The 144,179-nt window shown below is 36.6% G+C and overlaps 3 protein-coding genes and 1 pseudogene across 3 annotated transcripts; 1 reads left to right on the top strand and 3 right to left on the bottom strand.

Annotated features, from left to right (window-relative positions):
* Positions 1-25,437: 25,437 nt before the first annotated feature.
* LOC149542951 (putative vacuolar membrane protein YML018C) lies at positions 25,438-125,687 on the bottom strand. The gene is made up of 4 exons (XM_089797886.1): positions 125,343-125,687; positions 111,678-112,393; positions 111,069-111,489; positions 25,438-25,999 (listed from the first exon to the last, which is right to left on the bottom strand). Exons 2-4 carry the CDS (start codon positions 112,278-112,280, stop codon positions 25,701-25,703), a joined length of 1,323 nt encoding a protein of 440 aa, XP_089654012.1. The 5' UTR covers positions 112,281-112,393; positions 125,343-125,687; the 3' UTR covers positions 25,438-25,700.
* On the top strand, positions 40,010-41,383 carry LOC149542954 (ATP-dependent Clp protease proteolytic subunit-related protein 2, chloroplastic-like; annotated as a pseudogene).
* Positions 51,587-53,128, bottom strand: LOC149542953 (uncharacterized). The gene is made up of 4 exons (XM_089796234.1): positions 52,992-53,128; positions 52,671-52,894; positions 52,373-52,560; positions 51,587-52,290 (listed from the first exon to the last, which is right to left on the bottom strand). The coding sequence occupies exons 2-4, from the start codon at positions 52,892-52,894 to the stop codon at positions 51,677-51,679; spliced, it is 1,026 nt and encodes a 341-aa protein (XP_089652360.1). The 5' UTR covers positions 52,992-53,128; the 3' UTR covers positions 51,587-51,676.
* Positions 54,092-55,145, bottom strand: LOC149542952 (uncharacterized). The gene is made up of 2 exons (XM_089796235.1): positions 54,984-55,145; positions 54,092-54,738 (listed from the first exon to the last, which is right to left on the bottom strand). Exon 2 carries the CDS (start codon positions 54,713-54,715, stop codon positions 54,095-54,097), a length of 621 nt encoding a protein of 206 aa, XP_089652361.1. The 5' UTR covers positions 54,716-54,738; positions 54,984-55,145; the 3' UTR covers positions 54,092-54,094.
* Positions 125,688-144,179: the final 18,492 nt, after the last annotated feature.

Genomic DNA, 144,179 nt, shown 5'->3' with positions numbered 1-144,179 from the left:
ACCTTTAGTTGTTTTAGGCATCAGAATATTATTGATGGCTGCTACCCTTTCAGGATCTATTCTTACCCTCTCCTTAGAGACGATATGACCTAATAGTTTCACTTCAATAATTCCAAATGACACTTTTTAGGGTTTAAGGAAACTTTGAATTCAAGGACTCTTATGAAAAATTTCTCTAAATGCTTACAGTGATCTTCTACTTTCTTAGAATAGGTGGTGAGGTCATCCTAATAAACTATCATAACAAAATCAATTAGTCCATCAAAAGTGACATCCATTGCCCTTTGAAAAGTAGCTCCCATATTTATTAATCTAAAAGGCATCCTAGCATATATGTAAGTACCCTAAGGAGTTGTGAAGGCAGTCTTATATTGTTTAGACTCCTTGACTTCCATCATGGATAATAGTTCATTACCAATTACCTTCTAAAGTAAGATCTCCATATTAGGTAAAGCATAATTATCCTTTAGGGAAGATATGTTCAAATTTCTGAAATCTATACATATTTCAATATCACCATTCATTTTTCTAACTGGCACTAAATTTGAAACCCATGTAGAGTGCCTAATAGGTTTTATAATTCTGTCATCTCTCAGTTTAATTAGTTCCTTTTTCATCTTTGGGGCTAGAGTGGGATTGATTGGGCGTTGTCTCTACCTAAAAGGTTTAGCATCTAGTTTTAATGGTATTCCATGTTGAAATAAGTCTTCCCTATAAGCTTTAAGTTCATCGTAACTCCTAATAAAAAAAGTCTATATTTCCTCAATAAAGAAATAAATTCATCCCTAATCTTGGATGATAACTTCTTCCCTATATAAACATTTTTGGGAGAATTTTCACTTCCTAAGTTTATTTCCTCAATATCCTTTTGGATTTTAGTGGATTTGCTAGGTTTTGCACTTTCTCTTTCAGCAAAGATTTTGTCTAAGGCTACTAGACACTTATGTATTTTGTTTGTTTGTAATTGAACTATTTCTTTTTCAAATAGCATTTCCTTGCCACCCTCTTCTTCCACACACCTGTTCCAATCAATGAACTAATTTTTGTAATCTTCCTGACAAGTTAAAAACCTAATGATATCTTTATCATCTTCAAAGATTTTCCAGTTTTGCACATTATCAGGTATTGAAGGTCTATTTTTCATGTCTACTTGAATAACCTCATCAAATAGAAAATCAATCTGTCTGATAGCAAGGTTGGCCATTATATCACCCAAGTAGTTAGTTGAGCTATCAATCCATTTTATAGAAAACCATCAAAAAATTCTAATAAATCCCATACATAATTATGATATTGTTTCAATCTTAGCTTCCTAGTTGAAAATTTATGCCTAACTTGGGACACAACCAAATTTGAGTCTCTGAAAATAGTGAGTAATTTAATCCCATAAATCCTAGCAATATCAAGACCAGTAATCAAAGCCTCATATTCAACAATATTGTTAGTACACTCAAAATTTAATAGGAAAGAAAATTTAAAAATTTTACCTGATGGTGAAATAAATATAATACTAGCCCCATTTCCTTCATTAATACAAGCGCCATCAAAGAACATTTTCAAATTTTCATTACAATCTTCTTTTGCATGTTTTGAAATTGAATTAATAACTTTAGAAGAAGGTTTAGTTATAGTTGAAAATTATCCATGTCAGAATGGAAAAAGTTGACCTTAGGATTCAGAATGTAATCCTCAACGAGGTAATATGATTGGGGTTTCTTCTCAATTCTGATTTCTTTTCTCCCTATTGGTATAGTAGCATAGGAAAAATCTGGTTGTACATGACCACCAACCAAATTCGACCATTGTCTAGATAACAACATACCATAACTCACTAAAATCTCAACTACAGTGGTGTCAGTCCTATATGATATATGTGAAAATGATGGAAAATGAAATTCAACATTTTTAATAATACCAATAACTGGCACAAATCTATTATCCATAGCATAGCATTTGCCAAAAGAAGTATCTACTTTGAGACCTATTTCCTTCATTACATCAACATACATGATATTAACTGTTGCGCCATAATTAATCATACAATTCTTTATCAATTTATTATTTATCAGCAATGTTAAATAAAATAGGTCTACTTGATTTGAATTTTTATTCAAAAGTCCCTAGATACACAATAGGCAGTTCTTCATTATTTCTTACATCATTTTTATTACTAATATCCTCTATGCTAGATAATATCTTCAAAGTTTTCTCCCTGTAATCAGGAAATTTCATCATTTCCATTAGAGGAATAGTAATTTTCAACTAAGACACTGCATGCTTCACAAGATTATGACAGTCAAATATTTGCTTACCATTATTGTGGATGACTAGCTATTTGGTTAGCTTAGAAGACTGATTACTTTCTTTTTTCTTAGCCTAAGCTTGATTAACAGATTTGTTAGATGTTTCTACATATTGCTAATTTTTTGCAAATATACTAGCAGGATTACCTTGATTAGTAGTGTTGTCTTTATTTCTTCTTTGATAGGTGTGTTTAGCATGTTCTACAACTTCAATAGTATAAGCCTTCCTTTCCTTTGTTGTCAATCTCTGTAAGATAGGTATATCTTCCTCATCTAAAAGCACCTATTGGATACAATGTTGCTGATTAAAGCCCCTGTAGTGATAATCAAAATTTTGGTCTTCATCTGTAGAATCATCTTCGTCTCTACCCCATAATGGTTCTGATGATATGGCATTAACCACAGGTTTTCTTTCACCTTCTTGGTCTTCCTCCTCAAAAATAGATTGTGCAATAAAGCAATATTTAGGATCATGGGAAAGCCTACATACATCACACCATGGCCCATCATTAACAATGTTGATTTTCTTTAAAGGATCAAGGGTGTCTTTGACATAATTTGGTTTTTCTAGTTTCCCATCCTTCCAATTTTTAGTGTAAGGCATGTCTTGAAGTCTCACTCTGTCATTTCTGTAGAATGATAGCCTTTCATTTCTATTTTGTTTAACATTCATATCTTTGAGCATGTCCATGATCTTTTTTAATTCATCCTTAGGGTTTTTAGGATTATATAAGTCATCCCTTTTGTTGATTTTGCCTACTGATTTCCTATCATTTTCAATCATCATAGCAACTTTGAAAGCTTATGGCAGTGAAGGTGGTCTTTGAGATCTTATCTCATAATGAGTTTTACTATCAAATGCACTTAAGTAGAAATCAATCAGGAATGAATCCACTGGTCTAGTCTCTCTAGGGATCCTGTTTAAAAATTTATTAAATCTTTTATTAAAGTATGATACTGATTCATTTGTATTCTTCTTAATACTTGTCAATTCATGTGATGCAAAAGATGTGTCATTTTGATCACCAAATTGCTCAATAAACTGATCAGGAAAATCGCACCATCTAGAAATGGATCCATCTAGCAAACTTCTTTACCACTCTGTAGCATCTTTAGTCAATAATTGTACAAAAAGTTTCATGAATACATCCTCATGATCCTCCTCAACATCTTCAATTACATTTTTCAAATTAATCACATGTCACTCAGTAGATTATGTCCTATTTCCTAGAAAATTTAGATTAGCATTCCCTAAATCATTAGATACTAGGTTTGGATATCCTCTAATCCCACTGAAATCAAGTTGTCTATATCTTTCAATTGTCATAGGCTACCTTATTTCTTGATTCCGAATCCCTTGAATTTGTACCATATGACCTTGAGTATTTTGATAATTAATATTTTGATTCATACCACAAGGTTGTCTAATGTTCCCACTATTTTGTTGAAATCCTCTCGTGTGTTGTCCAGCATTCCAACTCCATTGCTTATTGTTGAAATGCCTATTAAAATTGTTGTTTTGATTCTTATCCTTTTTGTTCTCATGTAGAGGATTAACATGGCTAGTGGAAAATTGCAATTCTAGATTCTTTCGATGAGGTGGATTATACTTTGATGATGTATTTACTTCATTTTGCATTTGATCAGTCCTTTCTTCTCTCCACCTATCTGATTTTTCTTCATTGCAAGTTTTTCTAAGTGGGAAAACAATAAGATCCTTTGATATCCCTATTTTTTCAAGGATATGATCTATCTGCATTTTTAATGTTTTCACTAATGTCGCACCTCTGCCATTTGTTGTTTCAGCCATTTTCTTTATAATTATATCCCATTGCATTATCTATTCATGCTCTTCATCATCCTCAATATAAGTTATCTTGTAATCCAGCTCTTCATCCACCCTAGGAATATGGAAAAATGGATTACAGTTTTCTTCCTCCTTTTCAAGACTATTTTGACATGAATTGTCTCTCTCATTTTGCTTGTTGGTCATCTCCTGAAAACTGTTGTGTCCTGTGTAAAGCATTTTTTATTTTTTATTTTTACCTTTCTTTTTTCTTGGTTTTTTCTCAAAAGTTAGTTGCTCAAGCCTTTTAGGTTTGGGATTCACTAACCTTCTTCCCCACATACACCTCAAAAGCAGATATAAACACTTCAATAAAATACATTTATGATACACAATAGAGTCGCCACTTTCCTTTTAAAAAAGAAAGAAAGAAATGTCTAGGTTCTTTCCAAGCAGAGTTAATGCCAAAAATAACTTGAAAGTGATTTTTTGAAAATAACAATAAGACTTAAGACTTAGTTTCTTTCAAAGTTTTATGTGAGATGGAGAAAACTTCAGATTAAGCGATAATTAGAGCTTTAAACACAATTAGAAATTTCAAACTTGGGAAGAACTTTACATATTTTATACTTAAATGCTGACAAGAAAATTGATCTACAAAGTCTAAAAATTATAAAATAGCAAATGGAAAATATTGAAATTAAACTTAATAATTTATTCACGATTTTGGCAAATGGTTAGAAAAAGACAAAATCTGAAAGTTACCACAAAATCATGTTTTAACGAGTCTCTACACTGATCTGATGGAGTAAGTATGCAAATCTTACTTGTAATTTCTCCAGCGGAGTCGCCAATCTATTGGTTATCAAAACTGTTGATTAGAATCCTACGAGCCTTGCCTGCTCGATGTTGGGATATCTAATTGATTATGGCCAACTTGATAGGATTGATCAACTAGATCTAGATCATCTCCACTTTTGGTTCTTCAAGACCAAGGCTTGTACACCTAATCTTGGAAAGTAAACTTGAATCCAAGATGTTTATAGCAGAGAAATTCAACGCAAAGATATCCTCCCTACATGACAAGATTTCAAGGGAATTTCTAGATTGCGAATGATGAGTATTGATCTTTGAATTATGATTACTTTAATAAGTTTGAGAATGCTGAAATAAGATTAAAAATGCATTACTAAAAAAAAAATATTAAACCCTTTACAGAAAAGGATTAGAATATTACCAACAAAAAGATTAAGAAATATGAGCGAGATAATGATCAATGTTGAAATTTAAAAGGGTGATAGTCAAGACTATATGTTTTCACATACAACTTTATGATATTAAAATATTAAATCTATAAATAAATCAATTATTAGGATGTGTCAAATTATTTCATTTTTGCACATTTAAATCAATCTATAATGTTTTCACCTTTAAAGGGACAAATAGATACAAATAAGGAAACAGTTACAATATTCCATAATATTTGTATCTACTAGGTTTAAATAGAAACGAATAATCTGATCCACTTATCCTAATAAAAGATTATTGATAGAAAATTTAAAATGATCACAAAGGAAGAACGATATAATAATTATACTCTAAAGCCAATAAAAATCTTACTAATTATATTGTGGAGAAGTTTATGTTGAGGACACACAAATGTAGATGCTCCACTCAACACAATTTCATATCACACAATATCGAAATATTTGTCCAGTAATTTCATTATCTAAGAGCTTAGATCAATTTCAACCTCTTCCAGAAAAGGGGTTTTGATAATATATATGCTTCAAGAATGCAAATAAATCTTAGAAAGAACGAATGGTAAGTTGCTTGATTTTTCATCACATATTTATAGAGATTGAAAAGGCATCGGTTATTCAACCAAACCTTGCACCTCTTTAGAATTAACTAATCAATATTTATGATTTGAATAATATAGAGCATTAAACGATGGTCAATCTATTCTATAGCTTATAAAGCCAAGACCATTTTCTTCAATCATGTGGATGCATTTATAAATTTTTGGCTTGCTAATCCTTCTACGTGAATCTTGATTCAATCTCTATTGTCTCTACAAACATCATACTTTGCATCCACGTGGGCACCTTCTTTGTGCAATTCCAACTCTTGAATATCAATCCACTAGCCATACTCTAAAATACTGACTCACAGCATCCACCTGGAACTCTCCTTCATCTCTCACCCATTAAAACTCCCAACGACGCCATCTGTTCTCCAAACTATGCTCAAAAATCTTCCGCCCATAATACTTTTCCAATTTTCTGCCAACTCTTCCTACCACAAAAACACAAAATTGACATAATTTATATATGAATATATTACTCGGAACGATTTTCGTGACTAGTAAAAAATATGTTTTCTCTTGTTATTTCCTCTTCTGTTTGAGAGTCATCCTCACCAAAAATAGACAATGTCTTCAAGATGAAAGTATTAGAATTGATTGACCAATCCCCCTAATGCATTTGGTGATTCTTTTATAAAACTTTCATCGTTTATGCTCATTCTAGCTTCAGGTGCATTCCTACAAGAAGTTTTTAAAAAGGCATTAAATAAGGAAAACTCCAAGATTAGACGGCTATGAAAGTCAAGGAATCTTTCATCAGTCACAATAATAAATTTCTCAAACCACTCAATAGGTTTCCGTATCATATATATTGCCTTCATACAAATTGATTCCATGGATGAATATACAATGGTCCTGATACATATATGCATATTTTAAAAGAGATTAAGATAATAGTTCTTTCTATATAATTCTATTGTAGCATTCATGTAGATTTTGAATCAGGAATGAATCTCATGGAATAATTTATGGAGTCTTATTGCCATGAAACCATTATTTAAGTCATCTTCAAAGTCTGATGTTCATCCACTTTATATGCAACAAAAGCTTGTTCTTATTCTATATGTTTAATCATTTTCTGAGTATATTATTCTAACATATAACTTGACTTCCAGAACACTAGTTCTAAACTAACTAGAAATCCATCCATAGTAACATATAAACAACCTGCATATTTCCTCACAAATATGTTTAAATTTTGCCTCATGACTACCCTATACCCAGCATAACCTCTGTAAATCATTTGTACATTTGGATGCTTTTATTATAGTATCCTTCATTCCATTATTGGATCTCATAATTTCATGATTATCATTTCCTTTCATCAACATAATTTACACATGGAGATATAAACTTGGGCTCCATTAGGGTCAAAAGGTAATTATTGGCACTCAACCATTTCTTCTAGATTTTGTGGTTATTACACTCAAGAAGAAAGGTTATGATGCCATATTAGGAAGGGAATAGTTGATTCTATACAAAGCCAACCATAATTGGAAGCAGAGCACACTATCCATCGGAAGTTGAGGAAGGAAATACACAATCAACTTGCAAAAATAGGCAATAAGTCGAGTTCACATCTAATTTAGAATTAGAAGTAAGGAAATGCGAGGGAAAGGGAGAAATAGAACTATACAAGGAAGGCATCTTGAGACTAGGAAACTATTTGGAAGATGAAACAAACTCATTTAGTGGATTATTTCATTGGAAAATGGAGGAGTATGAGGTGTTCTAGCCAACTTGTGATATGCTGGAAAATGTTGAAATAGAGGAGGAGGAGGACATGTACCTTGAGGAATACAAGGAGTGCAAGGAAGGAATGGTACTGATAGATGACACACCAACTCACCAGTTTAGAAAAGAAGAAAATTAGGTACAAAGAACCAAGGGTGGTAGAACTTAAGTTAGGAGACCAAAAGGAACCAAAAACCACAGTGTTAGGGATGACTGGGACCCAACTCTTAAAGAAGTGGCACTAGAAATATTCCTAGAATACAAAGATGTTTTTGCATGGACATACAAGGATCTTAAAGGAGTTCCACCAAAACTATGTGTACATAAGATACCACTAATGTGAGATGCCCAGCCAGTATGGAAGTGGTTGTACCATATAAAAAAGAACTACACTCCTAAAGTACAAGAGGAGATCAAAAAATGTTGGATGCAGGGATTATTTTCAAGTTACAAAGCAATGAGTGGGTATCTCCAATAGTCATGTCATTGGAAAAAGAAGAAAATCAAATCAAAATACGTGTGGATTTTTTATGCTCAATAAAAGACCCCTTCCCCATACCCTTCACAAACACCATAGTGAAGGAGATTGTCAAGCATGAGATGTACAAGTTCATGGACAAGTTCTCTAGGTATAATCAAATCAACATATAAGATGAGGATAAATTGAAGACTACCTTCATAGTAGAAGACGGGGTATATGCATATAATAGAATGTCGTTCAGATTATGTAATGCCCCTACAACATTCCAAAGAATTTTACTTCATATATTTGACATAATGGAAATGAGAAACTTCAAGGCATTTCTAGATGATTGGTCAATATTGAGTGGGGAGAAAATTGATCTATCAATACTACGGGAGTGTATGGAATAGTGCAGGAGGGCACAACTAGCTCTAAATCCCAAGAAATGGTATTCATGGGACCCCAAAGAAAATTGTTAGGACATATTGTATGTAAAGAGGGACTAAAGCCTAATCCTAAGAAAATCAAATTCATTATCTAGATGGAGAACCCCTAGGATGTGTTTGGCATAAAATCATTTCTAAGCCATGTAGGCTATTATAGAAGACTCATTAAGGGGTTCACAGAAATATCTCTACCATTAGAAAAGCCTATGTAGAAGAGAGAATCGTTCACATCCTTGATAGAGCATAACAAAGCATTGAAGGAACTCAAGACAAGGTTGGTGGGGGCGTCAATATTGTATACCTCGATTGGAGCAAAGCATTCCACATACATGTGGATGCCTCATATTTTTTCATCGGGGCAACATCAGGCAGGAGCGGAAGGACTGGATCACTAGGTCTAATTTTTTAGTAGATTACTCTCAAAAGAGGAAAGGAACTACAATTGGACAAAAAGAGAGGTGTTGAGCATGGTGTACTCAATACAAAATTTTTGCCACTAACTCCTTGCCACACTATTCACGTTCTTTGTAGATCACCTCTACCTAGTCAACAAACCGATAATCCAAGGAAGGGTAAGTAGATAGCTTCTCTTACTTTAGGAATTTACATTCAAAATTGTAGTACAACCTAGAAAAAGCCATGTCATGGAATACCATCTTTCCATAATAAGGTCAGGAAAGATGACAAGAAGAGTAGATGAGGATTTTCCAGACCCACATCTCTTCCAAAAAGCAGTACTTCCAAGCTAGTACAAACAAATAGGGAGGAAACTATCCATGACATCTTTTCCCCCAAACATGACAACCAGTGAAAGGTGGAAAATAACCATGAAAAGTAAAACATTCCACCTTATAGAGGGTCACTTTATCGGATGGGGCTTGCCCAAGCACTATGAAGATGTGTGATGGAAGAAGAGATACCAAAAATGTTGCAAGAATCCCATGATGGACTGGCACGTGGGCACATGAGGCCAAAAACTATAGCCAGGAAGGTATTTTTGGGCAGCCTATGGTGGTCAACATTGTACATAGATGCCAAGTAATGGATGGCTAGATGTGATACATGCCAATGAATGGTAAAACCAATGAAGGACTCCATGACATTGTTCCCCTCCCAACCCCAAGAATTGTTCGAGAGATGGGGACTCAGCTTTGCAAGACCATTAAAGACAAGTGCAGCCAAACACTTTTGGGACACTATAGTTGCCATAGAATACCTTACAAAATTGGTGGAGGTAAGGGCCCTTCTCAACAATATGGAAGTCAATACAACCAAATTCCTATAAGAGAAAATTGTTACAAGATTCAAGATATTGATCTCAGAAGTGATAGGTGTGTACATTTTGTGAACCAAGTGATACAGAATATGATTTAGGAATTTTACATCTTTCATAGCCTATCTAGTCTGTACTACCCACGTACGAATTGAAAGGAAGAGTCTACCAACAAAATTCTAGTGCCAATATAGTACAAGACTTGTAAGGTAGAGGATAATGATCAAGAAGAAAGGCTACCAGCAATCCTATGGGCTTATCAAACTTCATACAAGGTAATAATTGGAAGCATGCCCTTCCAAATCATGTACGAGTAGAAATTTGGATGATAATGCAATGGGCTATGGAGGTGGCACAACACTGGAGGAAATATTGGCATGATAAACATCTCTCAAAAATAAATTTTTGGGAGGACAGTTAGTTTTCAAATATAACGATCATAAAAAAATAAACCATGGAAGCTTAAGGTAAGGTGGTTAGGATCGTTCAAAATAAGGGAGACCAATAGTAATTAAACAATAAAAATACCTACCCTAGATGAAAAACCAATCAAGGAACTAGTAAATGGGTCTAGGTTAAAAGTATACCAGGAGTGACATACTAAAGGAATCAATATTTTGGGATACACCACCAAAGGGGGATGGATAGACAAAGTAAAGAGCTAGAGGATGACCCAATTATCACTAAATAACGTCCCTTCAAACTATATATTGACTAGAACAAACCTCTCATGGACCTAGAGTAAAAAATGGCCAAGAAGAAGGTAGAAGGGGTGGTAGTTTTAAGGATCCACAAACACCTCACAAATGCACTACTCAGACCTCCCAATTGTGGATAATAATTAATGACTATTTGAAAATCAGGTCACCTTATGAAGGTAGGAGGGGAGGCTTTGTAGCCTATGATATTGGTGAAAAGGCTAAGAAAGAACAAGATATAGCAAAGTATAGCAAGAGAAGACATAAACTTGGATGGAGATGGTGATACCATTAGGCCCCCTCTAGGGATGACAGTAAAGGTGGAGGGCCTATTCATCTGCTCAGGGGAGAGCTACATGAATGAGATAGTAGAAAAGTGTGAAAAATATGGAGAGCAAGCACCATACAAAAGGAACTCAAACAAACTATGGGGGTAATCCCTAACCTAGTGGAGGCACCAACAATGGAAGGGGAAAAAGCCACTTGGGATCACAAGTATGGAGGGTGATATGTAGATGGAAGCTATAAAGGCATGGACCCAACCCTCCTTGTAGATAAAATAATTGACCTTAAATATCTGGGAACCTACTGCGTAAACAAGTCCTACTAGATATTTCCAACCTCAAGTATATGACAACAAACTTCTGAAGTAAAAGTGTGAGACCAAGAGGGAAAGGGAATGAAAAGGAAGCTTGAACATGAGGAAGAAGATTCAAAGAAATTGCAAAAGAAAACACTAGTAGAGACAATAAGCCATAATAAGGTGTGTAGTTTGCATAAAGATAGGGAAATTTCAATCGAGGACATGATAAATGAAAAAAAACAAAAAACAAATAAGGACTGATCTAAATGAAGTCCAAGGCTTATAAAAGGAAACAAAGGCTCCAACACTTTGCATGAAGGAATACTAATCAACATCAGCCAAGAAAAAGGCATATCAGGCAACTAGTACCAGGGTCATATGAGTGTGTACAACTAGCAAGAGCATGTGATCATGTAAGGCTGAAAGGAGCATCTCAAGGGGTTGTACATGTGTACAATATTATGAAACATCTGTATGTGTAAGAAGGAAGAGTGAGAGACAAATGACCATACGTGTATGTGAGAAGCAAACAAGGGACCCCTCATACAAATCATATGAACTAGAGGCAAGGGGGACATGCATTCATTTGTACATGTATGATGGGGAGGGGGGGGGGGGGGGGGGGTGGGGGGTTCCATGTACGACAAAGGGATAGGTGTGCAAATATATGAGGTCATATTAGGGACAATCAACAAATAGATAAAAATGATTGTATTCCACATATATAACCCTAATAGAGACCTATTGGACAATAAGGATGAACAAACAAGTGGAAGAAAGAAAATTAAGAAATTTGATCTCATGGCTACAGATAGCATGAGTGACAAGAACAAAGGAAGAATAGAAGAAGTTTTGGCTGCAAATATCAATTTTGAAGGGGTTTCTCGAATAGAATGTAGGAATTGGTGGCAACGAACAAGTGACCAACATCCATTAAAGGCTATATTGAGGAAAGCAGAGGTAGACAAGATCATATTTATGCCTCTTTTTTTATCTTAAGGAGTTTGAGCCAAGCCTGTGAACACTAGTGCATGGCTATGACAAGAAAGGTCATAAGTCTAGCATTCAGTATCTACAACAAAATGTGATAATTTCATTTGCACCACAAAAATTTACGAAGGTACTTGGGGTTCCCACCAAAGGGCAACAAACAAGTAAGACTCCAAAAATGACCATAAAAGAGAGGGCACATCTAGTCAAATTAGTGTGCAAGGATAATTTGACATAAAAGCACTAGGATAGCATCTAGAATAGTAGTATGGGCATCAAGAAGAATTTTTTGAGAAATGTAGAATTGAGGTGTGTAGTAGACCTCGTAAAGAGTAAATGAATGGGAGAAATTAACATATCAAATATTTCCCTCTTCATGCTTCCATAGGTGAAGGGCCTCTATGAGGGTAAGGTCTATAACTAGGCTCAGTTACTTTCAAATAAACTAAAGGATTTTTTTCTATTGAAGCACAAGACCTTCTATATTCCCCATCATGCTATAGCGTTGTTCCTTGAGGCTTTATGCACACATGGTTCTCCTAAACATTGGGGAAGTTTTGTGCCAACAAACTGAGTTGAACCATACAAGCCTACAATGCTAGACTGGATACATATGAACACCATAGCAGGTTAAGGAAGTACCAAGACCATGGAACCACAAAGGAAGAAGGAGCGACAAGAGGAACCAACCACTCAAAACTCACACATGGAGAGCAATGAAGAGGAGGAAGAAACTACATCTGTGGAAGAGGAAGCCAGTGAAGTGGAAGAATACTAGACTTCACAAACAATAGTGGTAGACACATTCGAGGAAGTGGAGATGGTAGAGGTCATGGAGGGGCCAATTCAAAACATGATAGAAGGCACATAAAAGGAAAGCAACAATCGTATGACTTCCTATCGTATATGTTGTACTAACACAAGTCATATGAAGGCTAGTTGTATAGGATGTATGAACATTGGTCGTATGAATGTAGAGATAGAATGTGTAGACAACCGTATGGTCTACATTGACACTAGTAGTATGACCTTGAGAAGGAAGGCATAGGTAGCCATACAGGTATAGAAGGAGATGAAGGCACAACTAGTGGACCTGCCTTTGTCAATTGGGGTGCCAAGAAGATAAATTTTGCACCAGCTAAGCTATCTAAAATGACTCATCTTGTTCTGATAGATAGAATGTCAAGTGTTAAATTAGTAGTTTTGAGGTTCACTAAAGCAGGTAGTCACACTATAAGACTCACTATGCCCCAAGGGATTGAGATAGGATAGCTAATTGCATTATTGATGACACCTAAACTAGCATCAATGGAGGCATCACCAAAACCTCCTCCCACTTGTGTTACAATTTTGTGGTTAGTAGGGGAGCCACGACATCAAGAACCTGGACAACATGAGGACACTGGAGAACAAAAAAATACAGAGATTGATGCCCTACTGACACAATGAGTTAGGAGTAGCAAATATACCACCACCATCCCCACATTTTCTATGGGGAACCGTCCTCCCGCTACTAGAGGAACAACCACACAAGAAAACCATGGACATTCAGGAGGAATTGACAATAGAAGAAAGCCAATCGGATGAAAGAGAAACCATGTCCACACCATGTGATGAACACACCCAACAGATTTTGTCTAAGTTGGAAATCATCACCAAGGCTACACAAGAAATTAGGTAGAGGGCCATATAGGCTGATATTACTATTGTAGTTTCTTAAGTTGAGTCTCTCTTACATTTCATGAGGATGGGATGTCACAAAGATTTCAAGAGAACATTTGCCCACCAAGCTTGGCCTATTGATGAGATGGAGATCTAGTCCTAGCAGTGGCAGGGACCATAGGTGAATCAGACAGGTGGGCCTTTGACTCCATCTTTGTCTAAAATGGAGGAAACTTTTCGTGCTATATTCTTTGATTTGCAGAAGGCCATTTGGGAATTGGCCAAAACAGAGGGGGGCTGAGTAATTTTGACTGTGAAATTTGAGAAATTGGAAGCCAAACTTAAGGAGTGGACTACTCATGCAGAGTAACTGGTAGTAGCGGATAAGGACAAAATGAATGGACTTAGGCTTATATTCACATGAATGTTGATGATACTACATTGGGGGAGTATCCTAAGCATTGGAGAGTATTGATATGTTGCATTCATGACTGTGTTTTTCATTGATGTCAACATAGCAGTGTTTCTGTAGAGACTAGAAGAATAACAATCAAGGATCTTATGTTGCACAATAACTGAGTAAGGGTTAAGTGATGCGCAATTATGGACATGTTCCTAGATGTGTCCTGATGATGTGGTTAAGAGGATGAATTCTGAATTGAAGATGTATGACAGTTGTATATGATTTACTATGAGCGGCGCAAAAACATAGTATCTATTTGGCAGTTTCTGATGTTTGCATTATATCTTTTAGCCAAGATATAATGAGGTGATGCGCAGTAATCCAATGACAGAGGATAGTTAGATGATGATGTTAGCAAGTGCACAAGACCTAGAGTTGCACATGTAAATTTTTGTATAGATTGTGATATGATAGTGCTATTGTAATTGTAATTAATTATATATCTTATTTTAATTAATTGAGAAAGCCTTAAGGCTGACTCAAGGAATTATTATGAAGATATGATATAAAGGAAAGATGTTTTCCTTTATTGAAAAAGGTGTGTAAAGTATTGTAATCATTTTTGAAGTGTGAATTATGAAAAGGAGCAGAGTATTGATTGAATGCATGTAAGCAATCCAAGGGATTATTGGATGCATAGTTCATGATCTAGTTGCAAGATCAAAAGGAGCAGAAGTGTGGTTGACAGGACAGAGATAAAGGAAGGAAGTGCAATTCAATTCTATTATTCTGCAAGGAATAATACAAAGATCTTTTGGACAGTGAGTCCATTGGTCTTGCCCTCGAAGCTGTTTGGGTAGTGGATCTAGTTGTCTTCCACAACTCCTAACAGGGTTGGAATCTCCTAACAAGGATTCAAAGTCTCCTAATAGGGAATCATATGTACTAAATGTTGTAACAGACTCCTAACAAGGTCTATCTGCTAACAAGGAATATTTATATTAGTACATCATCTTGTGGATACCACCCTTACTGGGGTTTTCTCTCTAATCAAGGGTTTCCCTAGTTAACATATCTGGTGTTATTGTGTATGAGTATCTTGTTGTGGTTTCAGTTTACATTGCTCATATGGTTAAGATTGTTTAAAGTTTTTATTGGTGATATTACTAGTATAACTGATTCACACCCCCCCACCACACACCCCCCCCCCCCCCCCCCCCCTCTCAGTTATATTAGTGGACTATATATTCTAATAGCTTCTACATGGCACATGCATTAAATAGCTCGTTGGAGAAAAAGATGTGCAACTATTCAAGTAGCAACTCACCCGCCTAATGGCCTCAACATTCTAATGGCAACATTACTTTCAACTTCAGCTCCAAGGATGTTTTCTCACCCCTTTTCTTGAGCTTGTTAGTCAAATGGAAATGATTCTTCTTTTTTTGGGGGGTGCGGGGGATAATGTAGTGAGTAAATTCACATTTAAGTAATTAAGTTGTTACGAGTAGTTGTACCAAGAGTTATGTTGATTGGTCTTAGTAATTTTAGGCGATCATTAGTACAAGTATGTAACTTTGCTTGGTATAATCAATAAAGACATATTTTACCAGTTTGTGTATTGTTCAAATTACTTAGATGTGATAGTAATATTGAGAAATATATACATTACATATGTTGTTGGTAATACATCTACTATATTGGCATAAACAATATGGTGAATAGATTAAAACAACTAATAAGAGCATAAGTAAGCCAAGTATACCGTAGAGAAACACAGAAGTAGGTCAAAAATTGAACCTTAGGAAGAAAACACTCATCATTGTACCATGAAAAGGATGTTTTAAAATGTATATAATGCATAAATGACTTCAACGAAATTCAATCATAATCTAGAAGGTCTTATAATGTCATGTCCCCAAATTTTAATGTAATAATTTAATTTAATTAATTAATTTAATGGTCCAAAAATTTAAATAATATAACAAAAGGAACTTTAATTAGTTACTTTAATTAATTAATATGGGGTCTAAGTTAATAATATTTGTATTTGTGGTTTCGATTGATTTAGTATATCTTAGACCCTTTTTTAATTAATTGTTTCCATAGGTAGGTGTGACTGTTGGCTATCTTTGTAAACCCTCGAAAAGCTTCTCCAAAGGGTATTCAAGCACGAAACGTAGGTAGTAGTTGGTATCCGATTTGGTTTATTCTTCTTTATACTTCGAATTCTCATTGGGATTCTCTATTGTTCACCATTTCAGAAGTGAAAGATCTTCCCTACTTTGCTCTTCCAATTTCGGTGGGATTCAACCCTCATCCTATTTCGTTGTGTTCTACTTTGCTTCAAGTCTAGCACATCTGGAGCACTATCTTTGGCTGCAAATAATCTGTACTGGCATTTTATCCATCATCTATACTTGGCAAATTTGAAGTGTTATTGTTATTTATCTATATACTAGCACTTGGAATATAATTGTTATCTATAGAAATTTATCTTTCTTGCGTGGATGTCTACAATACATTACAAAGTTATTACATTTTGTTATCCTTCACTCATACACAGTAACCGTATGGCCTCCATCAAACATTATATTTGCACAGTATGAAAACATCTTCTCTATTGGAGTCCCTCCGTACTTGCACTGTATAGACTACTACAACATTGTATGGCTCCCACAAATAATCGTCTAGATTAGTGCACCCACCATATGGCTTAGACACATCATTGTATGACATACTGGTCGTATGACCTTCAGGCCACCATCACCGTACAACACCCAAGCAGTACAAACTATTTCTTCACACCCTGTGGCTGCCCTTTTGTTCACCATGCGAACTTCTAGATTCCACTACATAGGCTATACAAGCTGACGTTTGTTGAATCTAGAACCTTAACCTACAAATGAGAATGAAACATTATAATGGTATCAGAGAAATTGCATTCATGTCGAGATCCCCTTTGGATTGTTTTCCCCTTCGGATCATGTTCCCCTTCAGATCAAGTTCCCCTTTGTGTTGAGATTCCCTTCGAACCGAGTTTCCCTTTGGACCGAGTTCCCTTTCGGATCAAGTTCCCCTTCAGGTCAAGATCCCCTTCAAACCGAGTTCCTCTTTGGGTCGAGATTCCCTTCAGATCAAGTTTCCCTTTGGGTCAAGTTCCCCTTCAGATTGAGTTCCCCTTTGGGTCGAGACTCTCTTCGGACCAAGTTTCCCTTCGGATCAAGATTCTATTTCGACCGAGTTCCTCTTCGAATTGAGTTTCCCTTCGGATCAAGTTCCCCTTTGGGTTGAGATTCCCTTCAAATCGAGTTCCCCTTTGGGTCAAGATTCCCTCTGGACTAAGTTCCCCTTCGAATTGAGTTCCCCTTCAGGTCAAGATACCCTACGAATTGAGGTCCCCTTTGGATCAAGATTGCCTTTGAGCAGAGATCCCCTTCAGGACGATATTGTCTTCAAGTCGCAATCGCTTTCAAGCTAAGTTGGCCTTCATAACATTACAGTGGTATCATAGCTGATGATCTTGCTAGCCTGCTAGGATGATTGAGAGATTTTGGTATTTGGATCACACTATGGCATCAAACACCGATGGGGAGTGGTGGTTGAAGGCACTACAAAAGATTGGCAAAGAGCTCAGTGAGGGTGTTGATCTTCCATTAGATATATTAGAAGTATGTTTGTCTCAGGGGAATCAATTACCTTCAAGATTTATACAGAGAATCCTCTCGCTAATTAAGGATGCCTTATGTCAACTTAGGATTTTGAGACGCCATGACAAAGATAAAAGATTGGTAGTTGCAGCATGTCTTAGTGAGGTCTTGAGAATTTTGGCTCCTAAAGCACCGTATGGTGATACCATGATAGAGATATTGCATTTGATAGTTGACAGCTTTCAAACTCTTGATGACTTCAATAGTGACCCTTTTGGTAGGACATCTACAATATTGGAGAATTGTACAAATGTCAAAGTAAGTAACCTCCTCTTAGATCTCGAATTGCAAAATTTGGCCCACGATATGTTTCATCACTTCTTGGTCACCATCAAGGAAGATCATGATATAGAGATTTCAGTTGCTATGGAGAGTCTTATGATTTCATGCATTGAAGAGATGGATGAAATATCCCAACCCATCACATCTATGTTATGGGTTGTTCATAATCTAGAATGTATCCCCTCTATAGTAGCATATAGATTGGTTAGTAATGTTTTCAAGCATTGTGAAGAAAAACTAATATCTCATTTGCACAAGTGGGAGAAAATGGATGACAATGATAAGGGTGATGCTTTAAGGGTGATGCTTTACGTGAGGAGAATGAAGACATGATTACAGGGCTTCTCTAGGAAGATTTGCTAAATATTTCCACTACACCAACATGGGGAGAACACCAAGAAAGTGAAGATGTTGCTTGCATGGATCTTGTGAAGACATGGACGGATCAAGTTGTGCTCATCACCGAAGGTTGTGCCCATCACCAAGGCATTATTTGTCCAGGAAGTTCTATCAGTTGTCAAGGTTGTGTCCATCATAGAAGCTATGTTTGTTGCTGAGGCTCATTTTGTCATCGAGTTTGTGTTCGTTCCCAAGGTTGTGTCTGTCATTGAGGTTGTGTTTGTTGCCAAGGCTTTGCATATGTCACTAAAGCTATGTCCATCATCATGGTTATGTCTATCGTTGAAGTTGTATGTCTGTCATTGTGGTTGTATCTGTTGCCATAGTCATGTTTTTTGTCGTCACTGTCGTCATGTTTGTCACCATAGTTGTGTCTATTTTTGTCACCGAGTTTGTGTTCGTCGTCAAGTTTGTGTTCGTTATCGTCATTGTGTCTGTTCTTGTCACCCATATATATCATCATCATTTTATCTATTGTTGTCATCATTGCCTTGTTGCCGAGTCCATCATCATGTTTGTATATGTCGCCATAGTTGTGTCCATCGACGACATCATGGCTATTGTCGTTATCATTGTGTATCTATCATTGCGCTTGCGTCTGTCACAATAGCTATGTTTGTCGCCATAGAGACATTGCTCATTATCGAGGCCTTATCCATCATTGAGGCTTCAACAAGGGTTCTGTGTGCCATTGAGGTTTTATCTACAACTAAAATTTTGGTTGTTGTCGAGGTACTCTCCATTGAGGTTTTCTCTGCCAAGGTTGCCTTCATCGAGGTACTCATGGTTATGGTTCCCTTCGTTGAGTTACTCTCCATTGAGGATCCCTTCATTGATGTTCTCTTTGTTGAGGCTCCCATCATTGCAGCACCCTTCACTGAAGCTCCTATCGTCGAGGTGCTCACAATCGAGCCCCCCTTCATCAACATTCTCCCCATTGAAACTCTCTTCGTCAAGGTTTCATTCATCAAGAATATAATAGTGGTCGTTGTGATTGTGCCAATGGCTAAGTTTATGCCAGCTTCAATGTCTTTGTGCAAGACCATACCCAAAGAGATTTTTGAACATAATGATGTGAAAGATTTCATCAATTTGTGTCCTTGGGATCTTGTCGAGGGCTATGACAATATTTATATCAAAGTGGTGTAGCAAAAGTTTGATAGCAATGTGGTGCTGCGAAGGATTGATGTCATTTCACTTGTCTCGCCTATGCATTTGATTTGGAACCTTGGAGCTATTGGCATTTTGACTGATGATTGATTGCTTGAGGGAAAACAATCGTCGAGTGACATGGATTTGTTATGTCCCCAAATTTTAATGTAATGATTTAATTTAATTAATTAATTAAATGGTCCTAGAATTTAAATAATATAACAAAAGGACCTTTAATTAGTTATGTTAACTAATTAATATGGGGGCCAAGTTAATAATAGTTGTATTTGTGGTTATGATTGATTTAGTATATCTCGGACCATTTTTTATTTAATTGTTTCCATTGGTAGGTGTGACCGTCGGCTATCTTTATAAACCCTCAAAAAGCTTCTTCGAAGGGTATTTAAGCACAACATGTAGGTAGTAGTTGGTATGCGATTTGGTTTATTCTTCTTTGTACTGCAAATTCCAATTGGAATTCTCTATTGTTCACCATTTCAGAAGTGAAAGATCTTCCGTACTTGGCTCTTTCGATTTCGGTGTAATTCAACCCTCACCCTATTCCATTGTGTTCTACATTGGTTTAGGTTTGGCACATCTGGAGCGCCATCTTTGGCTCAAAATATACATTCCATGTGTAATTATCTATACTGGCATTGTATCCATCATCTGTACTTGGCAAATTTGAAGTGCTATTGTTGTCTATCTATGTATTATCATCTGCAATATAATTGTTATTTGTATTGATTTGTCTTTCTTGCATGGATGCCTATAATACATTGGAAAGTTATTACATTATGTTATCCTTCACTCATACATGCTAACCATACGACCTCCATTGAACATTGTATTTGCATCGTACGAAAACACCTTCTCTATTGGAGCCCCTTTGTACTTGCATTATATAGACTACTACAACAACACTGTACGACTCCAACAAACAATTGTGCGGAATAGTGCCCCAATCATATGGGTTAGACACATCACCAGTCGTATGGCCTCTAGGCCACCAACACCGTATGACACCCAAACAATACAGACTATTTCTTCACACCCTACGATTGCCCTTTTGTTCACTATGCAGACTTCTAGATTCCATTGTGCAAACTACACAATCTAACGTATTATAGTGGTATTAGAAAAATTGCATTCGGGTTGAGATCCCCTTCGAATTGTTTTCCCCTTCGGATCGAGTTCCCCTTCAATTCAAGATTCCCTTTGGACCAAGTTCCCCTTCAGATCAAGTTCCCCTTTGGGTTGAGATTCCCTTCAGATCAAGTTCCCCTTCAGATCGAGTTCCCCTTCAGACTGAGATTCCCTTTAGACCGAGTTCCCCTTTGGCCCAAGTTCCCCTTTGGATCGAATTCCCCTTCGAGTTGAGATTCACTTCAGACCGAGTTTCCCTTCGAATCATGTTCCCCTTCGGGTTGAGTTCTCCTTCGAGTCAAGATACCCTATGGATTGAGGTCCCCTTTGGATCAAGATTGCCTCTGAGCAAAGATCCCATTCCAGACAAAATTACCTTCGGGTCATGATCACTTTCAAGCTAAGTTTGCCTTCAGAACATTACATATAACACCTATAGTACCATTCACCACGTCATAATTTTGAAATGAAGCTTTTGCCTACTACTCTCATAGATCTTGTCGCGTATCATTCATGTGATAATCACAAATTCAATTAGTGTTCCTATGGTGGATATACCCTGTATTTGGAATTGTGCATCTAGTATGATTTTTCTAGTCTTGAGCACACCTTTTTATTAGTGTCACTATTATGGCATCAAATCTTAAAACATTGGAGACTTTGAGACTTGTGACAATATTAATGTCCACATCATAGGGCACTATCCAAGGGTTCAAATTAGGTGGTTGATAGGGGTCATGTGATATCTACACACCATTGTTGCGAAAGGAGTTACCTCTCCCTATCCTCCTTCCCTTGCCAAAGTTGGACTCATTTTCAATGCTCAAACCCCCTAGTGATGGCTTGCAAACAAAGTATTGACTATTGAAAAACACTGTGTACATGAAGTTGTGGCTTTCCCTTTGAGATCTACATCAATAGGTAATTATGTCATGAAAACCCCTTGTTGAGGGTTCTATCAAGCCATTCTTGTGCAAGGGGGGTCTTTTATTATGATCTATGAATCTTTGAAGACAAGGTGATAATGTTATAGGGTAGGCTTTAGAAATTGGATGAACATCTCAAATCATCCAAATTAATGAAAAGAAAAAATTGATTCTAAAGTACAAATAAATTTGGATGAGTAGAATTTAGGAGATTATCATGCAATGAGGTTGTGTACAAGGTGGGGAGATAGGCAAAAGAGCATTGAAAGAGAAATCTTCTAAATATAATTTTTTGATCAAATGGACATTTGCAAGTTGTGATTTGGATGTTAATGGGGATCATGTGATATCCCACACCACCATGGTTGGGATGGGAGCTACCTCTTCTCATCCTCCTTCACTTACCAAAGTGGAACCAATATCCTAAATCGTCAACAAACATACGTGTTAATTGAATTATGTGGCTTTGATCAAAGTTATATAATACAAGATTACATTATGCTATGAATGTATCTCATTATTCACATACACTGTCACAATTTTGTCAAGAGAAGACAACATTTTGCTCATGTAGATTTTTTGTAGTAAAAACACATCAATGTAACTCACAAAATAATTTAGGTAAAATTAAGTTTTGACATACAAAAGATAATCAACTTTTAACCAATTATACCGATCCATATTAATCAAGAGAAGCAAGGTTTCCACACACACATAAACAAACATACACACAATTGGAAGGTACACTAGGAATCACCTATTTGAGGTTGGAAAAAAAACTTCTTGGCTAATCCTCTCCCTCTTTCTCCCTCTTATAGTTGAAGAATATTAAAGGCTTAATCGTAAAAAGATGTTATATTTATCATGTTGTACTGGCAAATTCATAAAATGTGTTTCATATGACAATTTATTGGAGATACTTTTTGAAATAATCAAATTGATTAAATGATTTTGTAGTCATGTATAATTTATTTAAAATGAAAAAAATTATTTATGATATTTGGTTTTGTCCTTTATAATTGCCATCATCAATTCCTTTGGATAAGTATGTGAATATTTCTAGTAAAAAAATGAAAATGAAAATGAAAATATAGTAGAAAATTTAGATCATGTGCTTTAGTTCGAGAAATAATAATTTTCTTTTGTACAAGACTTCCTATCTCCCCCTCCCATTCTTTGAAGAATCATGCTTTGAGGGTGTTGGGATTACCATTGGCCAATTTCTAAAGGTGGATTCTATTAAAGCTACCAAGATTAGTCACTCTTTGTTTGTTGATCTTCTAGTGGACATTAACACTGCCAAAGTTCTTGTAGGATTATTGTCCTTGTGGTGGAGGACAATCATGGACCCATCCACTTGATCATTAGGGTATACCCCTTCATTGCAAATAATGCTTTGTTATCGGACATCTTGCCTCTTATTGTAGGAATGCAAGCTTGAGAATATGGTTGAAAAAAACCTCCTTGAGCTTTTGACTATTTTTTTTTTTAATACTGAACCATCTAGTCCCATGGTAGTGGATCTTGGTGTGGCAGGCTCCTAAGATGGTGGATTCTCTTGAGCAGACCATAGGGGAGGCCTTTATTGTGCTCCACCTGCAAACTCAATGCAGCTCCAAACATCTTTAGTCAAACTTTCTTCCTCATCAAGGGAGGTGACTTGAGTGGTGATGTCAACAGAGGTATCCCCTCTTCTTTTTCCCTTATCTGATGACTTTAATAACGTCGAGTCTTAAACAATCATCCAAAGAAGAGGGGTCTTCCTAAATTAGTCTTGAATTCCTGTAGAAAATTACCAAGACAAGACAAGTGCCCCTTAGAATGACCTCTACTTGCATTACTTACATAGTCTGCCTACAAATGTTTTTTGCATGTTTGTTGTCTCTATATTTCACAAAAATTGTTGTAACATTTTAATCTTTTTCCTGTGTTGTAACAGGCATGGGATCCTAGTTTCACTTTTCAATGTATCAAAAATATAGCTCACCACAATCAAACTCACAAACACCGTACAGCTTAAAAGATGGGCTAAAACCATTATACAGTGAGAGAAAACACCATGCAAGTCATGGGAAAATAGTTTTTGACCTCCCTTCGGCCTCCCAGCCTTTGAAAAAATGAGCAACCAATGCCCAATTGGAAGATGAAATAACAATAACTCTTTGTATTCCCTCTTCTACCTACATTTTGTGATAAATTTACTAATTGTAACAAACTACAACTTAAGCATTCATTGAGTGATCACAAATTCATCATATCTCTGACACATTCACCTACTACATGGTCCAATGAATTTGTCATTCAAGTTTTCCAAGTCATTATGAGATCTACTTTTCAAAGACTTCAAGATGTTCCACGCCACCTCAAACATTGTTTTGACATCATCATATTCCTCAATGTTCTATGACGATGAATTCCATCTCCTACATGTGATGACTTCACAAATCCAGGCATCCTAACTCCAATGGTATAGTTTGTTAGACCCAATTTTATTAAATTGTGTATCTTCACAAATCTAGACATTGGATTCCAACAGTGTTTGCTTTAAGAAGCATTTTCATGTTCTTGACATGTGGCAAGAATGAAGACACAGCAAGTCTTAAAGAGGCCCATGAGCCTTTTTGCTGCTAATTGTTAATCACTTCATATCTTTCACGTCTAAGAAGTTAGGTTAATATTTATGTTTAGAATGTCATGGCAGAGGTTTGAGCTGAAACTAATATTGACTAAGATGCACACTAGGACTTTGAGTAGCTATTATCTTATTTGCAGCAGTTAGATGCTTTGCAAAACAATGTTCCAGGTTCCAAATCCATGCATTTTGAAGATTGTTGACATGGTTGGAGTGGCTCCTCACTGCTGTGTATCAAACCAATTGAGGCATTATTTTAAATGGTTATCCTGCTCGGTTTTATTGTTTCAGAATTTAATAAAACCTGTTGCTTTCATGCTGGTGGTGATTTTATTGAAGCTTCTATCAAGACATTAGTGAATGAGATGAAATGACAGGGATATGGAAGTGCCATTGGGACATTAATTGAATCTATTGCTTGCACCAGCATGTGTAACCCTCATTAAGTGGAATGGGGAATATTAAAAATTACAAATTCTAAACTCTATAACCAGATTTGTAATTCGCAATTGTTTCTATTTCATCTCCAAATGTTTTTTTTTCTGGATAGCAAAAGGAAACGGGTTGTATTATCTAATATTATGGTAAATGCAGATTATTTTACTATAAGATTCAATAAGATCATAGTATCTTTGTTTAAAATTGTGAACTGTGACTTTCATGTTGCAGGCTTAAAAATCATGCTGCAACAAGAAATGACTCAATGAAGGGCCAACCTGGTTGTTATTTTCCCAATCTCAGTCCCATCCATTGTCTTGTCAAAAACATCCTCAGATAGTTTATATTATGCAAAGAAAGTTGGTTGAATGGATCATGTGACCAAATTATGTTAATGCAGCTTGAGCATACAAATTAAACTCCAAATCCTTGTATTACATGCCAACAAAATCCACTTAACTTTTCCTCTCCTATATAATTCATATGACAATAAATATGGAAACTCACACAGAACCGCCACCCCACATACATGAAACTTGCACACAAATTTCATACAAGTTCAATTACAGTTGACTATTTTGCACTAAACGTTTAAGTTCCCAAAGATACATGCTGTAGCCTTGAAACAACTAACTGTTAACATGATGGTTTCCGAACATGTATAAAATGAAGTGCTTATGAATTTTCAATTAGACTATTTTTTTTTCAATTGCTAGAAATTACTAAAAGAATGCTATTATAAATAAACAAATAGACTAATCATATGGAGCAACATTTGAATATATGCAGAGAATGAAAGAGATGAGAATGCTAGCAAACATCATTGCCAGTATCTTGCTTGATGCTATTTTGAGAATGACAACGTATGTGTGTTTCTTCTTTGTCTTCAGCTGAAGCACAGCAAGTAATAGGCTCAATTATGCCAAAAAATCCTAAAAGCACTGCTGCACCACCAACATAATCCAGCAAGTGAGGCAGGTTTCCTCTCAATGAATCTATTATTGCTGCCAGTGGAACCTGAATTGAGAGTCCAGCTGTAGCTACTGTAGGTGTGGTGAGAAGTACTGCCTTTGCCCACAAATAGTCACTTAGCACATTATCAAGTAGTCCTGATCAGCAGTATCACATACAGTGCTGCAGTCAGTCACTTGTCAATGTATAAAGATTTACAACAAAAGTAATTGTGGTGAAAACAAGTATATTGCATTTTAGGTCAAATCCTCTCTATCTTTTTGAATGCAGCCCTGAACATGCTGCCCCAAAGTGATAAGTTTAAAGCCTGTCAATGAAATTCAAAAAATTTGATCTAACAAATTTTCAACAGCCCTGTGCCTAATCATATATTTTCAAGGAATATCAAATAAGAAATGCTAGGTTAATACCCCTAATGAACAAAAGAGAAAAAACAATTAACCCGACAAGATATTTTGCAAACATAAAATTTTATTAAAGAATGAAACTATTATACTCTAATGTCTTCTGATTATTTTGGATCAGTCTATGTCATATTGTGCCCATGAAATAATTGCACAAATTTGATATTGATGTAAAGTAGCATTATAAAATGTACAAGAAAATGGCAAGAACTGATGCAAGTCTCCTTTGGGCCAATCAGAATGTAAGAAATAACACATTGGACTAGCAAACTAGGAGGTGTATACACCTCAAAATGGCTAAACATTTTGCTTCATGAGACCTGCTGGTGCTTTAATCATCCATGCTCGAGAATGAGGTAGGCCATCATGAGATGTCTTTTTGGGACCATTGTAGATCATTGCATCCCATTCACCTTCCTCACTGTGTCCTTATTTAGTTTTTGCCTACCATCAACTCTTGCACTTTTGGAAATCTCAACATCATCATGTTGACCCCATGATACAAGAATGCCCTAATTGGACCCTTCAAGCTTTTCAATAACCCGTCCACCAACAAGAATTGTTGGTGCAATCAGTTAATTCAAAGATAACATTTTTGGGGGCTTGAACCATATAAATTAGCTTGCTAAACTGTCATTTCTATATGAAAAGGCACAATCTTCTCCACACTGTTCTCACAAATATAAAAAAACAGAGCATTCCAAAAGTTCCATGGCAAAAAAGGAACATGCCTAGAGTGAAAGATTTGTAAGCAAAGGACCTGAAGACTCAAGAATAGATCCCCAAGCAATGTACATCAGATCTTAGGAATATTATGCGACACATACTGCAGTTGAGCACCTAGAACCACATCTTTTCAGGTTCTCATGCCAGGGGGAAATTTTATGTGCCTACAAGTTGACCTAGACAAGTATTATTTTTCCCTGCCTCATTTATTTATGCATGTTTGTTTATTATCCATGCTTGTTACATTATATTACTTATTACATTTCACCTTATCATTATTTTATTGCCATCCTTATTGTCCTACTTACACCATTCACTTAACAACCCTGACCCAGTTTCTAACTCGTGACAATTTTTCAGAACATAAACATAGACAGCTGCATTACAAATCGACAATATAAACCAGTAGATTCTCATAAAATACCTTAAAACATGTTATTGCATTATACAACAGCGATACAATAACTATTATTCAAAAGTCCAATCTTTAAACATAGTTTTACAGTCGGATTGGAATACTAAGAAAAAAATTTGTAAGCACATGCGAGATACCTGAAGTGATGTCTCCACGGACAATGGGTTTGCATCCAATGTCTCTTGGCACGAGGGATTTCGTTCTCCTACTGGATGAAAGCTGAAGCTTTCCGAATAACCCTCACAAGAGAGAAACTGAAATCTGAATTATAAACCAAGCATCCTTTGAACGATTGAGTCTCTCTCCTTCTAATCCTCAAAGTTGTGACTCTTCGACTCCCTTCCTGTCTTTTCATCTTATCTCTCCTTTTCACTTTTAGCCCACTTTATAATATTAAATTGACCTTTTATAATTTTAATTCACGCTCTCATAGTCAATTTCAATATTATATGAATATGTCGATAAATTTTCTAATGTCCCAAAAAGGGAACATTACAAATCTTCCCTCCTCGAGATTGCTTGTCCTCAAGCAATTAGTACTAGGATCCCATATGAATCTGCAAGTACCTCTGTAGTCCAATCTGAAAACGAATCTTGTCATATTGTGAAGCAAGGTACAAAACTGCAACCCATCCATCAACCAAATCCCTAAATTCCATGTTAATCTATGAAGTATCACTGCATCTGTAAGCTGTACCATTTTTATCATAATTGCATATAGTCTCAAAGTGTGTAGAACTACAACAAAATCCTCAAAATCAAAATGCCATAGATACCTATGGTCAACACCTGGATTCCAAACCCTGTTGTCATGACCAGCTGATATGATGAGGTAAAAATGAATCAAGAAGCTATGTATAACCCAGTAGATGGTGACGACCCAACCTAAATAGTTGATGTAAGAAACAAGCTGCTCAAAAGCTGAAAACAACCCCAAAGGCACATCAAATACCATATTGTCGTCATCAATCTGGAGAATCCCTAAGTACAGAGGTGCTATGAATAAGAATGAAGCTGAAAAACCATTCCCTATGATTGAAACATAACTCTGATCAATACTTCACCAAGATCTATTCAGTGACTAATGTATGAAATCTATCCAACTCCTATATGGGTTGAAATTGGGGACTATATTTGGACTGATCAAAAGACGGGCGGTAGTCAATTCACCACACCAATCTTGTGACCAATATTCACTGCTAGGAACTATAACTAAATCCAAAATTCTTAAGTCAAGATCATCCACTTCATGACAATAAAAAAGAGTTCCCTTGTTTATCTCAAAAAGTGGATTACCAAAAGTCTAATCAGCATCCACTTCAAACATGGGGTTGTCTACAGTTGAATGTGATCTGAAATTTTGGAACTTGGTTTTTTGGGACAACTATCCAAGTCATAAGTCTGTTGAATGCTATCTAGTTCATCAATTACTTCTTGGAAAAACTCCTGCCTTTCTTTACCCTCATGCTCCTGAAAATGATTTGTAATCCTAACCTGATTTATTGCTTCCTGAAGAGAAATCTAAGTATCATCCAGTGCCTCATGAACATACTTAAGTTCCCTGTTGAGCTCCATAATCGCATTCCTTCCTTTATTCAATTGATCAACATATATTCCAGCAACCTTAAAAATATAATCCCTATTGGAAAGAAAACATAAATAATCTAATTTCATAGATTCAAGGGTTGTTTTAACTACCTGCAAATCAGCAACAAGCAAATCTCCTTTCACTCCCTTTTGAGCCTTCCTATGGAGATCCTCCACTATCCTGTGAATGTTGTCATAACGTACCATAGATGCCACAACCATGCTTTTACTAACCTTTAGCTGGTTCTTTAAGACACGCATCTCATTATTGTCATGTTGATACAATTCATTCTCTTGTAGTGTCCTCTTGGACTGTTCATTGAAGTTAATATCATGCATATAAGAAACATATTGTTCATCATACAAAGACTCCAACATGTTACTTTGAGTACAACCGACCTCATCAACATGATTGTCAAAGCTAACCTCCAAATCACCAACGTAAAAACTCGTATGTTCCTTATCCACAGCTGAAATCATCTTATCCACATCTTCGCTATTACAATTCCCACAAACAAGATCAGGTGTACTGGTATCCTCACTTATCAAGCAAATATGTTCTTGCCTTATAGGAATTCCTTTAACCTGCAAATCCTTCAAGTTCTTCACTATCAACTACAAAACTTTCTTGAACACTACATCATTGTAGGTTGTTGTAGGAGATGTTATTTGCATAATCTCATTGAGACAAGAAGCAACCCCAAAGCTAACCCGTTTATCTGGATGCTCCATAAACCTAGGCAAGACCAATGTCACCACTGAAGGTTGTAAAGCCCAATTTAAGAGCCTACCATTTGTCAGCTCTATTCTGCTCAAATATGTTTCTATCTCTTCCAATTTGGCAAGAATATCATTTGAAGATTCCATATGTTCTAATTGCAATCCAAACATGTACAACCATCCAAAATCTTTCTCTTTCTATAAATCTCTTAGCTGAGGGCCATTGAAAGTATTATTAAATTCATCTGAAAAGATATTGTTTTTCAAATCTTTTATTGTTCTGTTTCTAGTTTCTTCCACAAATGGTTGCACCAATATTAACCCTTCTTCACTAGAGATTCTAACTGTAGTAAATTACACTCACTCCTGTTCCAATATTTCACGTGCTTCTAATTATTCTAATAACCCTTTTGTTTAATACTTCTTGCTTCAATTTTATCCCAAAATGTTAAACTGGCTTGCTAGCAACTGATATTATGACTTTTGGCTTAATACTATTATGAGTTTGATCTTCTGTAATGGAGTTTGAGTTGTAGCAAATTGTGAACAATTCAACCTCAAGAAAACCCAATTCCACGTTTCATAACACATAGTTCCTTACCTTCACAAATAATCATTCTAGGGCATTAACAGAAACTTCAAAAGAGGGTAAAATCTAGGACAACAAAGTTATAACACTATCAGCACACTAGTGACTCTGTAAGTATAGAGATTTATCGTTCCAATGCTCCTTGACTGTCTAGTTTAAGCAATGAATCTCTATAGGGTATGGGCATTTCCTGAAATCTAAATATCTGTCTTTGAAATGTCTTTTGTCAACAGCTCATACAATTCTTCGTGCTCTAGCCCTCTCGAGTACATATGTATAGGATTTTGAGTGGGTGCCAACAAGAACTCAGTTTTATGAATTTGTTTCAGGATTGGGTTGATAGTCCTTAGGAAGATCTTGTCTTGAGCTACAGATGACCTGCATTTAAAGAATGATACAAAAGCGTCGCTGCTCCTGCCACCGTAGCCATTCTTGTTGTGGCCATTATTTCTCTTTTTACAACAGTGAGCTAATTAAATGCAGTAAATAAATCATGCCTAGATCATTCAAAATAATCTTTTATGAATGCACTAGACTTGTGTAATTCTAATTGACCAGTATCATCCAAGGTTCACACTTGGTGAAATAAACAGAAGATGTTGTGATGCTCTAGGCATGCTCCAAAATTAATATATCTCCTAATACTTCTTCATTTGAAACCGTCTGTTCTACCTATCCAGGCATTGGAGCTTTGTGCGTGTAGACACCAATCATTACCTGTGATATTTTCCTCTCTTTAAACAGCTCTAAGATGGTCCTACCAAATAAGGAAATTATCACGTCAATTGTCAAAAAGAATGCTAAATGTTGCCTCCTAAATGTCTGATTCTTCCAAGACTATAGTTGGGATATGGCAAAATTTTAATACTACAATAAAAGTAGTGATTCCATTATTTGCGCTTCACACAATAGGAGAACCTGATTCCATGTATACAAACCCAATGTTTTCCTTATGCAAATTTGTAACGTAAGCGTATTCTTCCAGTAACGTTTCTTCTGCATACAAAATGGTTACCATCATTTGGCAAACCAAATATTCTTACCATTTCTTGAATGATATCATGCACAACCTATAGAAGGCTCCATTCAAATTTTAAGCCTTATTTTATTACACCACTAAAAATATTTAAGGCTCTTCAATGCACTTGAATGTAATTTGCAATCAAATGGGCCCGCAAAAGCCAAGAATATTTCGCTAATTTCTTATCTTCTATGCAATGGTGACATAATATTATGTATTCAACCCGGCTTGGAATCTCCCGTTTTTCCTGAGTGTGTCAACTCTTGCAGATGTTTAGCGCCCTAGTTTTTGTAAAGTTTTTGCAAATTCTGTAATAAATCTCAAACTTCTATAATATCCTTTAACTTGCTAAAGATAATCTTCTTAATGTTCTGAAGGTGGGAGTTATCACCTTTAACTTTGATCTAAATTTGATTTATATCTACAATATTTTTGTAAAGGTATTATTGCTTGAGGGAGCAGACTTGTGTTTATTGTGTGTCCTCGAACTCCAATGAAACCTACCCTTTATATCAAGACCAAAGGGCATGTCCCTTAAAGGGACATGACCCTCTCTAGGTCAGCCCAAACACTACTTGAAGAAATCATCACCTAGAAGGAATTAATACAATATTAACTAACATAACCATTTGTTATAGTTAGTACACAATATAATTTCTGTCAAGGATCGCCACCCATTCTAACACAAGTCTTGTGTGTGTGTGTGTGTGCCATCTATGATATAAAAGGTGAAGATTAAAGTGTGGTTTGCACTTTTTAGACCAGTACGATTATCATGGTTAATATTTAATAGTTTCTTTAACACGCTTATAGATCTGCATATTATTTTCTCATGGAGAAGCTGATTGCCTCTTATACTATCCAACTTTCCTGCAAAATGCTTGCCAAGTGAAGTGGCACCAAAATGTTCACTGAAGGGATTCACAAAAACAACAAATTCAAGCAAAATAACTTTGCCATTCATTCGAACCAAAAGAGGCTTCAATAATTCTCACAAATGAATTCTCTGTTTTGCCTACACTCAAAAGATGTTGGAAGTGATTAAGTTATCATCTAGTAACTCTATGCATGCCTAGGTGTGGATTCATAGGTCTCCACCATTGCTATTCCCATAACTTCGAAACTGCATATAGATATATAGGTACCACAGTGATTATATCTAGACCAGACATTGCAAACCTTTGATAGTCCCGTCCTTTTTGATAGTCTTATTGATGAATCCAATGCTTTGATTCAGAAAAGCATTGATCAATATCTCAAAAAGTAACAAAAGTCTCAGTTTTGAGTTTGATCCCTTGCCGTTTGAGAAACCCAACTCCTTGCTTAGAGACTACCGGTATAGTGCATGAAACATTCACGGCAATTGAATGATTTAAAACATTCCTCCACTTTGCAAACCATTTAGAAAATCTCCATTTGCACCATTTGTAATGGTTTTCTAGAATTCTAAATAGCTGGACCCCCAACAAAAGTATGCCCAGAATTCAATCTCGTAAACTCCAAATATTTTCTCTCAGCTAAAAATGTTTCTGATAAATCCTTATTAAAAATTTCCCCTACTATAACTTCAAGACCAGCTTTGATACCACTGAAATATCCCCAATAGATATTTACCTGGTTTCTAACTTGTGACAATTTTTCAAAACATAAACATAGACAGATGCATTACGAACCAACAATATATACCAGTAGATTCTCATAAAATACCTTAAAATATGTTATTGCATTATACAATAGCAATACAATAACTATTATTCAAAAGTCCAATCTTTGAACACAGTTTTATAGCTAGATTGGAATACTAAGAAAAGAACCTATAGGCACATGCGTGACACCTGAAGTGACATCTCCAAGGACAATGGGTCTGTGTCCACTGTCTTCTAGCATGAGGGATTTCATCCTCCTACTAGATGAAAGTTATAGCTTTCTGGATAATCCTCACAAGATAGAAACTGAAATCTGAATCATAAACCAAGCATCCTCCGAATGAATGAGTCTCTCTCCTTTTAATCCTCAAAGTTGTGACTCTTCAACTCCCTTCCTGTCTTTCGTCTTATCTCTCCTTGCCACTTTTAGCCCACTTTATAATATTAAATTGACCTTTTATAATTTTAATTCACGCTCTCATAGTCAATTTCAATATTATATGAATATGTCGATAAATTTTCTAATGTCCCAAAAAGTGGACATTACAAACCCACTTTCTTTTGAGCATGTCCATTAATAATACCTTTAATTTTTTCCCTATTTAGAGGAGGATATATTAGAGACCTTATCTTATTATATTCAAAGGATATCAATTAGAAGATAAGAAATTCCACATAGAGGCACAAAGGCATATTACTAGATGCAAATACCCTCAACCTAGGTACTCGTCTTCTATATCTAAAATGTCTAATCTTGGAGACCCATATAGGAACATATCTAGATATTAGGTACTTCAAGGGAAGTTTTTTTGCATCTTAGTTCATCTCCTAAAAACATCACTCTCAAAAATTTGGAAACTTCCTTTAGAAGTTCCATAAATACGACGTCTTTTCCAAAAGTGCTCATAGTTAATCAATAAAAATTAAAAAGTAAAACACTAAAAAATACACAAATAGACTTGAAATTCTCCATTTAAAATTTAAATTTATTTATTTTTGTAGAAGATTTTTTTTATCAAATCCTGAAAAGGTAATAGTGTAAAGAGAAACAATATTAAGATTCTAAGATTTGTACATGCATTGAAGTTTTATAACCTGATTGAGAAAGTCATCTCTAAGGATCCCTATTGATCTCTAAACTAAGAGAGAGATTACCTAACAGCTCATCAACAAAAGATTTCTTGTTTATAGCCCTTCTAAAACACCTCAGAACTCGCTATCAATGTGTTTATTAATCACTAACAACCTACTTCAATTGCAGTATTGGAAAAAGAGAAAGAATGGCAATGGCTGAGACAACATAAGTTACAATGGAGAAATACTAGAAGAAGAAAATCCTCACCAAGAATAAGAGATTTGCTCTTCAACACTAAAATCAAATCATATATGCACTGTAGCAAGTTGACATGATGCCCACATAAGCTCTTGAACATTTTAATCAAGCTTCAAACTGTAGAGCATTACATAAATAATTAGATAGCAATAGCCCTATAACTAATTAATTAGATTGTTATAGTTGTTAGTTAATAGCTAGTTGACAATAAGATATGAAAAACTAAGGCTCTATAAAGCCATGTTGAAATGTCAAGCAAGTTGAGAATATGACACAAAAAGAATATTTCATACATTACTGCGGTGCGACAATGGTGTAAATTCTAATTGCAATCTGATCACTCAGTTTCAAATATGGTATTATAGTGTATGGCAATTTCTGTGGCTGTGCAAAATGTTTGAACAGGAGACAACAGCAGTAGCCCATTGAGAAGACAAGTGGTTGCAGATTATACTATCTTTGTGGATGAGGGAGATTTTGTTAAATATTAACAGTGATATTCATACTGGTCTGAGAAGTGCAGACCTCACTTTAATCTACTCCCCTTATACCATTTGAAAGCATTATATACATTACACTTGGAAATTGGATGGGTTTAATATTTGTGTTATCTCCTTCATGGATGCCAATTTCTATAAGTGATGTATGGGCCGACCTAGAGAGGGTCATGTCCCTTTAAGGGGCATGCCCTTTGGTCATGGTATAAGAGGTGGGTGTTATTGTAGTTTAAGCACACACAATACATTGAAGTCTGCTCCTTAAAACAATACTGCCCTATACGAATTATTGCAGAGACAAACAAGTTTCAGAATAACATTTAATATTCTGAAAATTACCTTCTACATTATTATAGAAGAAGAAGATCAGAACAGCAACAAATACTAAAGGTATTATCTCAGATCTGAACCTGTAGAATTTGCAAAAACTTTACATGGTATCAGAGCTCTAGTAGTCGAACCTAGGCTTTGCAAATTAAATAGTTAGACTTGATATATATCTAGCATCATTCTCCTATCTTCAATGACATACACAATCAGACCTGAGGACAGGTTTGATGGGAAAGAACACTTTGATGCCTAGAAATTCAGAATCATGATTCTTGAAGAAAATGATGTAAAACAATTTGTTGATTCAAAATCCAGACAACCTATTGCTGAACCTCATAAATCTATCTAAAGTGAAGGAAATAGAAAAGTCATTCAGATCATATTAGATGGAGTGAAAAATGGTATAGTACCCATGCTAACGAAACATCAAACAACATTTAATATGATGAATGCATTACTAAATGCATATGAGATTAACAATGCAACTAGAGTTCTCGCACTAAAAAGAAAACTAAATCACATACAAATAAAGAGGGGAGAATTGATGAATTCCTACTTCCTAAGGGTTGCCAACCTAAGAGATAAACTTTCAAGTATAGGAACCATCACTAATGATATGAAACTAACACTGATGGCTATAGATGGATTACCAAATTCATGGAAAACATTCGCACAAGAAGTAAGTGTCAGAGATAATCTTCTTGACTTCAATAGACTTAAGGGAGACTATCTTCAGGAAGAATCCAAAAAACTTAAGAAAGGAGGAAAACTGAAAATAGTAGATGAAGAACTTCATGTTCTTAATACAAATTCCTATAAAGGTAAAAAGAAGCATTTCAAGAAGAACAGGGGTAATCAAAAGAATGATAAACCTAAGAAAGATCTATCCAAAAGAAAATGTTTTAGATGTGAAAAGTTTGGACATTACAGATCAAATTGCCCTAAGAATTCTAAACAACAAGTGAACTGTACAAACATCACTAGGGAAGAAAATAACTATAATCCTAAAAATCACGTATTGTATACATCACTATCAAATGAAGTCTCAAGTAAACAATGGGTGATTGATAGTGGATCTTCTCGACATATTACAGGATACAAAGAAGCATTAGATTCTATGTCAAAAAAAGTTAATGGCGAAGTCACCATCAGTGATAATTCAGCACATTCTGTCAAAAGAATTGGAAATTGCAACTTGAAACTAAAGTCGGGTAGTTCTCTACTTCTCAAAGGAGTACTCTATATACCAGGAATAAAAGGAATTTAATCTTGGTTATGGCACTTGAAGATGACGGACATAATGTTGCATTCATGGACGGTAAAGTCATAACCTAGGCTAAGAACTCCTCAATTAAGAAAGCAAAATTGATTGGTCAGAGAAAAGGGTATTTGTGTGAATTAAATTCAAAATCTAGTCAACCTATTCAAACCTTAATTTATAAAGCTATGGACATGAATGAAATATGGCACAGAAGATTAGGACATCTAAATTTCAAAACTTTATCAACCATGGAGAAGATGGTTACTGGTTTACCTAAACTAAATAAAGATCACTCAAGCATATGCAAAGGATGTGCTCTGGGTAAGACCACCAAAAGTCCATTTCATGATAGCACTAGAAGACTAACAATGTTTTGGAATTAATCCACTCAAATTTATGTGGACCTATGTTTGTTCCTCCTCTTGGAGGATTTTGGTACTATTTTCTATTCATAGATGACTTCTCTAGGAAAACTTCGATTTACTTCTTAAATTAAAAAAAATCAGAAGAAAACCTAAAGGGATAAGAATTTAAAACCTTAACTGAAAACTTATCAGGACATAAAATTAGAACTTTTAAAACTAATAATGGAGGGGAATACACCTCAGATTTGTTTAAAAGGTTTTGTAAAAAAACAAGAATTAAGAGGGAGTATATCATTCCTTATAACCCACAACAAAATGGGGTAGCAGAAAGGAAGAATAGAACATTATAGAAGCTACTAGAGCTATGATATTTGATCAAAATCTAGAATATTATCTTTGAGCAAAAACCTCTTGTACTATTGTCAATATTCAAAACAAAAGCCCTCACTCCTACCTCAGAGATAAAACTCCTGAAGAAGTTTTTACTAAATTTAAACCCAATATAAGTCATCTTACGATTTTTGGATGCCTTGTATATATCCATGTTCCAAAAGAAAAGAGAACTAAGTTAGAACCCTCCGGGAGGAAAGGTATTTTTGTAAAGTATAGTGCAACATCTAAATCATATAGGATTTTCATACCTGCACAGAAATATATTGAACTTAGCAGGGATGTAATTTTTGAAAAAGATTTAGCATTCAAAAGAGCCCTAAGTTCTGAAGAACCCTCTCCTTTACCTAGTTTTGAAAGAAATACTGAATCTGAGTCTTAAAAGGAGAACATGGAAGAAATCAAAGATGAAATTCAAAACCTTGATCTTCAAGAAACTCAAAATTCAAAAAAAAGACCACTTTGGGCAATTAAAATAGTAGAGGCAACAAAAGACTTTGCTACACCTTTTGGAATAGTCAGAGAAAGCAAAAGATCCAAAAGATTTTCTAGTTATACAGCAAACATGAATGATTTGTCTAAATCAGAAACAAACAATATTTTAGATGTTATTAAACATACAACTTGGAAAGAAGCTATGATAGAAGAATACCGATCTATTATGAAAAATGATGTTTGGGAAATTGTTCCAAGACCTGAAGGAAAATCTATTGTTTCTTCCAAGCAGATATTTAAAATAAAGTATGCTGCTGACTGTAGCATTGAAAAATATAAAGTCGAATTTGTAGCCAGGGGATTCTCTTAGAAAGAAGAGATTGATTATGAAGAAACCTTTGCTCTTATTGCCAAATACACCTCTATAAGAGTAGTCCTAGCTATCGCAACATCGAAGGGATGGAAAGTACATCAGATGCATGTAAAAACAACATTTTTGAATGGAAAGATTACAGAAGTAACCTGAAGAATTTGAAATTCATGACTCTAACGTTTTTGTTTGCAGGCTCAAGAAAGCTCTCTATGAGCTTAAATAGGCTCCAAGGACTTGGTATGAAAGAATTGATAAGTATCCCACCGGCTTAGGATTCTCCAAAAATGAAGTTGATCCAAATCTATATTATAAAAGGGATAAATATGATATGATAATTCTGATACTATATGTTAATGATTTACTAATAACAAGTGATGATCATCTCATAGATCAATGCAAGAAAGATCTAATTAAAGAATTCAAAATGAAGTACTTGGGACTCCTTCATTACTTCCTAGGATTGGAAGTACGACAGAATTCTGACAGCATTATACTTAATCAAGGTAAATATAAATTAGATATTTTGAAGAGATTTGGAATGTGGAATTGCAAGTCTATGTCTTCTCCAATGGAGACTAATCTACATAAACTTAAAGAAGTAGCAACAAAATCACCTTCCATATATTCTACTCTCTACAGATAGATGATTGGGTCCCTTATGTACTTGGTAAATACAAGACCTGACATTTGCTATTTTGTTAATGCCTTAAGTCAGTTTATGTGTGAACCAAAGCAGATTCACCTAGTTGCAATCAAACACATTATGAGATACTTACAAGGCACCCTTAATCTTGGGCTCAAATATGAGAAAGTTGACTTTAAATACATGGATACACTGACTTAGATTGGAGTGGAAGTGTTAGAATAGAAAAAGTACTTCAGGATGTTGTTTCAGTTTAGGATTAGCAATGATACCTTGGATATACAAAAAACAGTCTTCAGTAGCACAAAGTTCCACAGAAGCCGAATACAATGCAATAGCAATTGCCTCTCGGGAAGCAGTTTGGCTTAGAAAGTTACTTGTGGGATTATTTGGTCAAGCCATGAATGCTACGATTACTCATTGTGATAATCAGAGTTCCATCAAGCTTTTGGTGAATCCAATTTTTCATGACAAGCCCAAGCATATTGAAATTCCTTACCATTATGTAAGAGATATGGTAGACAGGAATACTGTAAAATTAGAATACATTTGCACTATAGTTTAGACAACAAATATTCTCACCAAACCTCTCTCTAGAGTGAAGATAGATCACTCCAGGAAAAGACTTGGTATGGTTGAATTGTAATTCATTTGTATTCTGATTATTATGAGCTCCACCATTTGTATTCATTATTTAAGAGGTGATGATCTCTGAGGTAATGAATACTTATATAAAAGACACTACGAGAGATGACGATTTCTCAGATAATGTGTTGAACAGTATAGAACTACTGTTCGATCTAGATGAGTTCAAGATTATTTGTGACATAAGCATTTCTATGCCCATGAATCACAACTTGGATAATGGGAGAATTTATTCTTCAAATTTTATCCTGTGTTCTAGTAGATTTTAACTCAAGGTCAAGTTGTGATATAGGATTGCCAGTTCCTATGAGTCACAACCTAGATAAATGAAGAATTTAATCGTTCTTTGGATTTTATCCTGTGTGTATTGCATTACATGCAATACTGACATCACTAGTATAAGTGATAAGTCATATCACAAGATGGTTATATGACTCAGTATCATGTGTTCCATGATACCATTTGCTCAGAAGATTCAAATAGATATAGAGTATCAATCTATGCTTATTCATCATAATTGATGATGCTAGATATGTTATCTCTCAGTATGATTATCAAGTTGAGAGGGAGTGTTAAATATTAACTGTGATATTCATACTGGTCTGAGAAGTGCAGACTGCACCTTAATCTTCTCCCCTCATACCATTCGAAAGCATTATATACATTACACTTGGCAAATAGGATGGGCGGCTATCCTTGGCAATAAACATGTTATGTACTAACTATAACTAATAGTTATGTATGTTAATATTTGTGTTATCTCCTTCATGGGCGTCGATTTCTACAGGTAATATATGGGCCAACCTAGAGAGGGTCATGTCCCTTTAAGGGACATGCCCTTTGGTCATGGTATAAGAGGTGGGTGTTATTGTAGTTTAAGCACACACAATACATTGAAGTCTGCTCCTTAAAACAATACTGCCCTATACGAATTATTGCAAAGACAAACAAGTTTCAGGATAGCATTTAATATTCTGAAAATTACCTTCTACATTATAAAAGAAGAAGAAGATCAGAACAGCAACAAATACTAAAGGTATTATCTCAGATCTGAACCAATAGAATTTGCAGAAACTTTACAGATTTCAGTGATAAAAATCTCGAAAGCCTTCAGAAAACCCAGTTCCTAAAGATCAACATGATCCTCTGTGGCACCAATCTGATTTGGCTACATCCACGTCTATTTCTGCTTCAGCATCTCCTTAATAACCAGTAACTGTTGAATCTCTATTGCTGCTCAGTTTCAAATATGGTAACAAAGTGTACGGCAATCTCTGTAGCTGGGCAAAATGTTTGAACAGGAGACAACTGCAGTAGCCCATGGAGAAGACAATTGATTGCAGATTATAACATCTTTGTAGATGAGGGAGATCTAGTGATGAAGATATTGGAAGCCTTCAGAAAACCCAGTTCCTAAAGATCGACTTGACCCTTTTTGGCACCCTTCTTATCCTTGTGGCTCCTTATGTTCTATCCATTGTTTACTTTCCAAGGTCTGATTTGCTAAAGATTTGTCACAAAAAATATAAGCAGTTTCTTAGATCTAGGTTTTGCCTCAAGTGGCTTGTTCGGTTGGCACAATAATGCTGCCTATTAGTGTTCCAATAGTACCCTATAGAATTCCCTGGGAAGGCTATTTGAGGCTTGATCTTAGCAATGCATTTTTCAGAAATTATATGTTTGTCTATTCCAATTCATAGATGAGGGTTTTAGCAAAGCAATGCTAACTTGATAGTGTCATTTTTTGGAAGGATCTTAATATTTTGATTATGGGACAAGGTGACAATGTTCCATTATTGTAAAACTATGATAATATGTAAAGTTTAAGTTCTCCAATTGCAGCTTTAGCAGTGGGACATTTATGCGAACTATTAGGATATATTCTAGCAGCTGAAAAAAAGGGAAAGCATTGCATGATACCCCTGTTATCAAATTTGAGTGTTGCTGGAGCAGCTTGTGATAAGGCTGATGATAGAATAAGTGAACCAAATGAACTTGCAAGGATTAGGCAGATGGAATTGAAGAAAGGGAAACCACTTGAAAGAATAAAAAGAATTTGCAATGCTAAGATCTCTGTAACTCAAGAAGCTGCTGAATATGATCTTGATCAAACTGTGTGGCCTCCAAAGATAAAATCTTAAAAAGAGGAAACATCGGAAATAGTTTTGGTTAGTCTCTTCATGAGTTTAATTGGAGGTTGGAGGCATCAAGGCAAGAGGTCTCTATCATAGTTAGTTAGCTTTTCCCTCAGAGATGATACATTGTAAAAGGAACACCTGTTCCATCTTGTGTCCATTAATTGAGCAAGGAGGGCAGGACAGTTGTTTTCTGTTTGTGGATAATTGAGTTTGTTTTGATCTACAAACGTGGTGAGTGGCACCTATAAAGTATTCAAGTGTCTAGATCCATAGTTTTGTAGGTTTGTATCTGTGGATAATTAATTCTCAATCCAAATGGAGTAGTGTTACTGTGGATATTTTTAAATTCACAGTTGATCAGTGGCCGTGTTATTACAAATAATTGAGCTAGTGTCGACTGACAATTGGTTGGCAGTTTTGTTACTGTGGGTTTATTGAGTGTGTCTCGGTTTACAGTTGGTTGGTGTCTTTTCTTGAGGAAAATGGAATTTATTTAAATTCACATGAGTGGTGTACTTGTGGATAATGGAGTATGTCTCAATTCATAGGTTCTTTGCAGGTTTGAGAATTAAGAGATCAGCTATGTGTTGAATTTCTTAATTGAGCAACAAGAATTGGTGAAGATGATTCATCAAAGTTTTCAGGAGAGCTACAGTGTTCTGCCCTTTGTTTGGATTGATGTAATAAGGGGGGAAATGTTGGAGAATCACATCAATAATTAAACAAGTCTACAAATAAATGAAAATTATTTGTCAATGGTTGTTAGTTAATAGGAATTCTTTCACACAGGGAGTTTGAAAAAGGGGACCCTATTAAAGCCATGTTGAAATGTAATCTCAAGCAAGTTGAAAAGTCTGAAATCAAAATAATATTTCATTTTACATTATTGCTTTACAATGATAGTGTAAATTCTGATTGCAATATGAATCACTTAGTTTCAAAAACAAACTCTACAATGATGATTGCAGCATTAAGTCCATGTTCCATTCACAAAATCTGCAATACAAACATAGAACGGGCATAATAATAGAGCTAACAGTTCCACGAGATCTACAATAGTCGTGTAGCATTCCACAGTCTCTAGTGGCACCAAAAGGCACTTTGAAACTTGGAAAATAAATTGAACTATCAAAAACCCTTTGGATTCCATGAACTATTTGCATTGTAACAGATTTGTTACTTGTACTCAGAGGAGAATTCAAATTTGTCGATCATGACTTTTTTTCCATTTCTTCCATATGTCTGTCATTTTCATCAACCTGAAAAAGTTAGGGATTTTGCCTTTTTTTCAAAACCACTCCTCTCTCTTTGCCTACACCTGTCATCTTATAAAAATAGTGCAATGTTGTTTTAATGGTCACTCTGGTTCGTTTAGGTAGTTTCTAATTCTAGTTTTTGTTTACATTTGCTTCTTTTAGAAACATCATAATGTATTCACCCATACATTGTAAATTCTATCTTCATTATTGAAATAACAATTACCATTACATGGTATCTGAATGGGTCAATGGGTTATATAAAGCTTGGCAAATTTTTTAATGAAAAATTTGTAACCTCTTAATTGGATTTTTTTTCCAATTTGTTACTTAGACTTTTTTATGAAAGCTTTCTACTATATTTTCAAGGTTTTTTGTGCTAAAGCATTTTCACGGAGGATTTTGTCTAGTTGAGGGTTTCTTGCTCGTTTTTTTCCCATCACTGTATATGCGCTTTGAGGGGTTCAGTTCAAAGATTTTGTTGTGCATTCACAGCATTCTTATATCCTGACAGCAAGTTTACTTGTCCCACATAACCTCCATTATACATCATTTCTCCCGCACGTTGATGCTTTTGTCCTCCCATGTTTCTATGGCGTGGGTTTTTTCTTGTAGGTACAGTGCTTTAAGCATTTCTTTAAGGTTCTATTACTCATGTTACTTTAGTTCCAGGCATTCCCTGCATACGATTGGACGTTTTTAAGGCCCACTTGTCATCAAAATTGCATTGTTTTTGTCTTAATCTGACACAAGACTTTTCCCTACTTTTTTTGCAAATTGACCCTCAATTTTCTCCCACCTCCTCGACGATGCAAGGACCTTCTAGCTCATGCATTTTTTGCCACCTGCTAGTTTTTTTTTTTGGTTTTGGTCGTTCATGGGGTATCTTAGAAGGTTGTTGGCAAAATGGTCAGTGCTCCCCTCAAGATTTGTGACAAGGGATAAACCGCCTCTTGTAGAATCAAAATCTAGAGGTTGTATCGAGCATTAATAGGTCAATCTTTTGGTGCAACGGCAACCACACATGTAACAAGTGATATTAGAGCTTGGTCAAAGGTTCGAATCCCCTTGGGCAACGTTGAGGAGGTGATTGTTGGCAAAATGGTCAATAGTCCCCTCAGGATTCCTGATAAGGGACTAACTACCTCTTGTGGCTTCTATAAGTCTAGTAGTCGTACTGTGCATTAATAGGTCAATTTTTTGGTGCAACGACAACAACATTTGTAACAAAGGTTCCTAAAATTTTCAACTAGGATTTTCTAATTTTCCACAAAATCAAGGGTTTTAGCTAGGTTTTGAGTGATTTTCTCCCAAAAGTATTTTGTTGGAGAAGGGCTATAATGTTTTCCACAATAAATTATTTCTAGGTTTCATAAGTTTTCCCTTAAAATGTTAATTCTAAGATATTGTAATTTTATCATCAAAAGATTATTTATTCATTTTTATGATTTTTCTGTCAAAAAATTATTTGTTTAGTTTATAGTTTTTTCCTTAAAATTTGTTTGCTTGGCTTTATAATTTTTTCCTCAAAAAATAATTACAAATTTTCTCCTAAAAAATTGTCATATTTTGACCAATTTTTCCCTAAAAAAAATGTCTAATTTTTTATTTTCTCCTTAAAAATTGTATCTGGGTTCTATAAATTTTTCCTTAAAAAATTATTGTTTGGTTTTATAATTTTTTCCTGAAAGAAGATTTTGTTAGCTTTTATAATTTTTTCCTTAGAAACTTACTCTTCGATCTTATCATTCTTCCTTAAAAAATTAGTTTTATGTGGGTGATTTCAACATCATATCAAGGTTTTGGAGATTTTTACACAAAGAACATGGTTTCTTACAGTCTATTTGGGGTTGCAGTGCTCATCGCAACAGTTTTTGACAATTTTTAAATCAAAATCATCGTTGTTTTTCTATAGCAGCTCAGGTTTGGCAATTTTCTCCTCAAAATTGTGGTTTCAATTTCCAAAGTTGATCAAAGTGTCTCTAGCTATAATGAGGGGCAATTTTAGATTCAGGGAGGGTATCAACAACAAGCTCATTTTGCAAAGCGTCATATGCGATCATGAGGAGAAGGGGAGTGCCTTCTATGCATTAGTGACCAAAACGCCTACAGATTGTGTCTTATGTAGTATAGTAAACATGATAGCCATTAAGGGAGGATATTAAAACAATATAGTTTTATTAATGGCCATCTTAGTTAGCTTAGGTAGTTTATAATTTTGGCTTTTGTTTACATTTATTTAAAAGCATCATAATGCAATTGCCTATGCCTTATATATTGTAAACTTTGTCTTCATTATTGAATACACAATTACCATTACACCTCTAAGATCCTTGAAGCAGCTGGGATTGCCCCAGAGATTCATTAAACATTCATGCAAGTAGTCCAACTCCTAAAGTGATGATCGCCAATCTCCCGCATAATGACATCCTAAAGAGCTTTCTTGACTAGAGTGGATGGATCCAATCAACCTATCATAGAGTAATGACATGTTATGCAAATATTATTTTGGGTCTCCTATAACTCAAGGACTCATTGAAAAAATCTCCACATATTCTCCTTTGGATTGCACTTCAACTTGCATGGAAGTTGACCTTTCAAGTCACCAACCAAGTCTTGTGAATCTCTCCATATTTCTAATAAACGATGTCAATTCATTGCAATATTTATAGGTTTGATTCGAAACTAAAATTATTTTTTTGAGAAATTGCTACCAAGTCTTTGGGGTATGTAATTAAGATTTGTGTTAGCTTTAGATTCCTAATCTAGATGATTCCAATCAAAAAGGGATAGGTATTTATCTAGTATGTCAAAAATATATATGTGAGCCCAAGTACAAGTAGAATTGTAGAACCATCTTAAAACTAGTGTGACCCCTGACAGTTAATGCCATCAAGGTAGGATTATTTGAACCCTTAGGACAGGAAGCCTATGGAATGAGATTGTATTTTCTTTAAAAATATTGGCCAAGGTGGTACTATTCGACAAGTAGTACCCATCAATCACTAGAGCTAGTAGTGCGACATCTAGCTAGGAAGGTTACCTATCAAGCAAGGATATCTTTAGGTTGACCAGCTACAATGGTTGTGGGTTCTACACCGCATCTAAGATGGCAAGAAAATAGATACCATGCTCACGTGCCCTACAAAGGGCTAGGCTACTTCCCCTGAAAGTCGTATGGGTGATAATTGGTCCCAATCAAAAGTATTAGAATATTATTTCTATTTAATGGTCATCTTTTGTATATTATGTAAAATATGTAGATAAGATCGCTTCTACAATCTTCTTTAGTTTCTTATAGAGACTTTCTACTTTTGTATTCTTGTAAATTCTTTAAAATGATCCTTCTAATCATTTGTTAATACAATGAATATTTACCAATTACTTCTCAATAATATGGTATCAAAGAGGGTTTGGGTTTTTTGGAAAAACTCTAGTTGTTCAAAGATTTTCCATTAGAGCGTTTTCTGAAAATTTTCTATCTGTATTTTTTCTATAAGCCCAAGTGTATGATATTCGCACATTTTAGTACGATTTGGTTTCAGCCCGACTTGCTTTTTGAAAATCTTGTGCATTGTTTTATGAGTCACAAGTGCTTAGACGTTGGATCTTTGCAAGAAAAGATCCCATGGTGGCCCCCATAAAATTTTAGGCACCTCCCCACCTCAAACACCTTTATCATCATCTAAACCATCCCCTCCATCGTTATCCCAGCTAAGGTAGCTAGCAAAAAGGGATGGGCTGAAGGTGCAAATGCAGGCTACCGGCACAGGAACAACATCCAAACGAAGATTGTTGAAGCGGGCTATGGCAAGAGGAGATAGATGAGAAGCCCTACTATTCACCAGGTTAGCCCCTGACATCCCGGGCCCTAATTCAAGTTAGCCTATCCACCACCACATAGATACAATCGTGCCCCTGGGCCTTGGCCAAGCTCGTGATAAAATCCACAGAGATGTAGTCCCACTTCCTGTCAGGAATAGGAAGTGGTTGTAGGAGCCTTGTTGGATAAGTGTGCTCTTGTTTGTTCTGCTGGCAAACAAGACAGACACGCACATACTACAAAACATCAACCTTAAGCCCCTTCCAAGTGAACCGCTCCTGAACTAACCTATAAGTCTTGAAATACCCGGGATGGCCTGCTATAGGTGAATCATGGAGTGCTCTCAAAATCAACTACTTCACTTTCGATCCTAGGACTAAGTAAATCTTGTTCTTGTAAATGATCAAATCATCTACAAGAGTGTACGCGGTGTCGATTGTTGTTCCCTCCACTATTTCAGAGGCCCATGTGTCTTTGGCATATTCTGCTACAATCAAGTGTCACCAATCCTCTGATATCTAAATCATAGAAGTGAAGTGTGGCCTACAAGATAAAGCATCTGCAACAACATTTTGTGTCCCCTTAACATATGTGATATCAAAATCATAGGCCTATAACTTACTCACCCACTTTTGCTGACGATCATTCAGGTCCCGCTGTCCCAAAAAGTGCCTCAAACTGTTATGATCAGTTTTAATACAAAATTTGCTACCCACAAGATACTGTCTAAATTTGGCCAAGGCATGCATGATGACCAACATCTCCTTATCATATATGCTGAATGATCTCTCGGGCCCTCTAAGTTTCCTGCTCTCATAAGCTATAGGATGCTTGTCTTGCATGAGTACAACACCAACTCCCCCTCCAGAAGCATCACATTGAAGCTCAAATGGCTTCATGAAATCAAGCAATGCTAATACTGAGCATGTAGTCATTATTTCCTTGAACCGCATGAAACAGTCCTGTGCCTCTCGAGTCCACACAAATGCCCCTTTCTTCAGCAAATCTGTTATAGGTGTTGCGTGCCATGAGTAGCCACTAACAAACCTGCGATAGAATCCACATAGACCAAGGAACCCCCTCAACTGCATAAGGTTCTCTGGTGGTGGCCAATCAACAATAGTGCAGATCTTTTCAGGATCCATCCGCACTCCCTCCGCACTAATGATGTGTCCAAGATACAACAGCTCTGTCATCCCCAATTCACATGTGGACTCCTTGGCATACAAGGACTCCCTCTATAAAATGCTCAATACTGTCTCCAAGTGTTCTAAATGTTCCTGCCAAGTCCTACTATAGATCAAAATATCATCAAAGAACACTAGCACAAATTCCCTCAACTAATGGTGGAAGACCCTATTCATAGTGGACTGAAAAGTGACAAGTGCATTAGTCAAACCAAAAGGCATGACTATAAACTCGAAGTGCCCACAATGACATCTGAAAGCAGTTTTCTCAATATCCTGCACTCGAACTCTAATCTAGTGATAGCCTGATCTCAAATCATTTTTTGTGAAATAACAAGCCCCATGCAATTCATCTATCAACTCATCGATGTGTGGGATGGGATACCTTTTCTTTATAGTTCTCTTATTCAACACCCTGTAATCAATACACATTCGTAGAGTACCATCCTTCTTTTTTACCAAAACAACAGAAGACGCAAAAGGTGACTTGGTCAAATGTGTCCCATTGCTAGCAACTCCTTGATGGTCCTCTCGATCTCATCCTTGAGTCGTTTTGGGTGCTGATATGGTGTGATCATGATAGGCTTAGCGCCTTCATCTAGCTCGATAATGTGCTCAATGCCTCTATCTGGTCACCTGCCTAGTGGAATCTCGTTGAATACCTTCTCATACTTGATTCTCAATTTCTGAATATCCGGATGATATTCAGTCTTATGCTACTCCTCCTGGGTAGGCATCAAGGTGCATATTGTCGCCCACTCTATATCATCATGCCTAGCTAATCTCTCCATCTGCCTAAATGAGATCGTCCGGACATCACCATTACGGATAGCCTTCAACACATGAGTCCTGCCATCCACCTCGAATCGTATCTCCATATCCTTCAGTCTCAGGGTAACCTCCTCCAAAGAATGTAGCCACTGCATCCCAAGTACTATGTCCATGTCACCCATGTTGACCACATGATAGTCCGCCTTGAACTCATAGTTGTTCAGGCGCAAAGGTAGATCTCGCACCATCCTGTTACGACGAAGAGTATATCCATCAACTACCTTGACTCTCAATCTCTTGAACTCCTCAGTAATGAGTCCACGCCTCTCCAAAAATTGTGCATCAATGAAATTATGCGTGGCACATGTATCCAACAGAGTAATAACCTTCTGTCCAGCCAAGACTCCTAGAAGTTTAAAAGATCCCTCTCTCTGAATACTAGACAGACGTGCCTCCTGTAAATGTAGCTCTAAAGCCTCTTTTTTCTCAGCACTATCTACCTCCTATTCACCCTTTGCCTCATCAGGATCCTCATCATGGTGCTCTGAGCTATCTGAATCCGAACCCTTGTAATAAGCCCACATCACCCGGTTAGCCTTCCCCTTAGGCCTTATAGGACAGTCATGACCAAACTCATAGGGACCTTTGCAAAAGAAGCATAGCCTCTTCTTATGCAAGTTATTAAGCGTCTCCTTATCCAAAGGTGTAGCTGACTTGCCTTTTGAGTCACTAACCTTCTCTTTACCCTTGCTGAATCCCCCTTTGTTATCTCTAAAGGATGAAGAACAATTCAAACTAAACCGGTTTGCCGGAGCTGCAATTTCCATACTACGGGCTTTCTTCATGGCTTCCTGTAATGTAGGAGGATCAAAAGCCTTTACCCACCCCTTGAGTGGTTCAGTCAATCCCTCTGTGAATAAAATGACTAGCCTCCATTCTGAAATGTCAGGCACCATCACTGCAAGCTGTTGGAAGTCATTGATGAATTGTTCTAAGCCTCTTGACTGTCTCAACTGGGCTAACTCTCGGAAATAAACTTCAGGATCCTTTTTATCAAACCTTTCTACCAATCTATCCATGAACTCCTGATAAGTGGTTACCTGATTGTGTTGCAATGTGATCATGCCATGTGTCCACCAATTATGAGCTGCCCCGTCTAAGTGTAAAGTGGCATACTTGAGTGCTTTAAATTCTATCATAGTCTTCAGAGATAGGAAAGTATCCACCTTATGAATCCAAGCACAAGCAGTCATTTTCCCACTGCCATCAAATGTGGGTAATGCCAACTTGTTGTGACTTGTTGCAACTCACTGTGTTTATCTGCCTGCTTCTGCCTGGCAGCTCTGTAGTTCAAGTACCTGTCAAATGTTCATCCGTCCTGTACATATGCTGGTAATGAATCCCACTCATTCCTCGCTTATCGGAGTTCATCTGCAATATCTGTTACCATAGCATCAGTTGTGAGTGCTGGAGTTTCTTCCCTTAATGTAGGACGTGTGGGTCTGTCAGCTGTCCCAAATCGAGTCCTATGTTGTAATCCTACTATGCTCCTGTCATCTTGGTCATTATTATGATTATTTCTCTTGTCAATCAAATGTTGCATCATAGCCATCATTGCCTGTGTACTTGCCTCTATTGATTGTAGAAGCCTATCCTGACACTGTAACGCCTCATCATCTCTCATAATTCTGGGTGGGCTTTGAGAATGTCTATCAGCCATGTTCTTAGCTGTGCTGGTTCCCTGTGTAAATAGAGCCCTTTTGTTTTTGCTTTTGAAAACTAAATTGAATGGTGGTTGCATAAACCCTGTCAGGCTGGCAAGAAACCGCTCTGATACCACTGTAGTAACCCCTCAAGGTTATAACTTCTTCAAACACCAAAAAAAAAACTTTATACTTCAGTTGTTTGACATTTCGTCAAACACTTTGCAATCAAGCTCTAATACCACTGTAATAATCCCTCAAAAAACTGCTATTCTTTAGGTATTATTAGTGCAAATACATGGAAACGAGATGCAAACAATGATGCCAAAAAATTTTATTCTAAATTATTATAGCAAAATCATATGCTGATGAAGTACAATGATAATAGTGATGCCCAAGAATGGAAATGAATCAAGCATAGACACTGTAGCGCGGCATCCTGCATGCGTACTGTAGCAATCAAAATTTATTCTCCAATTTTTGCACAAAATAGAACTCCTGAATTGAAGCTCTCCCAAATACCAAATTCAATGGATATTTCACCACCTCAAATGGTTGCAACATTGAAGAGTTGACGTTCTCCAATGGCTGACTGAAAACGGAAACCTTAGTTTCTTCTCCCAACTTGATATCAAATGCAATTCACAAAATCAAATGATAAACAACGAAGCTCTCACCTCTTTTTATACTTTTCCTTGACCCTCGTAGAAGGAAATAAAATATTTAATAATTGCATTCTCTAGAAGTTTTCCCCTTCCAATAATTAATGCACTTGCTAGAAGCTTCTCTCTTGCAATACAATAATTAAATAAAATATTTAATAATTGCATTCTTTAGAAGTTTACCCCTCCCAATAATTAATGCACTTGCTAGAAGCTTCTCCCTTGCAATACAATAATTAATTGTGCTTCTAGAAAATTAAATTACTAGAAGCTTCGCCCTTCCAATAATTAATGCATTCTCCAATAAATTAAATTAATTAAATATAAAGTCACTTTTTCTTTTTTTTTTCTTTTTTTTGACTTTTGACTTTTGCCTTATGACTTTATAAGAAATTAATTTAATCAATTTTTCCTTATTTCTCCACTTAGCCTTCAGAGAATGTAAAGGCTAAGAATTCCACTGATATGCTAAAAAGATGGGGACATTACACTTCTTCAGTTTCTTATTAGAAACTTCCTACTTTTGTATTCTTGTCAATTCTTTATAATGATCCTTATCATAGTTGGAAAACTCGCCAAGCCCCCCAAAAGTTTAATCGGGAAAAACTCGGCGATTTAAAAAAAAAACTCGGGAACCTAAAAAATCGCTAAAATTTAATTAAAAATACATTTATTTTGCAAAATTTAATGAGAAGATGCATCTAATAAGTTAATTAAAGACAATACAAAAGAAAGAAACAAAGTTTAGATATATATAAATGCATAATGCGTACAAAATTGCATTCTCATGCACAATGCTCATGATAGGAAGCAAAATAGTAAATTACTAAATAGTTTCAATCTGTCAAACTAGAAGTAAATACTAAAAGTCTAAATACATCAATACAATGTCAATCACATCTTCCTCTTTCCACTTGCACTAGCAGGAAAGCGAGGGGGTCTAGTCCTAGAAGAAGTGCCCCGCACTGGGATAGGGCGTGAGCTGCATGACTGTGAACTCTGTGGCTGTGCCCCCTCGCTCGACGTCCCTACTGACTGGCTCGGCATCCTAGAAGAGAATGCATCTCCTCCTAATGATAATGCCTGATCCTCGCCTGAATCATCATCATCCTCGTCCTCATCCTCAATGTCATCCATAGTAAACTGAAAATCAGTGTCAGCCTCCCCCTCCATGGCCTGCCTCTCCAAATCAGCGATCTCATCTGGTGTAAACAATGGACTTGACTCCTGTGCTGTCCAATCAGAATAAGGATCTATCTCATCTAGATCAAGCGGACCAGGTAGTTCTAAGAGCTGTGACTTTTTTATGCGCAACTTAAGATTATAGTGCACATAAACAAGGTCATTAAGCCGTTTTTGAGTCATTCTGTTTCTTTTCTTTGTATGGATGGACTCAAATAAGCTCCAATTGCGCTCACAATGGGATGAGCTACAAGGTTGGGATAGGACTCTGAGAGCAAATTTCCTTAAATTGGGGGTATTGCCACCCCAACTTGCCCACCAAGCATCTGCAAAACAAAATTAAAAAAGTTATAAAAATCAGAAGCACAACTTATCAATTAGCAAAAGTTTTAAAGTTTGACGCTTTACCTGGTGCTTGAGTAGATCTTGCTCTCTTTGCTAGCATAGAAGAGAACAAAGGACCCCTTGATTCCACATAGATTTGTTGTTCGGTCACAATAAGGTCTCTCTCCTCTTCACTTGATATCATTCTCTCAATGCATTTAGAGAGACCTTCCATGACCTCTCCATTAGGATCTGAGTAGGAATCATCAGCCCTAAAACAAATAGAAAATGATATCAAGTCTTATTACACAACCTTAAAAAGTAAAGTAAAATAAAGACTTGTTAAAATCCCAACTTCAAGGACAATCAATTATCATAGTACCTGAATTTGGGATTGAGGAAGTAGCCTGTTGCATGAATAGGTTGGTGGAGCATATTGTTCCACCTCCTATCAATTATTTCCCAAATGGGGTCAAATCTGAGACTGTCCCCGTGATAGTAACTTCTAACAGCCTCTTTCGCCCTATCCATGGCCTCATAAAGACCTCCCATTGGGGATTGCTGCCCATCACATGTGCGCAAGACTAGAACCAGGGGTAGAGACATCTACATTTGAAATTTGAAAAATACAAATTAGTTAATAACATAGTAAGTTATGAATTGATAATGAAACTTAAATAAACTAAAAATATAATGAAGTTACCTCCACAATCTCCTTAGCCTTTGCAAAAAAGCTATCATCAAAGACTATTCATGCCACAGCTTCTCCTTCGAGCTTCTTTGAGTAAGGTGAAGCAACCCAATCAGCACACACAAACATTTGCTTCAAAGCGAATATGTGGTCAAGAATACTTTGCAACATCAAGAAGACCGTTGCAAACCTTGTCATAGCAGGTCTCATCAAATCTTTGCCTTTAGTGGCTTTTCTCATCAAACTAAGAACCCATGGGTGATTATAGATATATTTCGTGACTCGCTTAGCATCTTCCACAACTGGACTCACCCAATCAAGTTTTCCTATGTCCTCCAAAAGAAGGTCAAGGACATGTGCTGCACAAGGTGACCAAAAAAGTGTGGGATGCCTCTCTTGGAGGATTCTACCTAAAAGATTAGCAAAAAATCAATAATCAGTAACAAACTTTCCATATTTAGTATTTACAAATTACATTAAATCTAAATTGAATAATACCATAGCATTACATTCATGATTCATATTGATTCAAATATAAAAAATTAAATCTACCTGCTGCCACATATGCCCCTGCATTATCTGTGATTATTTGCACCACATTCTCTATTCCCACCTCCATGACAACATTCTCCAACATTAAAGCCAATGTGGCTGCATTTTTTACTTTGTTGGAGGCATCGACAGATTTCCAAAACACCACATCATCTTTGCAAGCAATCAAGAAGTTAATAATGGTTCTACTTCTTCCATATGTCCACCCATCAGATAAAATGGTGCAGCCATACTTCTTCCACTCTTTCTTTTGGTCTTCTATCAACAATCTTGCCCTACCAACCGCTTTGTCAAGCAACCTACAAAATTTAAGTGTAATATTAAATAAAGTGTAAGTGTTAGTAAAAAATTAGGAAATAAGTTATGACAATTAAGATTTAAAATATAACAATGAACTAAAGTGAATCTCAATTATTTACAATTACTAAATAGTAAAATACTAACCTTCCACTCATATCCTTGCGATTAGGCGGCTTGTACCCTTTGCCTGATATTGTCATTGCATTCACCATATTGACCCAATACGGACTATCAGCGGCATTCATTGAGATATTGTTGAAAAATCAAAAATCAGTTACTGCAATATCAGTTTGCTCATGCACCTCCTTAAACCATGCAGTGCCCTCTAATGATGGTTGTGCTCCAGGTGTGTTCCTGGGCACAAAATAACCACCTATCCCTGATGGGGATCTGGATGGTGATGATGAAGAAGTAGGAGATGTAGAAGAAGTGGAACCGGTAAAAGAGAAATTTTGTTTGCGGATCCGTGGGCCACGAAGAGATCCTGGTATGTTCTCAAGTGCTTCTTCTTCCTCTTGCATATCAAAAGGAGCTCCTTCAGATTCAGCTATGGCTGCCCTCATAGCTATTTTTGCCCTCTCCCTATTCAATTTTTTCTCTTCAGCAGCTGCAAGTAGGGCATGGATGAATCTTTTTTCTTCATCAGTTACCTTGAGACAAGGATTTGAGTCATGTTTCTTTATGCCTGCAAGGTGGTATTTGAGGCAGTTTATGCCTCCAAAAATAATTCTTTCACAGGGAATGCATATCACCTTTGCAATATCATTTGGACTTGGAGCTTCATAGGCATACTGCCATGCCTTATCTCTTGCATTTTTAGGCCGAGTGCCTATATATCCAGATGGGCATGGTGTTTGTGGCCACTCTTCTTGTGGGTTTGTCATTTTTTTAATGGTTGACCGCTGCCCTACACATAAATATATAGAGAAATGAATAAACAAAGTTAGAACTTAGAAGCTAGGGTTTCAAATGATTCAAACTTCAAACTTGAACCATATACTTAGCAAACAAAAAACTTCAACCATATCCTTAGAAGCTAGGGTTTCAAATGATTTTAAATGATTTGAAAACATTTACAAAAAACAACAAAAACAAAAGAACATTTGTTATAAAACTATAAAAAGTTTTCAAACTATGATAAGATGAACATACCTGGAAAGAAATTTGTCTTCTAAAATCGGTTAGAATCCTCTACAATCCACTCAAATCTGCCTTGAATCACTTGCAATCAGCCAAGAATGCCTCCAAACCTTCTTCTCTTCACTCCTCAAGGTTCTAAACAATGCAAATACAAGAAAGAATGAGAAAAAACACACTCACTGCCGCTTAAATTCGTCACAGGCCGCGTTCACCAGTAAATCGCGAGTTTTTCATAAAAACTCGCCAAGTTTTTGCCGACTACTCGCCAATTACTCGGCGAGTTTTTACCAGATTACCAAGTTTTTAAATCGGCGAGTTAACTGGTTAAAAACTCACCGAGTACTCGCCGAGTTTTCCATCTATGATCCTTATGATCATTTCTTAATACAACAAATATTTTACCAATTACTTCTTAGCAATAAAAGGATTCGAGGGTGGGTAGCAAAAACCCTGGATGATACTCTTTCTCCCTTGATGATCCAACTATCTGAAAGAATTAAGTGACTTGATCAGCATGATTAGATTCTGTTCAGTTAAAGTTTCTGTTTGAGCATTATTTTATTTTCTGAAAAGTAAATTGATAAAGTTAGTTTATTTCAGTTTCATGACTGCAATTTGGAATTTAACTACTTCTTGTCAAGTTCTTGGAAAATTGAAAGTTAGCTGTAAATTCAGTATTCCATTTCTGTAATTAGTGTTTGAAGTTTAGTATTTATTTAATTATGTTCATAGAGTTTTGGATGTTACAATATATATCAGATATTGCATATATAAGTGATAAGAACATCAATTACATAGCATACTTCATGATAGATGTATACAACATTAATGTTTATATGGTTATACACATAAATGCACACACTGAGACTGATTATATGAGGAGTTGCAATTGATTTTGATTATCTTCCATTAGTTGCATAAATAAGTATTCAATTGACATAGTAGAAAAGGAGATCGAAGTAATTGCCCCCACTTTCCTAACTTAGCCAAAAGGGGGCATTACACATCCATCTACTAAAGAATTTGAAAAGGTTAATTCGGCTGGTTGTAGATTGTAAAATTACAAAAAGACTGAGAAGGGGAAAAGATGACTTTCCCAAATGAGTACTAATGAAGCCCCGGTCTAAGATAAAGTTTCATCCAGTGTATTTTTAAATTATTGGAAGCAATTATCTTGCAATCAAAGCAATCTTGTGTGATTCAAAGCTTGAAAAATACAAATTTGAACTACAGATTGAACAAATCGAAGTATATAGCAAAAATTTGAAAGTGTTGAACACGTAAATTATCCTCTGCTGCAATTGTTGCAGTTGATTAGGGTTCTAAAGATATTGAAAGGATTGGGTAGTTAGGGTTTTTGTAAGTTCCTAAGAGTTAAAACATTGTTTAAGGGGAGTTGTTGTTGAGGTAGAATTTGGCTTGGTAAAATTTAAATTTTGAATAACCCTTTGCTTCTAATTGTGATTTGCAATTCAAAGAGAAAACCCTAACTCGATTCCTACAAGAATGGCTTCAAAAAACCCTAAGCCTAGAAGATGTCATTAATTTTCCCCAGTAGCAAAACTTTACAAGAGGATTACCAAGCAAGGAGATGGGAATAATCTAATGATGCTCGGGTGGAGGATCATGATCCCTACTTCTCATTCTATAACTGGCAATCATTCCATCACAGCTAGCACAAGAGGCACAACAAGGTTTCCATCAAAAATTTGTGGAAATTGGTTTTGGGTAAGCTATTAGTTCCCAACAACTCCCTTGACCTAAGCATTTTCAGATTGGATGGAAAGTCTATAAAATAAAAAGACCAATTAGGCTAGGATTGTCAGGGAACTAATTTTCAAGATTGACATAGAGACTCAATGAGAGCTTTTGGCCTTGAAACAATTGTGCACGAAAAATTCAATCGGTATTACTTGTCAATGAAGTAAAGAAACAAGAAGAATGGATCAAGGGGAAAAGCTTTATAGTTTCACAAACTCCTCCAAGCTAAGAGAGTCAACCCAAAATACGGTTATTCCAGCTACTGAGCAGAAACCACTTGATGGCAATAAGTTAATGCATTATTTCAAGCAGCATTTTCATGTTTTTGTCAAGTGGCAGGATTTGATGGTGATCAGAAGGTGGAAGTGCTGGCACACTTTTCAGCTATGGAGAGATTTTAGCCAATGTTTTGGATAAAAATAATCTTGGTACAAAAAGAGTAAGCGTGGAATATTCAAAAGGTACTTCAGTTTGTGTTTTATCTACCTTGTCTGCTAGGAGAGCATTTGATGGTTGACCAACATCCTTAGGTATCAAAAACATGCTTTTGGACAAGAATAGGAGGTAGTTCCTACATCTGTCGTCCAAATTTGGACTGTGAATTTGGATAGGTATGTCACAACTGTTTTGTTCCCCCACTCTACAAGAAACTAGTTGGAAAGAAAAGAATCATGTTCCATTCTATGGTCCGAGTATTATAAAGGATTATGATCAGTCCTTACATGACAAGTGCACTATTAATGGGATTTTGGCTCAGCTATCCTTGACTCAATTTGTCTAAGCATATACTTGCCATAAATGGTATTTTGGAGAATGTCGGGCAAATGGGGTCTGCTAATGAGCAATTTATTGCAGTTGGCAAGGAAAGCCTCCTAATGACTTCTTTCTAAACCCATGAACTCACCTTTAAGAACATTTAGTATTCATTAGTTAAGATGAAGGAGATCTTGAGCACCTTGTACATGGAGCCTAACCCAGAATACAGGCCTTATGACCCCAAAGGATTTCTAAATTAAAAAAGACAGTGCAGAGGACAGGATTCTAACACCTCTGCGAGCAGACAAAATTAGAAGTTATGCCAATAAGAAAAGAATTTCTACACTCAGTTCAAATTTCTTTTGGTGGAGAGAACGAAGCAAATTTTGAATCCCCAAAATCCTGGTACCTCAAGGTTGATTGTTAATCCAATTGAAATGATGGAAAGGCTCTGAATTGAAACAAATGTTTATCAGTGATGCCAAAGCCAAAGCCAACAAGGATTCAAGGAGAAGAGGCAGATAAAAACCAGAACTGGATCAGGGTAGCACTTTCATTCAAAATGTCTGAGAAGTTAATCCAGCAAATTATTCTGTTCGAGCCATGCTAGAGGCCAGTCACTTACTACTCTATTAGAAGGGGCATAGCGTGTTGCGCAATTAAGTCTGGATTATGCTTTTACAGAGGAGATGTGGACAAAGTCATATCTCACTTGCAGGATGTTACTCTTCAGCTAAGTTGCCAATTCGGGTTCTGGTTTGGGTACGGATACGTGGTTTGGGTACGTGGGTACGACAATTTTTTCCCTCCTTGCGGATTCGGGATTTGTTCATATATGTATGTATTTATTTTCAACATCAAAGTTACAAATACAAAAAGAAGATTGATGCTCATAAATCCGTATTGGCCAATAAAATTATAAATAAATAATTGTGTTATTAATATGGTTTCAGATTACATCCATTACAAATTGACATCAATTCAAACATGATCGACAAACATAACTATTGGCTGGGTTATACAAATCTATCAACAGTAATATACTCAGATTTTGAAATTAAAAAAAATCAATCCGTGACCATCAAATGAATCAAAGTAGGTTGCTGTTCATTACTGTCATAAACTAAGGGCATTACATAGACCGATTTTAATTTGAATAATATTAGCAAGCTGTTGCAAGACACTATCTAAAGCTGATGCAAAGAGTATGCTGATGAACAAATTAGAAATACATACATAAACTAACCTACTGCCTTTAGGTACTTCCTGGGTGCCCACTTTTGTTGCGTGTCCTTCTATGAAGGACCCAAAGAGAACCCATGAAGTACCCCGGAAGAACCAGTACCAAAACTGTACCAGTACCAGGACCCTGGCCCAAACAGCAGTACCCTGTAACTGAGCTCTTCAGTAGCCTAAAGGTGGTGAGAGCAGATACGCAGGAGAAAAATGAGCAACTAATATGATAATGATAAAATGTTGGAGGATGTTGGGGAAAGAGCTTACAAAGAACTCTTAGCAGATGAAAAATTTACTAAGACCAAGGAACTTAAAGTTACATGTGTTTAAGTAAAAGGAATATCAACGTGAGCCAGTTGTAATGTCCCCTTTTTGCCTGGCATGTCAATAAAGAAATAAATACTAATGCTAAAGCATTAAATTAGTAAATGGGGTTAAGTGTTTAATAAATAGGAGGAAAAAGCTATAATTATTGCTAATATGAATTTAATTATTCATTGATAATTATTAAAAGGGGCCAGCTTAAGTTATGACTTATGTCTTTCCTAGGCCATCAGGGTGAATTATTAAATGAGACAAATATTATTATTTGCCTAAGTCACTAAATAAAAGAATAAGAACAAGGAGATTGATAGATTTTGGCTAGGGATTCTTATAAAAGGTTTGATTGCATTTCTGAGTCTCATTCTATCATGAAATTTTAATTTGTTACTTGATAATTTCTACATTGTTGCCGGTTTGACAATAGCAGTCATATTTGAGGACGGAAACCCTTGGAAATTCGTAAGTTGAACAGAAACCCAACACTACTGAGAGGTGGACTCACTCTGAGTTCATCACTGACCAAATTTCTACTGTTTTAAACAAGTTTTGGAGAAAAATTTATGCATGTTCTAGCATTGTAATAGCAGTATATTGAAGTAACAGCCATTCATGTTTTATATCAAAATCATTATCAATAGATTTATGTTTGTAATTGATTATTTCCTTGTAAATCTATATGATTTCCTTGCATGTTTAGTTTGCATGTTGTTATTTTACAATGAAAAGAAGCAAAACATGTCAAGATTCAAATACCCAAATCAAATTTGAAAGAGTGTTCGAGTTTAGGATATTACAGCTATTACACAAATTTTAAATAAACTTTCTTATTGGTCGGGAAAGGATAATTTCAGTGATATCAGAGCCTTAAATCCTGCCAGCCTGTGAAGGTTTCAGTTGCAAGTCAAACTAATCAAAAGTAACATGCAACTATCTCAGTATCACCAAACTGAGATGCACCGCTAGTCCACTAACCGCAATCGCTTGGAAATAGCATACAATGGTAACCCTCTTCATTAATTGCTTCTAAACTGACATGTAATCATCTGGGTACTAACCAAATTGCTATGCAATAAAATTTTGATACACATGCAACTGCAAAATCTAACATGCAACTGGAAAAGCCAACTTGCAATTGGAAAAATCTAATCTATTTCAGCCTCAAATTTTAAATGTTAGATTTTTCCGATTGCAAGTCGGCTTTTCCAGTTGCATGTTAGATTTTGCAGTTGCATGTGTGTCAAATATTATTGCATAGCAATTTGGTTAGTAGCCAGATGATTACATGTCAGTTTAGAAGCAATTTATGAAAAGGGTTACCACTGCATGTTATTTCCAAGTGATTGCAGTTAGTGGACTAGCGGTGCATCTCAGTTTGGTGATACTCAGATAGTTGGATGTCACTTTTGATTAGTTTAAGAAAGTGGGTTATTGCATGTCAATTAGAATTGACTCTATGCACCATAGAGAGGTAGGACTACACAAATATTCTACCAGAAGCAAGTTAGGACAGCAAGAAGGAGAAGCTGAAATCAAACAGGCTGAAATAGAGATGGGTAAAATAAGAGATGGAAGCCTGCCAAGGGAACTAAATAGTCAATTTAACAATTTCCTGACAGTTATTGCCGAACAGCAGCAGCTATAGATGCAACAAACGCTACCTCAGTTCCATAACCGTATGATTACAACCATGGGTTAGATGGGATTGGACCATTCTTGATCAAGAAGGTCAAGAAGCTGGGGCAGTAGAAGGCATTGTAAAACTGGTGGAGCTACTGCAACAGTTTCAGATAGACAAGTTTGACCTACTTTCATACCGAAAAACAAAGAACAACCATCTACAAGTCCAAACAGCAGCATAAGAGAAAAGAATCTACATGAAGAATCTGATAAAGATGAAAATTTGATTCATGAGGACGAAAGGAAAGCATTAGGGAGTGACTTGCATGAGGCTTCATCATCTTTGCAAGAAGATTCACAAAAGGATTCTATAAGGGAAATAAACATGATTTCTCTTCATGTTGAGCATGACATTGATATGGATAGTGACAGTATGGATTCTTTGGGTGATCACAATGCATCTTCTAGTGTGTTGGTTCATTACAATTATGACACAACTCATGCACATGAACAAAAATCAGAACATGCAATTCAAAGTGCAAGTGTTGAGAATGAAGTTCGAAATAAAGAAGTGTTTGTAAAAGTTGAAGGAACCGCACAAATGCATGAAAGTTGTATTGATCGTTACAACAGAAGTGATATATATGTTCATCCACAAGATAATGCAGCTCATATTTATGGAGAAGACAATATTATGGACCTAATGTTGGCATTCAAGTTTGGGCAGATGGTCATCGGACATGGGTTGATGATGCAACTAGTAAGAGGGCAGATTTTATGCATCATAGCATAGAAGATGTGAAGAGGATTCAAAGCACATGTGATGAGCTGCTTCACAATCCCAAGCATGGTGATGTTATTACCAGAGTAGCGCAATGAATTGTTTGAGCAGTGTTCTTGAAGTTAATATGGGATCCAAGCATTTCATTTCAGCTTTACTGGAGGACAAGCAATCTCCGAGAAGGGAGGACTGTAATGTCCCAATTTTGCCTAGCATGTCAATAAAGAAAAAAACTACTATGCTAGCCTATTATCTATTCTCTCCATAGGCTTAAGCATTAAGTTATTAAAGGGGGTTAAGTGTTTACTTAAATAGGAGGAAAAATATATAATTATTGCTAATATGAATTTAACTATTCATTGGCAATTATTAACAAGGGGCCAACTTAAGTTCTGACTTAAGCCCTTCCTAGGTCATCAAAGTGAATTATTATATGAGGCAAATCTTATTATTTTTCTAGGTTGCTAAATAAAAGAACTAGAACAAGGGAATTGATAACTTTTTGGCTAGGAATTCTCATAAAAGTTTTCATCATGGTTTTTAGTCTCATTCTATTATAAGATGTTAATTTGTTACTTGATAATTTCTCATTTATTTCTTGTTTGACAGTAGCAGCCATATTTGAGGACGGAAACCCTTGGATATTCATAGTTTGGACAGAAACCCAATGCTATTTGGGAGGTGGCCTCACTCCAGCTTCATCATGGAACAGATTTCTATTGTTTTAAAAAGGTTTTGGAGGAATATTTATGCATGTTTGAGCATTGTAATAGCAGTATATTTTATGTAACAGCCATGCATGTTCTATATCAGAATCATTATCAATACGTTTCTGTTTGTAATCGAGAATTTTCTTGCAAATCTATATCATTTCCCTGCATGTTTAGTTTGCATGTTATTTTGCAATGAAATGAAGCAAAACATGTCAAGATTTGAATATACAAATCAGATTTAAGAGAGTTTCCGAGACTGGGATGCAAATTTAAAAGAAACATTCTTAATAGTCGGCAAAGGATCATTTTATGAGTAGCCAAGAAGACATTAAAAAAGAAAAGTCCTTAAAAGAAAATCATATTATTAAAAATGGAATGGAACTTAGCTACTTCCATCTACCAGGATATGTCCTTGGGAGAAAAGGACATCACTGAAACAGGAATCAACAAGTCGACACCTAAAAAGGGAAGCAAAATTGTTAAAGCCAATGGATTTGTCCTACTCCGGTGGGGGTGGGGACATTGCCCAAGCAATGACCCTTGATGGCATTATCAAGTATGGGGGTACTAACTGATCTTCCAGCTAGGAATAACTTCTCAAAACAACCTTGGCTCCTGCTGCAATCCAGATAGAAAAGCCTTTGCCATGTGGGCCATTGCTCCAACACATGATAAACCCCTAGAAGATTAATACACAAGCAATGACTATAAAAAGACTATTCACTTATGAAAAAATAGGTCGGAAATTATGAGAAAAGGAGCAGATGACTATAATAGGAATATGCACTCAGGAATAGTCTAAAAAGGATTGTTGGCGGTTATGAGAAAAGCTGCAGATGGTTGAAAAAACCTGTCATATATCACACATTAGACAGTAAAGCCATATTATCGCTGTTAAAATCACATCCAAGTAAATCAATATCACAAAGCACTATTTGACCCCAAAAAACACAGACAATTTCTTTGAAAAAATTGGCATCAAAGTCAAACCAAAAATAAGGAAAAGACATTAGGGTTTTTCATGGTTTCTGAGAACAAACAAGCATGATATTCTGGACACAGTTTTTTGTGATTGTGGGTTTCATCTAAGAACCCCATTCAACCTCCATACGTGGGGTTTGAGACAAACAACCCAAGTCAGAGAAAAAAAGCAGAGTTGCTGGAAACTCCTCTGTCCCTCCTTGGGCGCGCGTATCCCCGAACCCGATTTGGAAACGTATCCAATACTTCTTGGATACACATCGAATATTGTACCCATGTCTGCCTAATAAAATTGATTATTGAACCATACCAAATACTATGGGATTTGTTTTTTTGGTAAGATTTGACATAGATCTTCCCTTTAATGTTAAAAAAAAACTATATTAAAGCAGTTTTTTTTAAACAAATAGTATAAACAAAACCCTCACCAAATGAGAAAGACCAATAAAATGTTTTTCTATTTCAACAACCCGTTTTTGGGTTATCTTCTAATGCAACTCTACTATGTTTACATATTGTAAAGCGTTAAATTAACTTATAAATATATATGTAGCATTTATTTGTCAATATTACTTTTGAAATTAACTTTGAAAACTATGTTAAATATATGTATGTGTTATTTATTAATGTCATGTCCAGCCATATCCATATTGGGGGTCTTAAAAAATGGCCGTATCCATACCCAATACTGTATTTGTATTTGTATCAGTATCCGTATCCACGCAACTTTGAAAAAAAGCAATCTCCACTCATATTACATCACAATCTCCACTCATTCTTCCATTTGGCATAATTGCAAGTTTTTGTTCTTTTTTTTTTCATATCTTCTAAATTTCTTGTAGTTACAAATTCACGATGATATTTTTTCTTGCATATTTACTATTTATAATGTAACAAGATATAATGTGATTGTATACATTAAACAGTGTTACACCAGCATGGGGATGTAGGGGTGCGGAGGGACGTCAAGACGAGTTTCAAGTGTGTAAAGAACCATTCTCTATCTTATATTGATTTGCTATTTAGATAATATCAGTCCTTTGCATTGCCTTGTGGAATAGGGAAACTACCAACATAATGAAGTCGCCAGACTGGAATGAAATGCAGCTCCCTTTCAATACCCTAGCTGCCTCTGATTTCAATATAAGCCTGAGAGGTGAAACGCACAGGTCTGTAAATTGATTATTTATCCCAATTTGCTGATCGCAGACAGTACGGATTAAGTTGCTAAGCCCCCCAATCAAATTGCAGATCATTCAAACAAATCACAGGTACAATATTAGGGAAGGTGAGCATGCAAATATTATCCTCCTAGAGCATGCAAATATTATCCTCCTATCTCGAATGTTGCTTACAAACAATCTGCCCAGCCTTAGAAGATTGGCGTCCAATATCTGATGTCAATTTCTTGATATTATAAAGTCTGCACGCTGCCTCAGGTAACACACGACATCCTCAAAATTCACCAAATCGCCAACAAAATAAGAAGTCGGCAATGCTGTTGTCACAGCATCCTTCAGTCTGAAATGGTGGCCAGTATGACAGCTATCTCACCCACCAAACTTGGCACAAACAATTTTCCCAACCCTTGCAATCTATGTGCAGTGTAAATATCTAGTCACAATCCTTAAGACCAAATTATTCTTTCAGATAAAATTTAACTCCAAAGAGACAGAAGCCACAGTAGGAGTGATTTGATAATTGTATATATCAACACAATTATTGAGTTTGCAGAAATCCTTCAAAACCCTCAGCCAGGCAATAAGAGCAAATTAGATGTATGAATTCCAGATAATCTCTTGTAATAACCCCAACAGGTTATAATTTCTTCAAACACCAAAAATCTTTATACTTCAGTGGTTTGACATTTCATCAAACACTTTGCAAGCAAGCTCTGATACCACTGTAATAATCCTGCTTAATTCTGACCTTAAAATGCTGATTGAAGGCTCGAAGAATTTTGTCAAACACTTTGCATACAAAGGGTGTAATAACCCCAATAGGTTATAACTTCTTCAATCATAAAAAATCCTTATACTTCAGTTGTTTGACATTTCATCAAACACTTTGCAAGCAAGGGTCATCTGACTGATATAACTTTTCAGATTGCTGCAGTGATTCTTGTTTGGATTTGCCTCAAAGAGAATGCTTACAAAAAGACTCCAGATTCTTTAAACAATGACCTAATATGAATGTGCAACTAATTTTGGCAATATTCAATACATATATGTGACTTAAACTACTTGCAAAATGCAGCTACAGCAATTAGTAATTATGACAAATACTTTGGATGCAACCTAGGATGGCATTAATGCACTTACAACCAAGTGGCATTAATATAAACACTTAGTATGCAAAATTATAACATTATTTATGCCAAAAAGATAACTTACAGCCAATTGATATTTTGTCAAACAATTGGAATGCAAACTAATAAGCTGATCATCAACTCTAGAGTTGCAATATAGATAGTCTAAAAATTACAACGCTCTTTCAATTGCAAAATCCTAGCCTTCTTTTGATACCAATAATGCCAATTGGCAAACAAAGACAAGTACAATGTAAAATAATGAAGTGCTGAAGCTATATTTTGTACTCAGCTGAAAACCTACATTTCTCAGAAAATATGCCAAATGAGAAGTGAAGAACCTGATTGTGGATGGCTGTAATATTTTCCTTCAATGCTGCCCCTTTTGCTTTGCTTTTTTCCGATCTGCTTTTACCACTTGCTTTTTCCGGATTTGCTTTTTCGTTTTTGCTTTTTCGAACTGCTTTTTTGGATTTTTTTTTTCGGAGCTGCTTTTTTCGAACTGCTTTTTCGGCCTGCTTTTTTCGAACTGCTTTTTCGGCCTACTTTTTTCAAACTGCTTTTTCGGCCTGCTTTTTCCGAACTGCTTTTTCGAACTGAAATATTTTTTCTCAATGTAGCACAAATAGAAGACTGAAGTATCTTCCTCCCAGCTGCAATAATTCAAGTGATATTTCACACCCTCAAAATCGCGTACCAATTGAGAGTTTTCGTTCTCAATGGTCACAAATATTTTTTCTCAATTTAGCACAAATAGAAGACTGAAGTATCTTCCTCCCAGCTGCAATAATTCAAGTGATATTTCACACCTTCAAAATTGCGTACCAATTGAGAGTTTTCGTTCTCAATGGTCAGTTGTGACTATTGCAGAAACCCTAGGCTCCACAATGCACATCAACAAACATCAACATCAACAACAACAAATCTGGATGATTAGAATGAAGCCCCGGGGTGCCTATTTATTCTTTTTTCTCCACTTTCTCCAGAAGCTTCTAGAACATTATTTTATTTTATCTATTAAGTGACTTTATAAAATATTTTATAATTCAAGTCACTTTATTAAATTAATTAAATATAAAGTTACCTTTTAATATTTATTTATTTGATAACTTTATAAATAATTAACTTAATACCACTTATTTATTTAATTAAAATAATTAATTAGTCATCCTCATAAAATATTCATTATTTTGGACAACCTAATTAATTAAATTAATTAAATCAAATTGCCTCCAAAATGGGGACATGACAGTCCGCCCTTCCTGAAATTGCTTGTCCCCAAGCAATGGCTGAACAATAAACCAATCAATCCACTTGGATCCCAAATGTAGTCATGAACTATACTGCTATCAATCAACACAGGCTCATGCAATATCCTCTGCAATATAATCAAGAGGAATCTATAATCAAACTGACAAATACAGCTCAACCAAACTCCAAAATCACAACTGCCAACACAGTAAATACCATCAACGCATCCCACTAGCCTATACGAAATGTACAATCCAACTCTGTAACAATGGTGAATGCTCCCGAATGAAACTGTATCGAGTATGGAGAATCCTCACACTGTACAACTCCTGCAGTCAACACAACTCTGCAGATCACCGGCCACTGTCTCATAACCATAACTCCCATGCACCGCTGATGGTGAAAAGACATCACAAGATAAACAACAAGAAATGGAACCCAAACCAAATCTGCCTGCCATCAACTCCTCAACACAAGGATCAAATGCTAACTGATGTACATACCCTATAGTATAATGCTGATAAAAAGAACCAACCCCAGTCAACAGCTCACCATGAACAAGTGATACAACCCACTGTGACTGATCACCAACTAAGTCAGGAGATGTCATAGCCAAAGGGGTAGAATCAATAACAACCGCTGAAGCATCACTCCCAAACTCCTGCTCTAAGTCATGTATTATCAAGCTGTCAACCGCAGAACCTATCGCCATGTCATGCCCATCACAACTCTCATCTCGAGGCATCAAACCGTTCCATAACTGATGACGAGCACTAGGAACCAAAGTACATATATGTATCTTCATTTCATCAACATGGTCATCAAAGGTAAATTGATGAGCATACCTCATAGTGTAATGCCAATAGAATGCGCCAATCTCAGTCAATGGCTCAGACTACAATCCAAATGAAACTAACTGCAATCGATCACTAACCAAGTTGGAACTGACTACTACCTCCGAAGACATCGCCAAGGGAGTAGTATTACTAGCAGGATCCATGCCAACTGCCGGCTCACCAACATCACCCATGATCTTTGATACAACATCTCTAGTCTCCGTATCATCAGTACTAGAGGCCACCACCATGTCAAGCATACAACAATCTGCTGCAGCACCCAACTCAACTGAACCTGACTCTAGTGGGAACGAACCCGATATGCCAATGTTAATATCAAGGATGGATGCATCCCCATCTCCACTGTCTTTGACAATCTCGACCATGGACATCCTCGAATCACCAGACACCATAGCTTGTGACTGTACAGAATCTGGTAAGGACTGCAATCGCTCTAACTCCATGGTCACCTTAGCCAAATGAAGCTGACTCCTCGAAAGCCAATTGTGTACTCTCAAGAAACTCAGAAGTCACCTCAAGCTGCTGAGTAAGCTCACTCACCTCATCTTCCTTGGCCAATAATGCATCGTATGCTGTACTCCCCCACTCCATAAGATAATCTCTGTCGGCTACTAACTGCATATAATTCTGTCTCAGAATCCGAATAGCCTCCCATAAAGAGTGGAACTCTGTCAAGGAAAGATAACTGCCTCCCTGCTCATCACTAGTAGGAGATCCCCATCCATAAACTGCTAACAACTGACGAGCAGCATCGAAATGCTGGCAAGAGATAGCAATGTCTTGCTCACTAACTCTCAACTAACTAGACACATGATGGCACTGGCTAGACTGTCTCCTACAAACCTCCTCTGACACACTGTCTAAAGGAGTATCCTCAAAGTTACTGGTCTCTAGAGTATTACCAACCATATCCTGCGAATCAACTCCAAAGCTCATTTCAACATACGGAGTATCAAAGTCTGTAGCACTGCTGTCCAACTCCTCTGTACCAAAAGAAACTGCCAAGGAAGCTAAATCTTCAAAACTACCCACTGCATCCTCCTGGATGTCATCAAGGCCAATATGATCCTGGGACTCATCTGTACACACTGCCAAATATGAAAGATCATCAACACATTCCAGCAAGAATGGTCGACTGGATATATGAACAAAGCCCAACACCGGTGTATAAAAACTAATACCAACATCGGACGAGCTGCTAGCACAAGAAAAGACGACACCGTGTAATCTGCTAATCAAATCCATGATAGCACCCAAACAATCACTGCTACCAAAAAGTGTTAAAGATCTCCAGTCAACTGAATCCCAAACGCCAATATAACAATCTTGAGTCCATATCCGTAAACTAGAATCAACTGGTAACTCAAGCAAACTCCTCACCTGAGTAATATGACCAATACCAACTAACTCCACATACCTGTCTGACATTTTCCCTGTATCCTGAATGTGAATGCAAGATGAACTCACAACATTATCAACGACCACATATGATCTGCCTGCCGCAGAAAACTGAGTATCAGGAGTGCAAGATGAAACTAAGCTCAGCTCCATGCCATGCTCATTCTCATGTCTCTCCCAGTCTTGAAATGCCAATGGAGTATTCACCAAAGAAGCTCGAGTGTCCTCAGGCTTGCGAGAAAGTCTGTCAACTTCCTCCACCTTCCTTCTCAAGGCATCTGAATAGTCTCTGACAAGGCTAAGAAGATGGTCACGATCTGATAGAAGATGTAAGTAACTCAACTTCATCATTCCCATTCCTTCCCTAATCACCTATAAGTCAACACAAGAAGACTTTGCCTGAACTCTCTTATGTCTGCCCTATAACTGAATCATCTGGATGTGATCCTCTATCATATCACGCATCCTGTCATGATGAGTTAATGAAGTCACAATACTGTCTTCTCCCACCTTCAGCTGGCTGGACAAATCATGTGAAGTACTACCAGTCTCAACCTCATGTGACGAAGCATCTAACTGTGCCTGGTACTCTCTCTCAGCAAAGTCATGAATGCTCAATGTCTGCTCATCTCTACCAGGTATCTCACCATCATGCACAAGAACATCCTCATAATCATCATCTGACCCCACTACGCTGTAGTCACTGCCTGTTGGAACCAAACCATCCTGAGTACCTGAGACGTCACCCTTTGGCAACCTGTATACAACTGTCTCAACTTGAGTATCAAGTTGACCGTTAATATCAATCTACATAATATCCTTTCCCACTACCTCATGTGGCGGAGTAGAATCTGAGACCTCTGCTTGGCTGCAAGCTTGTTTCTCGAACTCCTCGTTAAGGTTCCTGGTAACATCCCTCACTGTATCAATCGGTGCTTTGCGAGAAGATCTGCCAAATCGAAATCTTGTCGACTTATCCACCTTAGCTGGGTCAGACAGCCTGTCATTTATACGGTGGTGCTTAACCAACAGTTCAGACATGTTATGCCTTATTTTCCTAAGTTCATCTCGGATGTCTGAATAGCCATCCTTTCCACAATTCCGACTCTGGATACTGTGTCTATCAATTGTCCAAGATTGTGTCCTCGGAGACTTTGTACTGTACCTGTCCATTCTGGATAAAGTAGAGTGTTGATCACTCATGTAAGTCGGTTCTCACCCCACATGATGGCAAGAAAACCGCTCTGATACCACTGTAATAACCCCAATAGGTCATAACTTCTTTAAACATAAAAAATCCTTATACTTCAGTTGTTTGACATTTCGTCAAACACTTTGCAAGCAAGGGTCATCTGACTGATATAACTTTTCAGATTGCTGCAGTGATTCTTGTTTGGATTTGCCTCAAAGAGAATGCTTACAAAAAGACTCCAGATTCTCTAAACAATGACCTAATATGAATGTGCAACTAATTTTGGCAATATTCAATACATATATATGACTTCAACTACTTGCAAAATGCAGCTACAGCAATTAGTAATCATGACAAATACTTTGGATGCAACCTAGGATGGCATTAATGCACTTACAACCAAGTGGCATTAATATAAACACTTAGTATGCAAAATTATAACATTATTTATGCCAAAAAGATAACTTACAGCCAATTGATATTTTGTCAAACAATTGGAATGCAAACTAATAAGCTGATCATCAACTCTAGAGTTGCAATATAGATAGTCTAAAAATTACAACACTCTTTCAATTGCAAAATCCTAGCCTTCCTTTGATACCAATAATGCCAATTGGCAAACAAAGACAAGTACAATGTAAAATAATGAAGTGTTGAAGCTATATTTTGTACTCAGCTGAAAACCTACATTTCTCAGAAAATATGTCAAATGAGAAGTGAAGAACCTGATTGTGGATGGCTGTAATATTTTCCTTCAATGCTGCCCCTTTTGCTTTGTTTTTTTCCGATCTGCTTTTACCACTTGCTTTTTCCGGATTTGCTTTTTTGTTTTTGCTTTTTCGAACTGCTTTTTCGGATTTTTTTTTCGGAGCTTCTTTTTTCGAACTGCTTTTTCGGCTTGCTTTTTTCAAACTGCTTTTTCAGCTTGCTTTTTTCGAACTACTTTTTCGGCCTGCTTTTTCCGAACTGCTTTTTCGAACTGAAATATTTTTTCTCAATGTAGCACAAATAGAAGACTGAAGTATCTTCCTCCCAGCTGCAATAATTCAAGTGATATTTCACACCCTCAAAATCGCGTACCAATTGAGAGTTTTCGTTCTCAATGGTCACAAATTTTTTTTTCAATTTAGCACAAATAGAAGACTGAAGTATCTTCCTCCCAGCTGCAATAATTCAAGTGATATTTCACACCCTCAAAATTGCGTACCAATTGAGAGTTTTCGTTCTCAATGGCCAGTTGTGACTATTGCAGAAACCCTAGGCTCCACAATGCACATCAACAAACATCAACATCAACAACAACAAATCTAGATGATTAGAATGAAGCCCCGGGGTGCCTATTTATTCTTTTTTCTCCACTTTCTCCAGAAGCTTCTAGAACATTATTTTATTTTATCTATTAAGTGACTTTATAAAATATTTTATAATTCAAGTCACTTTATTAAATTAATTAAATATAAAGTTACCTTTTAATATTTATTTATTTGATAACTTTATAAATAATTAACTTAATACCACTTATTTATTTAATTAAAATAATTAATTAGTCATCTTCATAAAATATTCATTATTTTGGACAACCTAATTAATTAAATTAATTAAATCAAATTGCCTCCAAAATGGGGACATGACAAGGGGTCATATGACTGATATAACTTTTCAGATTGCTGCAATGACTCTTGTTTCGATTTGCATCAAAGAGAATGCTTACAAAAAAAAACTCCAGATCGTCTAAACAATGACCTAACATGAATGTGCATCTAATTTTGACAATATTCAATACAAATATGAGACTTAACTACTTGCAATATGCAGCTACAGCAACTAGTGGTTATGACAAATATTTTGGATGCAACTTAAAATGGCATTAATGCACTTACAACCAAGTGGCATTAATATAAACACTTAGTATGCAAAATTATAACATTATTTATGCCAAAAAGAGAACTTACAGCCAATTGACATTTTGTCAAACAATTGGCATGCAAACTACTAAGCTGATCATCAAACTCTAGGTTTGCAATATAGATAGTCTAAAAATTACAATGCTCTTTCAATTGCAAAATCCTAGCCTTCCTTTGATACCAATAATGCAAAATGGCAAACAAAGACAAGTACAATATGAAAATAGTTAAGTGCTAAAGCTATATTTTGTACTCAGCTGAAAACCTACATTTCTCAGAAAATATGCCAAATGAGAAGTGAAGAACCTGATTGTAGATGGCTGCAATAATTTTCTACAATGCTGCCCCTTCTGCTTTGCTTTTTTCCGATCTGCTTTTTCCACTTGCTTTTTCCGGATTTTCTTTTTCGTTTTTGCTTTTTCGAACTGCTTTTTCGGATTGCTTTTTTCGGACTGCTTTTTCCACCTGCTTTTTTTGGGTCTGCTTTTTCGGCCTGCTTTTTTCGGACTGCCTTTTTTGGCCTACTTTTTTTTTTCTGCTTTAAAATGGCTTCCTATAATTTCGGACCTGCTAAAAATGACCTCCAATAATTTTGGCCCTGCTAAAAATGCCCCCTGAAATGCTAAAATGCTGAAAAATGGCCTTAGGCCCAATGATGCCCTAGCTGAAGTGACTAAAGTATCACCTCCAAATGTGCAACCCTTTAGAAGATATTTCACTTCCTCAATTATGCAAATCTAAGGGAGTTTTCGTTCCCAAAGATCAACTGACTATCTGAAACCACTTGGCTCCACAATAGACTATGTGACTGAATCACAATTTGATGTCAAAAGAAAAATAAACAACTGGATGATTAGAATGAAGCCTGGGGTGCCTATTTATTCTTTTTTCTCCACTTTCTCCAGAAGCTTCTAGAACATTATTTTATTTTATCTATTAAGTACCTTTATAAAATATTTTATAATTCAAGTCACTTTATTAAATTAATTAAATATAAAGTTACCTTTTAATATTTATTTATTTGATAACTTTATAAATAATTAACTTAATACCACTTATTTATTTAATTAAAATAATTAATTAGTCATCCTCATAAAATATTCATTATTTTGGACAACCTAATTAATTAAATTAATTAAATCAAATTGCCTCCAAAATGGGGACATGACATCTCTCATCAACAAAAAGTTGTATTTTTAGCACAAACTGAACCATCTAGCTTCACTCTCACATCTTCCTCTTAAAAAGCAACTTTATAATATAAAGTTATAACACTTTATAATATAAAGTACTATGCTTATTAAATGTGAATTAAATCATCATTAAGTCAATAAGCATGCTGATAAAAGACTTCAATAAAGAATTCCAGAGAGATCAAATATCCAGAATCGGAGAACCATCCTGCCTAAACTGTTCAATCCAAAAATAGCAACTGACCAAAAGAGACTTACTAAAAATAGTAAGTCCAAAAATAGCAATCTCATGACAAAGACCCTCAAATCTAGACATCAACTCATGAGAGTCACGATAATGAGCTGACAAATCCACACTCCGAAGACCTCTTAAATCGGGGACATTACAGTCCTCCCTCCCCAAGATTGCTTGTCCTCAAGAAATTTAAGTCCAGAATGCTGTAAAATATCTACAAGCTCTCAAGTAGCATCCTCATTCGGAATATTTTGCCACTTAACCAAAAACTCACGAATGGTCCTCCATCGCGATTGCCGTTTTCTAGTATCAAGTATTGCTTCTGGAATCAACTCCAATCTCCCTTCATCATCCAACAAAGGGAAAACAAGGGAAGGTCTCACATGATGACGCAAAGCCACTTTAAGGCGTAAAACATGAAACACATTATGAACTTTGTTATCATTAGGCAACTGCAACTCATATGCTACCTCACCAACCTGCCGCAAAATCCAAAAGGGTCCATAATATCATAGCTTAAGCTTCTTAGCTCCACTCTTCTTGAGCATAGACTACCAATATGGTTGCAACATCAAGTGACCATGTCCCCTACCTGATAAGTTCGAGTTGTTCTCTTATGATCAGCATATTGCTTTTGCTGATTCTGTGCCCTCTATATATTGTCTTTCAAGGTCTTTACAACATCCTGGCTGTCCTGTAGCAACTCCCCAGCACTCGGTACTCTACTGTCACCACATAACAAATCCACAAAACTACACGGATCATAACCATATAGAGCTCTGAAAGGCGACATCTGTATAGTCATGTGATGAGTGGAGTTGTAACAATATTCACATAAGTGAATCCATTTTACCCACACCTTCTACTGAGAAGAGACATAATTTCGCAAATAACCTTCAACCCACTAGTTCACTATTTTCGTCTGGCCATCAGTTTGCAAATGGTAGCTGGTGCTAGGAGTCAACTCAGTCCCACACAATCTAAAAATCTCTTGCCAAAAATGGCTCATAAATCTACTATCACGGTCACTCACAATGGTTTTAGGTAAACCATGTAACCTGAAGACCTCTCTGAAAAATAATTCAGCCAATTGCACAGCTGAATAGGTAGTGGTAATAGGGAAGAAATGAGCATACTTTGTGAGTCTATCTACAACCACATAAATACAATCCTGCCCTTGGGCCTTAGGCAAGCCCTCAATGAAGTCCATGGAGATTCCCTCCCACTTCCCTTCAAGAATAAGGAGTGGCTGTAATAAACCAGCGGGATATGTGTGTTTGTGTTTGTTCTGCTGACAGACCGAACATTCTCGGAAATAGTGATGAACATCATCCTTCAACCCCTTCCATGGAAATCTCTCCTGAACCTACCTGTATGTCTTGAAAAATCTTGGATGACCAACCATAGGAGAATCATGGAGTGCCCGTAGAATCATCTTACACACCACTGACTCTGGAATCAGATAAATCCACCCTTTGTAGATAATCAACTCACCTAAAAGTGAATAACTATCATATTGAATACTACCATCCACAATACCTATTGCCCACTGATCCCTAGTGTATTCAGCGACAATTAAATGCCTCCAATCCTCTGAAATATCAAAAACTACACAAAGGTGAGGTCTCCATGAAAGAGCATCCACAACAACATTTTGAGTCCCGTTAATATAGGAGATATCAAAATCATAAGACTATAGCTTGCTTACCCATTTCTGTTGCATTTCATTCAAATCTCTCTATCCCAAGAAATGTCTCAAGCTATTATGATCAGTTTTAATGCAGAACTTGCCACCCAACAAATACTGCCTAAATTTAGCCAAAGCGTGCATGATAGCTAACATTTCCTTATCATAAATGCTGAAAGTTCTTTCAAGACCTGAAATGACCCTTACTATAAAGGCTACTAAAACCTCAATACTGAACTGTGACAATCCGTCAAACACTTGGCATGCAATGAAGTATAACAACAAATTCACAAGCTATGCAATACAATTAGCAATAACAATACCAATAACAGTATTCAGGAAGTCTGATTACAAAATGTTATTAAAGACTTAATTCTGAGAGTAAAATGGGTTGTTGCTACAATATTCCTTAACTAGAAACAGTGACTGATTTGATTGATTTAAAGCATTACAAAAAACTGAATATTTGCAAGTTCTACTATCCAAATCAAACACAAGAACCTGGAGATTTGCGGCCACTGTTCGTTGCCAAAGTCTGATATACAGATGATAATTCTGCACCCTGAATCTTTACCTCTATTCCCTGCCGTACAGCTTCCTGTTTTTGGCCGTAAAGTACAGACCCTGTACTGAAATATATGCTCAGTGATGGCAGCCGAAATTACCCCAAACAGGGACGCCTAGGGATGCTTGGTAGTCCCTTAAAAGCATTAAATGCAACTCCGAACAGTTTGTGAAATATAAACAATTTTATGACCCAAGCCCTAGTACGACTCTCATATGTACGGCCCTATTATAAAATAATCTGTTGGGTATTGGAGGCCAAAATTGGTATGATCTGGAACGCCTAGGGTAAATATATAACCCCTCCAAAGCATAAATTCAAACTCCCAAGCAATATGAAGTTATGAGTAAAAATGTGAGTCCAGTCCCGGTTATCAACTTATCAGGAAATACACTGAAAGACCTCCGAACTTTTCCAAGCTGATTCTGCAAAGAGATGATAATTTCCAGACCCATGCAAATAGCTTAAATCCTCAAAATCAATTCTCAGAATGATCCTCCATGAAATGGCTGAATACCATCTCCAATGAGGAACCCTTCAGAAGATATCTCACTTCCTCAGTTATGCAGATCCAAGGGAGTTTTTGTTCCCAAAGACCTAATGGAAATTCGCAGACCAAAGACCACAAATTGCTCCAATATAATTAGAAGTTGAATCCACAAAATCGCTTGCCCAAATGGGTGCCTCCCGCCCTCTATTTATTCACCTTTTTAAGAAGTCACTAGGAGCTTCTAAAAACATCTTTTATAAAATCTTATTATAATGCACTTTATTATTAAATAACTTTATAAAATTAAATAAATAACTTTATAAAATTAAAAGTGCAATCTCAATTCAAAATTAGAACATGTAGGCCCCACTTACTGGATGTAGGCTCAAATATAACTCTCCGAGAGCAATATGCAATCAATTGGCAACAGGATGACTCTCTCTCCAAAATCATTTGCCTACAAGAGTCAATGATAGGCAAATCTATTGTAGGAATCATGTCACTAGAAAGGGGACATGACAAGACCCTACAATTTCCTACTCTAAAAAACGATGGGATGTTGATCTTGGGACAAAAAGACACCAATGCCTTCTCTAAAAGCATCACAATGCAAATCAAAAGGCCTAGAAAAATCAGGTAAAGCCAATACTGGACATGAAGTCATAATAGTCTTAAACTTCTCCAAACATTCTTGTGCCTGAGCTGACCACTGAAAAGAACCTTTGTGGTCAAATCTGTAAGGGGAGCAGCATGTCGTGAGAAACCAGCTAGAAATCTACGATAAAAAGCACAAAGACCAATAAACCCTTGTAACTATGTCAGCATCTCTGGTGTAGGCCACTCTATAATAGCATGAATCTTATCCGGGTCCATATGAACTCCATTGGCACTAATAACATGTCCCAGATAAAGTAATTTTGTCATACCAAGAGCACACTTGGAATCTTTGGCATACAAGGAAGCCTAGTCCAGAATACCCAAAATTGTATCTAGTTGAACCACATGATCATCCCAAGTCTTACTATAAATCAGAATATCGTCAAAGAAGATCAACACAAACCTATGGAGCTGAATGTGGAACACCTTGTTCATTGTGGACTAAAAAGTAGCAGGAGCATTGGTAAGACCAAAGGGCATGACCAAGAATTCAAAATGCCCACAGTGACACCTGAATGTTATCTTCTCAATGTCCTGCTCTCTAACCCTGATTTGATGATAGCCGGATCTGAGATCAATCTTCGAAAAATACTTTGCCCCATGCAATTCATCAATGAGCTCATCAATCCATGAAATGGGATACCGATTTTTAATAGTCCTCTTATTCAACATCTGATAATCAATGCACATCCGAGGGAAACTGTCCTTCTTTACTAGAATAATTGAAGAATCGAATAGGGACTTACTTGGCCTAATATGTCCTTGATCAAGTAGCTCCTAAATAGTCTTTTCAATCTCATCTTTGAGCCTCTTTGGATGGCAATAAGGAGTAATCATAATTGGCTTAGTTCCTTCTTCCAGCTCAATAATATGCTCAATCCCACAATCTAGTGGCCTACCAAGAGGTAAATCATTAAACACTTTAGAGTGCTTAATCCTCAATTGCTAGATATCAAGATGATATTCTGCCTCCTCAATATTCTTTTGTGTTGGCATAATTCTGCACTCAATTGCCCAGTCAACAACATCCTCATGATGAACCAAGTGCTGCATACGCCTAAGTGAATTTTGCTTCAACTCATCATTACGGATTGCTTTAAGAACTTGGAGTTGCCCGTCCTTAATGAACCTCATCTCCATCTTCTCAGTGCTCATGCAGATATCCTTAAGTGTGCGTAACCATGCCATACCAAGAACTATATATGTCCACCCCATGTCCGCCACATAAAAATCTACAGTGAAAGCATATGTATTAAGTTTCATAGGAAGATCTATAATCATTTTGTTACACTTCAAGGTGTAACCATCAGCTACCTGTACCCGTAGACCCTCGAAATCCTCAGTTTGCATACCCCTCTTGGTAACAAATGAGTATCAATGAAATTATGAGTAGCTCCAGTAACAAATAAAGCAACAATACCCCATCTAGCTATGAGTCCACGCATCTGAAAAGCTTCCTTCTTCCTCATACTAGATAAGTAAGCTACCTTGAGGTTGGAGTCATCCACCTCATCATCAACATCATCGTCCCTATGCTGATCCTGATCACTATCCCCAAATGGCTCCTAAAAATCAGTATTGCCATCATCATCGTAGAACCACTCTATCATCCTATTTTTACCCTTAGGCTTCATGGGACAATCAAGGTTGACATCATCGGGAACCCTACAATAGAAACACAACTTCCTCCTCAAATCATTAATTGTTTCCCGATCCAAGGGTTTGCAGCAAGACACTTACCCTCTGTCTTCTCCTCTCGCCGACAGGTGTCCTATCATAGGAAGACGTGGCAGGTTTTGAGGCAAACTTGCCTCTAGGTGTAGAGGTCTCTAAATTTCGGGCCTTTTTCATTGCCTCCTATAATGATGAGGGGTCTAATGACTTAACCCACCCTCTGAGTGGCTCAGCAAGGCCCTCAATGAAAAGCATAACCCTCCTCCACTCAGATATGTCATACACCGTTACTGACAACCTTTGGAACTCACTGATGAATGCCTCTAAACCGTTTGCCGTAACTGAGCCAACTCCCTAAAATAAACCTCAGGATCTTTCTTGTCAAAACATTCTATCAAACGGTCAATAAACTCCTGATATGAAATGATCTGATCATGATGAAGAGATGCCAAACCATGATACCACCAATCGTGCACAACTACATCGAGGTGTAGCACAACAAACCTAATGGCATCCTCCTTAGTCATAGGACGCAAAGCAAGATAGCTGTTGAGCTTGTGGACCCAAGCTCTAGCAGTCACTATACCGCTCCCATCAAAATGAACCAATGTCATCTTACCAACTGCCTGTTGAAGCTTAGTATACTTGGGCTATTGTCAATCAATAGGAGGCCTACCTCTGGAATGCTCACGCTTCAGTGTCAAATATCTGTCAAAACTCAAATTATCCTTTAACGTTTGAGGAAAAGCATCCCACTCATGAAAATGAGTCAGTACATCATCAACAAATGGAGCAGCGTTAGTAGTAGTGTTAATTGTATCTAATTCAGGTCTCTGGAAGGTGGGTCTTTGTGGCCTGTCTTGAGCACCAATATAACCTGTCCTGTCCACCCTTTCATCCATCCTGACATGATCCTCGATCTTGTGCCTTTCATCAACCCTAGGCCCTACATCCACACGTGACCTCTAGTAACCAACAGAAACATCTCGATCTCTCTCTCTATCTCGATCCGGAGGCAGTGTTATTTGTTGCAGGGTATTAGACAACTATTGCAGTACATCTGTCATCTGTTGTTGCTCAACTACAATATTTCGAAATGTTTGCAAGGCATCTCTGTCAACTTGAGCTTCCGTAGCACATCTGGAACCACTAGAACCACCCGGACTACCCACCGTGCCAAACTGAATCTCCAGCTCTCCCTCTCTAGGAGGTACATTTTGATCCCGTCAGGTGTAGTGCATTCCAGGCACAAACCTTCGATCACCATCCATACTTAAGGAAACAAAATAAAAGAAATATGCCTCTGATAATTTCTGAGCCCAATTCCTACAGGCTGGCAGGAAACCGCTCTGATACCACTATAAAGAACCATTCTCTATCTTATATGGATTTTTTGTTCAGATAATATCAGTCCTTTGCATTGCCTTGCAGAATACGGAAACTACCAACATAAAGAAGTTGCCAGAGTGGAATGAAACATGTCGTCAGTAAATATTGTAGCCAACAGGGTGTGTGTCAGGATGTATGTCGTCGGTATCGGGAAGGTTCATGTCAGGATGTATGTCATCGGTATCGGGAAGGTTTGTGTCAGGATGTATGTCGTCGGTAAATATTGTGTAACCGACAGGGTATGTGTCAAGATGTATGTTGTCGGTATCGAGAAGGTTCTCATTATGTAGTTGACGGACACCTCCAAGAAGGTTCCTCAGAATGTATATATACCCCCCTCCAAGATCGTTGTAAATCATCTTATCAAAAGCATAATGTAATATTTTGGCGTATGTGAATAATATAAGAAGTTCTGCTATTCTGATCCATTGTCTATATGCATTGATTTCTTTACCTAGTACGGTAAGCATTTGGCGTCGTTGCCCGATGAACCTAGAAAGGCAAGAGAATGGTGACTAATGTTGAATCAGCTGAACAAGAATAAGAACAAGCTGAAGGAATAGGACAAAATCCGCACAGCTCAAGGAAATTTAATTTTGGCTCAGCATGCCGAACGCAAACGAAGGTTTCAGAAAATTACTGATGGACACTGTAGCACAGAAGAATTGTTGGAGGAGACTCGACAGCAGGTAGAATTGGTGGAAGAAGCAAGCGAGGAGTTTCTGAACCTGCATACACCAAGGGAAGAGACTCTAGACGGAATAGGATCGACTCGCACGGCTCGGAGTGCCGAGGGAGCACAAGCGTGGAGTGAATTCTTTGTCCGAGATACACTTCTGGAATGGGCAACTTCGATTGACGCAAACTCTTCTTCACCAAATACCACGATTGTCGAAAACAGCGCGGGTGTTCCAAACAGTGCAAGTGTGCAGAATAGCACAGGAGTGCAAAACAGCACAGGTACACAACAAAACCCACAACATCCAGTAATAATGGCAGGACCAAAAGGAAAATTGCCAAAATCTGATGGTGATGGAGCAACCGATCCGATCCGACATTGTAAAACATGCGAAAGGATTTGGACGGCGAATGGCATAATAGATACAAATGAATGGGTCCAACAGTTTCCGACCACCCTACGGGGTGTTGCAATTGATTGGTTCACCGATGCAGATCCCCAGAAATTAACCTCTTGGGACAACCTTAAGGAGTTTACTGCCGAATTTCAACTGCTCTACGATGACAATGAAATCGTACCGAAATATACAACACAAAACAAAAGAAAAATGAAACAATCCGAGTCTACACCAGGAAGTTGAAGGACTTGATCAATAAAATGGAGAATAAGCCAGCTAATGGGTTGCAAAAAAGATGGTTCATTGAAGGCCTACACCCGAAGTTGTGGAAAAAGATGAAGATTGTGCTGCCATTGTCATAGACTGAAGTGTACAATCGAGCAATGAACCTGGAAAGTGAGCAGAAGACAAAGAAGAAGAGTAGTTCATCTGATTTAGATGATGATGCATATTCAGAAGAGGAGAGCACTGATGACGAAAAGGATAGCAAGAAGGTCCACGCCCTTCAAAAGGATATGACTCGGATGATGAAAGAATTCAAGAACATGCAGGAGGAGACCAAGGGAAATGAGCTATGGTGCACTGGATGCAAGAAAGAAGGCCATACAAAGGGATCCTATCCGAAAGACCAATTTTGCGAGATTTGCCAAATCATGGGACATTCCACAAAGGAATGCCCGTTCAACCTGAAAACATGAGATCCTCAGCAAGTGTTCTTGACACAGGAGGCTTCTACATCAGGAAAGATCAAGAACACCAATACGGATGCTGCCACGTCATAAGGATACAGAAATAATCAACGGAGGTCAAAACAACAACGGCAACAACAATAATGGCAGCAGGAGTCGAATTCAGTACAATGCGAACGGCTGACCCATAGTTCAATGCCGAGCATGTAATTTGTGGGGCCACTTTGCCCGAGACTGTACAACAGCAAACACACCGAAATTATTGTGCAGATGGTGTGGTCCCGGCGATCATGAAGATGCTAAGTGCTCGAAGTCGGGAGTAAATTTGATCACAATCGAGACAGACAAAGAGGAGGTTCTGGCCATCACACAGAAGCAAGCGAAAGTGTACCCTGACCCGATGGAATAAAAGAAGCGACTGGAGGAAGCGCGGGCAGAGATCCAAAAAGCAACACAGGCAGAGAAAGCACACCTAAAGGACACTACTAGTCCCTCCACACGGAACTGTGCAAAACAGAACATTGTACGGCAAATATTACAAACCGAGGTACTTGTCAAAATAAATGATTTGCTGCTCACTATGCCTCAACTTCGTACGGCACTCACGAACATAGCTCCAACTACTAAGTTACCAGCAAAACAAGGAAGGGAGAAAGGAGGTGGCACAAGTACAGAAGACCCGATGCTATTAGCCCTTTCATCCGGACGACATCCAGTAGTTGTCGAAATGGGAATTCTCGAGACTATTTTGACAGATACAATTGTGGACGAAGGATCCGGTGTCAATGTGTTACCAGAGGATACCTGGAAGAGGTTGGGATAGCCGACATTGTGGCCACCTACATTCCAGTTGCTAACAGCGGACCAACACGGAATCAAACAATTGGGAGTCCTTACGGCACAACCGGTGACGATTGGAACACAGCCATTCTTGCTTGACTTTGTCGTGATCCTGCTGAAGAGGAAAGGGTATGATGCCATCCTGGGTCGAGGGTGGCTCATACAAGCCAAAGTTAAACACGACTGGAAGAAAAACACTTTCACTTGAGAGCAAAGGGCAGAAATTCGTCATTGATTTACACACCCAAATGGTGGGGGAAGAAGCTCTGTCATCAGATTCTGAAGAAGATGAAGGGAGGCAGTGTATGGAACCAGATCAGGAGGGAGTCTTACGGTTGGAAGGAGGATCAACAGACGACGATTTGGATTCTATCAACGATCTTTACCACTGGCAAATAGAGGACTACGAAAGAAGGGGCAATCGACACCGAGCTTCGGGAACAAACTAGGCGATATGGAAAATCGGAGGGAGAGATCATATACCTTAAATAAACTTGATGAGCGACGATTGCAGGCACAATGGGCCACAGAGGTGACCCAGAATAGGCACAAAGCATGGCATGATAGACACCTGAAATTGAACAAGTTCCAACCGAGACAGTTGGTGTTGAAGTATGACGGACGGAACGAGATCAAACCAAGCAAGTTTCAAGTGAAATGGGTCAGGCCGTACCAGATTCGGGAAGTGGGTGATAACGAAGCAATAAAACTATGGATGCTAGACGAAAAGGAAGTGGCTGACACAGTGCATAGGTCGAAGTTGAATGTCTACCATGAAAGAAACAACGCACCTCCGTGGACGAACAACTAAGAAAAGAATAATTGTAAATATTGTATATATGTAAATATTGTATAGGATAATCCAAAAAAAAATTTAGAAAGAAAAGGCACCGTATGGTCAAGTGGTTGTACGGCATCTTGGAGGAATCATACAATGGGTATGAACACCGTACAGTGTTTTTAAGTGGCCATCGTACGGCATTAGTTGTATCACACAAAGCACCGTACGGACGTCCAGAGGCAGCGTCAGGAATATAAAGAGGCTACATACGGCGCTCAAGCATTCGTTCTGGAGGCGTTGGTACCTAAAGGACACCGTACAACATGTGATTGGCATAACCTTGTGTACCACCATACGGCGTCAGGAGGAGATTGTACGGCTTCATACCGTACGGTGTTTTCAGTGTCACCGTATGGCCATCTTGGACCAACCTCTATGGAGAATACCGTATAGCATCATCAAACAGCAGGATATATTCATCACCATACGGTTCACTGTGAAACACAGGAAAGGAGCACGTGAGTAATGAATACCATACAGACTGATTGAAGAATTCCCCAGTATGCAAGCATTGTTTAGCAAGCAAGAAACATAGAAGGGTCATACCTAAGTAGCAACATCCATACCATGCACCGTACGGTGAGCAAGGACACAATATAAGAGTGCTATTGGAACACTCCGTACGATACCAAGAGTAGTAAGCTATAAAACCAGTGATTTCATTTGAGGTGCCTAGCTGGAGGCATATGGGGAAGGAATTTAGTTACCATTGTGTGAGTATCTAGTAAATTAGCATGGCACGGAAGGTTTTAAAAAAGCATATTGTGAAAGGCGCCCAATGGATTAAGAACACACAGACTAGAAGTTGTGAATTGATGCAATCAGGAAGGCAAGTAGAGGAGCGTAGTTGCATAGCATCCAGAATCAAATATAGAAGGATGGCAGGAGGTTTTCTAAATAAATAAAAAAACAACAACAAATCAAAAATGTTCAGAATGAGTAACACATGATGCCAAAGGGAAGAGAAATACATAATCAGGTAGAAAACATAAGCGGTTGTCAGAAAGAGTGTTGGATCAAAAGAAAATCACAAAAATGGTGTTTTATGTGGCTTCAAAAGTGCTAATTTGGTCTTGGCAGCAAGGGGCGCTGCCCCTCAACCCCATTGGTAGACCCCCAGTCAATGCGGTTATTAGTCGTGGGAAGTGTGACCAATTGATGAGACTTGGAGCTGCTACAGGCATAGTATGCCAGAAGTGAAGAGATCACGGAGCGAAGCAAGTCCCTGGCAGAGTTGGTGCTCATAGAGAGAAGACAAGTAGAGGCTGGGCAGGAAGCTCGAGAGACAGCCAAGAAAGCTCGGGAGGAGATGGCCGACCGACTTGCCACCCAGCAAATTGCATGGGAAGCAGAGCGGACCGCCCTATTAGCACAACTCGAGGAAAGTGCACGAGGGAGGCAGCACGTAGGACAACAATTAGTAGCAGCAAAACAGTGGTTGGCAGCAGCACTACAGGAGGACTCAGCGAAGAAGGCTTATGATCAGAAAGAAGTTGAGTGCCAAGAGGTCACTTTGTTGCTGAAAGAAGTAGTGGAGGAGAACTCTCAGATCAAAGCTTATTTGAAGGTCCGGATGGATCAAGTGTATCAGCTTCATTACAGCCAGTCTTCATGGTTTGAGACACAACCTTCTAGTTCATGATGTCTATGTCTATGTTGTTTTTTATGAATAAATGTAGTTAGTTGTTTTGAGTTTTGTTGTGTTGTCATCCGGAGACAACTTTTCTTTGTGGGGGGGATGATGTCAGTAAATATTGTAGTCAACAGGGTGTGTGTCAGGATGTATGTCGTCGATATCGTGAAGGTTTGTGTCAGGATGTATGTCGTCGGTATCGAGAAGGTTCATGTCGGGATGTATCTCGTCGGTAAATATTGTATAGCCGACAAGGTATGTGTCAGGATGTATGTCGTCAGTATCAAGAAGGTTCTTGTCGCTATCGGGAAGGTTCTTATTATGTAGCCGACGGACACCTTCAAGAAGGTTCCTCGAGATGTATATATAACCCCCTCTGGGATCGTTGTAAATCATCTTATCAGAAGCATAATCTGATATTTTAGCATGTGCGAATAATATAAGTTCTGCTATTTTGATCCATTGTCTGTATGCATTGATTTCTTTACATAGTATGGTAAACAAAACACAACTCCCTTTCAATACCCTAGCCGCCTTTGATTTCAATATAAGCTTGAGAGGTGAAATGCACAAATCTGTAAATCGATTATTTGTCCCAATTTGCTGATCACAGATAGTATGGATTAAGTTGTTCATCCTTCCAATCAAATCATAGATCATTCAAACAAATTACAGGTACAACACTAGGGAAGCTAGGCCTGCAAATATTATCCTCCTATCTCGAACATTGCTTACAAACAATTTGCCCAACCTTAGAAGATTGGCGTCCAATATCTGATGTCAATTTATTGATATTATAAAGTCTGCACACTGCCTTAGGTAACACACGACACCCTCAAAATTCACCAAATCGCCAACAAAATAAGAAGTCGGCAATGTTGTTGTCACAATGTCCTTCAATCTGAGGCGACGGCCAGTATAACAGCTATCTCACCCACCGAACTTGGCACAAACAATTTTCCCAACCCTTGCAATCGATTTGTAGTGTAAATATCGAATTGCAATCCTTAACACCAAACATATTCTTTCAAATAGAATTAACTCCAAAGACACAGAAGCCACAGTAGGAATGATTTAATGATTGTATATATCAACACAATTATCTAGGTTCACAGAAATCCTTCAAAACCCTCAACAAGGCAATAAGAGCAAATTAGATATATGAATTCTAGATTATCTCTCCTCAACCAAAAGCTATATTTATAGCACAAATTGAACCATCCCGCTTCACTCTCAGACCTTTTGCTTAAAAAGCAACTTTATAATATAAAGTACTATGCTTATTAAATGTGAATTAAATCATCAAATGTTATATAAGCGTGCCAATAAAAGACTTCAATAAAGAATTCTAGAGAGATCAAATATCCAAAATTGAAGAACCATCTTGCCTGAACTGCTCAATCCAAAAATAGCAACTAACCAAAAGAGACTTACTAAAAATAGTAAGTCCAAAAATAGCAATCTCATGACAAAGACCCCCAAATCCAGAGATCAGCTCACTAGGGTCGCGATAATCAGCTGACAAATCCACACTCTAAAGAACTACTAAATCGAGCAGATTACAAGGTGCGGGAAAAAAGGGCCTCAATTTGGGAACAGTGGGGGGATGGCGAGGGTGTGGGGGAGGGGAGGGGGTTGCATAGTATATATAATAATATATATGACTAAAAATGCTAATTATGAAATGATACTTCAATATATATTATATTATATAACATATCAAATATAGTTGAATAGAGAAAATTGAAATACAATTCACAAATCATAAGTTCAAACTTAAAACTTAAAACTTCATAACCATTACCAATGACCATTGAACAAATTAACTTAGTTCAAGATGCAAGATTCAAAATTCAGTGTTCAAATATGAATATCATATATCATAAAGATGCTCATGATGAAAATGAGCCAAGTAGCATGAAACAGTGAAATGAAATAATGTATCGTAGCCATATCAAAGTGAATACAATCAACAAAATCACAAAAAGTCAATAATGAGAATGGAATCATCCCAAGTGCTCTCTAATCATCCCCTATACCAAAGTCCTCATCGCTAGAACTACTAGACTCCTCATGGGTTAGATTCGGATCCTCTAAAGGAACACCAACTAGCCCTACATTGGCTTCTGCTACATTGTCATCCTCATCAATCTGAGTTGGATCCTCTGGCTCCACATCCCATCATGCTGCAAGGCTGTCCTTGTACTCACGTCTTGCTATCTTTGAGCCGCAAAAACCATGTACAACAACAAACTTCTCCACTCTCTTAGAGGTAAGTCTATTCCTCTTAACAGAGTGAATGAAGCTATAGGTGGACAAGTTCCTCTCTGCAGCTGAGGAGCTAGACACCTAAGATAACAAAGTTGAAAGTTAAAACTTACTAACAAACATTCATACAATTTGTAACAAATGATAAATGGTAAATCATTGAATCGATGAATCATAAATTAAAATCAGTAAAGTAAAATTCTTAAAGTTAAGATTATAAAGGGATGGAATTTCGAATTACAAACTTGAGAAAGGAGTCCGATGGCTAGTGAGGTGATCTTTGACTTCTATGACCCATTACATTCCCACCACAAAATGGGATTCTTTTTTGCCATAGTTTTGAGATCTTTGCAATATCCCAGTATCCTACAAGTTACAAGTTTACAACACAATATTAAAATAACTTAAATAAAGTTATAAGTAACAATCAAAAGAACTTATAATTATAAAGAGTTTAGAGCACTGAATCAAGATTTAAGGATTACCTAAAAGACTAGCAAATTCGGACCACTCAGTGCAAATCTCACTAGCAGTCTCAGTATCATACATCCTGGCAATGCATTGAAAGAACCCATTCTTCACCTCATCATCCTGAAGTGGTGTGACTCTACCAGGCCTAGGTATGTACCACTTCGTGTTCAATGCATAGGCAGCCATGTGCAAAGGAGTGTTCAGCTTCTCCCACCTATGGTGAATGATAGGCTCAATATGCTTCGAATAGAATGCTCTAGTGGGGTCTCTCTCACACACGGCAGCCCTCATCTGCCCAAGCATGGAATCAATGCATTCATAAACCTCTCCAAGGCTAGGTGAATCTACATCTCCATATCTAATCACCTAAAACACTGGAGTAATGATGGAGACTGTATTTTGCGTCACTTCAAAACTGATCACTCTTTACTGTCTCCCTTACCCTCTTCCCCTGTTCTATTCTGGGCTCAAGCCATCGATTCCATTCCTATGTCATAACCATGAGTTGCAATGGCTCTTGCAACTCAATCATTCTCTCCAAGAGAATATAATATGATGCGTACCTAGTCTCAACTAGTTTCAAGAATTGCTTCTTCGCGAAGCTCTTGAAAAGTTCATGTGATGTATGGTGATTGCAAATAAACATCTGCACCTCTCTCCCATCATTAACCACATTTCTAATCCACTTTATTTTCCCCATGTCTTTGAGTGCATTGTTTATGGCATGCACACAACATGGAGTCCACCAAATATGCCTATAGGTTGCCTCAACAAGCCTCCTTGCCGCTTTGCACACGTGCTACATCTGTCACAAATTGGACCACATTTTGTGGCCCAACCTCCTCAATGGCTTCCCTAAGCACATGAAATTGAAAATCAGCGTCTTTACTATGCTCTAAACAATCAACTGCCCTCAAAAAGTATGGGCCCGCAGTGCATGTAACCATAATGTTGATGAGTGGACAATGACTAATGTCCGTCCACCCATCCATGATAATGCTGCAGCCTGAATCCATCCAACATGCTTTCCTCTACTCCATCAAGATCCCAACCTTGTCATAGGCTCTATCTAACATTGCGGTCCTCAACTTGTGGTCACCTGGTGGCACATATGATGGCTCTCCCTCGTTCACCACCATGGACATCGTCCTCACAAAATAGAGAGATCGAGCTACATGTGTAGGGATGCCATTTGAAAAGAAGAAATCACCAACAGAATCATCTAACCGATCCCTTGCGTGCATGTTAAATAAATGAGCAATGGGGTTACTACCACTACAACTTGTAGTTGCTTTCCGTTTCCCCCTACTACTATCCCTTGCTGAACTGTGTGTAGGTGAGGAAAAGGATGTAGGTGACATAGTCCTTACTCTCTGATGCAGGATACAAGTAGATGTATCTTGCTGCCCCTGTAACTATTGTATACCATGTACCTATTGCCTAGCAGCCAAAGATCTAGGCACTAGAACACCAATATCATCAGGAATGCCCCATAGTTTGTTCACTTCAATCCTGTATTTCACATTCTCAGGATTTTACAAGAATATGCATGGGTTCATGCCCACCAGTCCAAAACAGAATGTGTGAATTAGCTCTTGTAATACTGCCAAACCATTCTGCACCACATATATTGCACTTCCATTTATGTGTGCCACCACCTGAAGGTGTAGGGCATGTAATTTTCACAGCAAATTGTTTTAGAGGGGACTTTAGAATCTTAGATCATAAGGACCCCTAGCATACTTTGCCAAAATCTTTGAAGGGTAATCAATAAAAGGTACCCCCAGTGCAACATAAGGAGGCTTTTCTTCAAATTGTTCATCTACATTAGCCCCATGATCTTTTCCCTCGGGCTCGGCCTCATAATCTAATGCACTTGCCTCATTAATTTCTATGTCTTCTCCACTTTGGCCGGATCTAGATGTCATTTATAAAACTGCATTTCACAAAATGAAAATAAAATTTAAAATTATAAAAATGATCATGATACATTTCAGCCCAAGTAAAAATAACTAAATACTAAATACGTTTCAGCATATTTTTAAATTTTTACTCTAAGAATAACGAAAAAATTAATATAGATAATAAAAATCATGGAACTATCAACTATCTACTATCAACAAGATTCAAGAATGAAACATTCAAAAATTTTAAGTTGAAACTTGAAAGTAAATCTAAATACTAAATTTAAAAATTATAAATTGATTTCTCAAATTAAAAAAAAGTTGTAAAATAAAAAAAACTTACCTTGAACTTGAGGAGACACTTGCCAAATCAAATCTTCTTGCTCCTCTTTATCTTGCAATCCCATGCAAAATCAACCACTAAGCTCTCACAAACTCCTCCAAACTCTTTTGCTCACTTAGCTCCTTGCTGCTCCAAAACAATGAAATGAAAATGAGGTCTATTGGTTTTATTGAACCTTCAAATAGACCACATGGGACCCACACCCAATTAGGGTTAGCATGCATAAAAAACAAACCAAAAAAAGAAATACAAAAAAAAAATATTTCAAACTTTTTCGGCCATTCAGCCAGCCGCACCCCGCGAGCACCCTAGGAGCACCCCCACACCCGCCACACACCTGAGTCTCACGTCCCACCTGGGTGCTCAACCGGTGCGGCCAAGGTGCGGTGGCGCAAAATCAACCGGCGAGGGTACTCGGGTGTGTGACAAACCCGCATTGGGCACGTCGAGTTTTTGACCCGAGTGCATGCACCCGAGTTATACTAACATTACACTAATAGTCGATAGTTATTATATTTTGTTAAAATATATATTATTATATTGTATATTAATGTATACTATATTTGTAAATGAATTACAATATAAATTTCAAAATTATTTAACAATATAAATTTGTAAATGATACTTTTAAAATAATTATCATTCTAATTTGTTTTTGGTATGTGATTCTATGTTAATTTGCTAAGTTCTAACTGCTTTATATTTAACCCAAAACTTTGGAAAGCTTTGGTTGATATATGATGAATATCTCAAATCAGTATATGTTCTACAAATCTGGTGTATATGTTTTAATCAATGTACTTTAAATAATTACATATTTTCAAATGTTCGATGTACTTGCCGATTTTTACACCAAGTTTTTGGTGATTCCAAGTTTTTCAAATTTGTTGGCCCATCTGAGTTATTGCCAAGTCCAAGTTTTTCAACTATGATATGAGTATTCACTTAAGGCAGGATAATCAAAATTTAAGAGCAGCAATGAAGAGATGATTAACATCAGTGAAGGTAGCTATCCTAGGCCTATGGCACTCCCCACTGCTCTCTTTCTTCTCCTATTCCTTCACTTTCAACAAGCAACACGTACAGGTATTTCACTGAAGCATCAAATGAATATAAAGAATGAATGAACTGCAAGACAGTGGCCAAATGCAAAGGTATGGGGATCAGGCCAATGATAAGTTTGCTCCATTGAAATCCCAACTCATGAATAACCTTAGAGATTTGTTGATAAGGAGGTATATTTTATTATGAATGTTGCAGAAACCATCTGGAATAATATTGTTTCTCTCAGCACAAATTTGGATAAGAATAGAGTAGCAGTCAAATTATTCCAGGCATCATGGCTAAATGGATACCCCATGTTGCCAGAGACTCATTGATGCTAAAGTTCTAACTGAGAAACCGATGATTGGTTATTTGGATGACTTCTGCAGGTTGCTGACAACAACATATTGGATAAGTAGATTCCTCAATGAAAGAATGTCCATCTTTAAGAAAATGATAAAGTTTTTATCGCCCAGGATACACTTCCATAATGCCAGAACCAAGGGCCTTCATAAATGAAGAATTGAAGTGTGGAGGATCTCAGTCTACTACAGTGACTGCATAGTGCAACTGCAAACAGATTTCCCCAATGTAGATCAGATTCATTATGCTACTGCAAACAGATTTCTCAATAACAAAGTTAATACATTATTAAAGGAGGTAGGTCAATCATAGATAGTACATGGAATCCGGCTACTAAAAATGCAAGGAAAAATAGTCATGCACTGCTACTCTCTGGTGATGAGTGGCACCTGGTAGTAGAGCAATACACTACACAAAGCAACAGATTATTTTGTTTTTTCAATTCTCTGAGGCAGCCATTCTTTCAAGCTTTTGAATATGTACTTGCATAAGAACAGTAAACCATTCATACCAGTTGCTGATGTATATGATGTGTAAGGTGTGTGATGTCAATTAGCTGTGTTTGTGTTTGGCAGTCAGATAGGTTTCGTATGCACTTGGCAAGGGATAAAGTACTATGGAGTGTTCGTCAATGGTGCAGTTCCGAATCTGAACTGCATGCATTACAAACATTTGGAAAAGTACTGATTTGCTAGCTAAGAAGTCTATTAAAGTAGCAAGATAGCCTGAAAGTGCATCTGAGTTCTTCTACCCAAAGCTTGGAGCAAAAGAGTTGAACTATTATTTACAGAACATATGGCATCAGCTGAAAGCCATAGAAAAATTTTGGAGACATTTTCTGGAGCTTCTGAGCCAGTTAATTCTCCTCTCTCACCATTTCCTCCTCCAAGAGCACAGAAGAGCTTATTTAAATGCTCGGGAAGCAGAATAGCTAGGTGCATTCTTTAATTGAGGGAATTAATGATCATTTGGTTGAGTTGAGGGGCGGTATGGATCATGTTGAGTACATGATTTATTATTGGCTTAAAGTCAAAGGGCAGATGCTGGCAAAACTGGGAACAGTTCAGGCCAGCCATATGGAGATGTGTTCAGCAACGCACCATCTGCATGATCAAGGGAAGATGAATTCTAAGATCCTTCAACATCTCTAGGCACCGTATTCATCAATGAAGAATGTAAGGAACTGGGTATTCTTTGTTCACCCCCTGAATTTTTAGTGTTATGGAGATCCTCTCTCAATCAACAGTATTGCTATCATCATCACTGGTGATCAGTGGACAAGAAAAGATTGCTTATCTTGTGAATGCAGTTCATGCACACTGTATTTGTAAACGAGCCCTCATACTTGAAATGTAAAGCAAGAGACAAATGGCAATCATTTATTGGATGAGCACTGTATCATTTGCCATAAAAAGGAACTTTTTCATAAGACTTGGATCTTTTGCCAATTTTTGCGCCTCTATCTTTTTTATGCCCATGTGATCTCTGGTGTCAAGTATTGCATGCCTAATCTTGGAGTCCGTGTGAGTCTGTGCATGTAAAATTCTATGATGGTAACTAAATACAAGACCAATCAAATAATAGTGAGTTCTTCATGGTTAGCAAATCATTTCTAGAAATGACGGTCCTCATTTCTGAGTTCACATTTGATATTCTGTAAGTATTCTTGATAACTATTTGGTGTCAGGACTGGACTTCTTGTAGGCAAAAATGCCTGGCCACTGAATGCAAAAACCTTTTCAGAATTAGATAAGGAATGTTTTGGATCAACTTGCAGATCACTAGCATTTCATTGCCGTTTAAGGTTTCTTTATCTTTGAGAGTTGTTTGAAGTGAAAATGCAGCAAGACTGACGGAATCTTATAACAATATCCCAATCATTTGATAATAACATACTCATATCTGATAATTAGATTAAGTATTTGCATATCTTTTTGGACTTGAACTCTGTCACCAACTAGGCCCCAGTCTAAATTCGGCAACAGGTCATACTTGAAATATTTTTGTCCAACTGTAATTATTACTTTACCAATTTCAAATGATTATGGGGAAGTTGTAAATGAACAAATTTATAGAAAGAATTAACTGATAATAATTGTTTCGATAGAAATTAGGACATCGTTAGATCTGGGTAATTTATTTGCATGTGAGATCCTGGTCCAAAATTTTACCAAGCAAAAATGATGGGTAGGTATTGACAAACTTTAGTTTGTCATCATATATAAATGGCTTACATCTACAACCGAACTACTTTGTTTCTCTTTAACTATCATGTAGGATCTTAGGGAACCCCCTTGATTTGAAAGAGTCAAAAAAGTAAAATAGTTATGTATACTTGTTGATGATCTAGATCCAACTGCAGTTCAATCATGAACCTTGTCTCATGCCTGACTTACAAGTCTCTGGAAATCATTTTTAGAAAATCAGAAATATTTGAATATCGCAGGCAGCAATCTTGGAGCACAATCATACTGTAGGTCTCATAATATGAATTAACAAATAATCTTCAAAGCAAAGGAGAACCCTAGTGATGTATGCATTGTCATGCTTCATCTGCAAATTTGCATTGCTCATATCATGTGATAACTCCCTAATTCTCTGAGTGTCATTTAGCACACCCTATCTGATGATAGACAAGACATCACTTTGTTAGATTAAGGTTGAACTACTCATCATAAAGGATTCAACTTCACAGTTTTATTTTCTTTCTTATAATCTATTTCTTGACTAGGTGCCATCCCTGCTACGTTTCAGCCTATCAGTTCTATTTGTTATAATGAACTTCACTAAATAAAAACCTGATTCACCTTGTTAATTCAAAACAGTAATGATTTGAGCTCTTGGGTTTAATTCCAATGTATTTCTTTCTTATAACACATTTAATGTCTAAGCCATCAACTCTGTTACATTCCAGTCTATTGTTTCTATTTGTTATAATGAGCCTTGCTAACTCAATAACATTGATCACTGATCATGCCTCCAAACACCAATCTCTGGTATCGTTTGTACACTCCCATGCCATAGATGACCTCAGATCGAAAATTTTTGGTCTCCAAAACTCCATTTTCCTGCAAACCAAGCTTTCATGGCTGCCGACTAAGGTTTTCTTCAAAACCCTAATTTTTGACCTCGGAAAAAAATTTACATATTCTTAATGGGTTTTTTCAAGATTTCAACTGGGTTGTCGTCTATTTTTTCTGGGTGCCTTGATTTTTGAGCCAGCAGATCCAAAAATTGACAACATATTCTTTTTGGGTTTTTCAAGCTCTCTTCTGGGTCATCCTTCAAATTTTCTAGGTCTTCCATTCTTTTTGCCTTGAAGTACGTGCCTTCACAGATTTTCATATTTTTCATTGAAAAATGTGCCATGGCATCTCTGACAAACATTCGATTCGAGCACAAATCAAAATTCAATGGTCAAAATTATGGCACTTGGAAGCAACTGATTATCGCAATTTTTGAATATCAAGATACCAATCAACTTGTTCTGGGTGTTACGAAGCGTCTAACTACTCCTGGTACTGATCAGGATACTTGGGATCTGAATAATCGAGAGGCGGTGATGCTTCACAAATTATCCATAGCTAATGATCAGCTCTCACAGATTCCATCCGGCAAGACAATTGTCGAGATCTGGACACATCTCAAAGGTCTTCATAGGCTCACAACTACATTGAAATTAATGAAGTCCAATCACAAAAGTATTTGTGTGCCTGTTCAAAAAGTTCATTACTTCAATTTATAGCTACCTAGATTCTGTACATTGGCTATGCAATGACTAGCTAGGTAAGAAGTTGATCATCAAAAAGTTTTATCATCACATATTTGATTCCTTTTGCCTTGAAGGTTGTAGCAGGCTTCTAATGTATTTTCTTAAGATATAGCACAAATATAGTTTTAACAATAGATGTCATTAAATCCATTTCTATAAACAAGAATTTTCTTTAAAAAAGTGAAGTACAAGTTCAATATCAGATTTTTGGAGAATCATAAATAATTCTTCAAAAAATTAGAAGGTTTTTCTCTCAAGCCTTTTGATTAGCTTAGAAATGTGACAATGTCGTAAGTATCCTTAAGGGTGTCTATCATTATCACTTAAGAAACTAGTTCTCTCAAAGTAAAATAGATATTTACTTTTTAAGTTTACAATCTGCAAATCCATGGCATTTTGATTAGAGAGTTCCCTAAGTATTAAACTATTACCTTAAGACTTGTAATTTTGTGGGATTTGACCTATTTTAAGTCCATGATTAGTTATCACACAAATGAAATATTTTCTCATTTGTATTTGTAATAATTACAAGGCAAAGTAACCCACTTAGCATGCAAGCACCTTTAGGGATCTGCTACCAGAGGCAATGAAAAGTAAATGTATTCCATCACTTCGGGATTTTCACCCTCTAGCTCCACTCCATTGGACAAATATATAGAGCATGTATATCTTCTAACCTATGTTCCATGGCATTTCGGGGACACAGACCGGGGTATGGAAGGGGACGTGTTTTCGGGATGCTTTCTAAGGAGCCAAAAGTAGGGGACGGCAGGGGACAGCAGTGCACAAATTTTCAATACATATGTGTGTGTTTTTTAAAAAAACTTGAATTATATTTAGATAGAATGGAAAAAAGAGAGAGATGTCAATAATTGATTATTAACAAGACAATATGCAAATAAATCACCAATTCACGAGTTACAACAATAGTATAGCAACATAAATGATAATAGCAGAAGTATAAATCAGTATAACAGCATTATAACAATAGTCTCAAACATCAAAAATGTAATGTCCCTCCTTGGTATAGCTTGGGATATCGGGACCAGTACTTTATTTCCTAATATAAGTAGTTGTCTAGTCTCTACAATTGCACTGTGCAATGGAGATTATATACAATTTCTCTTTCTACTCTGTCTTATATATATTAAGCAAATAATAATCCCATCAGTATTTGTTATATAAGAATTCTTTATTCTTAATATATGATATTTGGTTTTAACTCTTAATTATCTGCTGATATTTCCATCAGATTTTGATAAGAGGTTGAATAATTATTGGTACGATAAGGATTGAACTTCTGTCCAAGTTTTGGATGAGTACCAATCACAGCGTGAATTTCTTATCAAGCAAATACAATATCGGGAGGCTTTGCAGAAATCTGATAGTTGGTATCCTTAGGAACTGAATGATCTTACTCTTTCTGGTTTATTATGTATCATGCTAGAGGCTGCACCCTCTGAAATCAACTTCTGATGTTTGAATGCTCTTTATATCATAAAGTCTTCCAATGGTTAATATCAGATGAACCATATGTGTCTACTGTCTCTTCCCCTGAATACGAGACTTCCTGTGATGAGTGGCTTTGACTGTTTTGCTATTGTTGTAGTGAATATTCTTCCACGTGTGGCTCTCTGTTTCTCCTGATGTTGGCTCCGATCTTTCCTGTCGTCTACAAGACTATGCCCCGCTCCCTTTGTGCTGAATTCTATGCCCATTTGGGGGATGAGAGACCAACTCCTATGATCATGTTAATGGTGATCTTGATCACCCCACCTTTAGTAAGCATGAGTATTGAAATAGATGCCAGTGTGCTCCTTTGGTATTTTCTTTCTTCTATCTATGGTGTTCGATCAGACCTGAATGTCATTACTTCTGTCACTGCCCACCTTGTATTGGTGCTTATTTGTCCCAAGGCTGCCAGAGATATATCCTGAAGGCAATATCCACAAGATGGGTTTACAGGAGATGCAATGCAGTACGATCCCTTAACTTGTCGCTGACTATTGTTGTTCCCAATCCCAATTCTTTGTCTAACCATTATAGTGCTCATTTTCACTAAGTCCAGTAAAAGAAGTAATGGACTCTAATACTCCCCGTTGACTGTTAATTTTATAAACCATTACTAGCTTTGATTAGAGTTCTTTCCGATACCCTCTGCCATTTAGGTAACAACTTCTATAATATATTCTGCCCACACCACTTCCAAATTATTCAGTTTTTTTAACTCTAATATATGTGTGCGGATGAAAGGTCACAACTATCCATTTAGTTGCTTGGATAAAATAAATTTATATTTGGTCTAGTTTAATATAAAAAAATTGAAATATATATTAAGAATATTATTATATTTAAATAAGACATTTAAATTTATTGCTCAATATATATTATCATAATAATATAAATATATATATATATATAAAATAATTATATTTTATTATTATAATAATGTTTCATATTAATAATATATTTGTCTTATATTTGAATGATTATTACTATTAATTATATTTTTACCATTATTATATATTTAATTTAATCATTACTAAAATATTATCTTAAAGTGGGGACATAACAGTCCACCCCTCAAATTGCTTGTCCTCAAGCAATTCAAACCTTCCAATCTGATGTGCAATGTCAATATCTAATCAAATAACTCTGAAATGGTAATGTCAACATAAGCTTAGAACTGAAAAATAAATTATCACCTTAAAAATATTTCATCATATTATTGGATTTAAAAAAAACCATTCAGAAAAAAAATAAAAATTAAAAAAAAAACTTATCTAATTTGTTGTAGCACTTGGATAAGTGTTTCTTGCCTCTAATGAAGAAGTTTCTCAAATATAGAATTTTCAAAATGATCTTTGCCATTAAGGGTGACATTCTATAAGAATGCCCTCTGCCAAGCATGGTGCCACTTCACTAAGAATGCCCTCTACCCACAATGGCAGTGCTCACTAAGAACACCCTCTACCAATAATAATGACATTCACTACAAGCGCTCTCTACCAATAATAGCGACATTCACTACAAGCGCCCTCTACCAAGCATGGCAATGTTCACTAAGAACACCCTCTACGGCCGACATTCAAGAATATCCTCTATGGCCGACATTCACACAATATCCTCTATGGCCAACATTCAATAATGCCCTCTATGGCCGACACCAAGAATGCCCTCTATGACCAACATTCACACGATGTCCCCTATGGCCGACATTCAAGGGTGCCCTCTGTGGACGACATTCATAAAGAATGCCCTCTGTGGATGACATTAAGAATGTCCTCTATGGTCAACATTAGTTAAGAATGTCCTCTATGACCGGCATTCAAAAATGCCCTTCACAAAAATCCCTTGGGTCTCTAAATTCCCTTTAGGAATCACGACATCCATTTTGAATGCCCTCTTTTTTAATTCTTATAAATAATTCGTAAAGAATGCCCTCTGTGGACGACATTAAGAATGCCCTCTATGGTCAACATTCGTTAAGAATGTCCTCTATGACCGGTGTTCAAAAATGCCCTCCACAAAAATCCCTTGGGTCTTTGGATTCCCTTTAGGAATCACGACATCCATTTTGAATGCCCTCTTTTTTTAATTCTTATAAATAATTCGTAAAGAATGCCCTCTGTGGATGACATTAAGAATGCCCTCTATGGTCAACATTCATTAAGAATGTCCTCTATGACCGGTGTTCAAAAATGCCCTCCACAAAAATCCCTTGGGTCTCTGGATTCCCTTTAAGAATCATGACATTCATTTTGAATGCCCTCTTTTTTTAATTCTTATAAATAACTCGTCACATATGATTCTTAGATCTCAATATGTTCCTTATGCTTTTAGTATCGCTCTGAATAGATATCGCCGCAATTAAATGTGTCTTCCTTGGGGATTTGTTGGACCTTAACTGAATCATGATGTCATCTTTCTCGTGACTCCATGATGGACATTTTTTTTTATAAAAAATTTGTCTCTAATTTGATGTTTGTATATTTTCTACCCTGCAGGATGGCAGGATCATACTCTGATACCATTGTAATGTCCCTCGGTATAGTTTGGGATATTGGGACCAATACTTTATTTCCTTATATTAGTAGCTATCTAGTCTTTACAATTGAACTGTGCAATGGAGATTATTTACAATTTCTCTTTCTACTCTGTCTTATATATCAGCAATACTAATCCCATTAGTGTTTGTTATATAAGAATTCTTTATTCTTAATATATGATATTTGGTTTTAACTCTTAATTATCTGCTGATATTTCCATCCGATTATGATAAGAAGTCGAATAATTATTGGTATGATAAGGATCGAACTTCTGTCCAAGTTTTGGATGAGTACTGATCACAATGTGAGTTCCTTATCAAGTAAATACAATATCCGAAGGCTTTGCAGAAATTTGATAGTTGGTATCCTTAGGAACTGAATGATCTTACTCTTATTGGTTTATTATGTATCATGCTAGAGGCTGCACCCTCTGAAATCAACTTCTAATGTTTGAATTCTCTTTATATCAAAAAGTCTTCTAATGGTTAATATCAGATGAATCGTATGTGTCTACTGTCTCTTCCCCTGAGTACGAGATTTCCTGCGATGAGTGGCTTTAACTATTTTGCTATTGTTGTAGTGGATATTCTTCCACGTGTGGCTCTCTATTTCTCCTAATGTTGGCTCCGATCTTTCTTGTCGTCTACAAGACTATGCCCCACTCCCTTCGTGCTGAACTCTACACCCATTTGGGGGATGAGAGACCAACTCCTATGATCATGTTAATGGTGATCTTGATCACCCGACCTTTAGTGAGCATGAGTATTGGAATAGATGCCAATGTGCTCCTTTGGTATTTTCTTTCTTCTATCTATGGTGTTCAATCAAACCTGAATGTCATTACTTCTGTCACTGTCCCAAGGTTGTCAAAGATACATCCTGAAGACAATATGTCATGTCCCCTTTTTAGTGACATGTTATTTTTCTGTGAACTTGCCTATCATGGACTCTCGTAGGTAGATGATTTTGGTGAGAGAGTCATCCTAATGATTTTGGGGGTCTTATTTGCTCTTGGAGAGATGGGGTTTATCATATTTTTATTTAATGTGTTATGCGGGGCCAAAATATTATAATTTTGAGTTGAGTCGCACTTTTTATTTTATAAAGTTACTTTTTATATAAAAGTGCATTACAAAGGGATTTCATAAGAATATTTTATGGATACTTCTAGAAGTTCTTAAGAGGCTTCTTAGAAAAGTGCATAAATAGAGTGCTTGGCCTCTTATTTGGACATCCCAAGTTTGAGTTTACACTACTTTTCTTTTTACTTTTTATATAAAAGTTCATTACAAAGGGATTTCATAAGAATATTTTATGGATACTTCTAGAAGTTCTTAGAGGCTTTTTAGAAAAGTGCATAAATAGAGTGCTTGGCCTCTCATTTGGACATCCCAAGTTTGAGTCTACACTACTTTTCTCTTTGAGCATTTGTGGCGCCATCTTGGTCTGCAGATTGTCATTTGATCGTTAGGAACGGAGTCTCCTAAGGATTTGCATAACCGAGGAGGTGAAATATCCTTTGAAGGGTTGCACTTTGTAAGTGGTATTCAACTACTTCAAGTTGCGCTTATTTGGGCATTTCTAGCAGGGTTCGATTTTCAGCCTGGACATACATTTTTGCTCATATCTCTCTATTGGCCGGGAGTTTGATTTTTATTTTTTGGGAGAATTTTCCTTGGAGCCTAGCAATTATTTCTATATAATTTTCGGCACCTTTCAGCCCAACATTTATTTTTTGCCAGGTGCCATACCAGTCCGTACATATACAGTTGTACCTGCAAGCCGAACAGTCAGCAAATTGGAGGGTAATTTGGAGTTGCATTTTCATCATTTTGTCTTCAGCATTCAGTCTCTAGCATTTGCTCAATCCAGGTTCTTTCGTTTCAGTTTGTAGTTGCAAGAAATTCTCAGTTGTATTCAGCCAGTAAGGGTTTATTTGTAATGTGCCATGTTGTAATGCCTTGAGATGAAAAGCGCATATCATATGTAAAAGCATTTAGTTATCATTGAATGAATATATTGGCACTAATTTACATCAATTATTTGAGTAGATTTGTTGCACAACAATTTCCTTTATTCAGCATTTTACTTTCAGCAATGTATTTAGTTTGCATGACAAGTGTTTGACGAAATTGCACAGTTCAGTATTAGTGGTTATTAGTGACCTATTGGCATGGGCCATTACAGTGGTATCAGAGCTAAATCCTACCATCCTGAGGGTTTAGCAATCACATACAACCACTTGGGGTTGGCTCTCATAGATTTTACACTCGCAGGCAAACTTTGTTTGTCAGGGAACAAGATTTTGACAGGCAGCCAGACATCGTGGGTGACAAACAAGAGCATAGCCTACCAAGAGACAATAGGAATGGGGATCAGGAAACTAGGGAATTTTTTACAGCAATGGTTACATGACAAGAACGGATGGCTCAGGCTTTGTAGGCACTCACCACCATGGTTGAGTGCATGAACCCACAGGACAGACGTAATCAAGAACAGGGTAGGGGAACGCCAGAGCAGGATAACAGGAGTGTAGCAGGTTCACAGGGTGCTCCTAGGCACAAGTCATGGACTGCATATAGACCTACACGTCCTACATTCCTTAGAGAGGCAACCTAGGAGGCAATAGAGGATTATATGCCAGAGGACTTTTAATATGATCTTCGAGCTACAGATGCAAAATGGTAGGCACTTCCTCCACATGTTCGTGAGTTGCTGAATTTTGATCGCTACCTGAGTCAGAGAAGAGACCACATAAGGAGTTGCAAGCAGAACTGGAGGCCCAGAGGAGGTCAAGACAGTGAGTTGCAACGAGCTGCTAGCAAGCTCACCTTACCATCTTTCGACGGCAGTGGACAGATGACAGCACAAGCTTGGATCCAAAAGTTAGATACATTCTTAGCATTGAGGCCTATGTCAGAGACGGATGCTATCAGGTATGCCACTTTACATTTAGAGGGCACAGCACATGATTGGTGGTCACATGGTATGGTTACATTGTAGCATAATCAAGTGACATCCTATAAGGATTTTGTGGATAGATTGGTAGAGCACTTTGATAAGAAAGACCCAGAGGTCTTCTTCCGTGATCTTGCACAGCCAGACAGACAGACAATTTGGAGGTCTACATCAGTGAGTTTTAGAGATTATCAGTGATGGTGCAAGATGTGTCCGAGAGGAGGTTGGTTATACTATTCACAGAGGGGTTGTCTGAACCTCTAAAGGGGTGGATCAAGGCATTTGATCCCCCTTCATTGCAGGAGGCTATGAGGAAAGCACGGAGCATGGAGCTTCTAACAGGTTCACCTCCAGGAGCACTTCTTCATTCAAGGACAATAAGAAGTTTGATAAAAAAAAGGGCAAAAAAGGTGACACCAAGGGTAAATCTACTGCACCTTTGAATATGGAGACACTGAATGACTTGCGCAGGAAGAAGCTATGCTTTTACTGCAAGAGTCCCTACGACAGAGATCATGATTGTCCTATGAGGCCTAAGGGAAAGGCCAACAGGGTTATGTGGGCTTACTACGAGGATTCATATTCTGATAATTCTAGACATGAGGTTGATCATAGTTATGCAGAGCCCGAGGCAGAAGCAGAAGCTCTAGAGACTAAGGAGGAGCCCGAGTTGCACTTCCAAGAGGCACGCTTGTCTAGCATTCAGCAGGAAGGATCTTTTAGACTGCGTGGTGTTCTAGCAAGGCAAGGAGTTATTACTTTGGTTGATACTAGTGCTATGCACAATTTCATTGATGCGCGTTTTGTTGAACATCGTGGTATTATGACTGAGGAGTTTGAGGGACTACGAGTACAGGTTGATTATGGTTATACTCTTAAGTGTAACAGGATGGTTAGAAATTTGCCCTTACACCTGTTCAAGGTGGACTACCATGTTGTCAACATGGGTGATCTAGATATAGTTCTTGGGATGGAGTGGTTGCGCTCATTGGGAGAGGTCACCTTCCGATTGAAGGATGCGGAGATTAAGTTTGAAGTGGATGGGAAGCAACACATTTTGAGAGCCATCAAGAATGGAGACATCGGGACTATTTCCTTCAGATGGCTAGAGAGGTTAGCCAGACATGACGACATTGAGTGGGCAGCCATGTGTACTCTCATGCCTACACAGGAGGGACAGCATAAGACAGAGTATCATCCAGACATACAGAGGTTGAGAGTGAAGTATGATAGAGTCTTCAATGACATCCCACCTAGCAGACCACCAGACAGAGGTATTGAGCACATCATTGAGTTGTAGGAGGGTGCTAAACCCGTGATGATTACACCATACAGGCATCCTAAGAGGCTCAAGGATGAGATCGAGAAAACCATCAAGAAGCTTCATGCGATGGGTCACATCAGGCCTAGTAAGTCTCCTTTTGCTTCTTCGGTTGTGATGGTGAAGAAAAAGGATGGTACATTAATGATGTACATTGATTACAAGGTGCTGAACAAAAGGACAATCAAGAATATGTACTCCATTCCATCGATTGATGAGTTGATTGATGAGCTTCACGGTGCATGTTACTTCACGAAGATTGATTTGAGATCTGGCTACCATCAAATCAGAGTTAGAGAGCAGGATATTGAGAAGACTGCCTTCAGATGTCATTGTGGGCACTTTGAGTTTGTGGTCATGCCATTTGGGCTAACCAATGTGCCAGCTACTTTTCAATCCACCATGAACAAAGTCTTCCATCACCAGTTGAGGAAATATGCATTAGTCTTCTTTGATGATATTTTGATTTACAGTCGGTCTTGGCAAGAGCACATGGAGCACTTGGAGACAATTTTGGGGATCCTGCAGTTGGAGTCCTTGTACGCCAAGGAGTCAAAATGTGAGTTCGGCATGATAGAGCTATTGTATTTGGGTCACATCATTAGTGCAGAGGGAGTAAGGATGGATCCTAATAAGATTCGTGCTATTGTGGATTGGCCTCCTCCGGAGAACCTAACATAGTTGAGAGGGTTTCTTGGGTTGTGTGGTTTCTATCGCAGATTTGTCAGTGGGTATTCACGTCATACAGCTCCTATGACGGATTTGTTGAAGAAGGGAACCTTTGTTTGGACACCTAAGGCACAAGCTTGCTTTGAAAGATTCAAGGAGATCATGACTACATGCCCTGTGTTACATTGCCCGACTTCTCGAAGCCATTTGAGCTTCAGTGTGATGCATCTGGAAAGGGTATTGGTGTTGTTCTGATGCAGGACAAGCACCCCATTGCATTTGAGAGCAGGAAGCTCCGTGGGCCAGAGAGATCATTTAGTATATATGACAAGGAGATGTTGGCTATTATGCATGCATTGGCTAAATTCAGGCAGTATCTAGTGGGTGGTAAGTTTTGCATTAAAACTGATCACAATAGTTTGAGACATTTCCTTGGACAGAGAGATCTCAATGACAGGCAGCAAAAGAGGGTTAGTAAACTACAGGCTTATGATTTTGACATCTCCTATGTGAAAGGGACTCAGAATGTGGTAGCAAATGCATTGTCACGAAGACCACATCTCAGTGCCATGATTCAAATATCAGAGGACTGGAGGCACTTGATCATTGCTGAGTATGCTAGAGATTCGTGGGCATCCAAGATTGTTGATGGGACAGTTGTTGATACCAGGTATACACTTGTGGATGATTTGATTATCTACAAGAATAGGATATTCTTAGTCCTAAGATCGAAAGTGAAGCATATTGTTATGAGAGCACTTCATAATTCACCTACAGCTAGACATCCTGGATACTTCAAAACGTACAGGCCGGTACGGGAGCGGTTCACATGGAAGGGACTCAAGGCAGATGTGTTGCAGTATGTTAGAGAGTGCCCTGTTTTCCAGCAGAACAAACAAGAGCACACCTTTCCAGCAGGGCTCCTACAGTCACTTCCCATTCCTAACAGGAAGTGGGAGTGTATATCCATGGATTTCATTACGGACTTGCTTAAGGCCCAAGGGTGAGATTGCATCTATGTGGTGGTAGACAGGTTGACGAAGTATGCACACTTCCTTCTCATCACTACTACTTACACAGTAGTGCAGGTGGTTGAAGTCTTTTTTAGGGAAATTTTTAGACTACATGGAATACCCCGGAGCATAGTGAGTGACAGAGACAGCAAGTTTTTGAGTCATTTTTGGCAGGAGGTGTTTTGTTTATGTGGCACTGAGCTTATGCCTAACACTAGTTACCACCCATAGACTGATGGGCAGACAGAGAGTAAATAAGTGGGTGGAAGGATATTTGAGGAACTACGTGGCTGGTCAGCAGAAAGCATGGGTTAGATGGATTTATTTATGTGAGTATTGTTATAATACTACCTATCACATGTCTATTCAGATTTCAGAGCACTATATGGCTATAATGCACCTAGCTTTGTCGATTTGCTTATGAGTGATGTTAGAGTTCCTCGTGCTGGGGATTTGCTTCAGGAGAGCAAGGACATTGTTGACGCTCTCAAAGATAATATTGCCAGAGCACAGAATCAGTATAAGCAGTATGCAGACTAGAAGAGGACAGAGAGGAGTTTTGAGGTTGGTGACATGGTTTACCTCATATTGCAGCCTTACCGACAGTCTACCCTCAAGAAGAGGGGGTCAGAGAAGCTTAAGCCTAAATACTATGGCCCTTTCAGGATTATTAGGCGGGTTGGCAAGATGGCTTATGAGTTTGAGCTTCCAACAAACAGCAAGGTGCACAATGCTTTCCATGTGTCACGGCTCAAGAAGGCGTTGGGTCAGCATGTTGTGCCTTCAGCAGTTCTTCCTCCATTGGATGATGAAGGGAAATTGGTTATTATTCCCGAGTGCATCATTGACAGCAGAGAGAGACAGCTCCGTAGGACTATTAGAGAGTACTTGGTGAAGTGGAGAGATTTACCAAAGGAGGATGCCACATGGTAGGGAGAAGATATTTTGCAACATCCAACTTTGAGATTGCTTGAGGGCAAGCAATTTCAGGAAGGGCGGACTGTCATGTCCCCTTTTTAGTGACATGTTATTTTTCTGTGAATTTGCCTATCATGGACTCTCGTAGGCAGATGATTTTGGTGAGAGAGTCATCCTGATGATTTTGGGGATTGGATGGTCTTGTTTGCTCTTGGAGAGATGGGATTTATCATATTTTTATTTAATGTGTTATGCGGGGCCAAAATATTATAATTTTAAGTTGAGTCGCACTTTTTATTTTATAAAGTTACTTTTTATATAAAAGTGCATTACAAAGCGATTTCATAAGAATATTTTATGGATACTTCTAGAAGTTCTTAGAGGCTTCTTAGAAAAGTGCATAAATAGAGTGTTTGGCCTCTCATTTGGACATCCCAAGTTTGAGTTTACACTACTTTTCTCTTTGAGCATATGTGGCGCCATCTTGGTCTGCAGATTGTCATTTGATCGTTAGGAAAGGAGTCTCCTAAGGATTTGCATAATTGAGGAGGTGAAATATCCTTTGAAAGGTTGCACTTTGGAAGTGGTATTCAGCTACTTCAAGTTGGGCTTATTTGGGCATTTCCAATAGGGTTCGATTTTCAGCCTGGACATACATTTTTGCTCATATCTCACTACTGGCCGGGAGTTTGATTTTTGTTTTCTGGGAGAATTTTCCTTGGAGCCTAGCGATTATTTCTATATCATTTTTGGCACCTTTCAGCCCAACATTTTTTTGGCTAGGAGTTGTACCAATCCGTACATGTACGAATGTACTTGCAAGTCGTACGGTCAGCAAATTGGAGGGCAGTTTGGAGTTGCATGTTCATCATTTCGTCTTCAGCATTCAGTCTCCAGCATTTGCTCAATCCAAGTTCTTTCATTTCAGTTTGTAGTTGCAAGAAATTCTCAGTTGTATTTAGCCAATAAGGGCTTGTAATGTGCCATGTTGTAATGCCTTGAGATGAAAATTGCATATCATATGTAAAAGCATTTGGTTATCATTGAATGAATATATTGGCACTATTTTACATCAGTTATTTGAGTAGATTTGTTGCACAACAATTTCCTTTATTCAGCATTTTACTTTCAGCAGTGTATTTAGTTTGCATGACAAGTGTTTGACGAAATTACATAGTTCAGTATTAATGGTTATTAGTGGCCTATTGGCAAGGGCCATTACACAATATCCACAAGATGGGTTTACGAGAGATGCAATGCAATACGATCCCTAAACTTGTCGCTAACTATTGTTGTTCCCAATCCCCATTCTTTTTGTAACCATTATAATGCTCATTTTAGCTAAGTCTAGTAAAAGAAGTAATGGACTCTGATACTCCCTAGTGATTGTTTTGATTAAGTGAAAATAGGTTTTAAAGGACCCAAAACCTTTTACAAAGTAGCAAGAGAATAAAATTTGAGAAACCTAGAAGAACTGTGCATCAGCACCAAGAGCAGAACAAGCTAAAACAAGTAGCTAAAAACAACAAGCTGGAAAAGACAGCTAAAAGAAAGCAAACAGACAGCACAAAACCAGCTACAGGGTCTTCAGTAGATCCGTTGCGTGGTCTACAAGAATATTCATGTTTTCTGCAGAGACCTTCAAATCATCCATTTCTTTGGCTTCAACACCCTCTGTCTTTTTCAAGTTGGCCTTGGTGCGCTTGCTAGATTGCACTTGCTAGATCCTTAGTCATCTTTCACATCCTTGGAACCTTGACCTTTCCCTTGTTCAAATTTAATCAGGAGAGTGTTAATATTGTCTGCCACAATCTTCAGAATAGAACAATTCTGATTCGCCAGTTTCTTAAACATCTTCTCCATATTATCCACTCTGTTATCCAAACCATCCAACTTTTTTGAAAATCTTTAATCAGCTCATCCAGAGCTCTGTTTTGGCTTCGAGGGGTGGAACACAATTCATTAGATTCTTAACCTCTTCAACATTACCAATCACCTCCAAAAGCTTATCAATATGTTGTCCCAGAGTTCTCTCCCCTCTAGTAGTTTTGCTAAGTTGGTCAAATCCTCTTATAATGTCCTGCATCTGTTGCTGCAAACTACTAATGTCCTTCTTCATAAGCCCCGGATTGCCAAAGATCCCTTTCAAAAACCCCTAGTCATCATTGCCCTTGTTATGAGTAAGGTCATCCTCATCCCCGCCAACATTGTCTCTTTCATAATCAATCTCCTTAAGCCCTTTTGCATCCACCTTCCCTTGACAAAGTGCATTTTTTCCTTTTCGCTCCATCCTCTTAATCAGAGGTTCATCATCAAAAGGGATGCTTGAAACCCTGTCCATATTCTTCCCCTTGTTTATAGAGACCTTACCAACAATACCACTTTTCACATTCCCCTCTTCCAGCTCCTCTTTAGAATCTGTATCCAAATCAAATCAATGTCCTTAATCTTCCTTTTCTTCCCAAATGAGCTACCATGCTCAAGTTTTTTCCTCTTCTTAACCTCAATCTCCATGATCTCATCCTCCATGTCTTCATCAAAGCCCTCATCCTGTTCACTCCCCTCTGTCTCACAATCCATAGTTTTCTTACTGATCCATCTGACTCCCCAATGATTATTAATTTTAAAAACCATTCCTAGATTTGATGAGAGTTCTTTCTAATACCCTCTGCCATTTAGGTATATTTTGCCCACACCCCTTTCCAACTATTCAGCTTTTTTACTCTAATATATGTGTGTGGATGAAAGGTCACAACTATCCATTAAGTGCTTGGATAAAATAAATTTATATTTGGTCTAGTTTAATAAAAAATATTTGAAATATATATTAAGAACATTAGTATATTTAAATAAGCAATTTAAATTTATTGCTCAACATATAGTATCATAATTATATATATATATATATATATATATATATATATATATATATATATATATATATATATATATATATATATATATATATATATATATATATATATATATATCTTAAATAATTATATTTTATTATTATAATAATGTTTCATATTAATGCTATATTTGTCTTTTATTTAGGCAAGAGCCTACAACACAGCGGTAACTTGTGAGCCTCTCATGTGGGAGGTCTTGGGTTCAAATTCGCTTAACACATAAAAATAATTAATTACAATAAATAACAATAATTAACCTAGGCTTCGGCCATTTACAGATCCAAAAAAAAACATTGTCTTTTATTTGAATGATAATTACCATTAATTTATTTTTACTAATATTATATATTTAATTTAATGATTACTAAAATATTATCTTAAAGTGGGAACATGACAAAAACCATGGTCTATCAATATAAATATCAAAATCAAAATGTCTCAAGCATGTCCAAAAGTCTCGAGAGTCCAACATCAAAATACTAATATATTTTTATATTTATGATTCAATATATAAAGTTTATACGTTTTATAAATTTTAATCACAGAAGCCAAAGCCAAGATTAATTATTATATTGTGTTGTGATTAATTATTTTTATTATTTATTAAGCTCATATAGACTCGAACAGAAGATCTCCGAGATAAGAGGCTCACAATTTACCATTGTATTGGAGGCTCTTGCCTAATCGCTAATTTTATTGTCGAATATTTAATCACAAATTTTATTATCATGGGCACAAATTGGAACCTTGTGGGCCCTTCACATTGTCAATTTGGCCAAACAAAATTAAAAAAAGTTTTATTATTTAATTTTTAATGTCAAAAACCATTTAAATATTCTAGGGACAGTTTTTTGTTTTGGGGACAGAGCAAGGACATTTTGGCCGTCCCCTAGGCATTTTGGGGATTGATCAGCTTCCCCAAATATTAAAGGACGTTTCCTACAGTTTCCTGCTGTTTTTTAAAACCAAGGACAGTGAGGGGACATCCCCTTTTCATCCCACTGTCCCCAAAATGCTGTGAGGACGAAAACGAGTCCCCTAGGAACAGGAAACACATTTCCATGTAACATAGCTTACAAGTCAATGTAATGTCCCCTTTTGTGGAGAAGCAAAAATAACCATGTAAACTAGTTTAATTCCCATAGGCTGTTTTATGACTTCAGTGAATAAACTCAATTAATTGATTAAAGCTGTCCAATAATTACAGACATTTTATATTAATATATCTGATAAAGTGACTTCAGCAAAAACTAAAAGGAAATATTAAAAACCACTTGTTTCATGTGTTCCTAGTCACAGGACAGTTTGGGTAGATCTGATGGTCCTACGTTTCCTCAGAATGCTAGGCTTATATCATTTCAGGGGTTGGCATGAAGTATGGCAGGTGTAGGATGGATCGTGGGCTGAATCATAACCTTTGTACTCTATTTTTCTGTTTTGCAATCTATTTGCAGATCTGAGTTAATAATAGCATCAGCATACTGTATCAACAATAAAAAGGTAGAGAAACATATTTTTCTGTTATTTCTGAACAGTGTTCTTTATTAATTACTGTTGTATCATAGTGTTTGAAAGCAATGAATTATTATTTTGATATGAAAAAAATTCAAATTGTTTGGTTTTATGAGCAAACCACTTCCAATCAGCAAATACCTTGAAAAACGAATGGCAAACTGTCTGAGAAATTGTCTAATCAACTAAAAATTGCATTGGTGCAAAAAGTTGGGTCAAAACCTGACAAGGGTCTTTACACTACCTTATCTCAAAATTCTTACCAAAGGGGGACTAAAACTAATTAAAACCTAATTATGTATTTATGTTAACAGAAGGCTAACAAATGCAACTTTTATTAGAATTTAATTTTTGTGAGATTTTATTTATGAACTTTTTACTTTCTTGACAAATTCTATACAGAAAAGATGTACACAAAATTAAAAATGCTTCGCATATACCCAATAGAACCAAACTTATTTTCGTTTAAGCAAACAATAGTTTGGAGACAATGGGAGAACAATGACATATGAGATAAGAAAATTCCACTAACCTTTTCCAACAATTAGGCCAAACTGCATTAAAGATAGTCTGTGAAAAGGCTCCACCTTTGTGAAATGTAGAATTAGTGCAGCGGGGAGAAATATGATAGCATTGAATAAACCAAGGAATCCAAGAAAATGTGCAGTGCTAACATGTCCTTCTCCCTTCTCTTCATTTGGAATCTTCTTACGGATCAAAGTAGTATACAATGCATAAAAGACAGCTGAGACAAGACAGAGAAAATCACCCAGAAGTGGCCATTTAGCAATTTCGCTTTCTCCTGTTCCTGAATCACCCAGGCCAACAATTACAGTTCCCACCATGCACAGAAGCACACTTGACAACTTTACCCATGTGAATTTCTCATCCAAGATTACCAAAGACACCAAGAAGGTGAAAAGACTGGAAGTGCTACTTAATATTGTGTTTGACTGTCAAAACAAATGAGAGAACAATACACTTTTAGTATTCTCTCCAATTATTAATATTCTTAAGCATATCTTACATTGATTTAATTGACACTCTTCACAGACAACAAAAAACATCACTCCATCTAGCTAACACATTCATCTAGCAAGTATAGAGAAAGCATGTACTTGAAAATTGAAATAACACTTACTGTAACAGTAGTATACTTGAGAGACAAATTGAATGTCAACTGAGCCAAAAACCAAAATGGACAAATTAACAAGCTAATTTTAGCTGTCTCTGTCCGAGTCCAGTGTCTTTGATTGTTAATATGATTTGGATTAGAAGGATCCATATTCATGCTTTCATTTGAGGATGTAGATGTACATCTTACTAACCGCTCTGTTTCAACCAGCTCATCTTCTAAGTTAGGGGTACCCTCAGATTCACCTATAGTTGGTTCAGTGTTCTTGGTTGAACAAGATTCAGGGGAACAAGTATTCTCCCCCTCATTCAAAACACCATCTTGCAAAAGACTTGCATGTTCTGAAGCTCTTGTCTTCAATTGAATGGTTTGTCTCTGCTCTTCAGCACAGTTGGACCAGAACTTCCATACGGTTGATCTCAAGCAATGGCCAATTTCAACAATTGGAATATAAATGACAAAAAGGGAGTTGCAAATGTATGTAATGAGGAAAGGAGACACTCCCCCATCTACAACAGATTGCACTACAAAGCTAGCAGCTATCCAGATCAATGCAACTGCTATGATGTTTATGATGCCTATGGTCCAACGCCATGCCTGGCTCTGCATTTTCGCCACTTGACAGCTCAATTAACAATTTTCAATTTTTATAAACACTAGTCACGTTTCACCATTTTATGTACTTCGATGAGATGCCACCTTAGCTGCCAAATGCCAGTTGTCTGTATTCAAAAGATTGCAATTACAGTTAGCTTTTTTCTCATGACAAACAAGATTCCCTTCCGTGGTCAATAAAACAAGTAATGATTGATGGCAATATTTAAAATTACAGCTTCACACATGGTAGTGTGGACAGAACATAGACATTTGCCAGTTTGATTTTAAGTAAAAATTTAAGCTAAAGATGGAAACTACTTCAATTCCTTCTGCCACCAAAAATTGCTTCCAAACTAAGTGTTAAATTACATACTGCTTTGCTTTCTCAAATTGTTTTGACTTGTGTGACACTAGGATTGCTTGTGCATGACTTAATGTAACAAACACTATAACTCCTAACAATCTCCTGAAAGCACACACCAAAAAAAATAAAAAACTCATTTGTTATCCTAATAACACTTGGCAAGCCAACACAGAATAACTCGTTGCTTTGTTTACAAGCCCATATATAATGGAGAACTTCTAAAACTGTAATTTAGTAAAATTTGAAACAGATTTCAAAAAGCTGATGCTTTTAAAGGGGATTCCAAAGAGCAATGCGTAGTTAAAAGGAATTAAACTAATTTTTGCTCTCATTTGAATGATAGATTTGTGATAAAAAATGCTAATGAGTGATCAAAGAATTAAAACTATCTTTTACTCTCATATTAATGTTAGATCAAGAAGTTCCTGTGCATGGGTTGCCTGCATCAAATTTTAATCCTATTGGTGGATCCAAGATCAGATGGATCACCCCTAAGCTGGAATTTGGAAGCTTAATTTTGATGGCACATCCCAAGAGAATCATGGTTCCTCAGGTGCGAGGTGTATTATTCATAATTTTTTTAATGATTTACTCAAAGCTGCCTCTAAGAAGCTTTCCCCTTGGGAAAACAACAAAATTTTGATGGCACATCCCAAGAGAATCATGGTCCCTCAGGTGCGAGGTGTATTATTCATAATTTTTTTAATGATTTACTTAAAGCTGCCTCTAAGAAGCTTTCCCCTGGGGCAAACAACAATAAGGAAATGGCAGAAGCACTCCTCCTCAGCTTACAACTGCTTAAATCATGCCCCAGAATCATTTCTTATAAGAGGCATTTGCCTCTTTGGTGAACTAGGGATTACATATTACATTAAAGGAAGCTCAAATAATCCTAGACTCCCTTGAGCAATAGTTGACTTGCTATAGCCTTAAAGAAGCCAATAATGACAGATCTTTTATCAAATTCGGCGATTGATCGACCCAAAGGCATACAATTCAACAATCTTATGCAACACTATATCTATGAGCAGGAGGCATTACTAAAAGGTCATTTAACCTATTATGAAAAGGTCGTTTAACCTATATCTTATGCAACACTATGAGCAGGAGGCATTACTGATGGATACTTAAAAAGGCCAGGGAGTATGGTGTATCACTATCAACAGAAAGATCAATGTTAATATTTTATTATCACAAGCTATCAGCTCTCATACAACCAAGAGCTCAGTCTCCCTCATCAAATCTTCAGTCACCATGTGAAGTATTCAGAGCTAACTGTCGGAAACGGAGGTGGTGAGGCTGGGTTCCACAGTGCATCAGATGGAATTTATCAGTGAAATTTCCTCTGCTAGGCTTTGCAAACTGTCCTTTTTCAAGAAAAGGATGTAAGGGAAGCTATAGAGGAAATAATTGGGCAGGAGTTAATTGAGGACACAACACAATATCATGTTAATTATGAGAGCTCTACACCCTTTGTAAGCAATATGCTCGTGCTCACTAGGAATAGGCAGTTAACAAAAGTTCTGGAGAGATTATACATAGGAAAAACTTAGGATGCCAAATCTAGCCAAACTCACCCCACTCCCTTGCATAAGCTACATATTTTGTGGGCTGACTCCTATTCAGATGGTTAGGACCATTGGGGCTCATATGTAGGTTATGATTAAAGAAGTTTTCTGAGGGACAGCTGTCTGTTCAGAGGTAACCACCCTTATATGAAAATGGCAGAGCTCGCCCATCCCATTAACATCTTCACCTATATAGGACAAGTTCATTATGGACTGTTAGTTTTTAGTTGTTTAGCTCAGACGGTGGAGAGGAGTTGTTTTAAAGCAACTTAAATTGGATATTTAGCAACAACTTTGTTTTTGTTCTTTAAAAGATTATTTCTAAGTTTGTGAGTTTGAGAAAAACAAGTGATTTTATATATCATTTAAAGCCTAAGAAAGCAAGAAAACATTCTTTTCTTGCAAGCTAAGTAAAGCAGCTGGGCTCTATATATGTAAGATTGCAGTAGCAAATATGTAATTGGATTTTATTAGATTTTGAAAGGTAAGTTTGCTGTTAGGCTGAATAGACAATCCACCACTTGCACATTTTTCCCCAAATTGGGGTCTCCGTTTCCTGGGTACATCTATGTTATTGTCTAATTGTGTTTGGCTTCTGTTATTTTTCTTTCACTATTTAGTTTCAATTAATTAACCTAGAGTATTAATTGTTATAAATTGGATAGCGCTTCTTTCTTTGAATGTATTGTGCAATTGATCTTAACTGGATTATAAGAAATTAACATGGTATCAGAGCTATGAACTCTGAATACAGAGCCAAGATCTATGAAATAGATTACAGGAAAATAAGATTTGTCTCCAGTTTCTTATATGGCTATGTGTCAGTAAATGGATTTGTCTTTTCTACAAGATAAACTATAAAGACTCTTTATGCCCAATTCTCAAGACAGAAACAACTTTCCAACAGTTGAATTGTTATTCACTAATTCTTCTCTGAATTTTACTAAGGTTCAGCTCCCTTATCAGATGTTCAACAGAAGTACTTTTAAATGTGAATTACTTTTAACCAGAAAATAATAAGGCATCCCACCTATTCTTAGATAGAGGGAGAAATCAGATAAATAAAAATGAAGTAAAACAATCAACACATATAACAATGGAAATACACAGTTTTTCCATCAGCACATGCTCTCAAGAGGAACAATAACAGATTAACTAGATACATGTGGAATCTGCATTATTTATGAATCCAATAACAGAAAATAACCCCACAATTCAGTATTGATTCAAGAATAAACCAACAAAGAATAACCCAAAGTATAAAATCTTCAAATAGTTTATGAGATCTTTCATTCACTCAAAAATCATTCCATTTTCGTATGTTACTGATGATTCAAAATTCTTGCAGACAAACCAAAAGTAAATACAAAACTAAAGTTTTCAGTTTGATATCAATCAAAAACTGCCAACCTTTACTATTATTGAGTTTCATGCATATATAGAGCATTGCTTGAGAATCTCCATTAAAGCTCAATTCTCAAACAGTTTAAGAAAGTAGTTGAAATAACCAATCCATGGGTACGCAGACCCAAAAACTAACTATTAAGAGTTTATCTCACATGAACATCAACCAATAAACTTTTTAAAGCTAATCAATTACTTGCTGCTTAAGTGGCTCCACTTCATCTTCATCATCCTCGCATTGATTAGTCCTCGTGCCGGTTTCCATCCCCTGAATGCACTCATGAACTCAGACATCGCAATTGTATTTGGACTCTTTATACTTTGAAGCCAGTTCTTCCATGTGTCCTTATCCTATTTCATATTGGTCACAATGTCTAGGTACTCAGGAAGTTGTCGATTGCACATGTCTATCATTGCCTCAACTTTGGCTACCTTAGTAAGATCGAATGTGGTAAGATCAGCATTGTTTTTAATCAAGTTCAGGGGTTCTTCATACTGCTTGATTAGTGTATCAACATCAAAACCTCCTTCTTTGAAAGATACAGAATGTGTTGAATTGTGAAATAACCCCGACAGGTTATTGGCTCTTTTAACACCCAAAACTTAAAACTTCAAGGGTTAGACATTCCGTCAAACAATTAGCAAGCAAGGTTGTTACGAACCAGTGATGAACTGATGTCAAATTCTATTCTCGCAGCCTGGGTTGTTCTATGAAAGTCAATGTACTATGAAATTTGTCATGCAAAGAGTAATATCTCTAATAATTCACCAATTGTAACAAAGCAGTAGATAATAATACCAACGTTGTTCAGGAAAAAATCTTATTACAAGAAAATACTTTCAATATTCAACTGAACACAGAGTCCGGACTGGATATCTATATATATATATATCTAAACAACAGCATCAACGGAGAAAACTTGAAATTGCCGTCACCCTTAGTTGTCATGGAACTTGTCAGATTCATCCAAAGTCTGCTTTACACAATTTGGAAAGAATCTTGATGTCGCCGACTAATTACAATGACTGTTCGGGCCCGTGCACAACCACTCCAGCTATGGTGACGAAACTGGCCGGATCTGGAATGATTTCTAAGTTGTACCAGCTTAATCAAATGATTTCCCCAAGCTTGATGTAAATCGAATGGTTACTGTTGCCGGATTCACCTCCTTCGAATTTTTATAATGCGTGTGATGAATATGTCAAAAACTGGAATGCGAGATCAGTCCCACGAAGATGCCCAGCATGTAATCTGTGAACAAAAACCGACTGGGAGTGGTTGCGAAGGAAAACGACGCCCAGTTTATAGAGCCACTACGAAGGTTAATACATAAACCCGCAAAAAACCCTTGGATATTCGCCGGAAGGGTCATGGAATAGTTGCCGACTCGTCCAAACAACTGCATAACCTTCTAGTGTTTCCCTGCGGTGAAGATGGGTAGATCCGAACTGTCTCTCGACTAGCTCTGAAGCCTTAACCTGACGCCCCCAAAAATGGTTGATGCCCGATCACTCTCAAGCGTATCCTTCTAGGTTTGCGATTCCTTTTGGTTACAAATAATTTGCAATCCTTGCCCAACCGTATTGCTGAATCCGTCTGGTGTACTTGAGTCGCATGCAAACGATTTAAGAAAAAAATTATAACGTATTTACTACCCTTCCCAATGGCAGTTCTGAAAGCTGAAATCTATTAATCGGCCCATGGTTTATGTTTGCGAAAAGGATAGACAATCTCAATCGCTTCTAAATTCCTGTCTCCCACGGCTTGACTTTTCAAGGATGAGGTGCCACAATTTCTATGGAATATAGGCGCTGATATGAGTTCCTGCAAACGTTTTGAGTGTCTCTACTACTACGATTTGGGTATGGAGAATTTCCTCATAAGCCCCGATTTCCTCTTTCAAACAAATCTCGGTTGTTAACAATCTCCACTGAACTAACCCTTTAGAACTGGCCTTTAGGCCCACAATTTGCCCTGATGAAATGACTGTAATGTCACCTCCAATCTGCAATAATTCAGATGATATTTCACACCCTCAAAATTGCGTACCAATTGAGAGTTATCGTTCTCAATGGCCAGCTGTGACAATTGCAGAAACCCTAGGTTCCACAATGCACCTGTGATGGAATCACAATCTGAAAACAAAGAGAAATAAACACTGCCTGATTCGAATGGAGCCCCGGGGTGCCTATTTATTCTCTTCTCTCCATCATCTCCAGAGACTTCTAGAACATTTTTGATCTTATCCCTTAAGTGACTTTATTAAATATTTTATAATCCAAGTCACTTTATTAAATTAATTAAATATAAAGTTATCTTTTAATATTTATTTATTTGATAACTTTATAAGTAATTATCTTAATATCATTTATTTATTTAATTAAAATGATTAATTAGTCGTCCTCATAAAACATTCATTATTTTGGACAACCAAGTTAATCAAATTAATTAATCAGACTGCCACCGAAAATTGGGGACATGACAAATTGATTGTCTAAAAGCCCCTATTCACACTCTCTACTGCAGTTTTGAACTCTTTCTTGAAAGATTGCATATGAGCCGTATTTAGACACCCTCCAAGCTATGTTTTTCCTCAAAAGATGAAGGATTCTCCTCTAGGAATTTGTTGGAACCATATTCTTCTACCTCTACCAATTGGGTGACCATGGGTGATAACCTTTTGACTTTTGCTTTCCAAATTGTCACTTGGAGACGAGATTCATTGAGAATGATCTCAGCCAGAGTGAAGATTTGATGCAAATCTCATATGAACTTAGCAACCAGGTTTATCACTTAATCAATCCAATTATAGACAACAGCGATCATAGCTTTCCCCTTTTTCAAATCATCCATCAATTGTTGATTCTTAGGTGCACTTGGATCAAATGTGAGTCGTGTTTGATCATTGGATGTCGAACTTTGTCCTTTCAGTGAATTTATATATTCAACCATTGCATTTATTTTTGCCTTCAACTTTTTCTTCTCTATTCCATCTTTTTGAGATTGCAAAACAATTCTCTTGGTTGATGCTTCCACCCAATGCTCTTTTGTTTCACACTTGATTACTCCTAGGTCCATGTGAGTAACTTCAAAGTTGCTCAGATCAAGCTCATTTGTACCCTCCTTGTGATTATATGTAGCCACTTCTGCAATGCTTTTATCTGTCACGTTGTCAAACAAAATCTAGGCTATGCTCTTAGTTCTCTTAGGTTTTGGAGTCCTAGTAGTGTACTTGCTCACAATATCATCTATAAGAAAGCAAACGAGTACCAAGCTTTGTTTCTTATTTACTAAAGCAAATAACCAATTTGGAGTGGAAGTAGTAGCTTTTTGAGGTTCATTGCTCTTGGCTAGTATTCATAATTTCTATTCCCTGAGGAGAGGTGCCCACTATCATCTGGACTCGTTGACAACTGCCAATGAGTTCACCAACCTGTTCTTTGTCAGGTTTACTGTCAACCTAAATGGCTTCATTAGATCCCACTGGTGTTGACATCCTGGCTTTACTCTTGGAATAGGTTTTCTGCATTGATTGAGTATCAGTAACTTTCACACTACTAATTCTTGAAGATCTCCTATCACCTGCACGTTTAAGGGCAGCATTAGAATATTTGGTATCAGTTGATTTTTTAACATGTTTGCTCTTTTTCATCTTTAGCCAAGAATTCATTCTTTCAAAGACAACTTTTGTCCTTACAAGAATGTTATCTTCCTCTTGTCCTTACAAGAATGTTATCTTCCTCTTCAGAATCCCAATTTATAACAGCTCGTTTGGAAGTCAAAGACTCGGCTACTTGGGTGTCAATAAGATCTGACTTATCTTCTTTAATACCTGTGGTGTCCACATCCATACTCAATTGATACAACTTAATCTGAGAAATGGTAAACTTGGAAGATTCTCTTTTCCATACTTCCAGCTCATCTGCACAATCCTCCCAAAAGTCTTCAACATTATGAACAGGCAAAAACTTTACATTGGGTCCAAACAAGTTATGAAATATCTCCTTGCTATCAAAATCCGGTCTAGCATGATAGAAGCCAAAACAAAAGTTGACTAAATCTGAACCTATACATATGTCATCTTTCATGCTTCTACAAGTTAATTTGCCTAATGTAAGTGGGAAGATAACATCTGATGCTTCTTCAGCAGAAAACTTGTTTATGACAGTAACTAGTCACCGAGACACTTCTACTAGGATAAAACAATCAAGAGCATATCTGGGAAGTCGTATGGGTTCATCATCAAAGTCTTCTATCCTCAAATAAGTAAATTTAGGATACTAAATGTATATGCTCCCATAAGATTGACAAGTTTCTAAGACTTAGAAGAGAATCTACGATGAGGAGAACCTATCATTTTAAAACATAGCTTCCTAGAGAAAATATCATGGACCTTTTTGAAATTTTCCAAAGCTTTATCTTTACACAACACAGGACCATAATTATACATAGTGATGTTTTGGGTCCAGGGCTCATGAGGTAAAGATTGTAAGTTAATTACAAGGCAAGAAGCTCAAGTGATATTTTACCCTCGCACGAACCAAATCTTTACTTTTATTCTCTTAATCAACACCTTCGCGCAATTATTAATGATGACCCTATCTCACAACACTAATTATCCGTCACCTTTCCATTAATGATCAAGTTATATACGAGTGTGTCAGTTCCAGAATTGCATCCAACTATAGTGCAATTTTTCCTTGAACTTCACAACACGTATAGTGAGGGCCCACCAGAAAATGTTGTATGAGAACCAAAGATAAGTTGAACCAAAAGAACCATTGAACTATTGAACTTGGTTCAAGGGGTACAAAGAGGTTCACAACTACTTCGCCATTTAAGAGTGGTACAAAGTGGTTCAGGATTACTTAAAGAAACTTTGAACCTTTTGACATGATAAAAATAATACATTTGCCATGGAGGTTTTACGGGTCAATCTTGGTCAACAATAGGCAAAGCGGGAGAGAGAGAGAGAGAGAGAGAGAGAGAGAGAGAGAGATTGTTAGGGAAAGATTCACTAATGAACCACTGGGAATTGTTTGTTGCATCTCAAAATACTAGACTAACGAAAGGCAGAACCCAATGGTTCAAAATAAACAATGAAAGCAAGAGCGAATCAGAAGAAGAAACCAAAGAAATAGCGACTCTAAAAAATCCCGAACTAACACTATGGTAACCAATGATGTAGTAAAGATAGGTTGCAAGGTGACTGCAGTGACCACTCTCTAGCATATGGTTTGCATGTTGCAAATCCAAGGAACAAGAATGAGTTGTGTGGAGACATTGAGGAAGAGAACTCCTCAATAATTTGAGAGGATTTCCTTGATAAGTTGAGGGGAAGAGATGTCCCTGGATATCGAAATGAAGGGATTTCCTAGAGATATAAAGAGGCAGGAAGAGAATTCCTGGATATATCAAGAGGAAGAGATTTCTTGGATATATGGAGTGGAAGAGATTTCCTGTAGACAAGAAGTGGAAAGAGATTTCCCAAGTATATATGTTGAGAGGAAGAGATTTCCTAGAGAAACTAAGGAAGAAGGGAAAAAAAATTCAGCAAGGGAAGCAGAGACAATTATTCTTGTGGACAAAAATTGCTATACTTTCAGCTGTGAATTTTTTAGATTCTTCCGAAGGCAGTTTTTGTGTGCACTTTCAGTGAGAATTGTTTCTTAACAGAGAGAGGATTATGAAGCTGAAGTTATTTCTGTATAACTGTTGTGGCAATCTTGTAGTTTGTTATTGCACTTGAAACTGGATAGAAGGTGGAGTTGCAGATTTCCTTCATCAAATATTAGTGAAGAATTGGATATCAAAGCTCCAGTACTTTCTTGTTGGCAGACAAATAGTGGATATACTAACAAGCCTTTGGTGAAGAATAAGTTTGTATTCTTCAGGGATAAGTTAGGTGTTGTGTAGAACACCTTCCTCGCTAAGAGGGACTGTTAGTTTTTTTGTTGTTTAGCTCGGAAAATGGAGAAGAGTTGTTTTAAAGCAACTTAAGTTGGATATTTAGCAACAACTTTGTTTTTATTCTTTAAAAAAATATTTCTAAGTTTAGTTTGAGAAAAACAAGTAGTGATTTATATATGATTTAAAGTCAAAGAAAACAAAAAGGCTTTCTTCTCTTGCAAGCTAAGTAAAGCAATTGGGCTCTATCTATGTAAGATTGCAATAGCAAACTTGTAATTGGATTCTATTAGACTTTGAGAGGATGTCTGTTGTTAGGCTGAATAGAAGATCCAAATTTGCACGTTTTTCCCCAAACTGGGGTTTCCTGGGTATATCTGTGTTATTGTCTAATTGTGTTTGGCTTTTGTTATTTTGCTTTCGTTATTTTGTTTCAGTTAATTAACCTATATTATTAATTGTTATAAATCAGATAGAGCTTCTTTTTGTGAATTCATTGTGCAATTGATTTGTAATTGGGTTATAAGAAATTAACATGGTATCAGAGCTATGAACTCTAAATACAGAGCCAAGATCTAAGAAACAGATTACAAAAAAAAGGGATTTGTCTCCGCTTTATTTTATGGCTATGGCAACCAATGATCAAGTAAAAATAGGTTGTAAGGTGGCTACAGTGATCATTCTCTAGCATATGGTTTGCATGTTGCAAATCCAAGGAGCAAGGATGAGTTGTGTGGAGCCATCGAGGAAGAGATTTCCTCAATATTTTGAGAGGAAGAGATTTCCTTGATATGTTTAAGGGAAGAGAGTTCCCTAGATATTGAAAGGAAGAGATTTCATAGACATATAAAGAGGTAGGGAGAGATTTCCTAGATATATCAAGAAGAAGAGATTTCCTGGATATATGGAGTGGAAGAGATTTCCTAGTGACAATGAGTGGAAAGAGATTTTCCAAGTATATATGTTGAGAGGAAGAGATTTCCTAGACAAACAAAGGAAGAAGGGAAAAGAATTTTTTTCAGCGAGGGAAGCAGAGGCAATTATTCTTGTGGATAGAAATTGCTATAATTTCAGCTGTGAATTTTTTAGATTCTTTCAAAGGCAGTTTTTAGCATAAGTTTTTGTTACATTCAGTGAGAGTTGTTTTATTAATAGAGGGAGGATTATGAAGCTCAAGTTATTTCTGTATAACTGTTGTGGCAATCTTGTAGTCTGTTATTGCGAAACTGGATAGAAGGTGGACTTGCAGTTTTTCTTCATCAAAGATTGGTGAAGAATTGGATACCAAAGCTCTAGTACTTTCTTGCTAGTAGACAAATAGCGGATATATTGACAAGCCTTTGGTGAAGAATAAGTTTATATTCTTCAGGGATAAGTTGGGTGTTGTGTAGAACACCTTCCTCACTAAGAGGGAGTGTTACTTTTTTGTTGTTTAGATCTAAAGGTGGAGAGGAGTTGCTTTCAAGCAACTTAAGCTGGATATTTAGCAACAATTTTGTTTTTATTCTTTAAAAGAATATTTCTAAGTTTATGACTTTAAGAAAAACAACAGTTGATTTTATATATGATTTAAAGCCTAAGAAAGCAAGAAAACATTAATTTCTTGCAAGCTAAGTAATGCAGTTGGGCTCTATATATGTAAGATTGCAGTAGAAAACTTGTAATTGGATTCTAGTAGACTTTGAGAGGAAGTCTATTGTTAGGTTGAATAGAAGATCCAACACTTGCAAGTTTTTTCCCAAACTGGGGTTTCCTAGATATATGTGTTATTGTCTAATTGTGTTTGGCTTATGTTATTTTGCTTCCACTATTTTGTTTCAGTTAATTAACCTAGAGTATTTATTTTATAAATCAGATAGACCTTCTTTTTGTGAATTCATTGTGCAATTGATCTATAACTGGGCTATAAGAAATTAACATGGTATCAGAGCTATGAACTCTAAATACAGAGCCAAGATCTATGAAACAAATTACAGAAAAAAAGGGATTTGTCTTTGGTTTCTTTTATGGCTATGGCAACCAGTGATCGAGTAAAAATAGGTTATAAGGTGGCTACTATGATTATTCTCTAGCATATAGTTTGCATGTTGCAGATCCAAGGAGCAAGGATAAGTTGTGTGGAGACATAGAGGAAGAGATTTCCTCAATATTTTGAGAGGAGAGATTTCCTTGATATGTCAAGGGGAAGAGAGTTCCTTGGATATCGAAAGGAAGAGATTTTCTAGAGATATAAATAGGCAAGAAGAGATTTCCTAGATAAATCAAGAGGAAGAGGCTTTCTGGATATATGGAATGGAAGAGATTTCCTAGAGACAACGAGTGGAAAGAGATTTTCCAAGTATATATGTTGAGAGGAAAAGATTTCCAAGAGAAACTGGGAAGAAGGGAAAAGAAAATTTTCAGCGAGGGAAGCAGGGGCAATTATTCTTGTGGATAGAAATTGCTATACTTTCAGCTGTGAATTTTTCAGATTCTTCCAAAGGCAGTTTTTAGCATAAGTTTTTGTGTGCACATTCAGTGAGAGTTGTTTTCTCAACAGAGAGAGGATTATGAAGCTGAAGTTATTTCTGTATAATTGTTATGGCAATCTTGTAGTCTGTTATTGCTCTTGAAACTGGATAGAAGGTGTAGCTGCAGATTTTCTTCATCAAAGATTGGTGAAGAATTGGATATCAAAGCTCCAATACTTTCTTGCTGGCAGACAGATAACGGATGTACTGACAAGCCTTTGGCTAAGAATAAGTTTATATTCTTCAAGGATAAGTTGGGTGTTGTGTAGAACACCTTCCTTGCCAAGAGGGAGTGTTAGTTTTTTGTTGTTTAGCTCCGAAGGTGGAGCGGAGTTGCTTTCAAGCAACTTAAGTTGGATATTTAGCAACAACTTTGTTTTAATTTTTTAAAAGAATATTTCTAAATTTGTGAGTTTGAGAAAAACAAAAAGTGATTTTATATATGATTTAAAGCCTAAGAAAGTAAGAAAACATTCTTTTCTTGCAAGCTAAGTAAAGCAGTTGGGCTCTATATATATAAGTATATATAAGATTGCAGGAGCAAACTTGTAATTAGATTCTATTAGACTTTGAGAGGAAGTCTGCTGTTAGGCTGAATAGAAAATCCAACACTTGCTTCTCCATACTAGGTTTTCCTATGTATATCTGTGTTATTGTCTAATTGTGTTTGGCTTCTATTATTTTGCTTCCGCTATTTAGTTTCAGTCAATAAACCTAGAGTATTAATTGTTATAAATCAGATAGAGCTCCTTTCTGTAAATTTCTTGTGCAATTGATATGTAACTGGGTTATAAGAAATTAACATGGTATTAGAGCTATGAGAAATTAAAATGAACAAGACCAAAAAGGCCATCAATTGCCTTGCCCAACATGCTGCACTGCTCAAGCGCAAAGATGGCTCTTTTAACCAGAGTTGAACGTTTGACAATCACACAGTCTAGTCTGGGAAAGGTTATTTCAGTGCTATTGTTCTTTTCTGCAGCTTCTATCTATGCAAATGGTTTCTAACTTTCTATTGTATGGATGTTTTGTTATGTTTTTGGTTGATAGGGTTCTGTCGTCATGACATTATTTTCATCCGTGGATACAAATTTAACAGCTGCTATGTGACAAATTCACTTCTGTGATGATTTCAGATATGGGTCAATGACATCGTGAAAGTTCTGGTTTTGCCCTGTTTTAACGTCAGATTTCGGTACAATAAGACAACTTAGGTGTTAATGGAAAAGTTAATTGAAAGATGGAGGGACAAATTTTCATCTGCGCAAATCCCTTGCTTACCAAAAGAGAGGGCTGAGAAGACAAGAGAATGACACATACCTCCACCAGACTAAAATCCGAAAATTCCCCGAGGATCAATCGGATCTCCTCTTCTAAATAATCTAAAAATTCCAGCGGAAGGTATCCATGCCTGACTCTCTGTAATCTTCTTAACCGAAGAATGGCAATTATTTTTTTACTGAATTGTGCATTTCATTTCATACCATTTCAGGATTGTATTTCATGTCATTTCGGGGTTGCACGTTTCAATTCCTGCTTCAAAAAATTCTTGTTTCAGGTGAATCTTTAATCTTTAGTAGAGATATATATTTTTATTTTACATATAGACGAGTAATTCTTCTCAAGGCATTTATTTTCATCAAATTGTAAAAAAAAAATTAGGAGTTGGAATTATGAAAATAAGAGGTGTATAGAGCTAGAGTCCAGTCTAATGTCAAAAGCAAGTAAAGATAATTTATTATGAAATGAATTTTAATTCATTGTATTTCATAATTAAAATGATAAAGTGATACATTGAAAATATTATGAAAAAGGCTTAAGTTATTGTTAAAATAGTTATAAATAAAAATATATATAATTATAAAAATCTAAATATTCTTGATATTTCACATAACTATAATTGCATAAATCTATAAAATATTTAAAAATATATATATAAATATTAAAAATGTAAGATATAAATATGTATTAATATTTTTAAATTTTGATTATTAAAAAATAATTATTTAAAAATAAAATTTTAAAGAAATATTAAAATTTAATTCAATTATTTATTATTTGCATATTTCTTATTGTTATTTTTCAAATCAAATTATCCAACATTATAAAATTTTAAATTTCAAGAAAATTATTTTAAAACATTAGAAATCTTTTTAGTTTTGCTTATTTCTTATTGGTCGTATAATACATTGTTGAGTGTTGGAATGCAAAATTAAAAAACCACTGCAAAAAATATGAATAGCTGACAAAAGAGATATATTTGAAAAAAAAAAAAAAAACAAACATTACAATTGTGGTTTAATATTGTGGAATACAAAACATATTATATAGGCGGGACTAATAAGTGCTTCGAAAAGGATTATTGTAAGCCTTATAAGTTAGTAAGAGTTAGTAGGCAACACAAAAGACATTTAATTTTTTTTAATTTTTTAATGGAGTAGTTAATAGTTGGGTTGGATTACATTTATAATTAGTATTAAGATAATGAATGAGTATTATTAAGGTTCATTTTACTATTACAATTAAGGTTAGTCATATTGTTAAGTTTTAGGTTATTATTAGGGTTAGTGTTCATATTATGTTAATTTTATTGCTACAATTAAAGTTTAGGTTAATGTTAGGGATATTGTTTCTATTATGATTAAGTTTAGTGGCATGTTACAGATAAAATTAGTGTTAAGAGAACTGTGAGATTACATTTATGATTTTTGTTAAGGATTAGGTTATTAATAGATATTCAACCAAAAGCGAACTTGGTTTGCAAATATAACTTACAAATTTAATTTCATGGTTTCCAAAAATAGTATATTTTAATCCTTCAACCCAACATAGACATAAATCTTTAAAATTTTATGAAAGTAGGCACCTTGAAACACACACACACACACACACACACACACACACACAATGTATGTATATAGAGCTGTGAGATTACATTTATGATTTTTGTTAGGGATTAGGTTATTAATAGATATTCAACCAAAAGCGAACTTGGGTTGCAAATATAACTTACAAATTTAATTTCATGGTTTCCAAATATAGTATATTTTAATCCTTCAACCTGACATAGACATAAATCTTTAAAATTTTATGAAAGTAGGCACCTTGAGACATATATATATATATATACACATGTATGTATATATACATACATATATATGTATATATACATATATACATACATATATGTATATATAGATATATGTGTATATATATACATGTGTCTGTATACACACACACACACACACACACACACACACATATGTATGTGTGTGTGTGTGTGTATCTATATATATAGATATACATGTATGTATGTATGTATGTATATTACATATATAGATATATATGTAATATACACATATATATGTATATGTATACATGTGTGTGTGTGTGTGTGTGTGTGTGTGTGTAAGGTAGTAGAAGTTATGACACAACATAGAAGATATCTTATAAATTTTAATATATAATTATATTGTATTTGGATCATTGTTAGAATAAAGGTTTACCATATTGTTAAGGTTACTATTAAGATTACATTTTAGAATATTAGGATTAAAGCTAGTGTTTAGATTATAGTTTATTTTGTTTCGGGTTCACATTAAGATAAAGTTTAGAGTTGGGGGTTTAGAGCTCTCTCTCTCTCTCTCTCTCTCTCTCTCTCTCTCTCTCTCTCTCTCTCTCTCTCTGACACACACACATATACATATATTATGTTAGGATCATTGTTAGACTTAGGTTGACCTCATTATATAGTTTATTGTGTCTTGCGTAATATTAAGATATGACTAAGGTTAAGAGTAGAGTGAGTGTTAGGATAAAGTTTACAAGTAGAAATTTAGAGTTTATTATTAGAATCTCTCTCTCTCCCCCTCTCCCCATCTCTCTGACTTATTTAAAAATATTCATATAAAGAGGTAACCAATGATTTTTTTATAAAAAATTATTTGTTCTAAATAAATTAAAGAAAGCTATATCATATTTCTTATCTCAAATAATATTTTAGGAATATATATCTTATTTATAATTAAATTAAATAACTATTAAATAATTACATTTATTCATACATTACTTATATAAAAAAATGAAAATAAAAATTTGACTTATAGAAGTTAATAGTAGTTATTAAATTTATTTATAAATTAAGCAATTCAAATAGAAAAATAGAAAAATAATATATACAAAAGCAAATCTAAAAAATTCTATTTGTCATTTTTATCTTAATTCAAATTTTTGATATTTTTAATGTTTTTAGATTAAGGTAAAAGCAGGTTTTGAAGGGGACTCGAAACCCTTAATGAGAAATCAAAAGATAAACCATTAAGTTCCACCAAGTTTTACAAGGACCTGAAACTTGCAATTTTTAAAAGACTCAAAATCAAGTTTTACAAAGACCTGAAACCACAAAATAAAATCACAATACGAGACCAAGTTTTACAAGGACCTAGAACCTAGTTTTTAAAACAACAAAACCAAATAAGAAACCTAGACAATCAACCAGAAACCATGACAACTAAGACAAAGACTAGAAACCAAAAACACAGAAGAATTGTTATTGCAGTTCTTTGATCATTTGGACCACCTCTTTTCTAGCCTTTGTGGTACTTTGGATGGTGTTAACAACATATCCCATCGCGCCCTCAGTAGCTTTTTTCCTAAAGCTCTGTTTAATTCATTTACTTGGACCACCTGGAGATATGATTTCTTTGTTAGTTCTCTTCCCTAAGCTAGGAGCAGCAACACAGATGCTGGAAGTAACCTACTTCATCTTATTTCCACTTTCTTTGATCAATAACCAAAGGTTGTTTTCATATTCCTTTAGTTTATCCAGTATATTGCTAGTCAAAATTTCCATCTAGGTGGTCTTAGCATGATCAGTTTCTTCGTTCTACTCAATTGTGGTGACTTTCCTTTTCAAGTTCATTAATTTTTTATACACCCAGGAGTCAATTTGAAGGGAAGAGTCTGCCTTTAGCTTAGTAGTATGCAGGAAAGAAAGCCTAGAATCTCTACTAGTGTAATCATCCTTATCCTCTTCCATATCCTCCTTACCCCTAGATTCATTTTTCTCTTTCCTTATGTCTTCCTTCATATTTTTAGCATCCTTATTCAAGAGTTCCTCCTTTCCCTTCTATGTTTATTCTTCTTCTTCATTCCTCTCTCCTAGGGAATGTTCACTCTAATTAGTATCCTCTTCACCCATATTATCTGACCCAGTGTTTTTGTCATTGCCTTCATCCATTTCCTCCTTACCAAATTCACCCTTACCACCCAAGTATCCTTCCAAATTAGAGCTAAAATCTCCCACATCCATGTTTTCCTCCTCATCCACATTTTTTTCTTCATTATTTTCTAAGTTATCAGACTCAATAATCTCTTCTACATTTTTCTGAGGGGTTTCTTGCTTCAGATTCCATCTTTTCCCACAAACCCCTTTCGCACCTTTACTCTTCCTAGAGTAGGTTTCACTCACAGGTCCCTTCTTTTTCTCATAAGGAGGGGAAGACACAATTGCCTTGTTCTTAAAATAATTCTCAATTAGTAAAATTAACCCTTCATGAAGAATTGGGCGAGATTCTTTTTTTCTATGAGCTTGGAGACTATGGAGTAAATAAAATCTCAAATAGAAAGGAAATGAGATTCTATCTTTGTACCTAAAGTGGTTCAAAAACACAAAATGAAATTTATGAACACGTTTAGCTCTACCATCTAAGAAAAAGTACCCACGAATACATGAAAGCACGTCCTACCAGATGACCTTGATTTGGCCCAGTTCGTAAAAATCACCATTCTTCTCCAGGATCGTTTCCTCCTCATCCATTTTTGGGAACTTCTTAAATGCAACATTTGAAATACTCATTTCCTTACTAAATTTTATGCCAACCTTTGGCAATCTCATCACCTCAGCAATAAAGTCTTCCGTCAAATGCACTGTTACTCCATGCAAAGAAACCCTATCCTCTACCCAATTTTTGAAGAAAGTCATAGTGACATGAGGTTTACATCCATGAAGACGCTCTAGATAATTGGTGACCTTCCCCTTCTACAGAATTTGCTATACAAAATTTTTGGCTTTCCAAGCCTTGCAATTGTTAGGCTCCTATTTACGTGGTTCTTCGCCCATTTCAGAAGACCTGGGTATGCTAAGGAAAACCAAAGTCGAGTGCAGAAGGAATAATAAAGAAAAATCTAGAACCAAGGTATTCATAATAACAACTAAGGCACTCATAAAAACAAATACGTGTGATGCCAAGATTGAAGTTGCATTAATGTACATTCTCGAGAAAATAATTCTGACATCCATATCTGTGCCTCCAAATTTCATTATATTTCTAAGCTTGGAAAATCCTTCCCTCCGTCACGTGAACTCTATCATAATTAATGAGAGATTTCAAATCCATATCCCTACTTAAATCATCATGTCATATCATCTTGCATTCACGTTGGACTACTTTGTTGGCAATCCAATCGGCCACTGCATTACCTTCACCGTAAGAATGGGAAATAAAAACTTTCTCAAAATTATTCATTAATGATTTAATTTCCTTTACACAATCTTCAATTGACCACATGACCAAACTTTTACCATTTAGCATATTAACAATGTTTAAGGAATCTCCTTCCAGCCAGAGATTTCGGAAACCAGTTTCCACAACAATCCTCATAGTATTGATATTTTTAATGTTATTTTTCATTAATTGTTTTAATTGCATTTTATTTTATCATATGTAACTAGCCTTAAATATTTTTATATTCTTTTCAATTTTTAAATTTTTTAGAAGTTTTTGAATTTCTTAAACATGTTTTCATCTATATGGTGCCTATATTTTTTGGGGTACTATTTTTTGTGGTCATATTATTTCTACCTTGTCATTTGGCTTCCTATTATTTTGGTTAGCTATTTTTTGGCCCTACCATTAGGTTTTATGATTTACTTAAATTAATAAAATATATAATTTTGTAACTCATACCTTTTTCTCTTCTATTGACACGTAATCTTTTTTAGCATATTCTTATGTTTGTATTCTCATTTGTGCTCTCATTGTATAGTTATGCCTCTCACTTAATCAAGATGTTGAGGGGCTTGCTTTTTTTTCATTTATTAATCTATATAAATATAAATTTAGGTATAATATATTTATAATTATATCAAATTTGTTTGATAGGTTATGAGAAGCATAGATAGGCTTACAAATTACAGTTGTGTTGTAGGCTCTTACCTTATTATTATAATTATATTAATATTAATTGTAAATGTATTTAGATCCCAGTGGTGGGGGATGTGGTGAGAACATCGAGGGAACTTCTTCCATATTGTCTAATCATGTCATGATTTACCAATTTCAGGGCTTATGGCTAAGTCTTCTTGATTTGCATGCATGGATTTCTTCAAAATGGGAGCTCCTTTTATCAAGTACTATTCACATATATCCCATGCCCAAGGGGTTTTTATTGCTAAGTTTTATAATGTTGAGGATAGAAAGAAGACCATTTGTGATTCTTCCTTTACTTGGTCAACTCTTCATCACCAACTAATGGTGAAACTGTGGTATCCTAAATTTTTGCCTACCTTGAAATCTTTTTCTAAGTTGTTGATTTGGGTGAGACTTCCTTATCTCCCCCTTCATCTTTGGGTTGATTCCATCTTGGAAGTTGTGGTAGATGCTCTTTATGATTTCTTGATGGTTGATGAAGAGTCATCAAATGTTATGCATTCTTTTTATTTGAGAATTCTTGTGGAGGTGGACATTTCCAAGTGTTACCTTAGAAGCTTAAATGGAGCTTCCTAGAGGTAGTTTGATTCAAAAATTGGATTATGAAGGGATTCCCTTTAGATGTAAAAAATGTTATAACACTAGGCACTTGGTGTCTCAATATGGTATTCTAAGGGTTAAGGATAAAAAGCCCTCTTCTTGTTGGAAGGGAGCTTCTTCTGAATGTTATATTGTTGCTAAGAAGATTGGCATCCAAATTGTTGTGCAGGATTTCATTGAGCCTTTGGTTCTTTGATTCTTGCCAATTTGATTGATGCTACTAGAGTTACAATGATAGTGATGTTGATGGTAAGGATGTTGCTATTGTTGGCACTATCACTAGTTTTTCTCCTATAAGTTTTGTTGGTTTTTCTACTATTGTTGATACATCTTTTGTTGGATCTATTAATGTTGATTTTGTCTAGTCTGGTGGATCATTTTTGTTATTGGTCATGTCCAAATTGTTGGATTTTTAACAAATAGCATTGGTTTTGCTCATTCAAGTTGTGATGGTTTTTCTACCAATGTTGGTTCTATTGTTGATACCTTTGTTGCTAGATATAGTGTTGGTTATGTCTAGTTTGATGAATCTATTATTATTGGTTATATCTAGTTTACTAGATCTATTGTGGTAGATTTTCTTTTCTTGAATCGTAGGAGGTGATTTCATTGGTTGAGGAGGGGTGGAACACAATTCATGGAAAACATTTTTAGAAGTCTTGTCCTTGATAAGTACGAGATATAAGAAAGTTGTCTCCTACTTATCAATTGATGAGATTAAGGGGATTTCTAATGAATAGTTCATAAGGCACAACACTTGATGAAGGTTTTGCAACTAGAGCTGCAAGAAGAGTGGGTTTAGCCATGGAGGAAACTCTATGATTAACTACGCTAAAGTTTGAATAATACTATGATTAGTTACTATTATGGCTTCACAATACACGCCTCATTTCCAAGTGGAAATGGAGTCCCCCGATTTTTCTTTTGAGTTGGAGGAACTTGCTCTCTTGAATAGGGTGTACTTCAAGGTGCCTTGAGGAGTGGAGTCATTAGAGTCTAGGTCTAGGAGTTAGGAAAACCAATGTTGTCCAAATTCTGATAGTGAGGATAGCATTTTTGAACACAAAGGAAAAGTGTGAACTTGTGGATATGCACACATGTGCACCAACTCAACATGAGCAACCCCACTTGCTTCAAAACTATGCAAGGCATGTAGATGTGCACCTATGCACTTGCACACTCCAAGAATTTGTGTAAGGTGCAACCCTACATGTCTATAAATAGGTCACCCCCCTTGATCACTTCATTTGTCTTTATAGAGTCCATGATTGCATACCATCAAACCTATGAAGGTTTGGAATACCTAGTGTTTGCAACTCCCCTTATTTGCACTACTAAGGTAAAGGCTTGGTGTGTTGTTGTTCACCCTAAGGACATGCGCAGGTGTGCACATGCACACCTATGCATGTACACACTTCACAAGCTCTACTAAATTCCATGGTGCATCATTGAGCATCTTGAGCACCTTCATAAATGTACAATTATACAACATGCACATAGTCCCTTTAGCTCAATTCCTCCACCTACCTAGCCCACACACTTGTGCACCCTTCACAACTGTATAGGTACGCATGTGCATAAGTACATGCGTCCCTCTTTATGTAGGTCTTTAGTAGTCTAGTCTCTCTCACATCAATTTTTCTAGGTCCTTAAGTGTCTCTTAGGCTTCCAAACAACATGGTACTAATTGTAGCCCTTGTGCAGGTAATCATGGCTTCATCATCATTCGCACCATCTAGAACTGTGCTCACACCAATGACTTTCAAATTCTAGGGTGTGCACAAGATATCAAGCTTCATCAATCTCCATTCAAAAATTAGAGACACTAAACTTGAGCACATAGACTGGAACACATTTCTAATACTATGCAATAAACCTAATGAGAGGTTACAAATGATCACGACCCTCATTCAAAATGGATTTGTCAATGTTTCATCATACCTTGTGTTTGTATAATCTTTAGAATTGATCATGGCCTTGGGAAAGCACTATATTCCTGATGAAAAGGTCATCAAGAGTGTCACCGGCGAGATTTTCCTTGACATCTAACTAAACAACATAGAGAAGGTCTTCCATTTACATGTCTTGGACTAGTATTATAGCATCTCTTGAGAGAGTGTGTACTAATGGTATCAAGAGAATAGGGTACAAGCATACGATATAGTACAAAGGAAGTACCTAATCACCCAGACCCCACATAAGAAGCCAAGAAAAGTTGATATGACCTTGGTTATTGCATCGTGCTCCTAAGTAGAGTAATGGGCTTACTCATGGCCAATCATTTGGAGACCATGGTCCACTTCATTGAGAAGATCTGGATTAGAGAAAACATGATAGACTGGGTTTCCATCATTACTAATTCTCTGCATGACTAGCTAGTCTCAATCTAGAATAATCCTCATTTTTACATGATATTATATGTGTTGTATCAGTTAGCTACCAGTCCATCTTCATATCCAGGGCTCATAAGGAGATGTAACATAAAGGATACCAATGCTTGGCCACATGTGGTTTACCCACAACTGGAAAAGAAAGAGATTTGGGAAATGGTTCATTAAAGGGGATTGCGTGAAGAGATTTTTAGTAGAGACAATTGCCCAAGTAACACGTGTTGGTGGGTATTTTATCTAGTTCCATACATTCACATACATATAAGTGGTTGGAACCCTCCTCCCAAAGAAGCTACCAAGCTATCCCTACGAAAATTTAGTGCTCCTAGAGATTGATCGACAACTAGCCTTAGCATATAACTGAGTCAAGAATAAGCACCAGAAAACATGGGTATGGCCTATCACCATTGGAACTTACAAGGTTAAGAAAAAGAAAGATATCACCACATATGAGGTGGAATGAGGAAGATACCCTTTGGAGGATTATCCTATAGTACACCCTTATTTCTATAATATTGGGATGTTTCAACATGTAGCCAAGAGGGAGATCATACCAGATTTGGTCATTGAGGACTATTCACCAAACTGCATTGATGACTATGAGGTCAAAATCAAGGATTACTTCATAATGGAGCTAGCATTGGAAAAAAAGACTTTGAATTTATAGATACCTCTTAAGGTCTGGGATAAGGACACCCTAGATATCCTTGATCCTATTTATAAAAGGGATAATATTTTCAAAGCCCAATAAAACTGTCAGGGTAGACAGGGAAGAAAATGATGAGATCATGCACAGGGCTTGGCATGTCATTAATATGAGTAAGGGTTGGGCGCACAATCCTTTTCATCTTGACCCTCGACCCAATGTGCCTACATTGAAGGCACTTGCTAGGCCAAAGAAAGGAAAGGGGACCAAGGTCATCATTCCCACATGCAAGGAGAAGTCTCTGATCATACCAGAGATAGTTCACATGCATGAAAGGGATATGGCTTATTTTGAGAGGGAAGAAAGGACCAAGGGTAAGAAGTAGAAGAAAGTGGTTGTGGTAGAAGAAGAGACACAACCCTAGGAAGTTCAAATAGAAGTTGCTTCCTCAGTCCCAAAAAAGACAAGGATTGAGACAATGGTTATTGAAATAAAATGGAGAAGACTAAAGAAGACAACAACTACACATTTTAACTCAAAAATCATACTAGAAGAAGTAGAGGTAGAAGAGGAAGAGAGAGGAGGAAAGGAGAAGAAGGAGGCCACACAGATGCCTCTGAACACACAAGACCAACCTATTTAGGTCAATGATACCATGGACATGGAATAGGAAGGATGGATGGAATTGACACTTGGAAGTAGGTCAAATTTGTTTGAATAGTCTTATTTTGATTTCATGTCTATGGATACACATTTAGACTAAGGAGAGATAAGGGACATGCTATGCCAAGAGCCTTTGAGCAATGACTAGAATAATTTACCTCCTCTCCCACAAGGCCTAGTGGGAATTCCTCCTGTGCCTCCTAGTAAACCAGAGACACTTCCTCCACCACCAACAATACAATAGGTTGTACAAGTGACCTCTATAATGCTTGAGGATCCTAACCAAGGTAGTGTCGGGAAGAAGATACAAATGGCTCAGGTATAGGAGGCTCTACAAGAAGGTGCAACAGGTGGAACTGAAGAACATACCCCTCTAAACCTCTCATTGTCCCTACAACAATATTGATCACATCTAATGTAGAGTAGGCAAGAGCAGAGGAAATTTTGGGAAGCATAAATAAAGGAATGGACTTGATAGTTACTACTATCTCCTCAGCTAGCCAAGATACATCCTCTTTAGGAATGATTCTGATATGGCTAATTTGAGCAATAGAGAGTTGTCAAAGGAGGTATATACAGAAGGAGCTAGAGGGGATGTTAGTGTTGACTCACATTGTGTGGACTAAAACATCCCCTATGGAAGAGCCACACAGGATGGCCTTCATTTTAAGGAATAGACAAAACAATATGGTAGCACAAATTGTTACTAATCCACTCCATGCTAACCTTGAGGCCATTATGCCTCAAGATTTTGAGATCTAGGAGGTCATTTTGGGAAAACCAACCATAGGCAACGCCAAAGCCTTGACAACTTCGAAGTTGAAAAAGGTATTTCAACAAGTGGATCAAGGAGAAGAGGAGATCCAAGTTTTGAGAAGGAAAAATGAAGTTTTGAAAGGTTTTGTAAGAGAACTAGTGGGTCACATTGACCCCGATAACCTAGAGATTGCATTAGTAGCTGCCCTTGAGAAATAAACTCCAACCTCGAAACTCATGAGCTTTTTTTTGGATATGTGCCAGAGGTGGTGCCATAGTTTTGAAGAGAAAGGGGTTGAGATAATAGAGGCTAATATGCACATATTGCATAGTATACAGAAGAATATGAATAGTCTTGTGATAGTGGTCAACGAGGATTTTGGCTACTAGAACTATCCACTTAGATGAACAACCTAGAATCCCTAAGGACTATAAATGGTCGAAAATATTAGATGTTGCTAAATGTATATTTAGGAGAGGAGCTAGCTAAGATTGATGATTGGATTGATAATATTCAATTGATAAATAAGGTCATGTTAGGTCTATACAAAGACATCCAAAGTTATGTAGGCCAGGGCTCGAGCTCAAATTTTGGAGGCAGATCAATTGTATAGCACAGATAGTCTACGTATTTTTCAGGATGACTCTAGAATGCAATTATGTTCAGCGAAGATAGTCGAGCAATAATTTTGAGCTTTATTTGAAGTAGTATCCTCTAAGCACAATGTGCACAAAGTATTCAAAACTAAAGAGATAATAAAGGAATTAGATTCTAAGATGAATGATTTTGTATAAGGCAAGAGGTTCGGGACTATCAATCTCAATTCAAAAATTAGAGACACTAAACTCGAGCACGTAGTATGGAACACATTTCTAATACTATGCATTAAAGCCCATGAGAGGTCAGAGATGATCATGACCCTAATTCAGAATGAATATGTCAATATCACATCATATTATGTATATGTATAGTCTTTAGAATTGATTTTGACCTTGGTGAAGCATTATGTTCTTGGTGAAAAGGTCATCAAGAGTTTCACCAATGAGATTGTCCTTGATATCAAGCTAAACAACATAGAGAAGGTTTTCCATTTTCCTGTCTTGGACCAATATTATAGCATCTCAAAAGAGATTGTAGACCAATGGTATCAGGAGAACAGGGGACAAGTAGATGATATAGTACAAAGGAAGTACCTAGTCACCCAAACCTTGCATAAGAAGCCAAGAAAAGTTGATATGACCTAGGGGTATATGATCACAAAATTTTTCTATTGCATCATGCTCTTGAGTAGATTAATGGGCCTACCAACGACCCATCATTTGGAGACCTAGATGCTCCACTTCATTGAGAAGATCTAGACAAGAGCAGACATGATAGAATAGGGTTCCATCATCATGGATTCTTTGCATGACTAGCTAGTTTCTGTCTAGAACAATCCTCATTTTTACATGACATCATATATGTTGTATCAATTAGTTGCGAGTCCACCCTCATATTTAGGGCTCACAAGGAGAGGTAGCATAAAGGATGCCAATGCTTATACACATGTGGTTTACCCACCACTGTTAAAGAAAGATCTTCGAGAAGGCAACCTTGAATATAGGATAGTGAATCCCTAAATACATGATAGTGAATGGTGCATTCATCTTTGTCGTAATTTGATTCATTGAAGGGGATTACATGAAGAGATTTTCTGTAGAGTTAGCGGCCCAGGTAACACAAGTTGGTGGGTATCTTATTTAGTTCCACACATTCACATATATATGAGTGGTTGTACCCTCCTTCTCCCAAAGAAGCTACCACGCTATCCCTCTGAAAGGTTAGTGCTCCTAGAGATTGATTGACAATTGGCCTAATTGAGTCAAGAATAAGCACCAGAAAACATGAGTATGGCCTTTCATTATTGGGCCTTATAATTTCAAGCAAAAGCAAGATATTGCCACATATGAGGTGGAATGAGGAAGATACCCTTTGGAGGATTATCCTATAGTAGAACATTATTTTGATAATATTAGGATGTTTCAACATGTAGTTAGTAGGGAGCTCATACCAAATTTGTTCGTTGAGGAGTACTCAACAAATTGTGTTGATGACTATGAGGTTAGAATCAAGGGTTACTTCATAATGGAGCTAGCATTGGAAGAAAAGGCTTTGAATTTGCAGATACCTTTTAAGGTCTTGGATAAGGACACCTGAGATATCCTTGATCCTATTTAGGGTAGGGATAATATTTTCAATGCCTAATAATGATTGTTGAGGTAGATAGGGAACAAAATGAGGAGATTGTGCACAAGGCCCAACATGTCATTGATATGACCAAGGATTGGGTGCACAATTATTTTTATCTTGACCCTCTACCCACTGTGCCTACACTGAAGGCACTTGCTAGGCCAAAGAAAGGAAAGATGACCAAAATCATGTTGTTCCCACATACAAGGAGAAGTCTCTGGTTAGATCAATGATAGTTGACATCCATGAAAGGGAGGTGACTTATTTTGAGAGGGAAGAAAGGACCAAGAGTAAGAAGTAGAAGAAAACAGTTGTGGTAGACGAAGAGACACAACCCTAGGAAGTTCAAATAGAACTTGCTTCCTTAGCCTTAAAAAGGACAAGGATCAAAATAGTGGTTATTGAAGTAAAAAGGAGAAGACTAAAGTAGACAAAAACTACACCTTCTATTCCAAAAACCATACCAGAAGAAGTAGAGGAAGAAGAGGAAGAGGTAGAGTACGTTCCCTTGAACAAAAGAACATGCTTTGCATGGGAAACAAAGGAGGAAAGGAGGAGGGCCACACAAAAACTTCTAGACGCACAAGACCAAACCATTTAGGTCAATGATACCATAGACTCAGAAGAAGAAGGATGGATGGAATCAACACTTGGGAGTGGGTCAAATTTGTTTGAATGGTCTACTTTTGATTTCATGTCCATGGATACACATTTAGAGGAAGGAGAGATAAGGGACATGCCATGCCAAGAGCCTAGGGGTGATGACTAGAATAATTTACCTCCTCTCCCACAAGGCCCAATAGGCATTCTTCTTTTGCCTCCTGGGAAGCTAGAGACACCTCTTCCACCATCACTAGTACAAAAGGTTGTACAAGTGACCCCTCTAGTGCTTGAGAATCCAAACCAAGACAATGTAGAGAAGGAGATACAAATGGGTCAAGTAGAGGAGGCTCCACAAGAAGGTTCAATAGGTGGAAATCATGAAGAACAAACCCCTTTAATAGTGCAACCACCTCTCAAATTGTCCCTACAATAATAATGATCACATCTAATGTAGAATAGGAAAGAGTAGATGAAACTTCAAGCATCATAGATAAGGAAAAGGGCTTGGCAGTTACTGCTATCCCCTCAACTTGCCAAGATGCATCCTCTGTAGGAATGATTCTGACATGGCTAGCTCAAGCAGTAGAGAGTTGTCAAAGGAGGTATATAAAGATGAAGCTAGAGGGAATGTCAGTGTTGAATCACATTGTGTGGACTACAACATCCCATATGGAAGAGCCACACAAGATGGCCTTCATTTCAAGGAATAGAAAGAATGACATGGTAGTGAAAATTTCTATTCCTCCACTCCATGCCAACCCAAGGCCATTACACCTCAAGATTTTGAGATCTAGGTGGTTATTTTGGAAAACCCAAGAAAGATACTATTAAAGCCTTAACAACTTTAGGGTTGAAACATGTATGTCAACAATTGGATCAAGGAGAACAGGAGATCCAAGTTTTGAGAAGGTAGAACAAAGTTTTAAAAGGTTTTGTAAGAGAAGTAGTGGGTCTCATTGACCTCGATAACCAAGAGATTGCATTAGCAGTTTCCCTCGAGAAACAAGCTCTAGCCTTAGGACCCACTAGCTTGTTTTTGTATGTGTGCTAAGGATGGTGCCACAATTTTGAAGATAAAGGGGTAGAGATAATAGAGGCTAATATGCACATATTGCATAGTATACAAAAGAATGTGAATAGTTTTGCGATAGTGGTCAACTAGGATTTTGGGCTGCTAGAAGAAGTGTCCACCTAGATGAATGACCTAGAAGCCCTAAGGACTATAAAGGGTCAGAAATATTGAAATTTGCTAAATGTATATTCAGGAAAGGAGTTAGATAAGATTTATGATTGGATCAATAATATTCAATCAAGAAATAAGGTCATGATAAGGTCATGCTAGGTCTATACAAACACATCCAAGATACATAGGCCAAAGCTTGAGCTCAAATTTTGGAGGTGGATAAATTGTATAGCATGGCTAATATAGAGATTTTTCAGGATTACTCTAGTACTCAATTATGTTCAACAAAGATAGTTGAGCAATAGTTCTAAGCTTTTTTTGAAGTAGCATCCTCCTAGGAAAATGTGTGCGAAGTATTCAAAACTAAAGAGACATTAAAGGAATTGGATTCTGAGATGAATGATTTTGTACAAGGTGAGAGGTTCAGGGCTACCACATAGAGGTGAGAAGAAAATATAACTCTCAACTTTCTAGAGCCTTGAGAAATCTCCTTAGTCATCCAAAGATTTGGGAGTTAGCAAATCATTCCAGTTTTGACCCTGTGACACCCCATGGTGCACAAGTGCATAATTTTGCAAGGTGCACAGTCTTAGAATATTTGGAATAACTGGGGGATTGAATCAGTTATCCCTAGGTCCATATGTATAAATCAAACACTTAAAACTTCAACAAACTTAATAACACATAAATCAAAACTATTCATAATAATCCAACTTATTCATTCCATTTTAGCTCTTTGTTCTATATGTGCTAAATTGTAGAAACTTATCACAATTAACAATAAACTTAAACTTAAAAATAGTAAGTAGCATTAAAACACAAAAAAACATCCGCACAATATTTAACACTAAGATTTAATGTGGAAGCCCAATTTGGGAAAAAGCACTAATAACATGTTATCACTTTTTAACTCTTTTGAAGTGATCTTTATTAGGATTCAACCTTGTTAAAGTTTACAAACACACTATTAGGTGTAACCCTATTAAAGGATTCCATCGCCCTATTAGGAGTGGCCTTGTGAGAGGACTCAAGAACATTCCATTAGAATGTCACCTTAACTAAAGGATTTACAAATGATTATTAGGTCAACCTTATGAAAAGGATTTTACAACTACCACAATGGTTAGAAAGTAGCATTGAAACTTCAATCTAATAAATTACAAATCACTTTGCAAATTCAAATCTCTGTTCAACTCAACTCTGGTTCATTGTCTCGACTCCATCATTCTCATCACATCATATCTGCTTGGAAACTCTTCAAGCAATCCTTTACCTCACAAACATTACACAACTCCTTGCAAGTTTGTCTACCACTTCTCTTCACATGTTTCCAGTCCAACAACCCTCTAAAATATACTAGATACCTCCTTAAATAGGTAGCTTTGATATTTTGCCACTTAATCACAATCACAGACCTTAGGGTTTACAATTAGATCCAAAACATTCAATGAATCTTCCCATCTTCTTGTGTTTCTTATCCTTCTCAACACTTCTAGAAACATCTCCTCAAATCTTAGCCTTTTATCACTCAACTAATTTTTTCCTTGCATTAAATAATATAGCCCATCAATTCTTAGATCATCAACACATTTTTCTTATTCCTAGATTTAAACAATGTCAACTACAAATCTTGATTCTTTCATAAAGTTTTATTTTGTTGTCACTCGATCATCACTAATGTTCTTTTTCTCGATCTTCACTAGATCATTCAGTTATTACTACAATGTCTCTCTCGATCATCGCTATTCAACTCGGTTGATATGATCACTCGACAATCTTTGTCACATGAAGATTACTAATACTCAGTCAACACTATTCGGCTTTATAATTCTTAGGTTCCTTAATCTTCTGCTTCAACTCCTTCATTGACTATGCAACACTGATACTTGACCAAGCTTATCATTATGACTTATTTAAACTCTGAACTTCATCCAATTGACTCCTACACTTAATGTATTAATTTGAACAACACATTAGCTTGTCAAGTACTAACTTATCAAGTGCCTATTATAATTCTATCACACTTGCATATCTCAAGTCAATCTTTCACTAGGTCATCTCATGATCTCTTCTTTTCAAATCCTCTTCATCAATTAAATGTTATGGCATTCTACACTGTTAGTGAATGTCTCTCCAATAGGTTCGACACTTTTCTTACCAATAGGTTTGACATCAATGACAATCTAACAATTGTTCCGATTAGGCTCTTAACAATTATTCTAATCAAGCTCTTAATAATTGTATATCTAACAATCTCCCTCTTTAGCATTGATGACAACACCCTTTCAATGACAACACCCTTCCACCCTTCACAAGATATAAAATATCTTCAAGTTACCATGCAATCCAAAAATAAAACAACACCTTAAGTGTTCAACTTCATTGCATTTCTCCCTCTGTCTTCAATAGTTAGATCTTTAGTAATATCCTTAGTTTCATTATGATTCTCATCTAGTCAGCTTTAGTGATAACAACAAGCTTCAACATTCTTCATAGGATCTTCCATAACTATCTATAGTCTTCATCATCTCCTTTTTTCTCTATGAGCTCCTTTAACAACAATATCACCATCTCCCTCTATGATAACTACCTATAGTCTTCTTTATCATCTCTCCCTCTTGTTCTAATCAACAAAAGTAGCATTTCCCTCTTTGACAACAATGCAAAAGACATCCCAATCACCCTAGAAACATTGGTACATTGTCATACATCTCCATTATGTTGATATCATCAATCTTGCTTGTAGCTTTTCTCCCTCTATCATTAGGTTTGTCTTTGAGATCATTTCTTACCATCTTTTCACAGCTCTAGGAAGATCCTAAAGTTTGATCTTCTACATCAATGTGTATGATATTCTGATAATAACATTTGATGCAATTCGACACTTCTCCTTGGTTAGCAGTAGAGAGGGGAATGACCCCTACCTTGTCTCTCAAGAACTTATGTGATTCCCTAGGTAATGCCTTAGTAAATATGTGAGCTATCTACTCCTTTGTTCACATATTCAAGCCTCACTTCTTTGTGTTGAACCAACTCTCTCAAGTAATGATGCTTGATCTCAATATGTTTTGTCTTGGTATGCATCACTAGATTATGTGTGCCAAAAATGTATTACACTTCTATACACCCTTATTCTCAAGAATAGCCATCAAAGAGAACATCTCAAGAGGTGGCTTATAGTTCTCTATCTATGATGTCCAAAGGCTATGAGATGGTAGCTCTCAAATGAACCAAGCTATACGACCCTTGTAAGGTGCACCATAGAATGAGATATTCAAAGAGTAGAGGAAATGAGTATCAATATCCAAGAATCCTCAAATGAGTATGTAATGCAAGATGAAGTCTAAACTAAATGAGATGCAAGATGCAATATAACAAGTATGAGAGATTACAAAACCCCTATTTAGACTAGGTGAGCTATTCTAAAGAACAAAAGGAAATATAAACTAAAATGCCATAATCTAAGAATAAGAAAGAAAATATGAAATACAAATGCAAGAGTGCTTTAAGTCCTTTAAATCTCCAAAGTCACCAAAAAACCTACAACATGGCATTAACACAAAAGTCTAAGGCTACAGAATAAGGAGAGATCCCTCCTTTTTAAAGAAAAATAGATGGTTGATATTAAAATCCAAGATGGGCTTAATAAAGGGTGGAGGGTGCAACTTCAGTGATCCATGTGCACAAGAATCTCCACCAATTACAATAAAGAGTTGAATTTTGAGAGGGAAAGAAATGTGTGGAGAAGAATTAAAATTATTTTTAAAAATAGAAGATTCCTCTCACATAGAAATTTGTGCATTCATGTGTAGACAAAATTTCCCTTTCCTCTTATTTTTAAAATAGGAATAATGCTTTATGTGTGCTAATTTAGG

The sequence above is a fragment of the Cupressus sempervirens genome, chromosome 8 (assembly GCF_028749045.1).
Source record: "Cupressus sempervirens isolate cs-2001-9-10 chromosome 8, ASM2874904v1, whole genome shotgun sequence".
In the NCBI taxonomy this organism is placed as follows: Eukaryota; Viridiplantae; Streptophyta; class Pinopsida; order Cupressales; family Cupressaceae; genus Cupressus; species Cupressus sempervirens.
The sequence above is the reverse complement of the archived record's forward strand: the minus strand, read 5'-3'. Positions and strand labels throughout refer to the sequence as shown.

Coding starts and splice junctions, on each gene's coding strand:
- LOC149542951 (XM_089797886.1), bottom strand. CDS start 112,280: ATGCAGAGCCAGGCATGGCGTTGGACCATAGGCATCATAAACATCATA. Junction 111,490..111,677: donor TCAAGTATACTACTGTTACA/GTAAGTGTTATT, acceptor TTGTTTTGACAG/TCAAACACAATATTAAGTAG. Junction 26,000..111,068: donor TGGCCTAATTGTTGGAAAAG/GTTAGTGGAATT, acceptor ACTGCTGATCAG/GACTACTTGATAATGTGCTA.
- LOC149542953 (XM_089796234.1), bottom strand. CDS start 52,894: ATGTCTCTACCCCTGGTTCTAGTCTTGCGCACATGTGATGGGCAGCAA. Junction 52,561..52,670: donor TTCCTCAATCCCAAATTCAG/GTACTATGATAA, acceptor TATTTGTTTTAG/GGCTGATGATTCCTACTCAG. Junction 52,291..52,372: donor AAGATCTACTCAAGCACCAG/GTAAAGCGTCAA, acceptor TTTGTTTTGCAG/ATGCTTGGTGGGCAAGTTGG.
- LOC149542952 (XM_089796235.1), bottom strand. CDS start 54,715: ATGACAAACCCACAAGAAGAGTGGCCACAAACACCATGCCCATCTGGA.